General features: G+C 39.7%; 2 protein-coding genes across 3 annotated transcripts; both read left to right on the forward strand.

Annotated features, from left to right (window-relative positions):
• The first annotated feature begins 41,891 nt into the window (after window positions 1-41,891).
• ERCC6L2 (ERCC excision repair 6 like 2) lies at window positions 41,892-85,424 on the forward strand. Of its 2 annotated transcripts, XM_051777323.1 has the most exons (18): window positions 41,892-42,140; window positions 44,604-45,028; window positions 48,889-49,008; window positions 50,427-50,620; window positions 52,556-52,717; window positions 54,465-54,672; window positions 56,069-56,209; window positions 58,444-58,557; window positions 60,064-60,183; window positions 65,395-65,466; window positions 66,612-66,757; window positions 70,917-71,012; window positions 72,194-72,293; window positions 74,122-74,274; window positions 75,134-75,214; window positions 76,611-77,775; window positions 78,500-78,654; window positions 83,566-85,424. In XM_051777323.1, exons 1-18 carry the CDS (start codon window positions 42,119-42,121, stop codon window positions 83,605-83,607), a joined length of 3,516 nt encoding a protein of 1,171 aa, XP_051633283.1. In that variant the 5' UTR covers window positions 41,892-42,118; the 3' UTR covers window positions 83,608-85,424. The 2 variants fall into 2 exon arrangements, with proteins under 2 accessions (XP_051633283.1, XP_051633284.1); XM_051777324.1 differs by lacking the exons at window positions 75,134-75,214; window positions 76,611-77,775; window positions 78,500-78,654; window positions 83,566-85,424 and having other exon boundaries at window positions 74,122-74,280.
• A 265-nt stretch (window positions 85,425-85,689) lies between these two features.
• LOC127466517 (DNA excision repair protein ERCC-6-like 2) lies at window positions 85,690-92,121 on the forward strand. Its single transcript, XM_051777387.1, has 4 exons — window positions 85,690-85,746; window positions 87,982-88,147; window positions 88,622-88,809; window positions 90,876-92,121. The coding sequence occupies exons 3-4, from the start codon at window positions 88,685-88,687 to the stop codon at window positions 91,837-91,839; spliced, it is 1,089 nt and encodes a 362-aa protein (XP_051633347.1). The 5' UTR covers window positions 85,690-85,746; window positions 87,982-88,147; window positions 88,622-88,684; the 3' UTR covers window positions 91,840-92,121.
• Window positions 92,122-144,179: the final 52,058 nt, after the last annotated feature.

Below are 144,179 nucleotides of genomic sequence, written 5' to 3' on the forward strand. Positions count from 1 at the left end.
CACAAAGGCAGGCCAAGTTAAGCACTTAAATATTTCTGGGCAATTTAATGTGTGGCATTTGATCTTGATTTTCAAAACTGATAAAGTCTTGGAGTTCCCACTAACCCCACGTGACATAGTGACAGGTTAGGAGTTCCACAACTCCAGATCACGGTATTGCCATTTTACAGCTTAAATGCAAAAGGACTTAGAACCACTGCCATTTGGGAAATTGTTGTTTTTACATGCAAACTATCAAGCAGCCCTTAGCCCATCTGCTTGGGAGTCCCATATTTTATAACCAGTCACTCGGTTGGTGTTTCAGAGAACTTAAACTCATTGATTTACTGTACTTAAAAGGCAATGTTTGAGAAATTGAGTTCTTATGTATTTTTATCCATTGCTGTCAATGTTGTGTGAATGCTTCTGCAGCTGGCATTATTTATACAGTTATGTAAACTATGGCTAGACTTCATAGCTCAAGCAAGTTCTGAAGCAGGCAACAGAACAAGCTCAAAAAGAAAAGAAAAGGAAAAAGAAAATCCCAACACCCAGCAACCTCCTCCTTACTCCTGCAGATCACTGTCTTTTTCTGAACACCACACATCATTTTTATACTGATCTTCTGATGCAAGCTGAGATCTCCACAGAAACCAGTTCAACACCATCATTTTCTACAGAGGGCAACTTATATCGATGCAGCTTTTGGGACAGACCTGGCCATCTCTGCACTGCAGTTGTACATCAAACACCCCGCTACTCACCCCTGCAGATCCTTCATGTGGAAGGGAAAACAGAGCTCTGGTTCTTTTCTGCAGGAAAGGGTTTTGTTTTTTTCGGTTTATTGGTTTAGTTTTGTTTTTTCCCTGAAAAGAAGCCTCGTTTTAGGAAAGTTAAACCTGTAATGCCCTCACGAATAACCCTAAAATCTCTTCTACATCAAATATAGCTCAATTTTTCTGTTTTCCCTGTGTTCTTCGCCAGTTCTGAGTGCTTAAACACACACTCATAGAAATTTTGAAACTATTTTTGCAATCAAGTGGCTACAGTGTGAGAGGTGACAGCTGAGCTTAAAGAACATTCGCACTGCACTGCAAGCATCACAATAATGGCTGGTACTTTTTTTCTGTCCCAGATCCTAGTAGCTTGCTAATATTTGACAATCCTCTGCTTCCTTTATAAATGATATTGCTCATAATTTCAAAGAAAGCTTGAAAACTTAGCTCAAATATAGCCCAACTCCTGAAAGGCATAAAAAAGCAAGGTAAAAAGCAAGCAAAATATCTCAATAACTTTTTTTCTTCTTATGCTGATGCTGGAACTTTGCTGAAAGCACTGTATCTTCTCTTTTTTTGTTTGTTAGTGTTGCTAGGCTAGGGACCATCTTACTGGCCTAAGCTTCAGTATTAGCTAGGATGCCCTGCAGAAAATTTGTGTTTGATAGCAAGGTATCACTTACAGTTTACACCATTGACTTAACAGGTTCTGAAGAACAACAGCAGTCAAAATTTGAAAAATAAAATCATAGCAGATAAAAGCACATATCAGTATAAACACTGTTCATTTATATTTTAACTCTCCTGAACTGGGTCTCAAAGTAAACAGGAGTTAGACCACATTTGCCTCTGCTGTTTTCCATCTACTCTCCTGAACGGGTTCATGTTCTCAGAGTAAATCATCATGGGGATATTCCACAAGTACACCCTGCACTGTAAAGTCACCCTAGTCCATTGTATCAGTTATCTGAAATTGTAATAATTAATTTGATCCTTTAAGAATACATTGTTCATTGTTCCTGTTGTGATAATAGCACAATTAGTGGAATTAGCCTAACGCTTTCGTTATAATTCTCCATGTTCAGACATTTCCTGACACTGATAAACTCATTATGTGAACTGAAATTTCCCTTTCTGGTGTTCACTGCAGATTGAAACGTCTTAACAAAAGCTTCAACAAAAACCCCACTTTTCCAGCATGTAATCTCTCAATGGAGAATGGAAATGAAAAAGGGGCATCTGAAATTTTCACCAGGTGTTCCATTCCCTGAATAACAGCTGTTGTGTGCCCTGCCAAAACTGAGGGTCTAGTGGAAAAATAAATGAATGTTTTCTTTAAAACTTTTCAAAAGATTCCCAAAGGGACAAAACAGACTGCTTTAATTTTCTTTTTAATTCTGCTACTTACTAATTTCTGGACATATGACTTTGTGATCTTAAAATATTTCTGGTAGACATTTTTTTACATGGCTATGAAACAAAACATAAATAATTTTTGTGTCAATAATAAGAGGAAAATGAAAAATTGCTTTTTTTTGAAGTGTGTTTTGAAAGGGGAAGCTAATACTCTAACATAAACCCATGCTAAAAGTGTCAGAACAGTGTAAATTGAAAAATTTCTTGTGCGCTACACAACTGTAGTCCATTCAAACCCCATCTTTTTATTTTCACACGTTTTTATAAACTCAAACAAATAGAGGAACATACCAAGTTGATACTAACATACAGATATAACAAAAAATGGCCTTGCAGAAAGAGTAAACCTGTTAAAAATAATTTCATAACAAAACAACCAAAAAGTGATACCAGTAATTCTAAATATTTCAATGTAAGAAGCAGGCATCATTATTGCATGGAATATTACAAATTATTTCAGGAACACGAAATTATGTTTATTGTAAAACACTGACTAACTTTCAGGATTATTTGAAACCAAAATTGCAAGAAAAAAGGAAAACTGGTCCTTAGGAACTTGAGTGCATTTACCTCAGGGTGTATTGTACTTTACTGGAACCCAAAGAAATTTCATGGTGGCTATGCAGTCACCCTTTCTGACACATGACTCTTTCAGAATTATTATGGTTCATGCACTTTTTCTGAACAGATACACAATTCTTTTCCCAGCTCAGCCAATAGTACTGGAATATCTACTGGAAACATTTTCATAAAATAAACTGCACAGACCTGTTGTAGAATTCCTCTTGGAAGTATATGCATTGTATATGGGAGAGAACATATTGCACTTAAAATCCTGGACCAAAGTGCATGTTCTTTTTCTGGAGGTTGTGAATGCAAATGGGAAGGGGATCTGGATAAATACAGGTGTGTTGAGGGGGAATAGAGTGATGGAAGGAGAAATGCAAAACTGCACCATCTGTAGAATACCCTCTCTATTAATTACTTTGCTCCTTTGAATTCTACAAAGGTTATTTTAATGACTGTTGAAACCCAAGATGTGCATCCCTGTTGTAGCTCTGGGGCAAATATTCAAAGTTATTTTTGTTTCTGCATGGTGGTGACTCCAAATGCAGGGCGGCGGTGGAAAACACCCAGCTGGACTGTACCCACTGGCGAGAAACAGTCCCACAGCACTTACATCTTCCAAGTTCTTAGCAATAGTGGCATTGAAATTTGAAATTATTTCAAATTATAAAAACCCTTTACTTGGGCTAAAAGACTTTATGCACGCCAGAAATAATTTGCAGGATTTTACCGTTAGTTTAATTCTTTCTTGATCGGATTACTAATCACAACACTTTACTCCTGTTTTGCTAAAATAAAAACCTGAATCCTGAATCAGACACTACTATTCTTCTACAGGTGGATATTTCTAACTAAGTAGAACTTGCAAAGATTCTCCTAGAGGATATTTTCATGATAAAACTATGGAAGGTTTTTATCCCTCTTGCAAAGAAAATTAAACAGCAAGCCATGCTAATGTGTCTCTGCACAGGCAACTTATTCCAGCAGGGTTTGCTGTAAAACCTATACAAGTAGAATGGTAACAGGTACCAAAAAACACACTTCTGCCACAGCCAACATATCCCTTCCTGGGCCTGACTGAGAAACCAGCTTTACACTGTTGCACTGGACAGTCACCCAGCCACCCTGCTCACACGTGTGAGACTTGAAACTATCTTGTGAGCAGCTTTTAGTGAATGTAGATTTTGATAATTCTGAAATTTTAACCCTTCAGCAAAGCTGTTTACAGTCCAGAAAGAGACCCCAGCTGCAGGAGTCCAGCTAGGGCAGAACTCGGCCACAGTGGCTGATAATGTAACTTTGAGACTTTTACAAAGCCTTCCTATGTGGTCAGTGGCCTTGCAAGCCAAGAGACCACACACACACAAACAGAGGCTCTCATAATTGCCTAACATTTTCACCACCTGTTCTCAAGCCACGTTATCAGATGTGAAGGAACCAGTAAAAAACAGTTTATAAGCTATAAATGGGAGAAGCTATGTCAGAAAGCTGATAAACATTGCAGTGCAAATTATTTGTGTAGCAGACTGTAATTTGAAGGACACTAAACTGCTTTAAAGTGTTGGTTTCAAGTTACAGGATGTCACAGTTGCTGTTTTGGGGTGGGAGATGTGTGTGTTGGGGTGATCAAGGAGGTGATACTTCTTGTTTAACAGATCATGTCAAAGATAAGGCTATCTTTTCCTTGCCTTTCTGCTTCATCTTTATCCCTGTCTGCTGCCTAAGTGTGAAAGATTGGTTTGGTTTAGAAAAAACCCAGAAGAGTGCCTACCATGTTCAGTCATTTCTTAGCCTTCAGAGTTGTTGACTTAGTATGGAAATGTTGGTATCTCTGTCTCCAGAAAAGTTAATAAAATTAATCTTAAAAAAAAAAAAGTTACCTTAAACACAGTACTAGTTTAAATAGACTAAAAGTGAGTGGAAAATATATTTTTTATATATGACTCAGGTGAATATGAAAAGGAAAGTACACCCAGATCTAATTACAGCTATAAATTTCCTGCATTATTCTTTAAAGTCATTTGCTTTCAAAATTATTTTAGTAGTAGCTCCTCTGATACCGCTGACTTGTATGAAAATTATCTTCTAGAACTAGGTATTGGTTATGATATCTGATATAAATGAAGTATTTGTTAGGAATATGTTGAATATATTGTGAATATCACCCTTATTTCGCTCGATTTCAGCCCCTCCAAAATCATATCTCTCTACATGTGATAAAACTACTCTCACATGGAAATCTTGTGAAAGCCATAATTTTTAATTGCACAACTCTGTGGACATCCAGTGATGAAGTGTCAAGATTAGCAGTGAAAGTATTCCTTACTACTCTGTGTTATCAGCCATGATAAATTGTTTTTCAGTCATCAGACAGAGTGTGAGTACTAGTGTCAATATTTACCAAAGAGTCACTGGTGGAGCACTGCACAGTGCTTGAACAGTGCATCTGTTTGTGATTAGTGCTTGGAAATTTAAATAAGAATTAAGTTCTCAAGTTTTACTCTCGTATCATGATCCAGATGGTATAAAGAAGTGTTATGCTACAGAAATCTATTATATATCCTGGTTTGACAATTTTGGGCAGTTTTGGTCCTGCTCTCTTAAAACAACTATTGCAGAAAAAAGACAAACTCCCCCCAAAAATAGAGAAGGATAACAAGAATGAAGAGGGGTATAAAAAGAATGGTCAGGCAGGAAAAGATGAGTAAAAATGATTCTTCAGATTGGAAAGTGAGGAATGAGGCAGGATGGAGGAGGGGGAAAAGAATCACAGATGTTGATGATGATATTTCCACAGTGAAGGTGTGTGAAGAAGAACCTAAGACATTGAAATTATCCTACACAAACTTCAAACTAACACAAGCAGCACTGATTTCCTCTATGTCTCCAGGTTCTGGAATCTGAGGCTTGAGATGTGAATGTCTCAAACTCTGGCTGCTGAAGGCTGGGCAGTGCATGGTAGGAATCACAATGTCCTCACCATAAATATACACACACATATATATATATATATATAAATATACAAGACTGTCTATGGGATTAGGTAGACTTGGGTCTGCAAGTTACATTGTTTTGCAAGAGTGCTAATATTGCTTTTCAATGTGGAAAGTTCCTGTTTTGTGTTAATTAGCTGAGGAAAGAAAGTTAGAGACTTTGTTCCTGCAGACATTATAGGAGGCTCTAATTCTCCCAGCTAAAGCTCTTGCACTATGGTAACCTTTCTAATTTCAGCAGCGCTATCTGTTCAGATGAAAGTTTTCCTGGAAAAGAGGTAGTTTTTTTCATTAGCAAACCCCATTTTTAAAACACTGAAAAACAAAACAATGTTTTTGGCAAGATAGGCTCATTTACAGGCTAGAAATGACATGTGAAAATTGCTGCAAACTGTTGCTTTTATTTAAATATTTCATATGTTTCTGCCAGAAAGCATCATGTTGCACCAGACAATATAAATTTCAGAAAAAAAACCCCAAACCTGGATGCGAGTCTGTGTTCTTGCATGTGCAGCTGCAGAAAAAAATTGATAACAAACTGAACTTTTATAGTTATCAATTGGAAACAGATAGATGCAGATCATCAGCTCAAATCCAGGCCAGACCAGCAGCCACTGAAGATCATTATGTTATGGGAACAATTGTACAGTCTGTCAAAGAGGGGTTAAGGACCACAGAAAACTTTTAACTACCCAAAACTATGTGGGCATTATTGTGGAGGAGGAATTCTATGACCCAATTTCTCTTTCAGTCCTTTCTGGGATCCAGCTCAGCAAAGTGAGAGCTGGGTGGAAAGACCAGCTCTGCCATTACCTGCAGTGCATCACTTAGAACATCGACCCTTGCTGTTGACAATCATTTGTTTGCTTGCTTCCATCATGAGGCCAAAAAAAATCAGTATGTTTATCATGTGTACACTGAGCACACACCTCTCACCTCTTCCAGGAATTTCATTTTGAGGAATTTTTCTTTTTCAAATGTGTATGAACTGAGCAATGACACACCTATTTACACAGACAATATGGGATTCATGCTTTTTTGTAGGACTCATTTTTTACCTACAGCAAAGGGCAGAGACAGAGAAAATAAGTCTAGTCTCTGATAGGCAGAAGATGGCTGTGAAGTGATTGTGAGCAGTTTTGGAGGTCCAGGTTGTTCAACTTATTGTTTCTTTAGCTTGAACAAAAGTAGTTTCCCATCCACTTATTGCAACCAGCTGTCTAAACTACAGCCTTCCCTGTTGTTTGTGCTTTTCTTCAGCAGACGATGCTCAGACCTGCAGATTTTCCCTGAATTCAACCATTTCCCCAGTTAGGTACAGCATTACTTACTCTCTGCTTTCATAGGCTCTTTCAAACCCCTGATCACCTTCTAACCATCAGAAGGCTGCACAACCTCTGGAGGCAGGAAACATCACTAAGCCCCAGCTGGTCAGGGGCATGGGACCTGGGCAGAGAACCCTGGCTTGAAGACCACCTTGCCATGTGGTCTTTGAGTAATTCTGTAGCATCAGCAACTAAATCATTGCAACTAAATGGCAGCATCCTGAAATTTCTCACTTCAGCAAAATCTCTAGGGTAAAATTTTTGTTTACAGTGATGTGGATTTGATCTAAATTGACGAATTGATAAAGTGGTAATATAGTGCAAGAACTGATCCTCAAAAGTTGTGATATTGAACTGAGGTATGGAAACAAGATCAAAATCCTAGTGTTACTAATACCCCTGCTTATCATTTGCAACAACCCCATCTTGACTAATCAGTAGCTCTTCCCCTTACTTGGAAGACAGGAAACTCAGGCTGATGTCCCTGTGCCAAGTGCTCTGACACCTGGTTTCTAGTGGGCCTGTGGGCTGCAAAATTCAGAAAGGGCTCTCTGCTTCATGCACAGAATCTCAGCTGGGCCAGAGCCATGTGCAGCCTCTCAAAAATCAGAGAACCACAAAATATTCCGAACTGGAAGAGACCCAGAAGGATCGTCGAGCCTAGCCCCTCAACCAATGGCCCATACAGGGATCAAACCCACAGCCTTGGTGTTATTGGCACTGTGCTCTGACCAACCAAGCTAAGGAATGCTCTGGGAAATAAAAAGAATCATTTTGTTCATAAATTCCTTAGTTTTCTCTAAGTGCTGGCTCTGGAGCGGGCAGTCCCAGTTCAAAACTAAAGAAGACACACAGAACTTGTGCCCATTCGATCCACAGCTACTGATTTCAAGACTCTGTGTGAGATGAGGAATACAGGCTGCTGTTTTCTTGTGTCTCATATTTCAGGCAAACCTGGTAAAGCATTTGATCACAAGAGATGAAAGGAAAATACAATTTTACGAACAAAAATTACTGGGCTACCCCATAAGCCATTGAAATGCTGTGGGACTTCCCCTCTTGCAGTTGGTTTTACTTGTCTCACACACAGTTGACATGGCAGTAGGCTGTTCTACTTTACTTCATTTATCTAGTTACAGCACACACACACACAGAGATGAAGACATGCCCAGTTTGAGGTCTGTGGGGCAGAGCTGATGATGACACACAATTACATCTACGTGGAAAAACTGAAATCGTGGCCGGGCTTTGGGAACGAAGATTTGGGAAGGGCTCTGCCCACGTTTGTTACAAACACGCTGGTGGCTGAAAAGGCCAATACGAGACAGACACGTCCGGTTGCAAAAGGCACAGCAGAAAGACTCCTTAGGTGGGAAATTCTGCAAGACACGATTCTTTCTGCGTTGTCTTTTCTCCTCAAGGGTGATCCTGCTGCGTTCTCAAAGGCATCAGCAGCGTTAGAGATGGGGTGTCTCCAGAGCTCCTGATTGGGGCCCAGAGCAGACCAGTTCTGGTGATCAATATGGCCAAGGCTGAGATGTTGTTTCAGGCAGTCCTTGTATCTCCTCTTTGGGGCTCCTCTCTTGCAGCAGCCGGTGGCAAGTTCACCATAAAGCAGGATCTTAGGGAGGGGGTGGTTGGTCCTTCATCCTGGAGACGTGCCCTGCCCAGCACAGCTGTGTTCTCAGCAACATGGCCTCAATGCTTGTGACTGCTGCCTGTTCTAGAACAGATGGATTTGTCACATCATCTGACCAGGGGATGTTTAGGATTGTTCGGAGGCAGCGTTGATGGAAGCGTTCCAGGAGTCGCAGGTGGTGGCTGTAGATGACCCAGGATTCAGATCCATATGAGAGAGTAGACAGCACTATGGCTCTGTAAACACTGATCTTGGTACTTTTCTTCAGGTGTTTACTTCACCAAACTCTTTTATGAAGCTTTCTGAAGGCACTGTATGCCTTTGCTAACCTGTTGTCTGTCTCCCCGTCAATCTCACCATCTGAGGAGATGAGGCTGCCTAGGGAATTAAACTGCTGGACTGATTTGAGCTCTGATTGCCAATGGTGATGTGGGGATGATGGGCGACTTCCTGAGGTGCAGGTTGATGGAGAACTTCTGTCTTCTTTAAGCTGACTTCCAGCCCAAAGAGCTCAGCAGCCTCAGCAAAGCAGGATGTTAAACGCTGCAAAGCTGCTTCTGTGTGGGCAACAAGGGCGGCGTCATCAGCATAAAGCAGCTCCTGGACAAGATGGTTTAAGGTCTTGGTGTGGGACTTCAGTCACCTTAGGTTGAAAAGGCTTCCATCAGTACGGTATCGAATGTAGATCCCGTCCTGATCCTCGAGGTCTGCTGTGGCCCTTTGGAGCATCCTGCTGAAAAAGACTGAACAGGGTAGGAGCGAGAATGCAGCCTTGTTTCATGGAGAAACTGAAATAGGCAGAGATATATTGCCCCTCCTCTTGAAACACTCGGAAGCCCACATGTCCCTGGGAACGTTTTGCATATGCAGCAAGCATATTGTGTGTTTATTTCTAAATGTAAGGCTCGTACTTTCCATTTTATTCAATCCCTTTCTGAGTTTTCCATGACGTGTTTCTTGATGTCTGAGGTGCTGCCTGAAAAACAATCATAAAGGCCCTAATCCTAAAGCTTCCTCTGGCTCTGTGGGTGAAGTGTGGAGTTTTTGAGATGTTTGCCAAGACAGCCTGTGCAAAGGGTTTGTTTTTGCAAGTGTTTGTGCACATATGTGCACGATCCCTGTGTGTGGCCTGTGCGAACACCAAACGCTCTTTAACCTTAAGGTTCCCTAAACCACCCTCTCTGCCTCTGTGGAAAACATCTCCCTGCTGCAAGTAAGCAGAACTAAAATAGTAATTTGTCCATTCCTTTTTCATATGTACACCTACTCTGGTCCCCCATGAAAAGCTCCTCTGCAGTTTTCCTGCGTGTTCTGAGCAGCTGGAAGTACCCCGTGTCACCACGTGGATATGGTGGAGCTGGGAAGGGAGGAACAAGGCACTGGAAGCACATTATTGCTCTTTGTCTGTAGAGCAACTGCTTCAAACTCCTCCCCTGCTGCACCAAGGCCCACAGAAAGCTGCCCTTCCATGCATGTTCCTCCTTCCTGCACTCTGTTGCTGCAGGATTTACTTCATCTCCCTCACTTGTGCCATGCTTTTGCAGCACCATTCTCTGATTTGAGCCTCTCACTCTGAGAGACTGACAGGAGCTCTGCTTCAAGGTGAAAACACCATATTTATCTGTGCTATTCAGCTGTTCCTTCCAAACAACTAAGAAAGACACGAAACAAAACCACACCAAACCCATAGCTCACAGAACCACCCTCTTGATGTGACAGCTATAAAACTTTGGCAGTGATTTGTTTAGTTACTCTCTTTCTCGTGCATGCTTGCTGCTGGGGATCTGCTGGGTTCATTTAACTATCAGTGCAGGCAATTTTATATCTCACTATAAAGCCTTGGGTATGTGCTCTAACGTTTTAAATTTTTATCAAATTTTGCTGGCATATTAAGTTCATTGGCAAGGTAATGATTCCACCTCACTGTTAGTATACTGAAAATTAATTTTTTCTATCTTGAAATCTGAGATAATTGTTATTCACTTTATTGTGAGCAGTCCAAAAAGCTAAGTCCTGTTTGTTGAAGAGCACAATACCTAGTAATCAAACACTGCTTTTCTTTTAATTTCATTGTGAGAAAAAATGATAAGTGTTTTATCCCCATTTTTCTGTTCGGGGAATTGTTGTAGAGGGAAGATAAATTACTTTCACAAAGATTTGAGAATCTTGCTGGTCTAATGGCTTTCCATTAGCCTGTATTGCTTCCAGTTTAGGAAGCCAGATTGCTCAGATTCTTTTAATGTATTTATGTTTCCCACCTCAAAGCTGCTTTGAAATGATTAAGCACATGGCCAGGAACCACAAGTTCTTCCTCCTTCTGCAGCTGGGTGTTCATTGTGCTTTACTACTATGTCAAACTCTGCACAGAATCTTTTAACTTCTGTGAGTGAGGAAAAAAGAGTTGGAAAATGTGAGGATGCATGGCCATCTAGGAAACTGGGAGCAGCACTTCCACCTCCAGATACAAGTGCAGTAGATTACAGCATCCGATGACAAAATTGCACCAGTCCTTTTGGTAGGATCTTAGATCCTTTCACTGTTGGCCTCAATGAATCTCAAGCTTCCCCTTTTCTCTTAATTTTTTTACTTATCCATCTATATTTAAATTGGCCTGTGTCTGTGTATCTTCAGACTGATGACACTCAGCTCCTTCATTTCAGACAATTGTTTTCCACTTACAAATCAAGGAAGCATGCCTGTGAGAACACCAGCATATCAAGAAGCAGGCTGGGACAGAATATTTTTTTTATCTTGCCTTTGGCAAGTTAAATATCCCTCACTGTTTGGGAAATTGTGATGGAAGGCACCTAGGTAATTACTTCCCAGCCATTGCTGTAAACAACATAATAATGAAAATACAGCTGAGATAGTGGAGTTGTCATCTGAAACTTTGTTACACTTAGCTTCAGTTCTAAATCCTTCTATTTCCGAAAGTACACCAAAGAAGTAACTCAATATTTTTAAAAGACAGAGGTAAATACATCCCTTGGAACCTCATTTGTGTATTTGAGTGGAAAAATATAATCTCATAGAAAGGAAATGAAAATACAGAATAATCTGTCAGACTAACCTGTAGTCTCCTCTGGACACTGCCCCATCAAACTTGCTTAATTTTGATTTCAAATATTTTGCCATAGTATCATGTACAAGCTTAACTACCACGTTCAAAAATAACTTAATGTGATATGAAGCTATCAATTCACAACGACTTCAGAACCCTAAAATGCCTATTTTTAAAATTTTGTTTTAATCCCATTTTTCAAAATTACTGAAAATATTGTTGCTACATCTACAGTAGGCGTCCCACAAAATAGTTCTGCTTCCCAACTGACAAGGGTGAAGTAAGACATTAATGATGTCATAATTTATGGTTATAGAAAACGTCACAGTGAGGAGCCAGGGACAGAACTTTGGCTTTTCATGCACTCCTGCTGAGTGGTTTACACACAGAGCTTGCCTGTAGGTGTGTCTGTATCTCATGACAAAGTACAGCCACTCTGGGGAGAAAAATGTTAGATGCTTTCTACCATCCATCCATGCAAAAAACATTGGATAGAAGTGGTGCTGGCGACTGAACAGGTAACACTGGCTTGTGTTTGTGTACTACAGGTTTATAACCTGTTCTACTCCGTTACAGCTGAGTAGTAGCTGCAGCTGTAAAATACAGCACAATGAAAATATTCTTTGCAGTTTAATGCTAGCAATATGCTACACCTGCCAGTGTGGTGTAGGCAGCAAATTTCTCCCTACAGCACAGCTTCCATTTGTGTTATCACCAGACTGCAACTGAAATGGTAGAGAAATCATTAATCCTCCATTTGCAACCAATGAGTGACAGCTACCACTACCTCAAGGTTATATTGCTCGGGTCTTTGCTGTCAAGGGAAAAACAAATAATAAAATGCTTTACTTAAGGGTTCATACTGTTTTGTGCAAGAAGTGGGGCACCAGTCCCATTTTACTGCTTTCAATGAGTGATCATAGTCTGTCCTATCCTCTGTGCTTTCAAACTGTTACTGTGTTCTTCCCACCCTGACAAAAGGCTGTGCAGCATTTCATGTACTTTTAATCAGCAGCTTTAGTCCACCATATGAACACCTGTATTTCATTGCTGGTGAGTGATCCAGCCTGTCAGTTTTCCCTCCTTGTGGAATTCACTTTATGAATTTTTTGAACAGCATCAAGTGTATACAAGGGTCACATTTGTAGGCAAGAACTGATACTGAATCATATCTATCAACATTCTTATATTTAAGCTTTTCCTCTTCTCTCATCTTTTCATGCTCCTTTAGTGTATCTGTGTATTCATATGACATCAGCTGAGATGAAAGTGGCACTTTCTGAGCCAACACTGTAGCACAAGGAGCCTGGTACCAGCAGGCACACCAGTAGCTCTAAATTCCCTAGCTAGGAATGAGTGGTAGACCTCTGACTGTTCCCAGGCTTATTTTTATTAAAACTAATTGAAACAAATTCTCAAATTATTTTGCTTTTTCTTGTGCTAGTAGTCTTGACTGGTTGCTTACCCAGTGGTAGTTAGATAGCACAAGCAAGGAAGAAGAAATCAGTCTGATTTCTCCATTGAAAATGACAATTTACAAACAAAGAGGGCGTAACAGTCATCCACTATAGTTTAGCTGCTAGCTGGGGTCAACTCCCCACAGAAGGCATTTATTTAAATGAACAACTTGACTCTTCCAGCTAGAAGAGACATATAATAGGGTAGGAATTCTAATTGAAGTGAGCATTCTGGTTCAACTTTTAGGGGAACCAGGGGGAGAGGGGCCATCCTGAGCATCCTGTTCACCATATCACATACCAAAATCTGTATTTTAAAAACCTAAAAAGCCCGAGCCAAACCTAGATCTGTGTCACTTTTAACATTTAGAATTATTCTATAGGCCTCTTCTGTTCTCACTTGCCCCACAAACAGACTCATCTCTGTTCATTTTAGTGGTTTTTTTCCAGGTACTTTTATTTATTTATTTTTTTTTTGTCAGGGTCAATGGGCAAATATTGAAGTTTCACCCACATGAGTTTGGTCCTGACAGTGGCAAGAATTTATACTTAATTTTCATCAAAAGCAACTTGTCATCTGTGAGACCACTTCTGTAGTTCAATCTACATGCAAGCACTTGCAGAATATAGAGGCTTTGAAAACTAGCAGGCAGACCCAGTTGTTTGCATTTAGAACTGTCCAGCTCAACAAGCATTACTTTATACTTAAAGAGACTTAGTCCATACCACACTAACTCAATATTTAGCTCTTAATAAGAAAAGCATTATTTCTCCACTACAAAAGCTGGTAGATTCAATTCATACAGATTCAAGAAGACATTTCTATCAGAAGTTAAATTATATATGATTAGCATACGAATTGGAAGAGGTGGCAAACATTAACTAAATAGGAGAACACAATGAGTTATACTGAAAGGGGACGTTTTTGACTAAAATAAAACCATTCAGTGGAAAGGCACTCTTTCTGAAAATCCATTCTAAGGATAAAATCAATGTTTTATTTTAGTTGATTACAAGATCACTAATAGTTGTACAGGTAAAAGCATTTACTCCTGTCCTAGGGAGAGAGGTGGGGTGCCAGTCACTCAGAAGAGAACCAGAACATGATGCAAGAATCAGGCAAGTTTGAGGATGGGAGCCATGGGATGAGCTCAACAGCACAAAAATGTGAAGTCATATATTTAGCATCTGTTAATGAGAACTACTTCTCTCCCTAAAGATCACCTTTTGGAGGAATAGAAGGTCTACCATCTGTTCTGCAGTAAGATTTGAAAAGCACTGATCTTTTATGAAGTGTTCCCATGCTTATGAATACAGTCCCTGTACCATACTCCTTGCAGTTCCTCTCTCTGGTGCTTCCCATCAGCCAATGCCAAAAAATTGGGATGAGAGAAGGGAAAAGAGGAGAGAGGGCAAGATGGAAGGAGCATTTTGAAATAAATGTTGCATGAGCATTTTCATATTAGTGTGACCTCAGGAATAAACAGAGCACAGCATCTGTGAACCCAGCAGGCTCTTCCATGGAACATTCACTGCCATGGGTGGGTTCCACACACCTCAGATGTGACTGTGTCTCACCTGCAGCCAGAGAAGATTCAACAACCTTTCAGACACAGGCAGAAGAAGTAGGTAGTTTATACTCCCTGCTCACTGTGTCTCTGATCCTAAACAAAAGGTCTCTGTGTGAGGTCACTGTATAATGAGTTCAGTTTTAAATACATTTTCAATGTTTCTGTCCCAGTACAGAACAAAGAGGGGTGTCCCAGTTCAGGTCAGCACTTCCCAACATCATTGTGTGAGGAGAAAAATAATATTTGTCATCAGTTGTGTCAGCATCACTGTTTCATGGGAAGTAGACTTCCTGATACATTTGATGCTGGCATTTGATGTCAAACGCCTGCCACCACCCTCTTTAATGTTAACTGATGACCTCTTCTTCGAGTTTTGTTGCATTTCTGTACACTTAATGTTATGTGAAAGAATCCTGTTTTGATTGTCCTTCAAAATTAAACTGTTTTGGTTTTCAAATATCTGCTTCCTTGGAGTGCTTGCAGGTATGTAAAATCTGAGGTGCAACACTCAACAAAAGACATACTGGGCTAGGAAGGTTGGTTTGTGTTTCCATAAGAAGGCAGTTTTTGAAACTGGTCTGCATAATTCAGTGCCAGGTCAACTTTCAGGTCTGCAGACTCACAACACAGAGTGTTTTCACTTAAGTTTTCTATACATTCTTTATGTTTTGATTTTGAAACTGCTTCAAAATACTGTGTTTCTTCTAGTTTCTGGGTTGAAGTTTAGGGTTTGAACAGCTGCATGCTACACTTTAGGTGTGTTAACATACTATTTTCAGACAGTATGATTAAACATGAGAACCCTTTAGGATTCCAAAATTAGATTTGCTTTAACAAACACCACAAAAACCAGAAAAGCATTTTTTTCCTGAGCTGAAGATTATGGAAGACTTCCTGCGAATCATCTAATTGATGCTGTGAACTGGAATAAACAAAGTTTTATTTTCAGCTGGATATGTTTACATCCATCTCACTGTGACTTGACTTACGGGCAAAGCAAAATGAAAAGTTATTTTGACATTATTCAGGTTTATTTCCATAAGTCTTCATCACAATGGGGCTTGAAGAGGTCTGGTGCACTAAAAAATCTTAACTCAAAATCTTTTGCAATCTTTCTTCCTTGAATAATCCTGGCTCTATGGCACATCTCAGTTTTGCTTTTGCTCTCCTTTGTTCTCTCTGTATATAACTTTCTCCCCAAGTTTACAGGTAGATGTACAGAAACAAGTGATTAAATGTTACAGTAAGTATTCCACATGCCCTAGTAATACTGTTGTTTGTTTTTTTTCTCCTGGAAGTGTTCTAAGCTTGCAGCAGAAGCAAAAAATATTTTCAGGTGCCACATTCCTAGTATCAGATAAGTCTTTGCAACTACATTGCTAAAATAAAGCACTTGGAAAATATACCCTATTGGGTTCCTAAGTAATGAAACATACAGACAGATTTTCTTGGCAAATTCTAACACTAACATACCAGCACATTAACAAGGTACTTTATAGCAGTATATGGACAGCCAGGTTACTGTGCAAAATATTTAGTTTTAGAAACACCAGACTTTCATTATAACCATCATGCTCCCTCTGTTCTGAGTGTTTTGCATGCTTCCAGTTGTTCTCTTCCCAGACTTTCAGAACATGTCTGCATCTTCCCATGGCTTTAATGATCTAAATCCCTTTTCTGTCTCTGGTGGGAAATTCCTAGTGTTTGATGACTACAGTTTTTTTGAATGGGTTAGATTTTTCTTCCTTTAAACACAGACCTGCATTTGCAATGCACTGTTTAGACCAAGGCATAATGGTAGGGTTTCAAACCTCTCACAAGAGACTGCCTCAAAAATGTGTCACCAAACGAGGCAGAACGTAAAATATTCCTTGAGTAAACAACTCACAGACCTTCAGCCCTGCTCACTCCTCACAAATCAATCCCCTCTAGGTGTTCCTCACCTCTACTTTTTCTGAACTGCTGGTTTCTGACCCACCAGAGCCTTTTCTAATTATGCAATAGCTCATCAACTGGCAGTACATCAAAGAACACAAAGGTGCATGGAAGAGGCTGCAAACTGGCTCTCCTGTAGCTGAGCTTGTGTTAGAAAATGGAGGTGGGGAGCTTTGGAGAATGGATGTCTTTCTCTCCCTTCCCTCCCCTGGCTGGTCAAAGCAGGGGAGGCTTCTGACTTCTGTTTCCAATTGAGATTTTATTTTCTTTGACTATTGTTAAAAACAAAAAGATTCTGTGCGGGGAAAACAGCTTTTAAAAGAACGTGTGTGTGGCTTTTGCTTCTCTGTAGCTGGTGACACAGCCTACACGACTGTGCTTTGAAAATGCTTTTCCTGGGGGGGAGTTGAGAGTCAGGATGTCTCCTGCAGTATAAAAGATTCTCTCTCCAAAGCCACAGTATCAGAGACAAGGTAAAATTTAAGGATTCCAGCGATTTATAGGGACAATTCCTCACGATGTACAGTAGAGTTTAATAAGTTTGTTAGATGTATGGCTGATTTCTCTGATCTCACACTACTGCGAAGAAAACTCCAGTAAGCTTCTCTTTTCCACTTATGAATCTACACCCCTTCGTTATCCCTGCCAAGGAAAGCACGAGAGTTTTAACTTCTAAGCGTAACTGAAAAAAGTTCAAGGAAAACTTCAGTCAAAAGGTCTATTTACAAGGGTCTCAGGAACTTCAGTCTTTTCATTTGGTGAATAAAAAATATCTTTATGGAATGAGATGTAGAATTAAACCTCTCTCTTCAGAATACAGTAACACCACAGTTGTAGAGGCCCTACACCTTTTCTATTTCTTTTGAGTGTTGCTTGATTCCTAATAGAGGACTTCAGAATCTTTAAACACCACTGGGATAGAGAAAACAGGGTAACTGGAGCAAAAAAGCCCTGGACTTCTGTGTTTCTGTATTTCTTTCAAGCATGACACAGAGCTGCAAATAGATCAGATTAATGTCTGTCTGATAGCTGATTTTCACAGACAGTTATATTTATTATTAAGCTTCATCCAAAGCCTGTTTTCACGAGATTTCTTGTTTTACAAACCCAACTAAATAAGCAAGAAATATAGATTGGGCAAAACTGAGTATTTAAAGCACAATTGAAAAATTATGCTAGTGCCAAGGCAAATAAAGAAATACAATACCAAAAGCTTTGTTTTTGTTCTGCTAAATTATAACCTTATTTTGAAAGTTGGTAACTGTTTTGTAATTTTTTTGTTTTCTTGTTATGACAAAGAACAGCATTCACTGGAGATTTAATTCACTTTAACATGCTCTTTGGGGATTTTTTTAAAGCTGATAGTGAGAAAACAGTCTCCGCTTTTTCAAGCGGTTTAAATTTTTCTTTTAATTCTAAGCATTTTTATGGTATTTAATATATTAGGCTTTGATTTGAAAGAAAGGTAAAGGGATGACACACAAAATTCCTAAAATATAATTATTTTTATTTTTTTTCTCTGAAAAACACATTGAGACAGATCCTGCTTTCATATCTAAGATATAGCATCAAAAAACTCCAGTGAAGTCAGTGAACTTTGTCTGGTTTTACAGGTATAACAGACTAGGCTTTACTGACATGTCTTTGTGTTTTGTAACAAGTAGTATACATTTAAAGCATTAATGTATATAAACCCTATAAACAGTTCTATCTAGATATAATGAGCAAATTGTAGTTTATGGCTATCAAAGGATTACAAACAGAAGTGTATTGCTCTTCAAAGGAACGGTTTGTTTTTCCTCTGACTTTAGTCCTGATCTATATTTGAGCCCTTATTTTATAATTCCTGTGTTGAAAGGACTATGATTCTGACAAAACTACTAAAGGGCATTTCATATGTTCACAAAGTCATCCAGGTGGTCCTTCATTTCACAAGATACTGTTTTTCTCCTCAACAAAAATCCCACTCCTAAAAATCACTGTGTATCCAATACTACTCCAATTTTTGGATGACCAATTGATTCCTGCCTAATATTGTGTAAAATTAGTAGCGAGGCATTACATTCTTAACTGAAGCCTTAACACACACGTCGTTATGTTATGCCATACTTCTGCTTAGAAGCATAAAATCATAGAATGGTTTGAGTCAAAAACTACCTTCAAAGATCGTTGCATACTACAGTATGGACCAAAAGCTGCAATCATACAAGAGTGTGTTTAGAAATAAAAAAATAAACTTAATGGTTCTTCTAGATGAAAAAATTCTACGGTACCCTCACAGCTGTATTTTGGTATTTGCTATACAAACGAAAAATAGTAATTTCAGAAACTGTATGCATACAGTAAGTAATTATTCAGAAGAAGTAATCCTTTTAAATTACATATGACTGCTTGTGGAAATCAGGTTGATCATTACTGATATTTCAGCTTTTCTGGTGCATTGCATATATGCAATTCTGAAGTTAAAATCACAGGCCACAGCTCGACATGTAATATTTTGGGTTTGCATGTGTAATGGGTAAAAAGCAGTTCTGCAGTCTTTATTGTCAAAACTTACATTGCTCTTCTTAGTTTATTCTTTAGCTTAATCCTTAAAAGATCTCTGTATTTAATTGTGAATTTCCTTAGAAAATCTAAATATCTCTTCAGGAGAGTCTCACGAAATCCTAGTAAACTTTACATACAAGGATATACTAAATTTTGTTTTAAACCAGTTCTCATCTTAGAATAATAATTAAAATTTCATGTCTGGAGAAGTATTAAATTTAAGTTCAAACAGTACAAACAGTTCTCCTATTAACTGCAATTTAATGATAAGTGAACAAAACTACAAAAGAAAGGCTCTGAAAATGGTTTTTGGGCTAGTTCAACGTCAGTAGATGAATTGTTGAAAAAAAAATGGGATGAGGGACCTTTCTGTTTTCTGTGACATTATACTTCAGATCCTCACCCTAAACCTCCCACTTCATTCATCCCCATATCCCACCTTTTCCCGCAAAATCAGTGTGCTATAAATTGTTACAGGTCTTAAACTGACTTGTCATATTTGGCATTGGTCTAATTAGTTTTGGCAGATGATTTTTCGTGACTCATGGGAGAGTACTTTTGGTCTCTTTACTAACAGATGTACCATTTCCTGTGCTAAAAGCAATGACAACAATGTCACATGGCTATAAAATTGTAGGAATTTGCTACTCGTAGTCCAATAAAAACAACTTGCTTAAAAAAAAAAAAAAAAGAAGGAATGGTTCAGATAAGATGGAAAATACACATCAGCAGAAATGTTTGGTCATAAAAGATTTGATCCTTTGTCACTTATCCAAACTTAGTGTGTTGAACTAGAATTCTGTGTTATGCCAAGCATTGACTTGGTGGCAACCATCACTTTTTGTGACAAAGAACCCCATTGCATTGCACAAAGCTGGCTCTTCCTGTTACACACATGGAATAAAAAGGACACACGAACAACAATCACTTCATTTATCAGCTCTGGTACAATTTGTAGATGTTCTCTTGTTTATCCCAGCATGTTAAAGTGCTCTCCTATTTAAAGAATTCTGGTGTGAAAGGCAACCTCTATAGTGTAATATTGGCAGGCCAGAGGATGCTCTGCAACATCTAAATAATGATTTATCTAGATGTATTCCTCAACAATATTCACCAATCTTTTGGATTTCCATTTTTATCTCTCTCTTTTTTTTTTTTTTTTTTTTTTTTTAAGAATAGGAAAATCCTGTGAACCTGCAAGAGAGATTTCAAGGGAGATTTCCAGGTGAACATCTGACTGACTGTTCTGAAATGATTGTCCCATAGAGAATAGGCAAAACCACGTGGCTTTTGACCTGCTGTGTTACACAAATAGCATGTCAAGGTGTGGTACAAATACCTGGATGCAGGTAGGAGGGAAAGGCTCTCCTGCTGTTACTAAGCCGGGATTCTTAGACCTAGTTGAAACATTTTTTAGGTAAAACAAATGAAAAAAAGGTAAAGAAATACTTTTTGGATTCCTGGAATCATTTAAGGCCAGGGTGAATGGGTCTCTGAGCAACCTGATTCAATGAAAGGTGTTGGCAGGGGGCTGGACCTGGATGATCTTTAACATCCTTTCCAAATCAAACCATTCTATGATTCTGTGAATTGCAGTTAATTCCCAAATGTATTTCTTGAATCACCTTATTTTATATTTTTGTGGTCCTTATCAGGATTCCTTCTTTCCCCTCCTGTTTTCTATCATACAAAAATTAAGTGATCAAAAAATATCTCTATGTTATAAATAAGAGCACATCCTGAAATATTAATCTTCAGGTCTCCGTTAACCAAAGCCTTGCATTTTTCACATAATATCTGAATGTTTTAATGCCATGTTGGATATTTGATAGAATAGATCCAGTCCCATCTAACTTGGCAATGTGGAAAATCTCTTCAAAATAGAATCACAGAAATTAGATGTTCAATGTTAGGGATTTTTAAACATGTGAAATTTATGTGAAATTAAGGTTAACCTTGACTTCCTCTTTTGGAGGTAGTGGACAAAAGGAGATATTTTGCTAATAAACAAAGCCTGCTGTGACCTTTACATTGTCTGTGATACAAAAACCTCTCACCATAGCAGAAAGCAACGTCAGATTTAATTTAAATCCTTGCAATTTGAACTGTCATCAACTATAATCTCTCCCTTGTCAGCAACAGGGAGAGATTAAACTACATGTCCAGTAGTTTAGAAAAGTGTGAAAACCTTTCATGTCAATGAGAGCAAGTTGAGTATTGATTCCCAGGTTAAAAATTTGGGTTGCATAAACCTAAGATGACTGAACATGACTTTAGCAGGGTAATAATATCTCCTGTCAAAAAACTTCAGACCACAAAAAAATTTCAACTGGTAGTAATTGAGTTTCACATTGCTAATGCAGATCAGTCCAATTGCCTGCCTATGGAGGCAGATATAAACTGAATGAAGCAAAGATGCAATTTTCCAAGAGACATTCTCAGATAATTTTCTTGTAGGCATAAAATTCGGAACTAAGAACCCTTTGTTGACATCCAAGGGAGGCCTGAGTGCCTCATTTAGTATTAACTAAATATTAACTGATATTTAGATCAGTTATCTAGAGAAACAACTTGAATCTTGGACAATAATTTAGTCTTCATTCATGTTATTCCTGCTACCTTCTCAGGAATTTGAAGCCAGGGCTGAGAAGTCCATTATTTACAAAGTTCCTGGCAGTACTAGATAGTTCATGTTGTCTCCAATGGACTTACACAAACATTCATTTCACTACTATCTTATCACTACTTAGCAGAGAAACAAAATATAAAGCAGTTTATTCTCTCCCTGTTCAAAACCTAGATCATAATTCTTAAAATAAAAGTTCACCTTTTAAAATGCACATACTTCATGTATGCATGGCCATTATAACATTCTTTCTTCTGTCTTTCATGTCTGTTCAGCAAAGCAAAGTAAATGAAGAAAGAGCTATTCACAGAAAAAGGATATGTAACTTTAGTTTAACAATATGACTTGTATTTTTATTACTGTTTAAAAAGCACACTAGATTTTATATAAAGTACTTAATAAGCTTTGCTTCTTACCGAGTTTTAATATTTTTATGGAACATATCTTTTAAATTTTTCCTTAGGAATGATTTATATTTCTGACAATACCGAAACTTCTTTAAGATGGCCAACTGATTTTTGTATAAACAGTAAAAATAAGAACAGGACACCATGCTGGGAGTCTGATACACCCAACGTGTATCTTATTTTTAGATGTCATTACTCATGCATTTACGTTTTTTAGATAGGCTCTTTGCTTTACTTCCTGCTTGAACGACATGGCTAAGATTGACTTTCCTGCCATTTTTGTACACAAACCGAATCAAACTGCAGATCTCAGCTCTGTCAGAGCACAGAATGGTTTGAGTTGGAAGGGACCTTGAAGGAAGGACCACCCAGTTCTAGTGCCCCTGTCACAGATGGGGGGTTGGAACATTCCCCTTATAGAATCACAGAACCATAGAATCAGCTGGGTTGGAAGGGACCTCCGAGATCATCAAGTCCAACCCTTGATCCAACCCCACTGTGGTTCCCAGCCCATGGCACTGATGCCACATCCAGTCTTGTCTTAAAAACCTCCAGGGATGGAGAATCCACCACTTCCCTGGGCAGCCCATTCCAATGGCTGAGCACCCTCTCTGCAAAGAAATTCTTTCAATATCCAACCTAACCCTCCCCTGGCACAGCTGCAGACCCAGCCCTCTTGTCTTGCTGAGAGTTGCCTGGGAAAAGAGACCAACCCCCCCTGGCTCCCCCCTCCTGGCAGGGAGTTGCAGAGAGTGAGGAGGTCTCCCCTGAGCCTCCTCTTCTCCAGGCTGAGCCCCCCCAGCTCCCTCAGCCTCTCCTCACAGCACTTGTGCTCCAGTCCCTTCCCCAGCCTCGTTGCTCTCCTCTGGCCCTGCTCCAGCCCCTCCATGTCCTTCCTGAGCTGAGGGCCCAGAACTGGACACAGCACTCCAGGGGTGGCCTCACCAGTGCTGAGTCCAGGGCAAGAATCACTTCCCTGGCCCTGTTGGCCACCCTGTTCCTGATCCAGGCCAGGATCCATTGGCCTTCTTGTCCCCCTGGGCACACTCTGGCTCCTGTTCAGCTCCCTGTCCATCCCCACTCCCAGCTCCCTTCCTGCCTGGCTGCTCTCCAGCCACTCTGTCCCAGCCCGTGGGGCTGCCGGGGGTTGTTGTGGCCAAAGGGCAGGACCCGGCCCTTGGCCTGCTTGAACCTCATCCCCTTGGAATCAGCCCATGGATCCAGCCTGGCCAGGTCCCTCTGCAGAGCCCTCCTGCCTTCCAGCTGATCCACACTCCCCCCCAGCTTGGTGTCATCTGCAAATTTGCTGATGATGGACTCAATCCCCTCATCTAAATCATCAATAAAGACATTAAACAGAACTGGGCCCAACACTGATCCCTGGGGACACCACTGGTGACCGGATCCCAACTGGATGCAGCTCCATCCCCACCACTCTTTGGGCCTTTCCACTGGACCAGCCCAGAGCTCCATCCAGTCTGGCCTTAGAGGTGTGGGACATGCACAGCACTTTAGGCAACCTTTTCCAGGGTATCACCTTCACATCTGTGAACCTACAGCCTTGTTTCAAATGCACTTTACTCCCAAAACCTTTGTTTTTCTGCTGTGGAGAGGTGAGCGGTCTTTAGGCAATGTAACCTTCTTGGAGCACTGAGAATTGAGAGTCCATTTCCCCACCCCTGGGAAAAAGCACCACTGCTAATAAAACTTTTCTAATGACTTTTGGATTTTGTCTGACAACATAATTTGAGAAAGAATAAGGGTAATGGTAAATTCAATCCAGTAACATTACTCACCAATGTAGGTGAAAAGAGAGTTCAGATTCCCACTAAGAGTGGCAGAAGATTTGTTATGAGGGTGGGGATTGCACTCACAATCTATTGCAGCATTAGGCACTAGGAATATTACTGAAACACTGTGCTTAATAATGATTAGATACTTAAAAAAATTAAACTTGAAAGCTCAGGACAAGTCATCATTCTTGATCAATATAAAGTATAAATATTTCCACTGCATACTCAGTTAACAATGGAGAATTTTACTTCTGTGAATTTTTTAACAACTATCTTGTTACTTGCCAATATATTGTTCTTAATAGGTGGTAAAGATTTTAGTGTTAATAATCACAGAGGAGTGTTTTGCTTATCTTGTTGGATGATCAAATAAGTATACCATCCACAGTTTTCAAAGAATAATGAATTTGGGAATGTGCATTTAAGCAGATGGATGCATACACAGCATATGCAAAACACACAAATTTTTCATGGCATATTTCTGTACCCAGGGGTCTGGATGTCTTTTGTGTTTTTTAGATCCATGTAATGAAAAGAAAAATGAAATCATCATCCTGATGATCCTTCTCATTAAATGTCACTCACCCACATCTGGGATAGGTATGCACAGCACTCTAAAATGACACTGAAGATTATGAAAGTTTTTTCTGTGCTCTCACTCTTGGCAGGTCACTGTGAGAACTTCTTTTTTTTCTTCCTGACCTTTCAGCTTATACATCAGGCCTCCACATCTCTTACAGGCTCATGTAAAACTCTGTCCCTTCTTGGATACTCTGAGTCCAAAATAAGCATAAACACCCAAAACCTCTCACCACTTTTGGAGGCAGATTTGCATTAGAGTCTTCACTGCTAATAGACTCTCCAAATGCCTTATCCTGCCCAGGTTCAGGCAAGCCTAAATTGGTTTCTGGCAGCTGAATAAGTAATCATTTCCTATCAGCTCTACCTTTCCACAGGAAGCATTCTTCCTTAGGTTCTGGTGCTCAGCCAGTGCTTCTACTACCATGGTAGCAGATAAAAAACTCCACATTTTCCTTCCATTCTCAAAGCAAAAAGAAAAAAACCAAACCAAACCAAAATAAGCCCCCAAAACCCACCAATAATACCCCCTCCCCCCCAGTGCTTGGCTTCTCCCTTTGAGTCCCCAGAGAAGCTCAGTGCAGGTCTAAGCTGCTCCAATGCTAATTAAGAGTTTTTGAAGCTCTCCATCATATCTCTTATGTAAGGCTGACAAATCCCACTGGAGTTGTCTGAATTTTTTGGGATGCCTAATTCAAGAGAAATAAAGACGGGATGCCTTTTTTTTTTCCTACAAGAAAAAGATGTTTCTACCAGAGGTGAAAAGGAAGACCACATAATCATACCCTGTCTGCTCCACACATTTTGAGGCAAATAAATTCTATAAGTGCCTTAAAGTGTCTTGATTGCATCTGTATAATATACATAAATATACTGGGGGAATGTGAAAGAAGGGGTGGAGGAAGAGGCATTCCAAATATTTGGTTGCGCCAAGGAAACTACAAAGATAGACATGTGGCAGTAATTAAACCTCACAGCTGTCCTCCTGTTAGCTGAAATACAGACAGGAATGCTCCAACAGGTGAGAGTATGGATTCACAGGGTATGTACAAAGGTAACAATCTCTTCCAATCCCGTCATAAATTAGAACTATCACATAAAAGTGGTCCGGGAAGCTGTATCTATATAACAAAAAAAAGTAAACTTCCTATATATCAGTTCTACTGCACAGTAAGGTCCATTTGCTGGCATTTGTTGGCACCACTGTGCTAGTTTGCCCTAACAGCTCAAGTTTTACTATCAATGTTTAGTATGTAAAGAAGCGCTTCAGGTTGTTGGTGTTCCACATTCAACTTTATATGTATGTTGGAAAAAAAAAAAGAAAAAAGCTCCACTCCATTGTATAGATCTTTTTTTGGTTTATTTTGCTGCTTACTGAAAGACTTAATGTATATTGGCTGTGCCAGCTCCATTGCAGATCACAGGATTATGTCACTGTTGATTCTCAAATGCAGTTGAATGCCTCACATGCTTGTTCCTATTGGTGGCCAAAGATCTTCCTTTTAGTTCTAAAAGTAAAGTAAAATTGAAGGATCATTCATGCCTAGGCAAACCCTACATCTTTCATTTCATGTACCTGTTGCTCCAAATAAAGCTTTTGGTTTTAGCTCCCACTTTTCCTTTCTGCTCATTTTCATGTTTTGTTTATCATCCAGTATCTTTCCCAGGACTAATGTGGTATGGATCCATTGACAGATTGCTTTCAAACCCTTCCTCCTTGTCTTTCTGTGCTTGGATGCTCTCCATGTTAACTCACTGAGAAGAGCAAGGCTTTTCTTCTTGAACCTGCTCTTGTGCTTCAGCACTCCACCTCACAAGTGGGAGTTATTTATTAAGGAAAAGGAGCAGGCTTTTCAAACCAAAACTGAGAACTTGTTTGACAAGAAGTAGAAAAGAGACAGATGATCAGCTGGTGCACTCCAGCTAAATGGGGTGTTGCCATTTCCTCTCCCTCAACACCCAGAGATTGGTGTTAAATATCCAGTTAGTGTAGAGTGATTTCTTCTGGCTGTTGTGTTGAATTCTTGTAGAGGCCATGTGGCCCAGAACATGAAAGATGGGTTTTTGGATTCAGAAATAATCTATATGGCTGAACTTCGAATCTCAAAACCAAATCTTTACTTGTAACACTTGAATGCACATCTTTATAAACTTATATAGCCAAGGCAGTAACTCTGTATAACTTTTAGTCTAAGGCCTGATAAAGAAATATGCCTGGCTGAGATGAGTAGGACATGGCCTTAGAACTTCCAATAAACTTCAGATAAGAATCATCCTCACTTACTGAGGAAGCCATGAAGAACTGGATAACAAATGTTATCAATTACCAAATCTTCCCAGGTTGCTTCTAATTTTGTATTTTAATATCACAGAGCAACTTCAAGCCCTCTGTACTTGGGCTTGTATGCATAGAGATGAGGTGTTATACCAAAATAGTATAGGGAACAAAGTGCAAGTTGAGAAACAAAAGACTCCAGTGGCTAGAATTGAATAAGGTAATAGTCAGATTGTGGTAAATTGGACAAATGACTGTAGAAACCAGTTCAGATCTGTCTAGCTAAAGAGTGAACACATTCTTCAGTGATTGCACATCTCAGTGGCCTCATAAACCTTTTTTTCAGGGCAGCTTTCAGCTTAACTGTGAGATCAATTTTTTTTGTTTGGTTTGGTTTTGGTGGGGTTTTTTTTGGTTTTTTTTTTTGTTTTGTTTTTTTTTTTTGTTTTTTTTTTTGTTTTTGTTTGTTTGTTTGTTTGTTTGTTTGTTTGCTTGTTTGTTTTGAGAGTGCACTCAGTTCTACATTAGGAGCATGTCACTGGAGGATAAAATGTTAGTATCATTTACATAGAAAAGGACCCATTATCAACACAATCTACCCCTCAAGAAGCAAAATTCAGAATTTCTTTTGCTATCAAATTGTCTTTGGTTCTTAATCTTGATAATATCTGTCACAGAAGGCTCACTGGTGTTGGCTATAAGTGTATGGTCAGAAGAAAAACTGGCTTAAGTCCTGATATATGGAATGGAAGGTATGAAACAAGCTTTTTCTTCTCAGAACTTGAAGTTTTCCAAAGTTATAGTTATCATCTGAATTTCTCAATGACCACTTGGGATTCATATCTTTTATGATTTACTTCTTGAAGAGCTTGCTTTGAAAAGTAAATAATTTCCATGTTGCATAATATTTCCAAGTGTTATTCTATTTAGCTCCATGAGCACAAAACTAATAGGTCCATACACCCAGTTGGTTCTTATGTGGTCCACTGAGAATTTGTTACTTTTAGTCACCAGGAGCACTCTGGAGTCCCACCTCACCAGACAAGGGGCATTTCCACCCTCTGAAGGCAGCCATATAAATAGATATTGTCCACAAATAGATCTTCTTCTGCAGTAAGACAAACATTTACCATAAAACACAATTCAGGGACTGCAGTCTAACATTACCACCACTGCAGATCACAAACAGATAGAAATTATTCCCCCTGCTACTCTGGAGGCCCCTTGCCTATATACTTGACCAAAAAGAATCTCTTCTCCATTCCTCTATCTGTCCTCAGCCCTTATGTTTTAGGTAAAATTAGTATTCTCCAAAAATGGACTTCTGTTGAACATGAAATGGATGATAACAACAATTTTAAGACACACACACCACACAGCCCCCTTGTTCTCTTTTTTTTCAAGTCAGTCAGAATGGCTGATAAAAATGCAGTCCTGAACCTCCAAAAGCTGTGTTTGAAATATAAAGTCTTTGTGGGCAGAAAATATCCTCCAGCTCAAAGCAATTCCTCATGAGGAAAACAGGAATGGAAGTCCCCCCAAGCCATGGGAGTTGTGTCTGGATTGCATTCTCCTAGGGCCAGAACTTTATGTGTCTATTAGATGTAGCAATGGAGAACATTGAGGAAGAACAAAATGTATTTTGGAGGGCAGAGGGTCACTCCTAAAGAGCAGCCTGGCAGTGTCATGCTGCAGGATTAGACCATCGACTCATTGTGGTCTTTGCCACGATTCTCAGACAATGTGGACTAGAACACAACTGCCAAATCTTTCCACCTCCAGTTGTCAGTTCCCAAATCCCCCCAAACTAGAGATATTTCACAGAAAAGGAACTGTTGGTTTTGTCCAGTTTTGAGTGAAGAATTATCCACACTCAAAATCTACCAGTGCAGCTAATTCTGTTGAACTGATTAAATAATTTAAATCTTTTAGTTACACACGACTAAGACTTGTCTGGAGTACACTGTCCAAAACTCCAGCCACTTCCCAAGGGGCCTCTGTCCATGGTGCCAGACCAGGCACTTTCTTATTTACTGTCTGCTAGGTAAATGGCACAATACAAGAGCAGAAAGTGTGAGTACTTTGGGAAAAAGTATCTGAGGGGTCTGTAAGACACAATTTAAGATGGCTCTTTAACTCTCCAGAGGACCCCATGAAAAATCAAATTGCAGCCATTTGTCCTGTTTCTAAACCAAAGGCTTAAGTGTGTTATTCATGTCACCCCATGTATGGAGAAAATGGCTTTGGTCCCAAAAGTCTGCAATATGGCATATAACAGAAAAGGCAAAATAGTGAAGAGCATGCAACAAGAGTAGAATGATACAGCAATGACACTGAGCCCATGTCTTTGTCTGTTTTCTTCAAATATGTTCTTTATTATTTTCTCCCTCTGTGCTAACTGCATGTTGAAGAAAGGATTGAAAAAAGGAATAAGATAAATGCATAAGCACTAAATGGTTGGAAAATGAAGCTTAGTAATCTCAGAAGTTTGGAGGTTTTTTGCATAAAACTCACCCTAGCAGAAGCTGTACCTTTTAAACCAGCCTTTTCTGCAAAATACTTCCCCCAGGAAAGGACAAGTAAATTGGAAACACAACATAAGGCATCTAAACAAGAAGCCCAGTTGTGAAGATGCCATCCCTTTATTTGCCGTAAAAGAAATCAGGCCCTTACAAACTGCATTATAGCTCCATCTGTAGGAAGTTGGGACATAAATAATTTTGTAAGTCAGCAGATATACATATGGATACTTCTTTCAGTTTGGGGATTGCTTGTACCTGTTTTTGTAGTCTACAAATCATGTCTCTAATCCTTGCCATCCCCTGGTCCTAAGAGTCTTTCCTGAAATCAGGAGGAAAACGGGTCAAGGGAAAGGGAAGGTGAAGGAAAAAAAAAAAAACCCTCTGTCTTCATTCCAGTTCACTGAACTGGTTTGTATCACTCAAAAGTTACAAAAAGCATTTCTGTAAGATATAAGGCTTGCAGCGTGGTTGGAACACTTTGCAAAGTTTACTTCCTGCTCCTTAAGCATTTGAATGTTCTTTGAAGTTAGTCAGCCCATCTCCAAGAAGGGTGGGAAGAAGGATTTGGGGAATTACAGGCATGTCAGCCTTGGTGCTGGGGAAGGTCATGAAGCCAACTTTCTGGGCTTTTGTCCCAGGTAACAAGTGACAGGGCAAGAGGAAATGACCTCAAGTTGAAGCAGGGGAGTTTTAGACTGGATATTAGATCTAAAATTACGTGTAAACTTGGTAAAACAGTACTCCACTTTCTTAGCCTTGAGGCACATTAATTCCAAAACCAAAGAGTGTGAAGTCAAGCATGGAGCAATATAGTATTTTCTGGTTATCCTATGGAAACAGCCACACCCACTGTAGTCAATGTACAAGAATGACTTCTGTGTTTATATAAGATTGTGTTCCTGACCTGAACAATGCTGTTTCACTGCAAATTTGTATATTTTGCATTTCTGCAGCTAAGCTTGCAGTTCAGTTTAGTGCCCTTTGACTTCTCTATGAAACTAATTTTTTAGTAGAAAACAACATACTACTAGTAAAAGATGATCTTAGAATTTCTGTTTAGCAGTGCAAATTTGGAGTTCAGAAATGAGAAACTAAAAATCAAAAGACACTGTATTCCTGACTACTGTAAGAATTATTTTTCTCTCAGGCAAGTCTTTCATTCAACCTCCTAATATTTGATTGCTTAGCTGGGAAATACTTTGCTGTAATATGTTATTGATCAGGTGGCAGAAATGCTGTGACAGAAGGTGTTGTTACTATTAAGTAAAATATTTGAAGAAAACTGATTAGCAACAACTTCACACAGTTTATGGTATATTTGTTTTTCGGATATATGTTTATCCTGTCACCTATTTTGCACTGGTATGTTCCAAGTTGATAATACAGCGAAGAAGAGAATTGAGCAAACACACAGTTGCTTCTATGACATACTGGAGTTTAGTTTGTTTTGGATGTGCAAGCTACAGTGTCAACAACACTTTGAAAATTCCTCTAGCATTTTCCCCAGTCTCTGGGTTTGTTTCTGCTTTTTTTCATATTGCAAACTGAGCAGCACGTTACCATCAATCTCGATCCCTGAGAACACTGTAATTAGATTTATCCTGCAGGAAACCCCATCTAGTGAATAAGATGGAAGCACTTCATGTCTCAGAGGTAATAATCCCTTGCAATCTATGAAGATTTGGATCAGAATGCCAAATATGAAAAAAAATTGTTCAGCAGGACATTGTGACAGAATTCGACAGATCATAATCTTTAAAGACTTCTAATAACAATGAATTCTGGAATATCCAGTGAGAGCTGCATGGTTGTTCCCAGGATGAACTGTCATTCAGCTGTGTGCCCTCTGGATCTTTCCTTGGATATGGCACCATACACATTATAATCTTTCAGTGATTTTGCAGAGCAGGTGTCATTACATTATCCACTAGTCTCCTCTAGTAATTCCCAAATCTTTGGGCCAATTTCAACTGAAAGGAGGAAAATCTTTGACCAGTCTAGCCAGAAGAAGTTCTGGGCGATCATACATCCAACTTCCAGCTAAAAGCATGACTAATTTCCAGTTAGAAGGTCAACATAGAAGCTTGAAGAATTTCAAGTTCAAAACCTAATTTCAAGTTCGAAACCTAATTTCAAGCTAGAAACCTAATTTTGAGTTAGAAGCTCAGCATTTTTTCCAGTCAAGTTCTAAAAAAATATCTAAAAAAGAGATTACACATTTCCTAAACAACCTCTTGTTATAATTACTTCTCTAAAATTTAATAAAGAGGTCAAAATTTAATAGAGAGGTCAACAGAAGTGTCACAGTCAAAGGAAAGGCACATGGAAGGCAGTTGACACACATTTTGCTTGGCTTCCTCTAGTTAGCTGTTCAGCTCATAGCTGAGGTTTTTATGGCATAAAGAGAAACTGTAAAGAAGGAAGCTAGTGAACACATCAAGGATAAAAAAATGTTTTGCTAAGTCTCCTGTTTCCAGAATATCTTGGGGAAATTAATAACCACAAGATTGCAAGCAGAATTTTCGTTTTTCAACTATTTTTTCACCCATTTTTCACACCATGAACAGCATTTGCACTTAGAGATTTAAAAAGAGTATACATACAACTGTCCCAGATTATGAACTCTCATTTGCAGACACCTTTCAAATAAATGTAAACCACCTAGATGCATTTTAAGCAGAATTTAATCTATTTTGGAAGGCTGAATTCAGATGGGCAGGTCTGTTATGTACTGTCTAATCCTGAAATTCTTTCAACAAATCCAGGATTTTACTTCCTGTAACAGAGTTCCTTTAGAAACCCAGAAGAGTAAGAGAGTATCAGAGACTACAGAATGGATATCAGTGTCTCAGATGTAACACTCATAATTCTGTAGATTCATACAGATGGTAATGTACAGTCAGCACTGATGCTCTCAGAGTCCTGTATTTGACTAAACCTTGATTTATGAGCAAATCTCATGGAAGACAAATCTCAAAAAATGGTCACTTGCACTGTTTATGGCTTTCACCAGAAATGAAAACTTTATAAATATAATATATTCTTATCATATCTTAGTGATTTTAGACTTCTTGACCTCTGAATGTCCTAATACGGTAAGAAAATACAGGTTTTATTGAGTGAGTGGCTGTCATACCAGTTGTCTAGCAATAGAAGACAAAAGTCTCTTTTATGCAGTTTTAACTGAACATTTTATTGCACTTGATCAGTCACATCAATTAAAAAAAAACTCCTTAAATTATTTTATATAATTTAGTACATTACATCAGAGGCAGTAACGAAGCTGAAGACTTCTCCAAAGGAAACAGATTAGGCCAAATTTGTTTTTCAGACTGACTTCACTGTTGTTCAAATTGGTAGCTAGCCTCTAATATGAAAGAAAAATAGCTTAAAAGGATAGAAATAAATCTCAATTTAGAGGTAAAGGCTTACATTTAAACCACTCCATGAAATGGGTTATACATAACCCGGGCAATTGTGGTTTCTGTATATCAGCACTGCATCCAACAGTACTTAGTAATCTTGCAGTGTGTATTCTTGAAAGGGAGAGTGACATCAAAACCACTGAGTATTTCAGAGATCCAGTAACACAGACTGATTTCTTCTTATTTCAGACACGGGTATTTGTTTAACTGACAAATTGAATTTTTATTTCCTAGTCAACGATATCTTTCAATGACTGATCATCATTCATCCTTGAAATAAATATTACCTGATTAAAGCAGTAAAGGTTAAAGCATTTAAAACACATGCTGTAGATCTCAGAAATCAAGTCAAGATGTGTAAGGATATGAATTATTAGAGGATTTATGAAATCTGCTGCGAACAAATTAATTCATCAGTTGAGTCAAAGGTTTGTCAATGAATTCAAGAGCTTTTCAAGGAATGAAACATCTGTTGCATATTTAAAGATTCTGTTTATATGTAAATGTAGTAGATTATTCTTTCCATGGTGGGATACACAGTTTACATAAATGTATTTGGAAGTTAATGTGCAATTCCTTTCGTGTCCTTGAGGATCAGGGGCAATCCATGAAGGATTCCAGCAATCTCTAGTCCTCAAAGCCTTTGGAGTTATTAAGGCAAATTAGATCTTGAGTGAAGTTGAAAGATACATCCATAAATCTGGACAATGACATCATTGTCAAAACAACCTATTACCCCACAAGAATTAAAAGCAGCTATACTTTTTTTTAATATTTTTTAATTTTTTTTTCCTTCAAGGAATCAAGATTATGAGGCTTTTTAGAAACAAGGTGAAATTCTTTCTGGATTCTGTTTTCTTTCTGAGGCGACATCATAACCTAGGCTCTCATTCGTCCTACACTGAAGTACTAATCTCATTCTATTTTAGAAAATCTTTTGAGCTAAGACTTAAGTTCACTCTGCTAAAAGAATTTGTCTTTGTTGTGAAACAGTGCTAATGATGCAAAAATTTGGACTAAACAAAAGTTTAGCACTTCTTTTTCTTCTGTAAATCTATACAAATACTGTGGTGTAAATTAACATATTCTGTAGATCATGAAGAAATCATACCTGATTGTGAAGAAATCTGTTTAAAATAAATTAAAAAATTAAGGTTGGGAACCAATCTCAGAGTAAGGCTGAATACTCGAGGTTTTCCAGTTTCAAGTGTTTTTTGTAAAGAAGCCTACTTCTTTATAAGTCTGTGAGATAAATTAAGGCTACAAACCCCACGTCTTTAACAGTCACTCTTTTTCTAAGATATATTCTTTCTTTCTATGGTTTTTAAGTAACTTATTCTAAGTGTTAAATCTCGAAAAAAAAGTGGTCTCAACTCAGATTTTTCTGGGTGAAGTGAATCAGAAGATAACAGTGTGCTCCAAAGCAATTGAGAATTTGCTCACAGGTGAGGAAGATACAGATGTTTGATTTGGACATTAAGACTTAGCTATTATGGCATACGAGTCAAGTTTGCTATTTTGTGTTTTAATTATGATTTAATTACTGATACTTGCATTTAAACAGCCTTAATTACAAACTATGAATGATTTTCAGTCTGGTTTTGAGCCAGTGACACAGCATATGCATGCACAGGTATGGGTACAAACCAACAGATTGCTTTTAATAAACCAACTAGAGATATCATCTATCACATTCATCAGATATCTAGCAACAATTTTGTTACTTTTATACAATAAAAGCTATGCATGGCAACTTACTTTTTAATATAGAAAGTATTCCTGATGATTCATTTAAATTAAAGCAACTTTTAAGATAACTGGCTTGACAAATCCTTTGATGCCTTAGAAATCATACCATGATATTTCTCCTATTTTAATTTTATCTTCTGTTTTATTTATAAGCAAATACTTGAAAAATCTACCAGTAGTTTTACTCTTGCCAGTGTCACAAAAGTTTCATATTTTTTTTAACATAAAAGTGAACATTGGACAGGGGCTGAGAACTTGTTGAAATCAAAGATTTATTTTGCAGTGCAGTTACCCTTATGCTATGAAATTCTCTGTGCTTGGCTTATTGGCTTAATACATTTGTTACATTGAGAACTGATTCAGCAGAAATAATCTCTGACATGCTGGTCCCAGACGTTTGTGGTTTTTGGCACAAAGAGTAGCTTGATTCCCCCAGTAAAAGATGTTAAATTACTTCAGAGTTAGGGAAAAATACCCCCAGGGATATAGCAAAAATATCCCTGCCTTCCACATGAGCAGGCAGCACTCTCACATGCTTTAGGGGAGCTGACTGGTGAATTGTTTGACAAGCCCTCAGTTTAGCCTGTCTCCAGTTTACATCTCCAGCATATTTGTACACAGCTATATTACTTCCCTAAAAACTGCCACTTCATCAAGCTACCCCACTGCTTGATGTGCTGCATGGACAGCACAAAGAAGAAACACAGGAAATAACTTGTATAAAGCACTGGATTCTACTCACAGTATTGGAATAGGATTTTTTTGTGTTTAAACGGGAGTCATTTAATGAAGCTTCAGAGTTGCTTCCTAATATGCTTTTTTTGTGTATATGTGTGTGTGTCTCCTCAAAAGTATAACACATCAGGTTATGGTTCACACAAGTAATGAGGTAAATTGCTTAAAACAGGTCAGAAAGAAAAACAAATTTTATACTTAAGAGAATAGTTTTTCTTTTTGCATCATCATAGCAGCCTAGCAGGTCACAGATGGCATCCCATTTCCAAGAAAACACTACATTTTCATTTGGTAAAGAGATGTTTTGGCTAGTTTTGATCTGGTTAAGTCATATATCTGTTTACAAGGGTTGTGTATTCCGGGTTTTGTGATTTTGGTTATGAAGGTGTATGTTCTAGCCTCCCACAGATTACATTTTCATCTCATCTGCTTAGGAGGCTTTAAATGATGATTTTTTTTAACCCTTAAGGATAGCTTGCCATGTTATCCGCCCCCAAAAAAGGAAATAATCTGTCCAGTTTTAGTCTTTTTTGCTTTTTTTCTGTGTGCACTGCTTCTAGGCCTTTTCCCTTCATGCTTTGCTGTCAATCAAAACTCGAAAAAAAAAAAAAGTGAAATCAAACCTGAGGAAGCAAATACTTTTTATTTTTTCCTCAAGGAAAAAAGGGATTACGGGAATCAAACTCAACTGTAATCTCCATAAACCATTTCTATGACTACTACTCCTCATGGAAAGCAGTGTTCCATTTCTAAAATAATTTTTTATTTGTAAAGTGAAATGTGTAACACATAATAAAAGATCCTCTGAAGAACAACTAGGCTGATTTGGTTTAACCAGACCCAGAGCATAACTGAGGCTGGTCCACAAGCCTTTCAAATATTCCCAGATTTTTCTGAAACATTCAAAACTGCTCTGCACAAATACCTGCTACAAATCCAGTGGAGTTGACAAGTCTCATTATACAGTTCCCACTCCAGGCAATCAAGAAATCTGAGTGTTGCTGACATGATCCATTTATATACAATATTTATTTAAGAACAAAACTTTACATTTTCCTCAAATCACCCTTTAGCCAGACACTCAAAGGAAATGAATCAATACTTGGTAACACTTGTGGAAGCAGTCTCTCTGGTTTATTCAAGCTGAGTAACACATCATCTGGCAGACAAACTTTAAAGGACAATTTTGCAGCAGGTTATAAGAATTATACTACCCTGGCTTCTCAGAGTTAGTAAGATTTAGGACTAGCCAGAATATTTTTGAGAGAGAATGAGTTAACAATGAAAGGAATATCTGACTCACTGAGTTAAACTCTCAAGGTGTTATCTATTATTTTATGTGTTGTGCACACATTTAAGTGTTGTGCAGCATTTCCAGACATCCTCAGTGAGCATTTTCAAGCTTTTATTTTACAATTGAGGATACAAAGAGAATGACTTGAATACCTTTAAGTCATTGAGAATAACCAGAAGATGAGTTGAGAAATAAGCATACAGGTAGGCAAGATTTGGTGCCATGTCTTTTGGCACTGGGCTACAAGGCAAACTGGATTCTGGATAAGCAATCTGGCTGGCATCTACAGCTCTTAATTTTTAAATAATAGCATAAGCAGTTAGCCAGAACTCAGTTTGACCCACAGAATTCTTCAAACAATCTCAGAATTACTGAGGCTGGAAGGGTCTAGAAAACATTCAGTCCAACCTTCCCTACTCAAAGTAGGGTTACCTCAAGCCTGTGTCCAGGGTTGCTCAGGCCTGTGTCCAGCTGAGCTTTGACTCTCTCCAAGGATGTGGATTCCACAACCTCTCTCAGCAAACTGTAACAGTGTTTGGCCACCCTCGCAGCTGAAGAGCTTTTCCTTATCCTTAAATGGAATTTCCTGTTTCAATTTGCACCCGTTGCCTTTTGCCTTGGGCACCGAGAAAAGTACGGATCTACCCTCTTTATACCCTCCCATCAGGTGTTTGTGCACAGACAAGATCTCCCCTGAGACTTATATTCTTGAGGCTACACAATCCCAGCTCCAGTTTCTTAAGCTTCACGGCCTTGGTTTTTCTCCAGGATGTCCCCGTCTTTCTCGTGGGGAGCCATGAACTGGACACAGCACTTCAGATGTGTTCTCCCCTGGGCTGAGCAGAAGGGAAGGCTCGCATCCCTTGGTCTACTGGGCAGTGTTCCTCCTGGCACAGCCCAGGCACTGTGGGCCTTCTGTGCTGCCAGGGTACACTACTGGTTCTTGGCCAACCTGCTGTTGTTGTCGTCCCTTTCTGCAAAGTTGCTTTCCAACTAGTTGACCTCCAGTCTATATTGCTGCACAGGGTTATTTGACCCTTGCTGTGGGACTTTGTTGAACTTCATGAGATTGCTACCTGCCTTTTTTTCCAGCCTGTCACAGCCTTCCTGGATGGCAACATAAGTACCTGGTCTGCAAACCACTCCTCCCAACCATGTATTATATGTAAACTTGCTAAGGATTCACTCTGTCCCACCATTCAATTGATGAATGGCCAGTACTGGCCTCAGTATCAGACTCCAGAATACTCCACTAGTAATGAGACTGCAGCTGGACTTTGTGCTGCTGATAACAATCATTTAAGCCCAGAAGTTCAGCCAGTTTTCAGTCCATCTTATCTACTTATCTACTCCATGCTTCATCAGCCTGTATATCCAGGATGTTATGGGAGAAAGCAGTGAAATCATTGCTGAAATCAAGATAAACAACATAGACTGCTTTTCCCTAATCCACCAAGCCAGTGAACTGAAGTCCAGGGTTGTGATCCTGCTATTTGATTTGCCTTGTTCCCTTCTTTCAAGGTCTCGAACCCCATCTTCTCATGGTCACTGCAGACCAGGCAGAGCTCCAGGTATCCCTGTTGTTGTCTGATGGAAAAGGCCAGACCTGCTCCCTGCTGTCCTGGTCTACCCTTCCTAAATCCTGCCCAGATCTGCCCACTGCAGCAGTCAGGCAGGTGAGCCATCCTTCCACATCTCTGGGACGTGATGCCCATCAAAGCCAGGGCTCTAATGCCTTTTCTTTGCTCCTTATGGAAATGCATCAGTTTACAGACACTTTGGAGAACCCAGTCATGCTCATTTCCAGGAAGAAATCTGAGAGCTTCTTCAATACTGTCAACGGGTAACATGTAAAACACTGTGGCAAATGAAATGCTGGGGAGACTAAAGGTCTTCCAAAATGTTAATTTGATGAGTTTCATATTACAGAGTTCCTCTCTGTAGCACTTCTGATGCTGCCATGCTTAATTAATATCAATTAACTGAACCACCCCTTTCTTCTAATATAGCAGTAAACAACTGACATTTAAAAAAATTCTAGATGCCTGTACTTTCTGTGGGTGCCAGTTAGGCTTTCCAATGCTGAGTGCATCTGAAAATCACTGGCTTGCTTTGTTTTCAGACATACTGACATGTAAATGTAACCAAGCTGCTCTTTTTAGATGCACATCAGTTAATTTATCTCCTCTCTCTGTCAAAGAAGAGTGAACAGGAAGGCCACACTGTTACATGTGAAATGCTTTCAGGGATATAGCACATATTTAAAAAGTGCTTAGCCCCATTATGGTATTCATTTTGGTTGTTATCTGAGCCTAACACTTCTCTTAGGAAACCTAAACTAAGTCACATATGAGCATAGTTCAAATTTTAATATGGAGTTTGGATACATTCAACTTTTCAGTAATGGTAACAGCTTTTCAAAATGAAATCCTTTTACAAATCTTTCCCTGAAGAAACATGGTGTGAGGCACTTTTGATATCCCCGAAAATAACTTGTGTTAGAAAGATTCCTGAAAGGACTTTCATATACTTATTCATATTTTAACAATACATGACAGAGCTAAAGAATTCTCTGGTCTTGGGAAACATTTTCATTATGAGCCCAGTCTTACAAGGGTATTACATGAAAGATATCCTAATCTCAGAGGGACAGCTTGTTTTCTAGCTTTTTTTTTTCCCAAGTGGAGTAAAAATACAGAAACTGCTTGTAATTTGCAAGAGAAATTTTAATGGTAAAAGAAAACCATGTGCTGACATGCAGCCAACCAATTGTTCCTGTTAAGGGTGCTTTCTTCCCTTTGTTCTCCCTCCTGAAGGGAAGAGCTTCAAGAGTGTACCTAACTGTAATGGAAACTCATCCTGGCATTTTCAGGTGCAATTCTGTTTCCAGCTATGCTAGTGAGATTTTATCACTGACATAAAAGCACAATTGGATCCTGGAGGGTAGGCAGAATTTTACCGCCTGTTTATTAGAGAAATTGAAGTGTTTGAGTTTAATCTGTTTCTTATTTTCTTCTATTGTGAATGCATAATACTGAATTTGTGACTGTAAAATAGCAACTTTACTCTGCATCAGAGTCCTTAAGTACAATTGATAAGAAATAAATGCAGCACAGTACTGATTAAATAAACACCCTGTAGTATAAACACACACATCTTCAAACATGATCCACTTTAAAAGCATCCTTAGAATCAGAACCTATATCCTTGCTCCTCTTCCTAAGATGTTCTGAGGGTGTATTAGGTACCTGAGGTCATGGGACCGTTCTTACCATGTTTCTTTGGAATGAATGCATGACTACATGTATATTTTAAAATAATACAATTTATTAGTACTATGTTATGTTTTATTGTTGAACAGCCTCCTCGAACATATGTGGTGCTCGATATTCATGTACGTTTATTGTTACAGCAACTGGTAATTTCATGCTTGCTACTTTTTTGGTACTGCTGCTTTCATGTTTGCTATTTTCCCATCAGTCTAACATAATTGGCTGAGCAAACACCACCCACCTTTCATTGACTTCTTTTAGAACAAAATTCTAATTGCAGACAACTTAAGGAAGCAACTTAATGCTGCTCCAGGCCACACAAGTCTTCATTACTCTCAGGGCAGACAGGTCACTGTCTGCATGTTGGCTGCATGCACAAAAGGCACAGAGATCCACATACTGGAAAATTTATTGCCTTGCTTCTGAAAATACTGCAGGATGTACAATTTTAATTAGCCAGTCTGACTATCCATCTTCATTGTACACACGTTCATGGCATATGACAAAAGAATCCTGGTTTTTTTACTGCCAGTGATTACTCCCACCTTAAAATTCACCAAAAAAACGATTGAAGTTAAAAAGATAATTAAGAACAATGGGAAAATAATCCCAAATTTCTTGTCTTCTGCATTAAAAACCAAAGCCACTTTAAAAATAGGTCTTGCATGCTACTTACATATATGCACTCACCTTTCAAAAGCGAAACTACTTAGTATGGCTCTATTAAAGTGTTTTTTCAAAGCAATAGCAGGGATCTGGGAAGCCAAACCCCTCATGTAACATTCTATGGCATTGCTACTGAAGTATGAGTCCATCTGGATAGATTTTTTAATGGGGCTTAATTTTTTTTGGCAAGAACCACGTGGTTTCTACTGATCGTGTTTGTAATCTGTGAAATGTTACTGCGTCCAGCTAAGCTCTCCTGAGAATGGAGAGGTTTTCAGGGGTGGAGGAGGAACAGCTGTAGGCGAGCAGGCCTCTCTTGATTTTTTAATTTTCCCAAATGCTGGACCTTCGGCCCTCAGCAGCTCCCAGCTCCGCACAGCTGGCTGCTCTCTGCCACGCCAGCTGTGCCTTCCACTGCACCACATCTTCTCCCCACTTCCTTACCCACCCAGTTTTTTCACAGAGAATAAGTTTAGATCTCTTTCCCCCCTCCCGTGCAGAATCACGGAATGGGGCAGGCTGGAAGGGGCCAGAGCGGGTCACCTGGTCCAACCTCCCTGCTCCGGCAGGGCCATCCCACAGCACATGGCACAGGATTGTGTCTAGAGGGTTCTGGAATATCCCCAGTGAGAGAGACCCCACCCCTCTCTGGACAATCTGTTCAGTGTGTGGTCACCCACACGGTAAGGAAGTTCTTCCTCATGTTCAGGTGGAACTTCCTGGGCATCACTTTCTGCCCGTTCCCCTTGTGCTGTTATTGGGCTCCACGGGCAGAGCCTGGCTCAGTCCTCCCTCCCTTCAGATGCTCACACACATCGACGAGGTCCCCTCTCAGTCGTCCCTTCTCAATGCCCTGATCACTCTGTGCTGGACTCGCTACAGGAGCTCCCTGTCTCTCTGGTCCTGAGGAGCTCAGCACTGGGCGCAGCCCGGCCGTGCCCGGCCCGTTCCCCACACACAGCCCGGCCCGTTCCCCACACACAGCCCGGCCCGTTCCCCACACACAGCCCGGCCGTGCCCGGCCCGCTCCCCACCCACAGCCCGCCCCGCTCCCCACCCACAGCCCGGCCCGCTCCCCACCCACAGCCCGGCCCGCTCCCCACCCACAGCCCGGCCCGCCCCGCTCCCCACCCACAGCCCGCCCCGCTCCCCACGCCCGCCCCGCCGTGCCGGGCCCACCCCTGGCGCTCGCTCTGTGCCGCCCCCGCCGCCCAAACCTCGCGATACCTCCCGCGCTCCGCCGGCTCTTTTAAGTTCTCGCGATAGCCGCGCGGCCCCTCACCCCGCCCGGCAGGCCGGGCCGGGCTGGGCAGGGGCCGTCCCGTGGCCGGAGCGGGGCCGCAGCAGGGCCGGGAGCGGCGGGGCACTACCCCGAGGCGCCCCCCGGGCTCCCTCAGAGCCCCCTCCCAGCGGAGGGGCGGCGCTGGGTCCCCAGAGCGGCGGTGCCCGCCCGCCCCCGGTGCCTCCGCCCACAAGGCTGCGTTGGGCTTTGCACGGCCCAAAGTTAAAATGTGTGATGATGGTGCCCCAGGTAAGCGTCTTCCGTGTGTCTTACTTTACAGTATCCTTGAATTTTGCTTTTACAGTCGTTTATTGAAGTGTAAAAAAACCCCAGAAACCCTGACGCTCTACATTAAGTGGTCAGCTTTCAGTAGTTAGAAGCATTCATGATAATTTCGCCTTTTTTTTTTTTTTTTGGAGGAGTAGTGGTTGAAAGGAGCTAGGGTGTGACGGGAGGCCATTATCACAATGATTTAGCTTAAAATAGACAATGGCACATTTTTTCGAACTGTAGTGTAGGCAAGCATCTGAAATACCAGCTTTCTTCATGGTGGCAGGTGTACTGAACCCATGCCAGGAGGCCATGCCAGGTAATTTTCTTTGTTTTTAAAGACAGTACTCCACATGAATTATGGTTCTAGTTCAAACCCCACGAATTTAGTGAGTCAGGCTAGTTAAAGTAGCAATTCTTGCTTTGACCTGATAGGCTTTTGTAGCCATGGTGTTCTTAATACCACTTTTTGTGTGTGTGCGCATTTTTCTCATTTTGTTCTTTGTTTCTCACTAGATTTGGAGCTTGGTAACACTAGTACTATTGCCCAGTGTGGTTTATTCCACTTTACACCTGGAACTCCAGTTGTGATGAGTCCTATGCAACTCCTTAACCTCACATAAATGCTTAGTTAAAAACAATCATGCTGTCGTCTTAAATCGTGGATTTAACTTGAAAGTCTCTAAACTAATGTTGCGTGTCACTGCAGATATTACTGTAAAAGGAAGTAATTACAGAAATGCTCTCCTGTTTTAGACTTTGGTTTGCATATTTATCAATGTACTGTACACAGCTTGTCTCAGGTTTTCAGTTTTAGTTCCTGTTTTTATGAAATTGTTGGAAGACTTAGATGCTACTGGGAGAAGTTAATGTACACACCTTTTTGCGTCTGTTTTACCGTGTGTGAGACACTGGTACAGATACTGAGAGCTTTAGGGACTAGTTGTTTGTGATTTGTTGAACCTGTACTTCACCCTTTGCCTCAAGAAGATACGTTTGAGCTTCAAGTCTTGGAGAAGATCCGAGGGAATGGCCGAAGGTAGGAACAGCTTATGTGCAGGTCCCAAGGTGCAGGGCTGAACTCCTAAAGGGGCATTATTAAAGAGATCTGCAAAGTGGTGAGTCTTGTGGAGAGGTCATGGCTTATGTCCTTGTTAGTGTAAGATCTAGTGGGCTATCAGTTCGGGTCTTGGGACTGAAGTTCATATCGAGCAAAAGCGTGACAGGTGTGAAGAGCAGACCTGCAATATCTGTGGTCAGAAGGCACTGAATGCAAGAAATCTGCGTATGTTGAAAGGGAAATGGAGCTACTGAGAAGAGAGCAGTCAGCTGGGGTTTACTAAACAGACAAATCACACATGGCCTGTGGAATCTCTGTAGCTAAAAGACTACTTTAAGGCCCAAGTGTTTTAGAAGAGGAGTACTCTGTATGTTTGTACTGTTTTTATTGTTACCTCATGTCAGGTTATGGCCAGTGCTGGTTGCAGAATAGTGGGCTACATGGATGTTTTTGTTTTAGGGTATATTATTCAATCCATTTAAAAAATGGGTTGTAGTTATCACCAATTTAACTGATACACTGTGGAGAATAGTCCTGTGAGCATACACTTCCAGGACCTGCTGAGGAGAATCTCCATGGGGTTTTCACACAGAAACATAAAAATGGGTGAAGTTTCTTGCCTTCAGGACTCCCTCTTTTCCTTACCTCTGAAAAGTGTCTGTGTTGATGTGCCCAGAAGCGTGTACTACCGCTGGTCATAAGCATGAAGTGTGAATACTTGCTCTTGGACAAGAGTCTCTCTGGCTTGCTCTTTCCTGGAAAAACTTTAGGGGCCTCTCATTGTCATTGATAATGACTTTCTTAGCAAATAAGCAAATAGATAAGAAGCAATAAAAGTCCTGAAATTAATCATGTATCTCTTTGTTTTGTGGTGGCTCAGCAGGGGAAAGTTGGAAATTTTTTCTACAAACTCAGAAGGACACCCCTTTCTCAGTTCAGATTTGGAAAACTCCATGCCTTTATTATTTACAAGGTCTTTTTACTGTAAAGAGTGAAGGCCTTGTGTTTTCTGATAGTTTTTTTTCTTCTAGTTTTTGTTGTCAGTATGACGTAGGTTCTTTTGATGCTGATATGCACTGCTGTGTTTGCCTGTGTGAAGCCACTGTGTAACAACTTAATACATCACAATCTGGCTTTTACTTTTTTTTTCGTATACACCTTCTGGTATTTATAAAATAGCAGTGTTGGAGCAAACTATAATTTTATGTTTAGTTGTAAACAGTAATTGGTTTCTTTATTTTAGTGCTTCCTTCAGTAAAGTGTTTTATCTTAAGGTGTATGCATTTTGTCAAATAAATTTACATCCAATGTTTTAATAATGTGAAGAAATTAAACACTTTGTATGTCAGGCCAGTTTATCACTGTGTTTGGTTTTTTTATAGATTGTTGGCGTATTGGGGAGAAATGCCTTGCCCCTTGTCTTGAAGATGGAAAACTTCAGGAAGGAGTAATAACCTCACTTGAAAAGGACAAGAGTGGAAAATCATTTGCTGTTGTATTATTCTTGGAGTCTGAAGAAAGGAAAATATTAGTAACTAAACTTTGCAGAGTCAAAGACAGTAGAGGACCCTGGAAAAGCTTAGTATTTGATGATGTTGATCTGGAAAAGCCATATTTTCCTGACCAAAATCTTCCATCTCCTGCAGTTGCTTTTAAATTATCGGACAGTGGGTGTTTTATCCCATATACAATTAACAGATACCTGCGTGATTATCAAAGGGAAGGAGCCCAGTTTCTTTACAGACACTATGCTAATAAAAGGGGATGTATTCTTGGAGATGATATGGGCCTCGGAAAAACAATACAGGTATTCTTTTTGATTGTTACAGTGGGAGAACAGCATGTTTTGTGTGAACTGTAAGTCTGTATTTATGAAGCTTAACCTCTCCTTGTTGTTGTGGAGTCAGATGAGCCAGGACATGACCATCCAGGACAGCACTCAGAGCCAGGAGCCATTGCTGATATAAGATTCACTCCTGGCAGCCATAAAACTGGGATGTGACCCCTTTGGTTTACTGTGTTGAATTTACTTTGAGGATTGCTACCTGTCTATCCTGAAAGGAATTTGCACTGCAGTGCACTAAACCAACTTGGGGCCCTTACCTGACTGTAGCTTTTAAAATGTCTCTTTTCTTTTTTTCCTGAAAATAAATAGTTTCCCTGTTCTGAGAATGGGAAGGAGCAGGCACATTTATTCCCATCTCTGGACCATCCTGCTTCTGTCACTCTTTTGGAAGTGCAGCTGGGTTGATGAGAGGACAAAGTATAGCTGGATTTTTTTGTTATGCTTGGATTCTGTGTGGCCCAAATTGTTTATTTATTTTGCTATAATTAGGGTGTTTCTATGTGTGGAAATTCACTGTAATCTGTCTAGTTTAAAGTTAGCAGCTTGAGTCTGGTGGTATCTAGTCTTTGTCCCCCTCTCCTTTTTCTCTGTCCATGTGTCAAATGCAAGCTCATTCCTTCAGTGACAAGTATTGGCTGTGGTATCTGTTGCCCTTCCCCTGTTGTTTAGGAGAATGTTGACAGAAGCTTTTCAGGGCAAAGAAGTATTGTTCTGTAGCAAACTTGACAAGAGGAGTGAGTAAGCTAAACTGACAAAACTCGCTGATGATGGTCTGTTAACAGATGCTTGTTAAAAATAAACTGCATCCATTTGAAGCATGGCCATAGCAGTTTAAGAACTCAGTAGTTAGGGAAGGCTGTTTCTACTCAGAACTGCGAATAATCTGATTTCATGTGGTAAGAAGTATATATAGAAGATAATAGTAAACTGGGAGGGAGAGGGGGCAGGAATTGTGTGGTTTTGCTTGCATCGCTTTCATTTTTTGGATCTCAGAGCTGATAGTGTGTTCCTACGTGGAATTCACATATGATGGTTATTTCTTTTAATCTGTGTCAAATTTGCAGAAGAAAGGTAGAGGTTTCAAAAAACATCTTTTGTGAGGAATAACAAGGAGGGATTCTGTAAGTACACAGGTCAGAAAAGAAAGGCCAAGGAGAGTAATCTGAGGCAGGAAGCATGGCTTTAGTAGGGGCAGATTGTACCTGACCAGTCTGGTGGCCTTCTGTGGTGGAGTGATGGCAATGGTCGATCTGGGGAGACCAACAGATGCCATCTACCTAGACTTCTGTAAGGCCTGTGATATGACATCCTTATCTCCAAACTGGAGAGACATGGATCTGATGGATGGGCAGTTTGACGGGTGCAGAGAGTTGTGGTCAATGGCTCTATGTTGAGGCGGAGGCTGGTGATAAGTGAAGTCCCTCAGGACTGTTCTACAATGTCTTCATCAGTGACAGACATTGAGAGTGGTGAAGCCTCAGAAAGTCTGGAGATGACACAAAGCTGAGCACTGCAGTTGACACAACCGAAGGATGGGATGCCATCCAAAGGGACCTGGATAAACTTGAGAAGTGGGCCCATGAGAACTGCGTGAGGTTCAACAAGTCCAAGTGTAAGGTGCTGCACCTTGGTCAGGGCAATCCCAGACATGAGCACAGGCTGGGAGAAGAGGTTATTGAGGGCAGTGCTGTGGAGAAGGACTTGGGGCTTCTTGTGGGTGAAGAGCTGGGCATGAGCCAACAGTGTGTCCTTTTAGCCCTGGACTGCAGGTCAAGGGAGGTGACTCTGTCCCTCTGCCCTTTGAGACGCCACCTGGAGTGTCCAGCTCAGCACCAGAAAGATGGAGGGCCACAAAGGTGATCCCAGGGATGTCCTTCAAAGACAGGCCGAGAGAGTTGGGGCAGTTCAGCCTGGAGAAGAGAAGGCTCTAGGGAGACCTTCCAGTACCCTTTATGTTAAAGGGCAGGTTGGATGAAGGCCTGATCTAATGAATGGCACCCTTGCCAGTTGCAGGGATTGGAACTAGATGATCTTTTAGGTCCCTTCCAACCCTAACCATTTTATGATTCTGGGATCTTGTGATTTTTTATAAAACACAGTGTTTATGTTCCAGTTCAGTATGAAAAAGGCAGTTCAGTGGATTTGAAGTAAAGGGAAGAATTCACTTGTTTAGAAAAAGTTAATACATATTAAAAAATAAATACTAGTTAAACTTCATCGAGTAACTGAATGAGTCTTATAGAAAACTTATGCTTGTCAGTTGCCTGAACCTTATTGTTTCTCAATTATGATTTATGAGACAAAGACTTTTCTGGAAACCTTTATATTCTTTGTACTTCTGAACTGATTTTTGCTTAAATTGGCTTGACTGTAGAGCTCTTTCAATTCAAGCTGAGGTTGAGATGGAGGCGAGGCGAGTAGGATAATGTTGTTTCTTAATGTGAATACAGTAAGTTGTTTTCCTGTTAATGCCTCTAGGTTGCTTCTTGCTTTGTCTGGAAGAGCTGAAGATATCTCAGAGTGAGTTGCCATGTTATGGTGTTTGCTATTGTTAGAAATTTGTGATACAAATGCTTCCAAAAATGAAGGATCTGGAAGAGACAATGAGTTTTATTGTTCAGTTGAATTTAATTCTTATTCTCAAAAGGAGTTAAAAAAATAATTAAAAGTCGTTAATTAAACAACATATGCAGACTTGCAGTTCCTCTTAACCTCAGCTTATGTGAAATACTATGTATAAAAATGTTTGGGTTACTTTTATTCAACGTACCTCTCCCACCCTGCGGCCACATTAATGATGGATTTCCTCTCTCTTCTGTCCATCTGACTTTTCTCAGGCAGGTATTTTTTCTGCACTTTTGACCTCCTGACTGGCTCTTTCTCCCTGTCATTAGAGGGAAACAGCTCTTTTTTTGGAAATCAACAGTTGATAGCTTTACCTCTGCCCTGCTATGAGCAGCTGTGCAGCAGCTGCAGAAGGAAGTGTCTGGAGCTGACTGCTCTGAGGAGAAGGGGCCTGTTGAGTTTTCAAAAGAAGGGCACCTCTCTGATGATGCATCTGGTCCTTGCTGCTGCTTAGTCCCACACATACCATTTATCCCAAGTGGATTTTACGGATTTGCATGTTCTGGCCAGATATCTTTCTGCTTTATTCCTGTTTTGGTTTGCCATGGGAGCAGTTTGGAATAGCCTGTGCTGTTTGTCCTTGCAGTGGTGTATTATAAGAAACGTCTTCTCACAATCACCTTGACTGGTCTGAGGCAGGTGGGAGAATATGGCACAGCAGAAAGAAATGGTTTTGATGTTAACAACAGCAATTTGAAGGAATGGAACATACAGAAGAAGACACTAGTAAGAAACAAAACTCTAGGTTAAGCATCTTCTTCCTATTGCAAAAATAGTGTTGAGAGTATAGTTGGCAAGTGTATGTTCCTTCTGAATTCTCATCTGAGATTCAAGTGCCCTCAAAAGGAGGAGAGTTGCAGGGCATGCTTCATCTCTTATTTTTTCCTGGCTTATTTGTACCTCATCGGGGCTTTTTCACTTAGAGGATGAAAGAGTGAAATAGAGCAACTAATTGCTGTTATCATAAATTCAGGGAATTCATGGAAATCCAAGGGAAGAGGGTCCCATTTTAAAAAGTGAGACTGTTTTTTTTTTTTGTTTAGGGTTTTTGTTTGTTGGTTTTAAATCAATCACCCCCCTCCGTGAAACCATCTTACTAAGTCACATCCAGGATTTTGTCCTAAATGTTTATTTTCAGTGGAACTCATTCAATTTCTTGTTGTACATAATCACTGAGAATTGTTTTCTTTCTCAAGGTCATCTCATTTTTGGCTGCAGTGTTGCACAAAAAGGGAACACGTGAGGATATTGAAAATAATATGCCAGAATTTTTACTGAGGACAATGAAAAAGGGCTCAAATTGTAACCCGAAGAAGGTACAACTTTTAGTGATATAATCTTACGGATTTTGGTAAAATGCAATACTTGGATTTTTTTTGTTTGTTTGTTTGCTGTAGGAGTTTATATACATTAATTTTTAAAATTCAGGTACTGAAGTAGATTAGTGGTTCATGCCTTTCCTGGTAGGGTTAGGGAAGCCTTCAGTTTTCCAGACTATCTAGCTGTTATTGTCTAATATGTTACTACTGTTGATCTGCACTAAAACAAAACATTTTGAAATATCTGGGTTAGACTTGTGGCTGGAGTACTTTGAAAAAGCCTGTGTTAGTGAGTAGAAAATCAGTGTCGTGTGATTGTATTTTTAAAGTAAAAAAAAGCATATATAGCCATAATAACAGGATATTTATTTAAGACAAGTGCATATAGTTGGAAAATCTATTGCTAATAGACTTGTGACCTCCCATCTTTTCTTGATTGGCTGTCATAATGTCAGAAGTAAGTTTTACTGATAATCTGAGTAATCCAATACAGCAACAGCAAATAAAAGAAACTTCTAAAAGTTCTGTGTGAATAAAGTAATCCGAAGATCATTTTAATTTTACCCATCATGGAAACCATGTGATTTCTTTTTTCTGTTTTTATTTTATTGGAATAATTAGAGAATTTGACTGGCATAATGAGTCATACGACTAAGCTGAATAATGGATACATGTTCCTCAGGAAATACAGGCAAAGAGGAAGAGGTGAAGGGATAGCACTTCATGTGCAGAGAAACAGGAATGCTGCTGTCTGGGAGTAAGAGAAGAATGTCATTTTGAGAACATGTAATGTTGAAACAGGTCATAGGATGGACCCCACCCATCCTTGTGGGGTTTTGAAGACCTGAGTTGGGAAAGCTCTGGTTTGAATTCAGTGTTGCCCCTGCTTTGACTGTAAAGGTGGACTAAAACCTTTACTTCCTTCCTCATTGATTTTATTATTCTATGATATGAAGTGAATTGTATGAGCTGTCTTAAGTTTTTAAACCCTTTTCAGATCTTTTTGTTTTGAAGTCATATAATCGCTAGAGTTGTGGATGGCTAGACTTCATCTTTTTGTTTTCTCATCTGTAAAACAGTTTATGGTATACAGATGGTATAACAAAGCAAAGTGATAGTGTTTCACATCTTACTGCAGTTGTTAAAGTATAATTTGAGTAAGTAGTGCTGTTTGGTATTTCATTTTAGTGTTACGGTATTTTCTTCTGTACTATTTATGTACTCAGAATAAACTGATTACTTTTAAATTTGTATTAACTGTTCAAATATTTTCCATGCTATGTTTGAAGTGACAGAATTAAACAGTTGAAACTGTTCAAAGCAGTAAAATAAATCTTGAGATTTTGACTTTCCTTGTTTAGAAAGTGCTATGTTGTGGTTTTTCAAGTAATACTGTAATACATATTTGTTTTCAGACTTTCCTCATAGTGGCCCCTCTTTCAGTGCTGTACAACTGGAAGGATGAGTTAGACACATGGGGATACTTTAAGGTCTCTGTCTTACATGGCAGTAAAAAAGATGATGACATGAGTCGCATCAAGCAAGGGAAATATGAAGTTGCTCTTACAACATACGAGATACTTCGCCTGTATTTGGATGAATTTAACAGGTAATAGTTTTAATGTGTTTTTCTACATATAGAATTTTAACTAATCGTGCCTTGTTCTTTGCAAGTACTTTTTCTGTGTAATGTATTTACATTACACTGTTAAATCCAGTAACTCACTGTGCTGAAGAGAAGAATCCCATTTAACTCTGTTCGGTGACTGTAGCCTGTAATATCTTTGTGGTGGGATACTTGGTGGCAGTAAGCATTTGAATAGTTTCCATGAAGCTAGTCTTTGCTTTTAGCACACTTATGACATGTTCTCTAAAAGATGCAGGAATTGCCTGCCTGAAAACTGGTGACAACTAAAAGACACATAGAAAATATTTCTACCTTTCAATACAGTGTAAGGATACCAAAACCCTGGAATTTTTAGCAAATGTCCAAAAAGGTATTTTCCTTGTTATTTGCACTTTTCACCAGCTTGATGAAATTCTTGAGTCCTAAAAACTTTGAGATTTAAACCCACACATTTCTTATCTGATCCTAGAAGTCCTTTTCCCTTATTTTGTCTTGGAAGTAGAGTACAATTTATAGTAGCAGCCTGCTCTCAGCAGCTGAAGTTGTCAGTGGATCTGGCAATCTTGTTTCAGGTGTTGGGAAAGGTTCAGGCCCCAGAGAGTGCCCCAGTTGTCTGGACAGCCATCACCAAAACAATCAGATCTTCATCTCTGTGCTAAGGTCTGAGAAGTGCAGATAGAAGAGCAAATTAATTTTGTCAGTAGTACCCTGAATCTTTGTGTTGTCTTCGAGAGTCTCTTCAAGCTTGGTCAGGAAATAGGTGCACGTGCAGAGCAGACCTGATGTGTGACTGCCTGCAAATCCTTTGCTTCAGCTTGCTGGTTTACCAAACTGTTTCTGGTCTGTGAAGCCATGTCTTGCTTAGCTACAGTGATGGATTGGCCTCAAAAACTGCTCTTAAAAAATTAGCTATCACTGATAAGAATACATATGCTCAGTTATGCCTGTAAATCAGCATAATGAGAGATTAGGTGGAAGGAGCTAACCTATGGATTTCTGTTAAGCTCCTTTCAGAAAGTCCAATTTTTAGTATGTTTTAGGAACTCTGATATGAATGAATGTATTTAGTGGGTATCAAAAATTTCACAAGAGCCTTGAGATTAGCTAAATGCAGCCTGCTCAGGATAGAGGCTTTCTACTAAACATGTCTGTTTCAGTTTTTTATAGCCTTGAAGGATCATCAAACTGAATATTGTGTTCTGAAATATTCACTCATATATGTAAAGTGAACTCATAATAAATTCCCTCATAGGGACTTGATGGCTTAAATTAGTATAATTCTGTACAGCTCATTCTACCCTTAAGTTTTGTGCTTGAACTGGCTGCAAAATATCTGTTGGTGACTGCCTCTAGATATGTTCCTTCTAGTCACAGTCACAAAATATTGAAATTCCTCTGCCATATTGGTAGCATGTAGATATTCTTGACTGGGTTGCTTTCTTGTAGAAAACCACACACATAGAAATGTTTTCAGCTAACTGCTAGTTATGCTGGATAGTTTTTGTTGGGAAGATGAAGCATGTTTCAGTAGTTCATGTTCAGGGACTTATTTATTTTTTGTAAATCATAATTATGAGCAGAGCTAATATTGGGGAGATGTGCTACCTTCATTGCTCCAGAGATTGAAATCTGTTTTCTTCACAGAAAGCATTCGATACAGTTAACAATACTTCATTTATTTGGCTGTGTAGTTCAGCTGTTATATTCTGCCATATTCAACTATGGCAATCAATTTTACTAAACAAACAGAATATAAAGAAACTGAATAATATAGTACAATATGAAACAGGGAAATAAAAAAGTAATAATGTGTTATAATGATCGCGGCCTCTTGTGCGTCTGCCTTCACTTTTGTTATGTATGTGGGATGACAGGATAAGAAATGTCACTTAATAAAATGGTTTTTTTGATCTGCAGTGTAAAATGGTCTGCTGTGATAGTGGATGAAGCACACAGAATCAAGAATCCAAAGGCTCAAATAACTCAAACCATGAAGTCATTAAAATGCAGTGTTCGTATAGGTCTTACTGGAACCATTCTTCAGAACAATATGAAAGAACTTTGGTGTGTCATGGACTGGTAAGTAATTTATTTTTTTTTAATGGTTAAACACCTCTATATGCTAACTGTGCAGTGGGAATGGGGTAGAACTGGATGATATGGTCCCATCTGTGTCATAAAACAAACAAAAACAAACCACAACATCCGCCTCAAACCCCCGGATGTTTTGTGAGAATGTAACTGTGTTTTTTTTAATGCAGCTGTGAAGGTGAGCCCTCAGTATGAATTTTCCAGTTATTTAATACATTTGGAGCTCCTCACAACTGGCTTCTTTGGGAAATGTGGGAAGCAGTTAAAAAGATTCTTCCCCCACCCACCACATTTACCTTTTTTTTTTTCTTATGGACGCTTTTTATGTCTTCTGTCCTTTGCCCAGTAGAGAGGAAATCATTACAGAACCTTAACCAACATTGTGCCTTTGCTCTGTCCAATATGTGCAGGTCATTCTGACCTGCTTGGAGGATGAATACAAAACTGTTTTGATGTTTTTCAAAGTGCACAAATGCACTTATTTACAAAGCAATGGTCTTATCCAGAAAAACTTTTAATGGAGAAGGAGAAGTGCAACTAACTGTAAATAAAAACCTAAACAGAGAAGACTTACTGGCAGTGCTTTATAGAGGAGGAACAAAGCAGACATACTTTAAATATAAGGATATACAGAGCAGAAATAGCAGGAAAAATACTTTAAACTTAAGTATTGCATCTGGTCCACTGAAGCTATGCTTGTGTTGTTAATAGATTGTTCCAATATGTAGTGCTGCCAAGGATTACTAAATTCTTTTTACTGTTGGGTTTCTCAGGATTTTATTTAGTAGACTGTAATATCTGCATAATCTGATTTAATAAAAATGGTAAAATTTGAAAACATGACTGTTTAGCTTCCAGTTTAGGCTCTGGATGGTAGCAGCCTTGTAGTTTAGAGGTTCTGTTGGTCTGCTAAGCTTTTGCTTTTCTGGAAATTGCAAACCTTTTTCTAAGGGGTATTCTCAGCACATGAGAGTCACAGAAAACAAATGAGAAGTGGCATGTCTGAAAGTAGTATATGTTTCTATTTGCACATACAATTTTTAGTATTTTCTCTAGTGATTGTTAATTTAAGATCTCTTGCTGTTAGCCAGAAAAAAAAATTACTATATGCTTTCAATCAGTAAATCAACCCCATGAATCTGAAAAATCAGTCCAAGAAACTGCTCAGAGACATTTTTTTATCTTTAAACAGCAAGGTATTTGTTTATTCAATGTTGGGAGCAAGCCAGCTCGTGCTGGACAAACTTGCTCAACTTGAAAGAGCAAAACTAAGCCATTTTATACACTTTAGATCCATGGTTACACCATTTATTATACATATTAATAAGCAGGCTGGTCTCTGGGCAGAGTCTTTCCAGACATGCCCAGTCTTCTACTGTGGGGTCTTCTCCTCAAGCCTTCATCCCTCTGGTGGTCACCATGGACGTCTTCCTCAGTTTGACCTCTTCAGTGAGGTGACCTGAATTCTTCAAGCTTGCAAAATCCTGGCTCTGGGCCTTCTAGATCTTATTCAAAGGTCTGGTTTACCTAATTTATTACTGTGTGTGTACTACTCCTATTCTTTCTATAATAAGGCCTTTGGTCCAGTGATCAGAAGAGAACATGAGATTAACCAATGCTCCTAAAATGTTCTTCCAGCAACACAGGTATTGGGTTTGTTAGCAGGCCAAGATATCTCAGTTAACTCTTTTGGTCCTGGCCTCCTGTTTCAGTCCCCCCTTTTGTTTTTTAATAGGGCTGTACCAGGACTTCTAGGTAGCAGAGCAGATTTCAAGAAGACGTTTTCTGACCCAGTGGAGCATGGCCAGAGGCACACTGCAACTAAAAGAGAGCTGGCAACAGGCCGGAAAGCCATGGTGAAACTGGCAAGAAAAATGTCTGGCTGGTTCCTGAGACGCACCAAAGCACTCATCAGTGACCAGCTACCAAAAAAGGAAGACAGAGTAAGAGTGCCTTCACACTTCAAATGCAGTGCTAATGAATGTATCTCTTCTTTTTTGTTTTCCTGTTGTATTTTCTCTCTTTAATCGTGTCTGTAGTAGTTTATGGTTTCCTTTTGTCTTATGAACTTCAGAAGAATCCATAGCCTTGGAAGAGATGCACTTGCCATAGTGTGCTTTGTTCATGGAATTATATGATTGCATGTTGAAAAGGAGTTAGTTAAGCTGAAAATGCTCAACTAGTCTTCTGACTAGTGATTTATACATTTGTTCTAAGTGTGTTTTTGTACTTATCTGTGCAAACCCAAAGCAATGTATGTAAATCTCTGAAATTCTATGTTGAACTTCGGAATTTGCAGCTTGACACTTTGTGTGTGGAATAGTGAGCTTTTAGCTCCCTCATTTTCAATCCCTAAATAAGAGAAAAACCTCAGACATAAAGCTGATTCTATGATAAATATGTAATCCTGTTCATCTAGTGCAATTGTAAATATTATATGAAGTGATAATACTTTATTAATATAGCTAAGAGTTCTGATAAACCTTTCCTTCTAAGTAGAGAAATATATAAATTTGCAGGTGGTTTTGTTTTCAAAATTTGGTATTTAGTCTTCATCCATAGTTTATAATAATGTCATCTAAGCTGTCTTCTGAAGGAAAGATTAACACAAACATCAGTCAGTTGCTTTTCTGAATCTAGCAGGTTTTATTCTTTTCATTATCTTGTTAATGTGAGTATATGTTTAAGTTACTGCTGTATTATTACAGCTCAGCATGGTGCTGCTGCTGTGTGGGTAGCACAGGTTAAGGAATGATCTTGGGATTTCTATCTCCTGCTGCTTAAGACTAAAGACGTCACGGAGATGCCACCCATGGTCTCTAAGAAGAGGGATCAGAGTTTTGGCCACAGCACTGTGTAGATCCTTCCCTTGTCAGTGCTTATTCCATTTGTCCTGCTTGTGGTAGTGCCCCACAATAGCTAGTGCCTAAAAAAGGGAAAGAAAGGGCAAATTATGCACCTTGCAAAGCAGAGGGGAATCTGTAATTAAAGTTATGCATGTATTTCACTTTTCCGTCCTTCCTTTTCCTTCACAAAAGCTGTACTGAAAGGTTTTGAGAAACTTAACAGCAGGTTCTTGTAGCTTGACACTGATACTCTTTGTAGACTTTTGGGAGGGAATAAGATAAGCATACATACACTTTGGCTACAATTCCATGCTCTTTTGTTGTCAAGATCCACGTATTTTTCTTTTGGTGGTATGATAATTTCCTGTAACTATTTGAGCAACTGTAGTATTTATTTCTATTTTCAGTGATCTGTGATTTCTGTTCTTTGATGCAATGCTTTTTTTGCTTTTCATTGCACATAATAGTGTTTCTCGGGTTTTCTCTTTGGCAGATGGTGTATTGTTCCCTGACTGAATTCCAGAAAGCTGTCTACCAGGCTGTGCTGGAGACAGATGATGTAACCTTGGTGTTACGAGCAGGAGAGCCCTGTAGCTGCAACAGTGGCCGGAAAAGGAAGAACTGTTGTTACAGAGTAAGAATTTGCACTGTTTGGATTTTAGAGCAGAGCCTTCTGGAATTTTTGAGGGACTCTGCTGATGAAGAGCTCATTGAAATGTCTGCCTGGTTGTAGGCCATCTGTTTGGGAAATCCCAACTGGGAAACATGGGTGGCATCACAAACGTGGTGGAGTTAGGCACTTTGGGATACTGCGAAGCTTCTTGGTGTGCCTTGAGCAGGTGGCTGTTATTTATGCAGTACATTCTGGATCTGTTGTATTAATAAGTGCCCCTGTGATACAGTTGGTATTGGCAAGGTGTTACGACCCGCCCCAGAAAAAGGGAGGGGGGTAACCCAGGTTTTTATCAATAATTCCCTTGGGGTGGGTTAGAGTGAAACGACACTGAATAATCGGTGTCTGAAAACATATACTGGCAAGGTTTATTTTAACAATTCTGTATCAACAGGCATGCTAGCAGTTTGGGTGCTGTCATACAACAGTGTGACACAGAGATAACCTTTGGGGGGGGAAAGAAAATGCATAGGGGAGAGAAAGGCAGGATAAGAGCAAGGGAGAGTAAGGGAAAGAAAAGCTGAGAGTGGACAGATGTATATAGTCACGGCCCACGGGGTCCAGCGATGCTTCCATGTCTGTCAGTTGAAGTGGTGGCCTTGATCTGCCGGGGGTGAAGGAGGGAAGCCCCCACACTCCAAGAAATTATGAGTTATAGCCATGATTAGTGTCATGGGCCATGCCTTGAGCCTCCAACGTCTCCTGGGTCTGTGCTGAGTTTTTTGTATCTCGCCTGGTTCCTGCCTTTCAAGATTAGCAGAGGGAGGGAGGGGCCTGATTGCTCAGCAGATGTATCAACAGTCAAAAGCTTACTCGGCTTCTTGCCTTTTCAGGGCTTCACACCTTCAGCACTGGAGGGAGGGAGGGGCCTGATTGCTCATCAGAGGTATCATGCAAGTCAAAAGCCTGCAAAAGTCTCCTAGAATGCATAATTCATTAACCATTTCAGTCTCTGACACAAGGGTACTTCCTTAGGATGTTCAATATGTGTCAGACATGCTGCTCCCCTGTGCCTCAGGTGGTCTGTGCAGAACTGAAAATGGGAGACATCCTGAACACAGCAGGTTGTCTGGGCTTTGCTTGTTTTCTAACTTCAGCTGGATTGTGTCTTTCTGTGCCATTAAAAATGCACTTGGTTTTGCTTCATTGAAGGGAGAACTGTAACAGCAACCAGAGAGCGCAATCTCAACTTTGTCCACTAGTAACAGCTTTGAAGATTTCTTCAATCTTCTCTGGACTTCTTCAATACTGCATTAGTCTGGCTGTGTATCTGCTTTGCCCACATCACTCAGAAGGCTCAGATAAAGCACCTCTTTTAAACATTTAGAAACACATGTCTCATACTTGCTCCTCCCTGTTTTCTTTCTGACTTGTTCTGATTCTTGGTCAGTGTTTTGGGTTTTTTTCCAAAGGATGTAGCTTGTTCAGTCTTCCAAATCTTTCTTTATGCACAATCCCCCTATCAGTCTGTTTAATATTCTGTGGATACCAATCTTCTTTTGCAGGCTTCTCTTTCTTGTATGTTTTGTAGAAAAATCAAAATGCTGTTGAACTTGATTCACAAAGGGCAGTAGGCAGGCCTGCAGATAGTTAAGTGATGTTATGGACTGTCTTCTTCCGAAGTTAACCATGAAATTTAGTAACTTGAGAAGGGAAAGGAGAACAAATATTGATCGAAATCAGCCAGTCGTAGCCAGAAAAATAGCTGATGCAGTAGCTGCTGCTGTGTTGTAAATGAATGTTTGAAGCTTGAATTATGTTCAAAAACTTATATTTTTGCTGTAGAGAAAAGTGAAGTTAGGAGCTGTAGAGTAAGAAGTCATTGAAACAGCTCTGGTTTGATTTACATTTAAGTCAGGTGTAAAGTTACCATCTTTTTGTCTACTGAGCAGTTCTTGACTATCTTAGTGTGATATCGACAGAAATTACTATCTGAAATGTTTAGCAAACTATGCACGTAGCTGTAGGGTTTTTTCTGTTTGAGAAGGTGTTTCTATAAGTAGGATCACAAAGCTGATGGGAAGAACACCCCGAACTTGCTTCTTTTTTATTAAAAATATAGTACACAGCTCTTTGGGTTCAATTATAGTTCTACTTAGAACTGTTAATGCGTTAAACCTGGTAAGAATAGTATTTATTTTAGATCATTACTTATTTTCAGGAGTATTTGTTCACGTAAACTTTTTTATTTGTAGGTAAATGCACATGGTGAAACAATTAAGTCTCTGCGCTTCAGTTACCTGACGATCCTGCAGAAGGTTGCCAATCATGCTGCACTGCTGCAGGCAGACAACACGAGCAAGCAACAGGTTAGTCTCAGAAGTATCTTGTGAAAAATGGAATGAAAACTCTCGAATGAAAATTTTTTCTGACCTTCTGAAGTCTTAACTAACTGCAGTTAAGATATTTTGCAAAATTCCTTTTCCATTCAGCAGTTCAGAATGCAAACCTTTTAAAGGCATCATACAAAACAGCATATTCATTTAGTTGATGCATATCTGAAAATAAGGGTTATAGAAACATCGGAGAGATTAGGAGGGAGAGTAATTTTTAGTGATTTCTAATAGTGCCATTTCTTTTACATTTATGATGAGTGCTGATAAGAGGAATGACTTTGTGCAAATAAATAAATAATAGGCAATTAGGGTGCACTTTTTTTCTCTAGTACTTTATATTAAGAACTGATTTTGTTTAAATGATGAGAAACATGCTTTAGAAGAAAATACTCAATGAGACATCACTATCAGTTTATCTTGTTACTGTGGCAAGTCACCTACAAGACCCACAAACCAGTAGAGTTTTTAGAAATGCTTGGATGTGATCCCTAAGATCCAGGAATGGACACTGGGATTTAGGAATGTTACCACTTTCTCTCAGAAGCCACTGAGGAAGAGAAATCAAGTATCCCAACTTATTTTGCAAATTTGTTCCATTGAAGCAGTTTTACTTTTTAGGAAATGTCACTCTGACTGTCCAGGGCTTTATATACGGTATGTACCCAAGTGTTTTCAGTGGGCTTCTTTTCTGTATTCCATATGTAGTTTTTTATTGTAATAACATTTGGGGTTTAAATAACCTCTGAAATAACACAAGTATTTTTGATTTAATCTATCGCACCATTCATAATTATTAACTGCCAAAATCCATTGAAGAAACCGATACTTTGTAGTATTTCTTACTTTTAGTATTAAAGTCCATGTTTTTGTATTACTTTTAGTATTAAAGTCCAAGTTTCATATTTTAGGTGAGATATGTGATCTTTTCTTTCTCTCTGGAAAGGTGGACATAAATACGTGTGAGGTTATGTTCAAGTTCAGACCTAAATTCTAGCAGTGGAGCTTTATGTGGCTCTTACAGTTTAAATGCACTTCCCATGCAGTTTTTTGTTGTATCAGTGGAACAATATGTAATTCCCATGTTGGCTTATTGTGCCAGTGGGTCAAGAGAAATGCTGGTACAAAACTGTTGGGTAATGCAAAACTGAAGGCAACAGAATTTTTTGAGACTGACAGTTCTGGCCAGTCCTATTGCAGTTTTTGGCCAGGAGAAGAAACTTTGAGCATCTTTTACTCTAGTAGCTACAATCCATGGTTTCAGATTAGCAATCTCTTTTGTTTTTAAATGAAGTAAAGCAAAGCACACAGGGGGTAGTTTATGCAGTAGTTTTGTAGTGAACTGAATAAAAGCACACATAACTCTTCTTGAGATAGTTTGGAGATCACATTTCAACCTGTTTAACTCCTTGTATGGCTTACTGGTATCCCAATATAGCTCTAATTTTTAAGATCTATTCAGTCTTTCTGCTTTTCTTCCAGGAAGCACATATCAAACGAGTTTGCAGCCAGGTATTTTCCAGTTTTCCAGATTTTGTGCAGTTAAGCAAAGATGCAGCCTTTGAAACCATTTCGGATCCAAAATACAGTGGAAAAATGAAGGTAAACCCATTCCTTAGAAGAAAAATAAGTATTATTAATAGTAATACGTCTGTGCTATAGTGTATGGATGTAAGAAAATGTGCACCTAATAGTTGTGGGGGTTTTAATCATTCTATTTGTGGTTGGTCATACCACAGCAGGTATCTGCTGTCATGGATCAGGATACATCTGGGCAAAGACTGGATAAGATATTTGGAGATGTTAGCTTCATGTTTAATGGTGGGCATGGAAACTACCCTTGCAGTCAACAGAATTGTTGGTTCATGAAACCATGGATTCCAGTGGCAGTTGGGGATACTTGGGAAAGAAAAGAGAGCAAAACAAAATCATTATGGACTTAATAATTAGTGCATACCTTCAGTATTGTGTGTACTTCCAGTCCCTCCTCTCAAAAAGCATGTGTTAGACCTTGAAAATGTTCAGAAGAAGGTTCAGAGAAGGGCCACAAAGGTGATTAGTAACTGTGGGTCAGAAGCAGCCAAGTAGGCTGAGACTCTCCAGCCTGAAAATAATGTCTTAAGGATGAATGTGAGCGGGACTGTGGTGGTTTGAGACCCCCAAAAATCCAATTTCCAAGTCCAAGCCCCCCTCCCACAACTCACCTCAGTGTGAGAGGGGTTTTCCAGACACAAGACTCAATATGGGGGGAAGGGAATTATATTACAATTATTACACAAATAAATGTTGTAATACATTATATACATAATCCTAACTATCTCTCCTATGGTAAAGCAATATTTACATTGGATTAAATCTCTTTTCCCTCCAATAAAAGTCCAGAAGGGAAGAAGGAAGGATCCTTTCTGTGTTCAGGGCAGCAGTGTCTCTCCTCTTCAATGCAGCAGTCGTAGCTGGAGTTGTTGTAGCTGGATCTCTCTCTATTACAGGGACCTACACAATCATAAGTAGTATGAATCTGGTAAAGGTGTACTGAATGCTTACTGACTTTTTGAACTCTTGGACATTATGGACATTAAATGAAAATAATAGAAGTCCTGCTAAAGTTGACTAAAATAAATGTGTCAAGTATGAATCTGTAAAACACCTTACCTCAGAAACTGTCTTGCTCTGGTTTCAGAGAGGAACAAAAGATGTTTAATGATGTCTAATGCAAGTTAAAAAGAAGTCTGAGGTACCCTACTAAAAAGAAACCCATACTAGTTTTAGGAGTGTTCCTGGGCTGAGAGTAACTGAGAAATTAGAAGCTGTGCAGGATTTTTGCTCTCTATAAGCCTGGTTATTCACAGTTTTTGTTTGGGACTGGTGGCAGTTGGGAAGACCACATTGTTGTAACAGTAATGGCTATTACCACTTCATTGATTTGTTATTATGCAAGCAACACCTTTCTTTACTATTATTACATATGTGTGAGATACCTGCATGCTAACTTTGTTGTATACACTTATTATCTCATGAAAATGAACATAGTTGTTAAATTTTTAACAATGCAAATATTTAATACATAGGTCTAAAAACAAAGTCCATGATCTTCAGTAGTTCTTATGAAGCAATTCTGTTACTGGTTATTCTCCCATGGTATTGCTCATGTTATTATTTTTTATATATATATATTTTATTTTTTTTTAATCTTGCATGGCTTTCTCCTGGAAAAGCTGGCAGCCTGTGGCTTGGAGAGGCACATTCTTTGCTGGGTTAAAGACTGGCTGGCTGGCTGGCCCAGATACTGGTGGTGAATGGAGTTACATCCAATTGGTATCTGGTCACTGGTGGTCCCCCAGGAATCAGTGTTCAGCCCAGTCGTGGGCTAAGGATCTCCATGAGGGGATTGAGTGCACCCTCAGCAAGTTTGTGGCACCTGGGTCGGAGCAGCCCTGCCGAGCAGGACCTGGGGGTGCTGGGAGGTGAGAGCCTGGATGTGAGCTGGCATGGAAAGCTGAACATGTCCTGGGCTGCATCAAAAGAGATGTGTCCAGCAGGTCAGGGGAGATGATTCTCCCCCTTTACTCCATTCTTGTGTCCAGCTTCACAGCACAAAAAGTACATGGACCTGTTGGAGCGAATCCAGAGGAGGGCCATGAAGATAATTAGGGGGATGAAGCAACACTCCTACAAGGAAAGGCTGAGAGAATTGAGGGTGCTCAGCCTGGAGAAGAGAAGGCTGTTAGGGTGACCTTACTGCCACCTTTGAGTACCTGAAGGGAACCTAAAGAAAGCTGGAGGCAGATCTTCTGCAGTAATAGGGAAGGGGGTAATGGCTTCAAACTGGAAGAGAGAGTAGGTTTACGTTAGATAGTAGAAGGAAATTCGTTATTCTCAGAGTAGTGCGGCGCTGGAACAGGTTTCCCAGAGAAGTTGTGGATGCCCCATCCCTGGAAGTGTGCAAGGCCAGGCTGGATGGGACCCTGAGTCTAATAGGTGGCATCCCTGCCCATCCATGGTGGTGTGGTTTGAAACTGGATGATCTTTAAGGTCCTTCCCAACCCACACCATTCTATGACTCCGTGATCTTTGTGCCTGGAAGGAGGAGTTTTATGTAATGGGCTCTGTAGCCATATTGAAAAATCAGCTGGGTTTTAGTCCATTAATTTTGACTTCAGAATAATGATGATGCCAAAAACTAGATCATAAATGTCTGACTTGCTGTTTTGTTTACTATTCTAAATTTTAAAAAGGAGGCTGTTGGTGATGATTTCGGGTTTTATGCTGTGGAAGCAAAGTCATTCAGGAAGTATTTAATTTAGAAAGTCCTCTTACCATGAGAAGGTAATCACAGGAGAGTCAATAGACACTAGAGCTTGAAAACTACTTTGTCAATTTGTAACATGTTTGTTTGGAAATAACTGAGACAAATGATAGTAAAATGTTTTTAATAACCTTGTCACACTGTAGTACTTTATATTTTCTGTTTCATAAATAAATTCTAGAAACTACTTGAAATTCTTTTGTAACTTTCATCTAGTAGTGTAGACTGAATAGATATTACTTAGGCTTTTAAATTAAAATTTAGTACAAACTACACAGAAATTTTGGTACAGATGATTACTCTTTTGTAAATGAGCATAGTTGCAAGGTTTTTGACATTTTTTTAAAATTTATTCAGGGAAAGGTTTGGATTTTTAATGAAGTTTATTAGCTAAGCTGCTGCAACTGTTTTGAAGAGTTGAACAGGTTAATCTATCTGCTTAAAGTATCTGTTATTCTCGAAGCCAGCAGAGATAGAACACATAGGAAACATAGCTTTTTCTTTGCAGGTTGTTCACACAGAAGTATTAGGGACTGCTTGGAAAAGAAGATGAGTGAGCATAGCTTTACAAGCCTGCAGTATTTCTCATTACTACTTTGTCTGATTATTTCTATGGTTTTGTTAAAATTCTGGCTCAGAGAGGCTCTACTAGCATTTTAAGTGTAAAGGGCTATTAAATGCCTAGGCACTTAAAATAACTTTTTTTTTATTTAAACTGCACGTATAATGTTTGCACACACATCATTTTTGGGGTTATGGACTACTGTTCTTAATTAATACAAATCTCTCAGGAATAACTGCTGAGTTGATTTAATAATTTTTGCTTGGCATATTATCATTATTTCAGTAGGAAAATAAAAGTCTATTGGAGCACTTTGCAAATAATGATAGCTTCCTCCATTAAACATAATTCCCACCCAGGCAGGCATGGCTTTGAAGCCTTTAAAATACTGTAGGCTAACTTGAACAGCTGTATACAAAAAAGATATTCTTAAAAACCAGAGGTAACATTTCATCACACACAGACAACTAACAATGTGTAGCAATGGGGAGACATGTTTAAATCCATGTGAACTCTTATAAAGAATTCTTCCTTTTGCTTGAGTATGACCAAATATTTCTGGTTTAGACTAACACCATACAGGATAATACTCTGGTGCACAAGTGTAGAATTTATTTCTCTTTGGTGCAAAAACATTCATTACTTTTCCCTGTTAAGAGTTGTTCTTGACTCCAGGATACCTAAATTCCCAATGGGGATGAAATGGATCCACTTTATTTAAGCAAACTGTGTGGATTTGTTTTTGTCTTCTTGTATAGGAAAGTCAAGATTTGACCTGTACTTTTATAATAACAAAAACACAGTAGCCAATGCCTTCTCCTTTAAAAGAATGTTACTGTTTTTGTTCTGTTTTCTTTTCTCAATGTGGCTAAATAAAATGCAAATTTAAGTAGCATAGCTCTTGTTAAGCTGTCCTTTGTGGATTTTTTTTTCTCAAGTAAAAGAAGTCCTAGTTTATATGTTCATGTACAATGAAACCAGACCAAAAAAAAATCTCTAATTTTTACCTTGTTTTCACTTCTAACAGCTGGATAACATATACTAAGTGACGAATAATTTCTGGGTTTTGTTCTAGATATTATCCAGAATTGCAAAGTTAGTATAAACATTCATTGCTATTTGGTTGTCAAAAGATTTGTTAGGGTTTTAGTGAAATCAGTGTTGATTAAAAGTTTATGTATTTATCTGTAAATAAATATAATTTTTTAAACATTTATTGCCTAGTGGGAGAAAGCTGCAGTCATGGTAGAGAAAATTCCTCTTTTCCCTATTGTGTATGACTTCTACACAGTGCTCTGGAGCTGCCATTGCCAGATGTGGACATACTTCTTTTGAAAATAACAGTATCACTATTATACACAAGGCTCTGGATTTTTTGCTTCCCCCCCCAGCAGAACGTCGTGTGTGGGCGGATTATTGGCGTGTCAAGGGCTGTGCAGAGTCTGGGAAGCTGGATCCTACTGTAAACAGAGCAACAGATGAGAGTGGGAGTGGGGAGGGGCACACAGCTCACTGATTATTTTAAGAAGACAAGTTGTAAGAAGTTCTAAACTCAGATGTAGGACAGAAAATTTAAACAGACCTTCGACTTTTCAGGATAAACGTGTGCATTTTTTAAATACAAGAACTCACAGTCTGATCCACGTGTGACATAAGGAACTTTTTGTTGCAATCTGTGCGCTGTCATGAATAGGCTCTGAATTTACCTCTTAGTGGTCTGATGACCTTTTCATGGCAAGAAAGATCACTGAAAAATGAAAAGGTCCAGCATCTCCATTACCTTTGGCACATTTTATTATGTTGGTAATGATTTTTGTTATGCCTCTGTTTGGCTTTGCTAATAATTACAGTGTGCCCTATTTAGAGGTTGAAACCATCAGTAAGTGTTCATGAGATGACTTGTGGATAAAAATCTCTTCATTTGTGTGCTCTGGGTCATTTACAGGTCCTGCAGCAGCTTTTAAATCACTTCCGAAAAAATAAGGATAAAGTTCTTCTTTTCTCCTTTTCCACAAAGGTGAGTTCCATATGATTTACCTCAATTAACTGCAGCAGTGAGTTCTGAAGTGTGAAGCACTGAAGTGACACCTGTCAACCATATTTGGTTGGGAAGGAGTTCTGAGGACAGTGTGCTGTACTCCGGAAGTGTATTGAAACCTTATGTTATCTCTTGATAAAAATGGTGATGGCAAAGCAAATATAACACCCTTCTGTCTTCTTAGAGCTTTTAAAAATTGTTGTGTTCCTTTGGCTGTAGAAAGCTGAGTTTTGTTTCTGTGTCTTGAGTTAGAGTGGTGTCACAGCACAGTATGACTGCAATATCATAAAATGTTTGTACTAGCATTGAAGGTTGTTAAATTTCCCCCATTCTGCTGACTTTTGACCATCAGCAGCAATGAAACTTCAATCCTGAAACCTGCAGCACCAGTTGATTTGAATTTAAAACAGTGTTTAATTGGAGCAAGAGGTATATGTACATTTCTCTTTTAAGGGACTTACTCCTTGATTTTCTTGTTAGGGAGTAATATGTTTCCTGAAACCCTACACTCTATTGTATCATTTTCTTTATTTAAATATTTGTAATGATAGCACTAAAAAGTATTGTTTAAGAAATAGCAGTTTGAATGATAGTTCAAAGTCTTAAATATTTAATGTTTTTGGGCTTTAAGATGGAAAGCAAGTTTAATGTTTAGATGCACCAGTAAAGAACTCGTATGTCTCAGACTGTGCTTTATCATGTTTGCTACCAGACTGGCTCCTGGTTACTACAGTCTCTTTCTCTCCGTGCCCCTGGACCCTGACTCTGTACTCTGTTCTGGCTCCAGTGCTCCTTTACTGTATTTCAAGTAATTCCAACTTGCTGAGATGAGAGGAAGCTGTTCCCTGCCTGCTTCTTGGGTTGAACTAATTGAGTGACAGAGGTGAAACAGGGCTGGAGGGTGGAGCGAGGCTGCAGCAGATGAGTATTAATCACCTTGAGTGCTGTAGAATCATGGCTAAAGAGAGTCATGGATGTTGTTACCAAAATGGTGAAGATTTAGTCTCATTTGCAGTGTTTGGTCCATTGAAAATATATTTGATAATCATGGCCTCTGTGATCATGTTTAATTAAAAAGGTAGTATTAAGTAAATAATTTTTTTCCCCTTCATTTTTCCGCTCAGTTGCTGGATGTGCTGGAACAGTACTGCATGGCATCTGGGCTGGATTATCGAAGACTTGATGGAAATACAAAATCAGAAGATAGGATGAGAATTGTAAGAGAGTTCAACAACATTCAAGAAATTAACATCTGTCTTGTATCTACAATGTAAGAAAATTTAAGTTGTGGGTTGTTTTAATCTGTCTTTCTAGTGTTTAACAAATGGGTTACTCTGCATTTTTCTTGATGGCCTTGTGAGGGATTACTTTTTTGAGCAAGTGAATTGTTCTCTTGTCTGTTAGTGAGTACAGACTTAGTGCTGTGGTGTGAAGCTTCTTAAAATATATACAGACTTCCTCCCTCTCCTCTGCTTTATGAGGATTTCTAAGATCTGAAAGATCTGAATCCTAGTTTTAAATTTCCAGTTCTTATAGGATGGAAGAAACTGTTTTAAACACTATTACTACAACATTATTATTATTTTGTCATTTTCCACAAGACTTCTCATTTTATTGTAGGCAGACTCAATTTCTTGTATACTGGTAGAACTAGCAAGTGAATAGGAAATGCTATATTGAACTGAAAAATTATCTCTCCCTGTAATTTATTAACCATACTAATTAACATGTCTGTTTAAAATACTTCAGCAAATCCTTGACTGTCTTCTAAAAATGTATCTACCTGTCAAAGTTCGCTTGTCAATTTATGGTGGATAGTGAATTCTTTTGAAATAGATTAACAAACAATGACTCTTTGTTTGTTTTATTCTGGTTACTTCCATACTTCATCTTGGGTGAAGTTTTTTACTGGACAAGGACAGAAAGGGAACAAATAGAAGCTTTTGTTGTCCTGCTCAGAAGTGAAAACTTGGTGAAACTTGAATCATTCTTGACTCTACAGTCAAGTCAGTTCTTTACTGAAAGCTTTCCCTGCCTGCTGATGGTGCTGGAGACAAGAGTCTTGATTCTGTTGGTTTTGGTGTTACTCATCTTACAAAGCAAATGAAAGGAACAAACCTGTAATGAAATTGCAGTCAATATGACCAGTGTGTACTAAGCAAAACAGGAGGTGCAATTCCTTGTCTAGTTTATCACAGATAACAGGAAGTGATCTTTTTGCATGTTTGATACAGAGGAATGGAAGCAGCTTTACATTTGTAATCCTTTGGAAATTAGAAAGTGATTTATCGTAGTTCTACTCTGCAAGAGATTACTTTTTACACTTACTCAGATTTCAAGTATATATACAATGTTAATATACTTTACAGTATGTTCTGTATTTTTCAATACACAGTATGTTGACAGAATTAAGTCATACTCCTCTGTCTGTACTCTCTTGCAAAGTTTTTGGCTCATTGTTCTGGGTAGTCAACTTGTGTGTTTTCTGTAAGTCCCATTCCTCAGAAAGCCAAATGCTGATTTTCACTGACAATACTTTCACAGTCTTGCATGTAGAAGGGCATTCTGCAAAGGATGAATTCCCTGAGTAGTAATTTTGAGTCTCCCATTATATTCACTAGCACAATTAACATGCAACCTTTAAAACAGAAAGCACCAATCTTTTAAATCAGCTTGACCTCAAATCTTACAGTTAGTATTGGTACCAAGCATAGTCATATGGCTATCCCTAATGCTTTTATCGATAGCTATGGCTAAGGTAACTTTATAGATAAATATATTTTATAGGTGTTCAGAGAAAATATAGTTGATTTCTTTGGAGCTTGTAAATTCTATTGAATTAGATCAAACCATTAGATACAGATCATGGATTTCAGACTTGAGCACCAGGGAAAAATAAGTATGCATCTGTTGGAACTTCTAAGTCTCATGAAGTAATATCTGTTTGTGAATACTTCAATCCTGTGCTAGTGTTGCTAAAAAAATGTGTGATTATTTCGGAGAAGGGGATTTTTGGGCATGCTTGGAAACATTAAAATAGTTGCTGGAGTTGCTGTAACTTGATAGGAGAATGTCAGAGCTTGCAACTCCAATGGTGCTGCTTAGCCTGGAGAAAGGAAGCTGTGTACAGTACCAAAGTCAACACATCTCTGTTCCATTGGAGTGTTGTGAAGAAATGAGAGCAGCAAGTGTTCCCGTTTTTAAATCACTATTTCTGGAGTTTCTATGCCAGTATTTCTCTAGATTAATTCCTTCAGAGTAATTGTTACTGAAAATCCATTTCTGCATCTTGGTTATCTTTGTTATGAAAAGAGAAGTGCTTAGAGAAATTTGTAGGTAGTTTTTTTCATGAAAGGTTACATATGCACTTCCCTTCTACCTGCAGCATTCTCAATGACTGTCCATTGCTGGACTCCTGATCATTACTTTCTACTTTTACAGGGCTTCATTTAACTTGAACTCTTCTCACCTCTGTTGCAAATAACTTTTAATGCATATATGATAATGTTCAAAGAACTTTAAACCGCAAGATCTCACTGAAAGAATGTAGGAACTATGAAAAACTTATCTTGGTAAACAGAATTACATCGTCAAAGCTTTCATAGAAACTTTCCTAATGCAGTATTGTTCTGTAACTTCTGAATGTTGAGGTAAAAAGTTGTGCAGTTTTAAATAAGATGATCTTTTGACAACTGTTCATTGTAACAAAACTCTTTATTTGAGCCATATTATAGTGGTTTGCATGGATTAAAATTGCAGTAATGACTAACAGCTAATTAAACAGATAGTTAAAATGGAAGATATGCTTTACAGTGCACAAATGACTGCATTTGTTCTGTCCATGAAGGACATAGGAGCCATTCTTTTTCTGCTTTAGAGCACCTGAGTTTTTGTGTCATACTTAAAAATACTGGAAGGTGAAATTATTATAAAGCTAAGTATCCTGTTTAGTTTTTGTAGATAGTCTGTTTTACACATTGACTTACGTTTCAGTCCAACTGCAGGATTAGTTTGGGAAGACAAGAGGCTGAATTCTGTTTTCACTGCAAAGAAGTACACTAAATTTCCAAAATACCGCAGCATGTCCTGAAAAAAATGCAAATATTTTTATTCAGCATTTCAAACTTTGAGAATGTGCATCCGCCGGAAACATCTGTTAGATTTAACTGACCCAACACCACATCACACCTGGAAGGACAAGGCCAGAACTGTGTTTACATTGAGATGGATTCCATGAAAACCAAAACGTGGTGGGGCTCCCTAAGTTTTTGGTTCAGTCTTTTACCGGAAACTTTCCCTTTCCTGTCTGCTTTAAACAAGCAGAATCTAAAGTAATCTGTTAAACTTGGTAAATTAAATGGGATTGACTTTTTCAGTTTTGCTGTAGCTCTTTCAGGCAAATAATACACTTGAACTTAGCCATGCCTATGTCAATGTGAACATTTGTTTTAATAGTTTAACTAATAATAGTGTTTAACACGTGCTTGTATAGTAACTTGTCCCTTTTTGTGTGATGGTTGGTTGAGCCAGTTGAAAAGAATATTCAGTATTTGCTTGTTTTGCACCTGATGAGAAGTGGTGTTTTCCTCACTTTTGTTCCTGTCAAATCATTTGGCTGTGCACATGCCAGACTCCAAGGAACTGAGCAGTTTATTGGATTCTGCAGTTAGCTGCCTCAGGTTAGGCATGTGCTCAAATTCTTTCCTGGCTTGCAGGCTTTACCTGAAAGAATAGTCCAACTGTTAAGTGTTTTAAGATGATGTAACTGTGACTCCCAACCCCCAGAGCAGACAATTTTCTGACAGGGACTTTTTTCCTTGTAATGACTGGTATGAATATTGCTCATATGCAGCTGTGTGGGCAACTGTGTTTTTAACAACTGAGTGACATACTGTACAAATACACTTGTGAGAGCTGTTAATTCTTCCAGGTGTGACTTACCCTAGAGTGTGACCATTTCAGTGGAAGCTGCATAGCATTATTGTTGAAACTGTGTGCTGGGATTAGAGGAAGTAAAATTTCACGCTAAATATTCCTGCTTCCATGAAGTTAACTGGCATAAAAGTGGTTATGAATTTCAGTATAATCACTGGAGGAGTTGGCCTGGACAGGACTTAGGGGGAATGAAGTAGCAACCAAGACTTCTACTAAGAAAGCTGATTGTAGTTGGTTATGACTCAGCTATTCAGTTTGTAACAAGCATGATACTGAGGTGAGAAGACTGCATTTTATAGCAATGGTTATTTGAGTACTTGGTGGTTATTAATACAACAGTAGCACAAAGCTATACTGCACTGTTTTCAGTATCTTTATTGTGTTCTTTTTTATGTTGGGAAGGGTGTGACAATATGGATCTAATACAGAAAATTTTTTTTCAGGGTTGTTTTTATTGTCATATAATTCTATTTTTCTCATTTTTATTCTTTTAGGGCTGGTGGACTGGGTCTTAATTTTGTGGGTGCCAATGTTGTTATACTGTTTGATCCTACATGGAATCCAGCAAATGATCTTCAAGCAATTGACAGGTACACTCTCAAAATACAGAACTTGATCCATATTGTACTCTTCTTTCGCTTTCATTCCATAATCTGATTCTCCAACTAAAACTTTCCTTGAGGAAGAAATTTTTTACTATAACTTTTTGTGATCTCTATAGAATGGGTGTGTGTGTAGCTATCATTTTTCTTGTGTTTTTCATGACAGAATACATTGTAGTTGACCCCAGTTAAAGTGATGTTTTGAATTCCAGAACCCCTAAAGACAACCTTTCTGCTTCACCCTTGTGGAGATGAGAGTATTTTCAGCACTCAGTTCTAGCTCTTATATTATGCTGTTGGAGTATTTCTAGTAATACAGATATTTCTTTCAAGGCTTTTTGGCTGTGGGATGTTTCCCTAGGAATTCAAGACAGACTTCTGGCTGGCTGAAGTAAAGAACATTGAAAGCTTTCAAAATTCAGTAGCTCTATATATTTTTATGAGCAGAAATAAATTGTTTCTGTTATCTCCTGCAATTATATAATTCCATTTTAAGGGTCTTTCTCACTTCTAATACATATTTATGTTCACCTGTTCGAGTGAAATATGTGTGTCAGAAACATGTATTGGGTACTGTCTTTAAAGAATCTTTGCAAGATCACATTTCTATGAATTGGTTCAGCCTCTTGTGAATTTTGTGGAATATAGTTTATTAGATGTCTTGGAATTTACCATTTGGATAGAACACTGCCAGTTCATTACCTGTTTTTATGATATTGTAACCTACAAAGTGCTTTAGAAAGTTAAGAAAGAACAGACTGTTCCATGTAATCCATGAACTAATTCCTCTATATAATACAAATAAGAGAATACCTTGAGCAAGAGCAGGTGTAGACAGAGAGGAGAAAAGAAAAATGAAACAAACCTGAGATAAACAGAGTGGAAGACGTGTTTTCAGAAGAGATGGGATGCAGTTCTTGTGATACAAAATGAGGAGAAAGCTTTTTAACTTCCTAGGCCTCTGGAGAAACATGGAATACTAAGGGTAAAGGAAAAGGAAATTAATTACTGAGGAAAATGCGGAAAAGAAAAACAACCCAACCAACGCAAGCATGATTTAGAATAGTCCTATTTTATTAGAATGCTTTTACTTATTTTTGTGTTTATTTACTACTGCAAGAGCTCTCTTATCTCTTAAAATGTTTTTTGATGTGCCACTGTCCTTGCAGAGCTTACAGAATTGGCCAGTACAGACCTGTTAAAGTGTTTAGATTGATCTCCTTGGGAACTGTGGAAGAGATGATGTATTTGCGACAAGTTTATAAACAGGTAAAGTTCACAAGCTGTTTAAATTTGGAGCTCTTTTTAGCAGTCTTGGTGACTGAAAGCTAATCTAGCCTATAGCAAAATTGTAATTTACTTTGGGTTGATGATATATGCTATTAACTTAACTTACAAAGCAAAGATACATCATTTAGCAATTGTCAAAAGTCGCAAATTAAGAAATAAGATGATTGAATTTAAGGTTCTGACATTACAGGCATGTAAACTGGGACAAAGGTAGAAAACCAGTGGGATACAGTTGTCCTGAAGAATACACTACATAGAAAAGATAAAATTAGGTCACCTCAGTAGGAGAGTGATACAACATATTGAAGAAAACCTTACTAGATTTGAGGAATTAACCTGGTAACTTGAATTTTTGACCATAAATAATAAAAAGTTGGTAATGAGTCCTCAGTGACAAGCAGTTGTACTTAGGTTATTTACAAGGAGGAAGCTGGAGGCTGAATGAGTGGGAAATGCAGTTGTAAACAGATTGTCATTATTCTCCTTGGATTTAAGTAAGTGACAAGTAAGAATAAAGTTCTAAGATCCTCTGATTTCACAGAGCAGATAGTCAAAAACCTGACAGATCCAATCTTGAACTGCTCCCAGTAATGTGTATGGCTTGCTTTAAAATCCTACTTTCAAAGTATAATGGTGACTTTCATCTCACTCAAATTCAGTGTTTTGTAGAAGCCAAGCAGCCATTAGAGTTCTGTTTAATTCTGACAAAATTATGTAAATAAAAAAGACAAAACTTGTTAAGGAGAAGTCAAAAGAAGTAGGTGATGGGCTGAGGTGGTAACAGGTAATTGGGCAATTTGCAGAGATTCTGTATCAGAAGCTCAGAATTAAGAAGAAGCATTAGTAGTTGAAATCATATACTAACAAGGCAAGTTAAATATAATGCATGGTAAGTCCAAAATCTGTTTTTGAGGGACAGTGGTCCAAAAATATAAAAGCTAATAATTTACATTTTTAACATATCAGGAGTATGAATTGTACTGCTGTATGACTGTTACTTTAGCAAGGTTTGAAAGAGCGTTCCTTGCAAAAAAAACCACCTTACTTATGTATTCTTCACATCCACATTCATGGGAAAACGTAGAGAGGATCCTCTTCCAAAGTTTTGATGTGCAAAATACTTTTGAGGAGTCGTTTCAACAGCAGGAATCAGTAGGAGAAGTCTCAGAAAGGCTGACAAAATGAGCAGTAGCAGATTACAGCCAGCTCCGTTCACTAAAATCCTGAAGGATGGAAACCTGCTTCACAGAGGCTTTGGGAGTTGGTGAACTTGTAGGAAAAGAAGACCTGGATATTGTCTGTTTGGATTTCCAAAAATTCTTGAAAGCTTCTGTGCCTTTTTTTTTTTTCCTTTCAAATTGACTTGTGTTTCTCAAGTTTAATAAGAAGCAATAAAGGGAGGAGTAGTAAATCCGAGATTCTTTTTTTTTGGCTACGCTTGGATTGCATTCCCTTACTAAGTAAACATACAAGACAGTAAAAGAATAGTTACAATTTAGTACTGAGGAAAGCTAAGCAATCAAGATATAGAGGAGTGCCTCTAGTGTGTATAGTTGGTGTCTGATATTAGCCAACGATACAGTAAAAGGCTTCAAATATTTAAATTTTTGAAAATTCAGTAAAACCAAGCAGGTGTATATTGTACCACAGTCTATTGTACCAGCATCTGCTAGGGAAATTAAAACATCCTCTCTTAGGAATTTCTCCCTACTCCAGCTAAAGCTGTGTATATAATGTGGGAGCCAGGAAATTCTGATGTGTTGTTGCAGCAAACTCTTCTCAAATCTCTCGTGTTATTCTGTTTTAGCAACTTCACTGTGCGGTCGTTGGAAGTGAAAATGCCAAGAGATATTTCGAGGCAGTGCAAGGATCAAAGGAACACCAGGGAGAGCTTTTTGGGATCCATAACCTTTTCAAACTTAGGATTCATGGGTCCTGTCTTACCAAAGACATCCTGGAGGTGTGAAGTGCTATTCTTTTACTTTTGGATATTAGTTTTACATTTTTTCTTTCCTCAGGAGATTCTTTTGTTGTTGTTTTGAATGGAAAAACTATATAACAGAATGGTGAAACTGGAACAGTGCTTTTCTATGCAGTGACTTAAATGAAATAGACATGCTAATTTCTCACTCTGATGTAGAGCAGATAAATTGTTTTAAATCAAAGAATGGAAAAAGCTTGGATTATAATTCTCATAAATTTGCTAATATATTTCTTAATAAAAATTATTTAACTTATATTTTGATACTTTCACATGTTGTCAGCTTTGCGCGCAGATATCTTTTATTCATCAATAGCTCAGGCTGACCTTTTAAGCCGGAATTCTGGTCATAAAAATATTTTTTGTGATCATAGTAACCTTTTCATAGTACATTTTGAGATGTCAAAAACTGTTTAATAAAATGTATTTTATAATACCGTATTTTAGAATGTTATAGGGTGGAAGTAAGTAAATAACTTATGAGGCTTCATATTTTAAAATTAATTTCTTAGTTACTCTGAAAAACCTGTTGGCCCAATTCCATAGTTTAAACTGATTTCAAGTATATGCAGTATTATACCTTTTTGTGTAAAGCATGTTTGCTGCAGCTAGCTTGCATCTTGAAGTTTATTGTAGCTTTATTCCAGGTTTCTTTCCATCCTTCCCATTATTTTGTTATTTTGCATGTGCTAGGATTTAGTCTGGACTTTGCTAATTGTGCTTCTACACCTCTGTAGAAGGAAAGAAAAAGCCTTTGGGTATTTTTTTCCTGGGCTTGCCTTTTATATGTAGCAGAACCAGTATCTGTTGATGTTAATTAAATATTTGATTGTTTTAGAGGGAAGGGCAGGTGGAAGCAGGAGTCATGACAGCAACTACCTGGCTGAAGGAAGAGAGTGCTCCGTGCAGCTCAGAAAAGGTGAGATGTCCTTGTGGGCTGTGGGCCAGAGAATGACAGTCCCTCTGGTTTCTGGTACTGCAGTTGTTAGGCTGATAATACTTTTACCCTGTTGTTTAGAAGATTTTGTTTAGGGAATTGTGGAAAGGACTGCAATTGGTTTAGACTGTTGAAAGCTTCAGGCTGTTTAGTTGTAGTCAGACAATGAGACAGTGGTTCCCATCAAGTCAGTGGTCTGGTCAATACTGTCTTTTTTTTAATGTATGTAATTACATAATGGTCTTCTTCTGGAACACTTTTTTTTTTTCCTGAAAAGGTTGATTTTAATAGGAGTATTGTATTTATAGGAATGTTTTTGGCTGAACACTGTGTTCAGGTACTCAGGGAAGCAAGCAGTTAGGTCTGTAATATGACCTGCAAGAGTAAAGATAGTATTAGATTAGATCACACTGAATGGTGTTAAGAATTAGCTGCCATCTCTTATGCCTGTTGGAGATTTCTATGAGTAAATGTCAGTATTAATTTAATATATGCCTTCACATTGATCATAACTTATTGATCATAGCTCATTGATAATACATCTCTGTATGGTTGTGATCTCACGTTGGACTTGGTGATAAACAGTAGCTTTCTAAGCTTATGTTGAATACTTTTTGATGAGCAGGATGATACCAGGATTTATATATTAATTTTAAAACATCTCTTCATGTACCAAATTTTAGTGTTTACCCTTCTGACTTTCCATTTACAGGTTGTCATAATTCTTGTCTCAGTAGTACAGAGTTTTGTAGCTGTGTTCTGGACTTTGGTATCTTCAAAATGTTTAGAAGTTGCCTGGGTGTAATTTTGTTTGATTACAGTAGACCTCAACTAATTTTAGAGTGGACTGTTGTGTGCTCATGACTATTCTAATGTTGGCCCCCATATACAAGGTGGTTAACCATTGCAGTGAGATTTTTTTTTTTTAATGACTGTTATTACACAATATTAAGGTTTGAATCATGAAGTAACCTTTCAAACTACCTTTGAAAGATGAAAAGTAGCAATGAAATTAGTATAAACTTGAAAAATATGGATGTAGATTGTGAAGATATAGCTTGTTTTAGCAGTGTGCAGCATATATTGTCTCTAATATGTAATATTAAGTATTTATCTAATATTTGATTTTTAACCAAAATTATTGGTTATTTTCATTATTTTTCTGCTAAAAATTTTCAGCTGCCAGAGACTTTAATAATTTCTCATTATGATTTATTTTGTATTTGCTTTCTATTTGCGTTTTGTAATACCACTTTGTGTATTTTTTGCTTGAGTAACATAGTGAAAATCCACTTTTTTTTTACACTGCTTTGAAATTAGGTGTGTTCCATATACTATTAATGTTAAATAGCTCTGATGTAATTTTGTTTTTTTTTAGTATGAACAAGCAGACTGTAAAGAAGATGGAGATCCCCAAAGCGCTCAGGCACAATTAAACAGAGAAGAAATAGATTTTTGGGATGACTTCAGTGATGATGATGTTCTGGAAACTTCTGTGAAAAAATGTGACAGAAGGAAGCCTTGCAATGCAAATAATGTAATGGTAGCAAAGGGTCAACTTTCTTTAATGCAGTGTGGATTCTCTAAGTTGTTGCAGAGAGAAATTGAAGCTACCTCAGAAGGGGATGATAATTATAATTCTCATCAGTGGCCTTCTGATGATCAGACTGTAAGAAAAAACATAAATAGCAAGCACAGTGATTTTCAGAAATGCCAAAGCAGTGTGCCTGTTTTGGAGCATGGGAAAGCTGTTCTGGCAGCAGATGGAACTGATAAAAAAGATATGCATGGTACAGACTGGCTTGATTTCTCAGGCTCTGAGGAGGAAGGGGACAGAGAAAATGAGGATCAAGGCCTTTCCAAGCAACCTGATACAGTCTTGGAGACTGGAAGTAGTTCTGAAGAGGGTGATGATGTCATCTTTCCTACTCAAGTTCAAGCAGTGCTTACTAAAAAAGTTGAAATACGCAGGTCAACATCTGGAAATTGCAAAGAGGTAGCGAAAGAAAAAGCTGGGTTTGTGTTTAAGGGAGCCAGTAGGCAGTTTGGGTTCCACAGTGTTGAGACATCTTTTGAAGACATCAAGGATGACCCAGCTTTGAAAGGAGCAAGTGACATAAGTGATGAATCTGATGATATTGAACTTTCCCAGGATTCTAAATCAAGAGAGCTAGAATCTTTCAGCTTTCCAAAACACAAGGAAAGATGTGCCCTTAAACATGAACTAGATAATGTCTCCAAATCTCTGCTACAAGCAAAGAAGCCCAGTAGAAAAGAAAAAGAAAGTGATTCACAGAATATAGATGAATTTTCATCCTCTGAAGATGATTTTCCAGCTGAGAAAACTGAGGCCAGAAAGCACAGCCAGAAGTGTAAAAGGCAGAGAGGCAGAGTTCAGTTTGGGTCTAAAACACTGCATACTATTCAAGATACCTCTGTTGCACAGATAGAGTCTGGCAGTTATGCTGTGCATAGAACTTCTGCAAGAAAAACTGAATTTGAGCATCAAGAGCAAAAAATGGAATCAATGGACAGATATTTAGGTAACTAGTAATTTAATTTCTTTGGTTTTATTTCAAATAAGTAATAACGTAGGTTTAATTTACCATTGTCTGCAGGCTCTAAGTTCTTCTTGCTATACATGCTGTTTGTTACAGGATGCTGGTAAATGCTCTGCTAAATTAGTTAGTAATATCTTTTTGTGTCTTTCTTTTTACCTATTAGTCTTACTTTCCTGTCCTCTGGAGTGACAGACTGCTTTGTAGTACTGTGTTAAAGACTGACTGTCTCTTGAACAATGCTAAGATCAAAGATGTATTAAGAATTCACGAATGAAATATTTGAACTGCAGAACCTTAAAAGTCTTTACAGAGCTGTTAAATAGAAACTTAACGTACATGGAAAAAAAAAGCGATCTGGGAGTTTGAAATACCACGTACAAGACTTGATTCTGTAAAAGACTTAATTTTAAACATTAATATTGCAGCCATTAAACCATAGATGCTTTGAAACTTCCTTGTCCATCTAAAAAAAGCACACATGGAAATTGAAGTAGTTTTAAACTGTCCAGATAAATCCAAGTAAGTCTAATGATTGTTGTTCGTTTCATAGGGCTGAGAAAATTGGTGCTGAGTAAAATCAGAACAAATTTTATGACTTCGATGTAATTTTTTTTTCTTAATTACAGTATCCTTCGGTGGAACCGTGTACTTTCGAAGTTTTGGAATAACCAACACTTTTGATTCTGTCTTTCTCCTGATGTCTCAGATGGTGTTCAAGAGGTGGCATATATTCATTCCAATCAGAACGTGGTGGGATCCAGCAAGGCTGAAAATCACCTGAGCCGGTGGGCAGTGCGAGACGTGTTTGAGTTGAAGCAGTTTTCCCAGCTTCCTGCTAATGTTGCTGTCTGTAGTGCCAAGGTAAAGAGAAATGTTTGGAAATGTTGGTTTAACTCTTTTTTTTTTTTACCCTCATTTTTCATCTTAAAAAACTCCAAAAGACTTGTTTTTCTGTTAATGGCCACCATGAATGATCAAAGCCATTGAGGATGGGAGGAGGAGAAAGCTCAGTTGGAAGTCTAATAAATGACTGTTGGGTTTTGGAGTGGCTTTTAAGCAGCACAGCACCCTCTGTGGGATTTTTCTGTGAGAGAAATGGTAAGATTAAAGATTGGGTGTTTGAAATCAAATTCTGTGCCATGTTTTTCTCATTTGAGCCTTGAAAATTCTTTGGCTTGTCCTGGATCCGATTTAAAAAAATCCAGTTGCCACAGTACATTCTGGAAAACTCTGTAGCATAGAAAGTCAAACATAAATCAGTTTGCAAGCTTTTTGGGGAGGTGAGTGTGTGCAATTGCTGTAGTGAGTCAGGTTGTCTAATGTCTGAAACATACCACTAGTTTCCTGGGAGTGCTTATTTGCAGGGACAGTTACATTTAATGCTTTTTGTTGGTCATGCATGTTGTTTGATTGCATTGGGAATACATACAAATCTGGAATAAATTCAGGTAGAGCTTCCAGATTTTTGTTCCCTTTACTTAGTGGTTTTAATCTACTCTGATTATCTGGGTACTTTGTTGTTTCTCTTGTAATAAACATTTGTAGCTTCCGAGGCTGATGCTTAAGATAAACCACAAGCACAGAACAAGTAATTGGTGAATGTGCAGCTTAGTCTTCACAGACTTGTTAGCAATCATTATAGAAATTGTAGACATACATCTGTGTTGTTCTGGGGTGTTGAACATCCACAGTGGCTGGAAGAGTTTCTTCCAGTGTTGTTGTTGTTGTTGTTCTTGTACTGTATTTAATTAAACCATTAGCACAGTTGCCAAAGAATTTTTAGACTGGGAAGATCAAACCAGGAGAACCAGTAAAAGTGAGACCTTTTTAATTCTAACATATTTGCATTAGAATGTCCCTCATTAACAGAAAAGTTGGTCAAAAATACTCAAGAGTACTGTAGAAAGGTACTTATTAATTGGCACTGGCTGACAACATTATTAAACTCAAATATAAATGAAAGAAAACTTTTAAAGGGAGTATATTGTCTAAAAGTCTGTTGATCCACCTCTGTTCAAAAAGTTCGTTTTGTTCCTGGAACTTAGAGCTTATTTTATGTGAGTGGAAGTATTAGAAATCAACTTCTTTTGATTAACTTGTCATTTTTTATAAGATATAAATTTGTTGCTCAGAAGCAACAGTAGTATCTCTTGGAGAACTAAGTAGGAAGAAAAATGTCAAAAATTATAGAGAAGTCTGCCTCTTCCTTCACTTCCTGTTATTTCTTTTACTCTAGAGGCACCAATCCAGAAATAATCCCTAGATGATGGCCTATTCTTAGATGTGGCACTCTGAATTTTTTTTTCTGCTCTGCTTAAAAAAAGAGCTGCCAGAGCTTCACAGACAACTTTAAAAGATTCTTTATTACTTTGTTTTACTTTAGAAGGCATTTTGGGAAAAAACATGGCTATTGTTGTGCTTCTGGCCATCAGTCTTTGCTGGTCATTTTTACTTATTTCCCATCAGTTTAAGTCAGGACATTCACTGTCAGAGCAACTACTTGCATTATCAAAGGAATGCTGTTTTTATATAAAGTTTAATGAAAAGCTTTTTCGACAGACTAAAGTAGCATTGTATGCAATACTAAAAATACAGGTGAATCATTTGAATTTCCGTCATTATTTTAAGTAAATAAAATTACAGTTTTGAATGCTGGAATGTTAATTGGAAACTGATAGTTATTGAGAGGAGAGCAGAGTTCTATCAGACAAAATTCCTCACATGTCATTTTCTGGCATCACTGGTCTAATGGAGTTTCTCAGAAACTCTTGCGTAGCTGTTTGATTGCTCTGGGTATCAATGATCATAATTAGAAGCTATTTTTACAGTGTATTTATATGGAAGCTTTATTTGATAGTGTCATGAAGGCTCCTGAATAATATTTTTTCCCTGATAATATTTATGTCCCTTCCTAAGCACACATAATCAAACTCTCTTATTTCTAAGCAGAAGTGGAAAAGTTATTTTCCTTTCATTTCATAGATAAGTCTGCTTAGGACCAAAAAGTAAAATGTCCTTTGTGGTGTTCATTTTGCCTATGCCAACTCTGTCTTCCTGCTTTACAATTTCACTCAGCAGGCTGTCTGTGATAATGCATTTCTGATTTAATGTATTTCAAATACGTTTTTCAAGTAATCACTAATATCTCTGTGAAAGGGGTTCCAGAATTCTTAAAAACTAGAATTATTCCATTGAAGTGGATGAATTGCAAGTTGGGAGATACAAATTCCTCCAAATCTTGGTTGAGCACTTGAGTGAAATATTTTTGTTTCATGTTTCCATATTAATCTGGAATGACAGTGATAGTAAGTGGTTATAATAAGGAAAAATAATCAATAACCTCCTGTGAGAACATTGACATGCTGATTTCTTGCTATTGACAAGTCATCGAATCACATTTTTACTTCACTAAATATATGTAAACTTTTATAGCCTCTGTTAAGTTCTTTAGTTTCAATGGCTAATTTATGGAAAGTAGGTGAGCGAGTAAACTAAAAATAAATTGCTGGAAAGCAGTAGAAAACAATGTATGCTTCCTGTTTTTCTACCTGTAGTAGCTAAAAGGAATATAAATTAGGTTTATTAGTACTTTCTTTACCACTGAAGCATGGAGACTAATGTAGTTGCTTGAGCTGTAGAAACTGCTTAAAGCTGGAGCAGACTGCAAAACCTGTGAGGACTCTGCTTTGAAAGTGAGAGAGGTTGCATGAGAAGAAGATCCTTGAGAGCCAAGGTATAAAGGGTGGTGGGGCAGCAAGTCTTATTCTTCAGGAGAGAAATTTGAAGGTATGTAGAGCACCTTGTTTAAGAACATGAGTAACTAATGAACTTGGATTTAAATTAGTTGTACAAAAATGTAAGACTTGAACACTTTTACTTAGCCCAAAGTTCATCTTGGTGATAGTTTCTTTCCCTAATTAGAGTTTAGAAGGTCTGTGTTAGATCTACATGGTTGCACTGGTGTAATTCACAGTCAAGTCTCTCTTAACCTTTTGAATTACAGGCTTCAGTCAAGTTTATTTTTTATTCAGTAGTAAGTACCCAGTCTGCCCTTAATTTTACCTGTGCCCAGTATTTGTATACCCCAGCTACCTTTTCTCTGAACAAAGAGACTTAATTAAATATTCATTGTGGTTTCATTAAAAAAATAGAAGATTACTGTCTCTATTACCACATCACTGTCTGCTAAGGACATAGCTGAAAACAAAAAAAGGACTATCTTGTGTAACCACAGAAGCATATGGAAAACAAAAGCTTCTAAAAGCAAACGTGTGAAATGAACCTGTAGACTGGACATGGTGGACTTACAAAACCAGACCATAATTTTCAGAGGAGACATACAGTTATTTCAGCCTTCCAGAGATAAAAAAATAGTCTTGAGAATTCATGAGATATATTGCTCAAAATTATTCTGACTTTACTAATTTGCTGGAGGGGGAATTGAAAGTGTTAAGAGCTTCACTAAGATCTTAGTCATTTAGTAAGTATTGATATTTTTGATTTATTTTTTGTTTCTGGTGAGCTCCAAGTTCCAAAACAACTTGGCTGATTTTCTGTGCAGAAGTTTTTTACTTACTTCAGTTTTTTGATAACTTGCACTGTTATCTGTGAAACTTTTTCTTACCTCCCATAAGAAGGAGAAACTTCCTGGAGGCGAGATTAAATATCTTCTTTCTAGTGTTTCTAGGCTATTCTCAATTAAATGACTGCATTCCTTAATGAATTTCCTAATTAATTTCTGTGTTAATTGGCAAAAACAGCCTATATGAAATGTTTGACACCAGTATGGAAGTCTGGGATAGGCTTTCTCTAATTCCTGTAAAGCTGAATTTGTGTAGTACTTCTTCAGTTGGAATCCAGGGTGATGGGGGAGTTGAGTGAGCCTGGGGAAATCTTTGGAGAAGGCTTGGATGTTTCACAAAAAAATACAGAAAATGGGAACAGGACACACTAAATAATTTGGAAAACTGATGATGTCCCACATGAGAGCTAATTTTCACTTTTTGGTATGTGGAAAAGTGTTAGTCGGGAGACCATGTACTGTACCTGTTGAATATGTAGAGTCTCTTTTTTAGTCAACTGCATGTTTTCAACTTAAGTTTACTTTAAGTTTTACTGAAAAGAAATGTACAAAGACAGCCATTCAATTGAGGATTAATCACTATGGCAACAGAAATGTGGTGACTGAAAAGGGGGAGGATATATTCTTCCCTCAGCTTCCTGCCAGCTGTCATATTCAACCTTTGCGGCAGGAATTCAGGCCAAAATATAGACTGTGACCAACTCTAAGAAACTTTATCTGTATTTTTATAAATTCGTACAAGAATTGCACTATAAAGGAAGACTTAATCCTCTAAATTCGATGACAGACATTTGGCACTATTGCCAGTGTTTGACAGAGAAATAACGAGATGCTTTGTAGTAAAACCTGGATTAATGGTAAACCCCTCTTTATGTTATTGCAATGTGGTGTAAATGAAAAAACTAAGCATGCTGTCAGCCTAGAAAAAACGGTGCCCTTTGTATCTCCACTGCAGATTTAAGTACTGTTGAGAATACTGTAAATACAAAAGTTGTGTCATTAAGAACTCCTCTTTATCTTATTTGTATTACATTGACATTTTGTAGATTATTTAAACAAAGACTTTCTATCAGTTGTAGGAACTCTGATTGCAGTGTGTTTGCACAGCTATCAGATTCAACAAGTTTAGATGGTTGTTTACAAAGAGTAGGCTTTTGGGAGATAACATGCCTTTATCTTTGCTCTTCTAGGATGGTGAACTCTTCAGCTTTAAAAGAATTGTTCCCACATGATTGGCCTGTAATGCTGCTTTTTCGAATTTACTTTTTCAGTTTAAACATTCCAGTATGGCTTTTGGTCGTGTTTTTTAAATGTAGTCAGTTCATATGTGGCATTCGTTGCATGGCATTTTCATTATGACAGATGTGCGTGGCCTTTGGTTTCCCTCCTGTTTGATGGAAGGCTGAGAAGGTGAAAGAAGATAGGAGTAAGTCCACAGACTTCTGCTGGAGTAAGCAGTTAGTTTAAACTTTGAATTCTGAGATAGGCTGACTATCTCCTCTCATTCTCAACAATAATAAATGTTGATTTATTGATAATATGTTGATTTAAAATCATGTTTTTGTTGCAAGACAGTGATCTGTCATATAGCAATTATCTTTGCTAAAGGCTCAACAACTTAAATAAAACTACTCCTAATGAAAAATTCTTGCTCTGTTACCTGATTGTAGAAGAAACAGACTTGGAAACAAATGTGAAGTAGAGAGAGCAGTTTGTTCACAGTTGACTTTAGTAGTCAATTCTCCACTACCATGCAAAAGAACAGTTTGTGGAATGTCCTCCATCTCAGTTTATTTGTGCAGAAAAGCTGTTTGGAACAAGCAGGGGAAAGTTAGTACATATTACTCTAAAATTTCTTTAGTTTTATTAACTTTAATTTTACTGGTCTCTTGGTTTGGCAAAATATTTTGGAGGAGTAATTTAGAACCATAATAAATCTTAACCCTTATTGTAACTTGAAGCATAATTCAGCATATATTCAAGAAAAGCATATGAAAAGGTCATAATAACTCACACATAATGTCACAAAAACTTCCCGGGAGGGGGAAGAAAAGGAAGAAAAAAAAAGAAAAACTATATAGAATTGTAATTTGGGTAGATAATGAGACTGGAATGCAGTATCAAATGATCAAATTATCAATAATCATCCAAAACCAACTGCAAATCACAAATGTATATGCGAAGTCATGTATTGCCTCACATTTTGAGGAGAGTGGGAAAATACAAAGTAGGATATGGCATAAGTGTTTATTTGCTTGTAAGATGTGTTTTAAGAGTTCAGTCACCCTGAATTCATTGTGTTTCATGCTTTTGTATTATTTTGGGGGACTGCAAGGCAACAAGCCATTTGAGAAGGCCATTCTTGTTTGTTTGAGAAATGAAAACAAACAGTGGAACTGTGCTGTGTAAGTGTGTGTCCTGGGTATCTGACAGCAATGGTCTCACACATACCTGAAGAGAAAAACCTCATAACATTGTTTCAGCTGTGAGTTGGGAAATCAGGGGGTTATTGCTGACTGGAAGTCAGTATCTGGCAAGATACTACAGGGATACTTTGGGTAGTTAGGCAGTAAAAGAGAGGAAGATGGTCAGACACGGTGCAGCTATGGCTGAAGAATAATTATACAAACATATTTTCAACTTCAGATTCAGGCTGTTGAAGAACGTTCATCATCCTCCAAGTCTGGTGACGCAGTGAATTGCCACAGATATGAGGCAGCTTGAAAAAAAAAGTATCCCTGAGCCTCTCTTTTCTCTCTCTTTTCTCTCTCTTTTCTCTCTCTTTTCTCTCTCTTTTCTCTCTCTTTTCTCTCTCTTTTCTCTCTCTTTTCTCTCTCTTTTCTCTCTCTTTTCTCTCTCTTTTCTCTCTCTTTTCTCTCTCTTTTCTCTCTCTTTTCTCTCTCTTTTCTCTCTCTTTTCTCTCTCTTTTCTCTCTCTTTTCTCTCTCTTTTCTCTCTCTTTTCTCTCTCTTTTCTCTCTCTTTTCTCTCTCTTTTCTCTCTCTTTTCTCTCTCTTTTCTCTCTCTTTTCTCTCTCTTTTCTCTCTCTTTTCTCTTTTCTCTCTCTTTTCTCTCTCTTTTCTCTCTCTTTTCTCTCTCTTTTCTCTCTCTTTTCTCTCTCTTCTCTTTTTTGTCTTCTCATCTAACTCCCACACCTTTTAATCTTGGTGTATTTGCTTTGGTAGAAGGGAGTAAAGAAAAGGAGTGAATTTGCTGGCTCAAGGTGGCCAGTCATCTCAGTCATCTCTAAAGATGCTTATACATGAATTAGCATTCATTGCTCCAGAATATTGAGCTGCTTCTTTATGCCTGTTTATAGGAAGAACAGATACTGAAGTTTTGTACTGTCAAAGATAGACAAGAATTGGTTTCGGTAGGTGCATACTAGTTTTAAAACTTCATACTTAGGCAGCAGGAGACAGATTTTTATCTTTGATGTCAATGTAATTATTTCACTGCACCTTCCTCTGCTGCCCCCAAAGGTTTTTACGGAGAGGAGAAAATGTGGATACAGAAATGTGTAATGGTTTTACAGATAATTCAGTATAGGCACACTTAATTTATCAGATGACCAGTAAGTATGTTTTCCAGTTAAAGTGAAACTTTTCCCCTTTGAACAGCTGAAATTTCTTAAAGTGCACTGCAAAAGCTTACTGTCTTTAATGTATTTAAATATTTAGTAAAGACTAACTGCTTTCATGATTGCTGTCATTCTCCCTGTCAAAATTCTTTTAAAATATTTAGCAGACAGTGTGTGATATATGTATGCTATAGCATACAGTGAAGGGGTTTTATTTCCTTTATTATTTCATTCTCTTGGTCCTAGCATTTATTGATTCATAAAGGGTGTGACAATAATATAAATAGTTTAAATGTGCTGGTATCAGTAGTGTCAGAACAAGAGTCTGATGCTCCTAGTTGAGTCAAATTCTCTTAATTTCAGTCTTACATTAGGAGACTGTCTTTCACATGTGATATACATGATAATTCAGGTGAAGGTGACCAGTGCTGTACAGTCATGGTGGGATTTCATGTAGAAACAAATAATGGGGACACACTGGTTTGTTAGGGAAGGTGCTCAAGGAACAGAAAATATAAAAAGCTGTTGAAAGGAAGTTTTCATCATGAAATCAGTGAGTTAGAGGGCAAACATTAAAAGATAATTGGAAAGATATTGGCCATGAGAACAATAAATTAAGGAGGGTAATCCATCCAGTCAAATTCAAAAGAAAGCAAAGTAGTGTGAAATGTTGACAATGCTGGAACATGACTGAAGTTTTTGCTTTTTTCATGATAATTCTAAGAGAAGAGTAGAGGGAGTATTTTCATCCCAGTGTGCAGAGCTTACCTCTGCATAAAACCTGTTACCCGTATGTCACTCACAGTAACAAACTTCAAATTTGACCTTTAACAAGCATGGAAACATCTTTAAAAAAACTGAAAAAAGTGATTTGGATTTGCTGAAGAAGTGTTCATTGTTTTTCAAAAAGAAGTTATTGGATTTGGGAGTTGGGGGGTGGAATTTCTGAAACATTCACCAATTCAGCAGAGCCAACCATTGTGTTTCAGCCCAATTGGGTACCATTTAACCAATTGCCTTTGCTCCAGAAAACTGAGACAAGCTTTTCATGAGTATCTCACAGTGACCACAGGCTTTCACTGGCATTAGCTCCTTCAGCTCATGTGCTAACTTTTTTATAGTCACTTTTTCTACCTTAAGGAAAAAAAATATCTTTAAGCAGCTTATTTAGGTAGAAGAGGAGCTCTTTGTGTGTATATGGTGGTATTTGGATGTTGATTTTTTGGGTGTGGCACTGTGGGTCACTGTACTTAAAATTTTGTCCTTCCTGAACTAAATATGCCATTTGTGCGTTTATTTGCAATTAGCAATACTTCTAACATTAATTCTGTTCCTCTGCAAAGACCAGCAATTTTATGACTTTCAGTGTGTTTACAACATTTGGTTTTTTTCCCAAAGGTACTAAAAATCTTCTGTGTTTGAACAGATGTGTAAACCAAAGTATTACTGCCTCATATACTTTGGTCTTGTTTAAAAAGAGGTAGATGGATGCACATTTATGGGACTTTAAAATACCTTTAAGACAGGCACTGACATGGCTAGTCTTGTATTATATGGGAGTTACTCTTTCTTGAATTAAACTATACAGCCCTAATTTACTGACAGAGTGAAAATATGCCAAGTCTTAGCATAGTGAGATCTGAATACTATATTTTTCATGCAAAATTTCCATCAAAATAAATATATTTTAAAACTATCATTGCTTTCTTCTTTCAAAGTTCTGTATTATCCATACATTGGTTAAAAAAAAAATAAAATGTTAAGAAATGTATACAGAACCAGCAAGAGAATTGTAAAATATTTATGCTGTAGGTAATGACTACTAATTCAATCTTAATTTTGTTACTAGCATTATACTATTATTGGGAGGATAGGGGTTTTATCTCGACTGGGTACTTGGCTTCAGTTTTGTATAGTGTAACTTAAAATAGTACAGTAGAATTTTAAGCTTTGGAGTTGTGCATTTGTCTTAAAGTGAAAATTTATGTCTGTAGGTCCCAAATATTAACATCTCTCTCTGTATGCTAGCTTGAGGTTTCTCACCAAAGTAAAGTTGAGAACAGATGTGAGATCCTAAAGCTCAGAAACCTTGTGAACGGCCCATGGAAATGAGGGAAATGGATGGATCAAATAGAAACACATTGAGAAGAAACACTGTAAATCTGAAAGCGAATTTTGAACTGCAGATGACAAGGTGTGAACACAGTTTGTGTTTTCATCTCTAAAGTAGTGTTAGTAGGGAGACTGAGGGCATCACTAAGCAGCTATTCTTTCCTGTGATTTTATTTGAAAAAACTAAATGGAAAAGGTACTATCGTTTTTTTATGTGGGTTTTTCTTCTGTTTTTCCACACTCTTCATACACATTATTGATTTTTCTTATTTCCTTTGGCTTACTTTTTGGCAAAGGGGAAATTTTGGTGAAAATTTGTGAGAATTTCCGAAAAATAATTTAGGTGTAAATAGGATTGTATTTTTGTTCTAGATATCAGAGAACCAAGACTTCCCTTCCACATCCCTGGAAGTTTATGACTGTGCAGGGACTCTGATTTGCAGCTGTGAATCCCAGTCTGAGTGCTAGCTAGGAGTGAGAGAACTGGGTGCAGTAGAATTCATCATTCTGTCAGAGACAGAGCTGTCTTAATGATTTCAATGTCTCATTTTACTAGGAAAATGATGAAAACCCAGAGGACAACACTGCAGAGAAGAGCATTATTAAGGGAGGGCAAGAAATGCTGATGAACAGTAAGCAACATCATCTGTATGTCAGGCATCCTGTGACCCAGAGAAAGAAAAAAGTATGCAGAGTAGGTTCAACCACCTTCTTGATTGGAAAGACACCCAAAGGAATACGCAGGTGAGGCTGTTTTGGTGAGTTGGAAGTAAAATTCTAAGGTTAAAACAAACTTCCCTCTGGGTGGTTGTTGCTTTTGTCTTTATTTCAGCCCTACTCAGGGAATACTGATTGTTTTCTCTGACAAGAGTGGAACTAGTGGGAAACTTCCACTGCCACCGCATTACGAGTACTGCAGCTGATTAATTGAACACACAAATTAGAATGAAGAACCCTTCATTCTAAAAATATTCAGAACTGTAATCATAGTTCTCAATAATTTGTTGAGGTAAAATTTTGGTTGGTTCAATGGTCATATAACACATAACTGTGCAGATGTCATCATGACGAGTGTTCGGGGTATGTTCTTCATGCACAACTACAAAACAGTGATTAAACTGTATAAAACAAGACATTTTGTAGTGTGAGCTTCTGACTGCCTACTGGTTTTGCCCAGATCTCATCACTTTCTTTGAAAGACTAATTTTAAAAAAAATTGGACTTCGTGTTTCTTTTGTAATGTGAGGCTCAATATTTTTTAGTATTTTTTTTAATGTTTTGTTTCCCCCCTCATTTTTGGAGTGATAATAATTTTTCTGTTCCCTTACTTTCCCTTTTCCCCCAAGCAATTGTTATTATTAAAATGAAATTTGAATTCCATTGTTACATAGATAGAAGTTCAATAAAAAGAGCCAGGTGGTATGTGGAAATAGAAAGTGGAAATCTGTAGCTGAGCTGACTAAGCAAATATTTACACAAAAATGTAAATAAATACCTATAGAATAGATATTTGGAAAAACTAAAAGGAAAAGGTACTGTTGCTTTTTTATGTGGGTTTTTCTTCTGTTTTTCCATGCTCTTCATACACATTATTGAATTTTCGTATTTCCTTTGGCTTGCCTATGTGTTTTCAATTTTGTCTTGAGACAATTAAATTGCTATATGAGAACTGACAGGTAGGTAGTGCCTGTAAGTGTTCAGGATCTGTCATATCAGCTCTCTGGCCTCAGCTGTCCAAACTGTTACTGTAGAGCTGCTGGATTTGTTTACCAGAATAGACACTGACAATTCTAAATATTTGCCAGGCAGGTAAAGAAGAGCCTTTCATTCTGAAAATATTCAGGACTGTAATCATAGTTCTCAATGATTTGTTGAGGTAAAATTTTCTAAGGTAACGAAGTGACTGAGGCTGTTAATGCCGAGATCCTAAAGCCATATCTGGCAAAAAGCTTAAACCATTCACTCTTAAACATGAAGCAGGTCATCTGTTGGCACCTGGCATGCAGTTAGGCTTGGTGTACATGTGGATATGCCATGCAGTGAGTGAGGATGATTGTGTCTCAGTCCCTTCTAGTTGTAGGGCAGAGTGGGAAGCTGTCTGCAGTCACCTGTTTAAGGCAAACAGTGTTACATCTTGCTGCCTTTTGGAGCCCCCATTCAGGAAAGGCAACATGTTTGATATCCTTTCTCTGACATGGGAGGGTAAAGCCACCTCTCCAGCCTTCCAGTAAGGTTACCTGACCCCAGACTAGGGCTAACTCAATTAGGGTGATCTCTTTGAATTAGATCTTGGCCTTTTAGCAGAAATATATTCCATAACTCACTGGGTAGGATGATGGGGACAGTCCTTGTCTCCTGTGAAAGCTTTTAACCAACTCTTGTTTAGCAAGTCTTCTTCAAAAGAAATCTGAGCAACTGTTTTCTCCCCCTGCCTTCCCTCCCTAAAATACCCAAACAACAAAACAAACAAAAAACCCCCAACATTCAACCATCTGTCCATCTACACTTTTTTAGTAGGTAAATGCCTTCTGAAATCTGACCCTTTCTTATGGTATCTTACCTACAGTGACAGTCAGTAAGTCTTTGAATCGCAAGCTGAGGACATCACAGTCATTTCAGTTTTTCTGAAGTTATTATTCTTTCTTCTCTTTGCTAATAAAAACCAACAATGCTTCTAATAAGGGAGTTACTTCTGCTGATTACCTTCTGGGTTATGTGAAGTAAGTGAATTGAATTAATCGCTTGAAAGCTGCTTTTGTTTCTAGTTAAAGGTGTCAGAATAACACATTTTTCCTTTTTGATAATTACAGGACACAGTTTGAGGAAATGGTATCCCACTTCAATATGGGATCAGTGAAAGACCTTGCAGAACATATTGCAAAAGCTACCTCAGAAACAAGGCAGAACATGTTGAAGGAATTCTATGTTTCCAAGCATCCAGAGGTGGAATCTATCTTCTCAGTTGAAATACCAGTACCAGATTTATGTGACTGTGAGGGAGGAGAACTGGGTACAGCACAGTCTAGAAAAAGAAAATCCATTGTTAATTTTGGAAGATCAAAGTCTAGGCCTTCATTGACTGAAGCACTTCTGAGCAGGACTACAGAGACACAGGCCCAGCAGACATGTAAGGGAGGAGCAGAGAAGCTTCCCAATGACTGCTGCTCACAAGATGTGTTTGTTGATGCAAAAGGTAAACAGTCGCCCACTGTTGCTACTCAACATATCGAAAGGAGAAACAGTCAGGCATTCAAGGATTTTATGGCATCTGGCTCATTAAACAGTAAATCAGAGGTGCTGCCTGTCAAAAGTTGTGAAGGACAGCAGGACTCAGAGGGAACACAGCTGCCAAAAAAAAGATCCCTGTCTCAGTCAGAAAACGGAGAGAGAAAAGCTCAGATTTATAAGAAAAAGTCTTTTACGGACTTACTTGGAGATACCTCTGTTCTCAATGACCTCTTCAGAAGTGATGGAAATGGGCCTGCAGGATCACGGAGGAGATTCTCTTCAGGGCAAGTAGAAAAATCAAAGGGGAAACCAAAAGATTTCTGGGATATGCTGAATGAGCAGAATGAGGAGAAGCTCAGCAAGCTCACGGACATAGCAGTCATACAGAAGCTGTGTGAAAGAGCACCTCGTTCCACAGTGGCAGAAGAGACAGAAGTGTGTGAAGGTTCTCTTTGGAAAAAAAATGAAAATTTTCTATGGAAAAAATATGGTGCAGGTGATTCAGATGAACCGTCCAGTGCTAAATCTTGTAATGCTGTAAAATGAAAGTTTGCACTTTAATTATTTTAGTTGAACATTGAAGAACTTCAGCAGTATGGAATAAAACATTGTAACTCCATGAAATTAAAGGCAAAATGATGAATTCATATCTACAGTGAGAGAGAATTACGTTTTACAGGTGTGAATATGTATGTAACAACATGCAAATATGTATGTAATTACATAATCAGTGTATACATATGGGCATAGTAATGCATATAGACTATATATTGTTAGCTATGATATATTGATTTTAAATTAAACTTTTTTTAGAATTTTCTGAGTGCACTTTGCTTTCTTTAATTCTATTTCTGGGCTCGAAAGGTGTGCTTTGTAATTATTTTCCCTTTACTTACGTTTGGACACCCTCAGTCATCTCAATAATCCAAGGATAACAGGATTGATATTTCATATGTTTTCTGAGGTACTAGAGACTGAGGCACGTCCTGAGACAGGGATGGTGTCTTTGTGTCCAGTAGTTTTTGATGGGTTCCCACCCTCCATGATTTTGCTTTGTCTCTGAAGCTGTGGAACTTGTAGGTCCTCAGTGTCCTGTCCGACTCAGCTTGGTCGATGTGAAGAACCGCCAGTTTTTGTTTCCTTGGTGCTTTTCATTAAGTGATGCTAGGTGTAGGATTTCATCTCCCTTTTTATTTTTATAGGCATAATTATGTCTTTGTCAGTTGTTGGGAATATGCAGTACAGTATGTATGGACTAAGATATTATCTCCTGGAATGCTGGATATAATAAAGCTTCTCAATGAAAACCGTTCTTCACAGATTGGAGGAGTGATTATAAGATACACAGTGTTGTATCTCATTTGCCAAATAGTCAGTCACATTTTCCAATGCTGTGGGATCATGTGAGGAGTACCTTGTAACACATGATGAAAAGAGGCCAGGGCTTCATGTTGCTCTGGAAATCTTAACTCTAATCCTTCGTTTTGGTGAGTTGCAGATGTAATGTGGTATCAGGTTTACACTGTGTATACTGTATAAAGTGTTTTATGTGAAGGGTAAATGTTGTGCAGTTTTAAAACCTTGGACACTGAACTTGCACAGCAGCACTGTGAATGGTGGTAGTTTTTGTGGCGTGGATGACTGTCCACTGAAAAATAAGCTTAAATTTGATCTGGAGCAGCTTCTGCTTTAGGTCCTGGGAGCTGTTGTAGGCTACACTCTGTCTCTGTTTCAAACATTGTGCACGTTTTTTAGGTGGAAGCCATCTAGAATCCTAATTAGGAAATCTGACTTAACTACCTGGAACAAAGAGCTGAGTATTTAACATAAATGTTAAAGTAATAAAAGCCTTGGTCTTTACAGGTAACCAGCATAAGTAGGATTAATGTGTAACTTTTTTTCACCCTGAATCTATGCTGTTACCACTTTATTTAAGATAAATCTGAAATTTAGGATAGTTGGAGTAGCTTTTTAAAAAAGTTTGAACTAAGAAAACAAAAGAAGCTGTAAACTGTTTGGCACGGGTGCATTTGAGTTATGTACAGCTGAAGGAAGTCAGCTGAAGGCAGGGAATAGGTATACCCTTCTTGTTGATGTTAATAAATAGGACATAAATTAAGGCCTTTTGATGGTGGCATCAGTATTGATTTTCATTACAGGTTATTGTTCTTATGCTTAGAGGGGCAAACTCTGCTTAGGTAAGGAAGAGAAGATTTGATGGAATAAAGGAGATGGTCATGAAATACGTAAAAAAACTGCTGCATAAAGGAAGGGAATAGTCTGTTTGTGTCTACAGCAAAAAGAGGAGTTAAGCGGCTTAAACTGCACTAAAGATAACTGAGGTTAGATAGTTGACTGTCTGAGAAAGACTGTCAAAGAAACTCTGTAAGGGTAAATATTAGTAGGTTGTGTAATGCCAGTATTGGTTCTAATCAAAAATAGGAGAGAATACCCTTAAAAGTTGCATAGATAAAACTGTCCTTTTTTTAGGCCACAAGAAGAGACCGATGACTTCTCAATCTGAGGGCCAGAAGGGGCTAAATAACCTTTTTGATTTCAGCTGATATCAGTGCACTCAGGAGAGTCTTTACCTGAGCAGGTTGGTCAGTCACGGTCTGAATCAGTGGACACCAGTGAGGGCAAAATCTGATCGAGTTCTTTTTACCCATTTTAGAAGAACCTTAGAGCAGTGGAACTTTATGGGTAGAAGGCTGATCTGCAGGTTCAGGTGATGATATGCACAAATCAAAACTTCCATAGGTGTACTCGTTTTATTCACGTGTATGCCAAATACTGATGATGTATTTGTGAAAATCTATTTGCTGTGTACAGTTGAATTGAACTATGGAAAGATGTCTTGAAGTAAGATGTATGACACTCCATAGCTTCCTGTGTAATGTAATGTATTTTACAAGGGGATACCACCTAAGTATAAATACTGCAATTTAGTGCCCTGGGGATCTGTCTGTAAAATATTCTTGATGTGGAGATGTCTGTATAATTTAAAAAAAAGAAGCTGAACAAATTAAAAAAAGAATTTACCTACATTTGAAGACAGATCCTTCAAATACTAAAACTGAAGAGATCCATTCTGTCTTCTTAGAAATCTGTGATTATGATTTTGTTTGGCTTTGAAAACGAAGGAGGCTTTGGGGGATGTTGTCTTGAGGGTTATGGTGGTGTGGAGTTCATACAGCTCCCATGTGCAGGTTCTTGCAGGGAGGTATGGGCTACAGGAAAACTCTTAACAGCCTCCTAGCACAAGGAAATAACTTTGTGGTAGTTGTCACCTGATCTGGATATTAATCATTCAGGAGGAGAAGGGTGTCATTGCTTTCAGGTGGAAATGGCATGCAAGGTTTTTGCTGTTCCCTGTTGCAGTGCCCTTGTTCTTTCACTCAGTGGAGTTCGTGTGGGTCTGGCACTGGGTCCCTGATGTAGCAGCTGGTACCAATAGTTCCTGTTGCCTGTAATGAAAATTCTTTGACTGGAAAGAAAATAGGTTGCTAGAGAAGTAGCAAGAAATCTTGCCCTGCCTGTGCTAACAAATGCACCTATCTCAGCAACCAGTTTGCAAACTGTCACCAGACCTAGTTAAAAACAGGAGTGTTTTGAGTCTGATTTACGGTGTAGTTTGGAGTAGTCTGAAGTGTGATTTGCAAATTGGGGCTATGCTTAGAACTGCATTGTGGGGGTAGCTGTGTGGTACCCAGATTTCACGTTTGATCTGGGGGCAGGAGACTGAATCATTTCAGGTAATGATTAGGTCTCAGAAAGTCAGGGTGCAAACATCTTGTGTACACATTAAGGCAGTTTGAAAGGATGTATTGGCTCAGCTTCAGCAGGTGGTGAGTTCAGGCACTGGAAGGCAGAGTGGTGCCTGTGCCATGGCTTCAGCCCAGTGAGTGAAAACAGCATTAACAGGAGGAAAGGGTAGTTGGTAATACCATTATCAAAGTATCACAGGGTGTTTTGAAGGTGATAATTATTGTTACTACATAAGAAGATGATTTAAGTTAAATTCCTTAGGAATCTCAACTGCGGAAGGAAGAGAGGATTCTTTTCTTCCAAGGAACCATTTAACTGCCTTTGCTGCTACATATTTTCCTGTTCATGCAGTGCCCTGCATATCTTATTCACTGCATACATTCCAGTTCATGCAACAAGTGAGGTAATATTACAAAAACTCTCTCTCCTTGCATGTTCCCCAATTCAGTACATCTTGAGTTGGTGCATTCTATAGAAAAAGAGTGATGACTGCCTAAGTAGACTTCATGCCAGTCTGCCTTCCTGATAATAGAGGCACCTGAAGATTAGGGAACTGGCTTGAGGTAACTAAGGAAATGCAATTTCTGCTATTGAAATTGGGTGTCTAGTTCCCAGATGAGAGAGGTAGGCAGTGATTCAAAGCATTTCAGAGGTATTCCTCTCACCCTGTAGATCCTATGCATATCATAGCAGTGTCCTAATTGCCTGAATGAGTCTGTATCTTATACATGATTCTGCCAGCTAATTCTGAAAGAGGAAGAAAGTACATCCAAACAAGATGATTGGAGGGCTTCAGAGTTATTTCTGGTTTGGTCAGCATCCAAAAAGCTGAATTTCCTTTTTCAAAGACCAAGTGAAGATTGTGCTCTAAAATAAAAGGCATAATTGAATGTAAGCATGAGGTGTATGCATGATACTTGAGGACAGATTGTCTCAGTTCTCTCAGTTTGCTTGAGCTGAGAGGATGGAACTGAGTGGTCAGAACCTGACCTTGTGTCTGTGTCCACATGTAGTGCGACCAAATTGAGACTACACACATCACTTCAACTAACTGGAGCATAAACAGGCCCACTGCACTAAAGCACTGTTCTCTGAAAATGCACACAGTGTGGTTTGTATTGGTCTGTTTTGGCCTGTTGCAATGGCTGGACGTGTGTTTGATAGCAACATTCTCGATCCCTAATTGCTGCACCCATTGAAGTGGGAAAGCAGTGGGGATACCTGGGGTGCTGAACGAATACCTGCTCAACTCAGACTGAATCTGTATTTTCCTTCAGCAGAACTGTTTGTACTGGAAGGATTTTATTCCACTTTAGTTTGATATTAAGTTGTTTCCATCAAGTGACTGCTTATGTAAACATGATCTCCCGTATCACCCTGAAAATCATTCTGTGCCAGTTACTTCCAAAACAAATACCAGATGTCTCTTTATATTTGAGGTAACTGCTCACAGCTATTGCCAGCACTTGCCTCTTGGTTGAGGCTGTGGTGGAAGTCCCATCACAGTTTCTGGTTGTTCTGGTTCATAATTCTATGGCAAAGAAAACAAATTCATACTGGGGTCTAATTGGGACTGTAATTTAAGTGCCCCTAAGAAAGCTGTTATCTTAAAAGTTCACTTTGGTGCTTTGGTCTCATCACAGCGAACTCAGAGATTTAACTTGTCCTGGTCCTTCTAAATGCAGATGCTGTAATAGCATAGCTACAGGATTTTGGGCTCCTTTTGCTTCTCTCTCAGTCCCCCACTGTGTCATAGTTGTGGTTATATACATATTTCTGTAACTACAATGTGATAATTCTAATTTAAGAGTCTTATACTTGAGGGCAGTATCAAGGAGTATCTTCTCATTAGTCAAATGTTGAGGTTCAGTTCTGCTTCTGATGCTTCACTGCAGTATTTAGGATTAACGGAGTCTAAGTTCCTTGTAAGGGGCATTATTACTTTTCATTACTGAATGCTCTAATCATTGCAGGTAGATAATATATATTTTATATATGTATTGTATATATACTGTCTGGCACATATTATACATATGTATGTATGTATAAATTAGAATTATTGATTAGATTATATAACATGATCAACTTCTAACATACAGTAAGGGAAATTATGATTGCATGAAAAAAATGTATTTTAGGCCTGTGGCAATTACCTTCATACTTGATATACTGTTGTTTGAATCTTGGGAACATAGAATAATTTTGTCATTTAGAATTTTGTGGTTCTATCAAATTGTTGTAATTGGATAATTTACCATCTGGTGGTCCTTTGTTTCAAACTCTGAAACCATAGGCAGCTGAGAAACCACTAAAAAATTGTAATTTGCATCCATCGCAAATACCTACGTTCAGTGGCATTCATCTCTCTGATTCTTTGTAAGCTGCACAGAAGAGGCTGTGCAGTCTCTTATTTTGTTCTTAGGCTGTGCACTCCTCTATTTAGTTTGAGAAGAAACTCAATAGGAAAATGTGCTTGGAATAAACTGTCGTGTTTCTCTTGAAACACTTCTGGATACATATTAAGGGATTCTTTTTATAAATTCCACTTCATTGAAAGAAATAGAAGCAGTAGGAAGACACTTAAGGTGAAAGTTGGACTTGCTATTGCTTATGTAATGGAGAAGTTAAAGTAATAGTAATTTAAACTTTAATAATAATAATAATAATCCTTTTCAATAATGAGGAAAGCTGCTTAAAATGGTGGGTATTTTTTTAATGTTTTCATTTACCCTTTGATTCAGGCACTCATGGTAAGAAAATAATTTTAGAAATTTTAAGGGAGTTTAAAAAATAGAACAAGACACTTTTATTTTACTTTCCTCTGTGGAAATCCCAAGAGTCATCTTAGAAGACTTCATGTTAAAGACTCAGAGCAAGCAATAAACCCCTCTGTAACTGAGTTACTATACTTTAAGCATGTCACTGGTTTATCTTTTGTTGTTTCCTTCCTTCAGAGATGAGAAGTCGGTGTTCAGAACCTCCGGGAAGCTGCAGTGATTCTGCTCTTCCTGGTAGCAGAGAACTCCCATTCTCAGCCTTGCAGGATAACAGATAACAGCAGCATAACAGATATGAAGTCTGGGATGTGTGTCTGGCTGTACCTTTTGTTTTTGTTCGGGCAGGGAACTGGGAATTAATGGGAGAAGATTGTAGCTGCCCAATAGCTTGGTTTGAGTGCGTTGAAAGGGGAGTCCACTGGGCAGTTGTGCTTCACAGTAGCAGAGCCTGCAGCTCGTCTGTGGTGCAGCCTGGGCCTCCTCATTCTTGACCTTGTGCTGAGACAGTCACAGGGAAAAACTGCAGATGAGAAAGGGAAAGAAATGAAGGGATCTCTGCAGAGGACACCACATTTCAAAAGGGAAAGGAGGTGATGTCCTTGGGAAAAGTTAGTCTTGGTAAGCATACAGTGGAAGACTGTGCCAGAATGCATGAGCATTTGTAATGCTGTCATTTTCTAAACTCTGAGTGTTTTTATAATTTTACTATTTCTAGCACAGTTTTGACAAGGTGCTTTTTGAAAACTTTTGGATAAAACCATAAAGAAAAACAAATTCCTTTACTCAGAAGTGATTGATTCCCACGTGGATCATTATGAGCATTTAGAATCAAAATTTGAATTACTTGACCAGTCGGAGTGGCTAATAGCAGTAGGTCACAGTCTCTTTTGTGGACCAGCCAGTCAGGGGAAGAAAGGACGTAGTTGTTAGTAGATGTCACGGAAACTGGTTGAATACAAGAGTGCAGGCATTTGTGAAATCTTGGTTCTCTTCTGCAGTCTGGAGACAGTGTTTGTGTACTTAACACAATGGATCATTGTGCCCTGGCTATGTTGCTTCTGTCCCTTGGAACCCGCTCTGCTTTTGTGTTTTTTGTGAACCCAAGCTCTTGGGCTCGTTTCCAAGATAACCAGCTTCCTCAGGGGTGCTGCATGGGCACCATCCATGGATGTTGATGGAATAACGGGCAGAACTTCACTCTCAGCAGCTTCTGGGGGCCAGGACCATAAATTGCATGCAAAGACCCAAACTGCTCTATAAATGCTTTTGTAATTGCCAGGACGCTGGGTTCATCTGTGGGAAGACGCACACATAGTCTGGTGGTGGAGGAGGTGTGTGAGCTCAAGGTAGTCTTTTCTTTCTGTAGAGTGTTCAGAAAATAATGGTGCTTCTCTCTAGGAGATATATATGGAACATGGGTAAACCACAGTGTTTAGAGCTTAACGTGGCCAAAATTTGGCAGGTTTTCAGAAGGCTAGTACTGGGCATGACCCTGACAGTCTGGCTCCTTACAGTAAGGTAACCCCTTTTCCCACCCCTAGTATTTCTCCCAAAACATGCAAGCAAAACAGATTCTCACTGAAATGAGAAAAAACGTGGAGGAAAGGGAGATTTCTCCCCTTTAGCCCCCTTTGCAGGACAGCTGTTCTGCTTCAGTTGAAACTCGGCAGAAAAACTCAGCCTGCCACGGACACTCAGTGTGGAGAATTTCAGCTTGAGCACTGAGAGTTTGACAAACTTATAAACAACTGAATGCAGGGTCCTATAACAGAAAGTGTTAAGCAACCTTAACTATTGGTGGAAGTACCTGCAGTGCATATAATAGGAGTGTAGATGTGCATTTGTAGGCATGAGCAGATAGTATCAGTGGCACAGTTGTGTGATGGTATCACTGACCAGGTACAAGGCAGTGAAAGGGGTGCTCCCAGGAGTCAGCCTGTGAGCACCTTTGCTTGTTCCTTTTAACCTCTTCAGGGGCAGCTTAGCAGTGGTGCTACAGTTGTGATGCAGGAGAGCTCCTTGCCTGTTGGATGCAGTAAAGCTGCTTTTTTTTGGTCCAGCATAAAGGAAATATTTAAGGAGAGCTGGGCAGGGGTTTGGCTGCTGTCTCACTGTTGCAGTGCCCTCACTTGGTGTAAGGCCATGCAGAATTAAGCCTGGGAGAGTATATTGAAGCAATGGAGTAACAGCTATGGAAAAGTTTGCCCTTTGCCTCTTCTGTGTGTAGTTTGTTCTCACCAGCCATGCAGTATAGTTCCTATGTGATTTTTTAAATATGCAATAAGCATACCTGCCAGTTTTACTTCTCTAGATTATAATGGAAAATAATATTTGAAACACTCGGTGATTTTAGCCTGACTAAACAGGGAGTGACAGAACCAACATTAGTCTTTAGGAAAATTGTGGGGAGGACTTTTCCTCATCTCCCTGTGCAGTAAAAATAGCTTTAATATGTTTGCATCAGCAGTTTCTCCTCTTGAAAGCTGTGTTTAGATGGCATAGGCTTTTTGCTATTTCTCTTTGGCATGGTATGCACATACTGTACTAATCCATTTTTTCATCAGCTTGTTGCTCATAATGAGCCACCTAAGCTCTGAAAACCTCCCTCTGCTCTAGCTGTAAAAGAATACTTAAAGGATTTAGGGATGTCAGTCATCATCTGGTTGTTTTAGCAGGGGGGTGTGTGTGTGTGTGTGCGAGGACAAGGGAAAGAGAGCGCCCGAGCCGGAGTTCAGAAATTACACTCTGTGTGTGGTCTGGGGTTATTTCTCATTTCATGAAATGCACGCTTCATTCCTGGCTCAGACAAACTTGCACGTCACTGAATAAGTCCCTTATCCAGTTTCCAAAACACTGAAGAGATTTGAAAGGGCTCCGTGGGTGGACTGCTACTATCAGCTAAAGCAAATAAGCTAACCTATTTAGCTAAGCATTTTTTAATACTTCAGCAGAATAACCTTCAGCAACACTTGGAACAGTTGTGGCCAGCCAAGGGAAGAGAAGAGGGGGGGCAAACGCAGAAGTTTAAGCAGTCATACTTTAATGAACATTAAAGGCTGTGTTATAGCTCCTGGTGTGTGGTGGTGCTGTCTGAGCAGCCCAGGGATGGCACTGGGGAATGATTAAATGAACTGACTGTGCTACCAGGAGTCCCCTGTGGTGTGCTGGTCACAGTTTATTCAGCATTTCACCTTCCTTTAATCAAAACTGGTGCAAAATTATTATAGTAAACCCCAAAAAGATTAATCGAAAGACTCCTTGTGTCAAGCTGTTTTGGTATCCAGAATAAGTAAATGGCTCTACCCTGGAACACCATGAATGTCATCAGCAAAGCATTATTGTAGCAAATTCTAGCTCTGTGATAAATCTCAGCATTCAAAATAAATAATGGTTTATTTCATGGCAGAAAGAAAACAAAACAAACAAACAAAACTTTACTGTTCATTTAACTGGAAATTGTTTGGCTAGAACAGGGTTGAGTACTCCAAATCCTGGTTTCAGTCCAGTATTCAGTGATCAGAATGTCTCTGATCTTGATAGATTTACTCCAAATTAGTAGTGTAGCCAGCTCTGCAACTGCCCTGCACTAGTGTGGCCTCACCTTGAATGTTGTGTCAGGTTGGTCACCAAAATATGAAGAGGATATTAAGCTTAAGAGCGTCCAAAGGAGGGAAGGAGGATGGGGAAGGGCCTTGATCTGAAGCCATGTGAGGACACTGAGGGCACTTGGTGTGTTCAGCTGGAGCAGAGGAGACTGAGGGGAGAGCTCAGTGCAGTTCCAATTCCTGGGGAGGGGCAGAGGAGGGGCAGGGACTGAGCTCTGCTCTGGGGGGACCAGGGACAGCAGCCAGGGAATGGCTGGAGCTGTGTCAGGGCAGGCTCAGGTTGGATCTCAGGCAAAGGTTCTTCCCCCAGAGGCTGGTTGGGCACTGCCCAGGCTCCCCAGGGCAGTGGGCACAGCCCCAAGGCTGCCAGAGCTCCAGGAGGGTTTGGCTGATCCTCTGGGGCACAGGGGGTGACTCTGGGGATGGGCCTGTGCAGGGCTGAGGGTTGGACTCGGTGAACCTTGGGGGTCCTTCCAACTCAGCACATTCTGTGATTCTGTGCACGACTGGTATATTTACAAGATTAACTTCTTTACAGCTCTGAACTAAATCAGGATGAAAGAATCTCTTTCAAAGTGAATCTTGGAGAGGGATGTTGGATCCTGAGGGATCAGGATCTGTGGAAGCCCAGGCAGGGCAAAGTGGGGTAATGTAATTTGGTGGAGGCATTCTGTGACAGGTATGAACAATGATCTCCTTGCCCTGGGTGGCACAGGGTGGGCCTGCACCTCTCAGAGGTCTGGCAGAATGCAGGCTAAAGGCTCTACCTGAGGTGTGAGGTTCCTGCTTTGTTCTGGCATGAGAGAAGAAATCGTCCTGTTGCAGACAGGGGGTTTTACTGAGGTCTTTACAATCCAGAATGCAGCTTCAGATACTTCTCACCTCCTGGTGCCAGTGTTAAGTTAGGTCCCAAGGGTCTCACACTTGGAATAAATAGTGGAGAAATGAACGTTGCCAAGAGGCTGTTGAATCACAAGGGAGAAAGAAGAGGCATTTGATTGTTTTGTTTCCTTCAAAACGTCAGCAATTCTTACTTGCCTAGTGCAGGCCAAAGACCGATGAATTGCCAAGCCAAGTGGCATGTTGTCTTTTCAAGGTGTGTGGAGCTGGAAAGAACAGGTGACTGTGCAGTTCTTGTCCGTGTCCACAGGCCGCTGCCACAGATCTTCTGTGTGGGAAGGAGGGGGCAGGCTTAGCCTTCCCTCTGACAGCAAATCTGTCCCTGGTCACCCTCTCCCCACAGGGAAAGTGCACATGCAAGTGTGATGGACCTAGACTGACACAGAGCTGTGTCAGTGAAACTGTTCCACCTTTCTTAGGTTGTATGGTGTGTGATTGAGGTGTTTGCTCCTGCCACAAGTGATCCGCCTGCAGCACATCTCCTGCTGTTCTGCTGGACAGACCTGCACTGGAGGGGCTTGTGACAGGGAGCACTTAGTGCAGTCAAGGATGAGTGGTATGGAAATCCCTCAGGTGTGTGCAGTTACTGTCTGGGCAGGTCAGGCCACACAGAAAACACAGAAAAGATAAATTTGTTGGGCATCCATAACTAAAAGGTAAGGGTAGACAAAATCGGACGGTGAAGCAACTTAGCTGAAAAGGTGGGAAAGGTGGGATTTGAAGAAATTTTTAAGGTTTACTAGGGACCTATCACAAAGGGTCCAGAGAGTTCAGGATACCAATACACTAGAAGTCATTATATGTTCTCCCTGCCCCTGGATGACAGCAGTTGATGTTGAAGATCTCTGAATTTTCACCAGCTCCAAAGCTGTGTTGTTGTTTATTTAGTCTGACTGGTTCTGGACAAGGTGTTAGCCTCTAATTCCTTTGTGCTTAAAGCACATCTGCAAGTCCAGCTGCTGAATATGGGGCTTTTCTCAGCAGTTGTCTGCATTAGTGTCTCCTTACTGAGGCCAGGCTGTGTTGCCAGACCTCCCCAACACTGTCCAGACAAGGCTTTCCCAGAGCTGGATGAGCCCAAGAACAAAAAACCTCACCAAAACCCGCTCAGAGAAATCAATGCCAACTTCAAATACCACACTTTAAAGTGCTTCTGCTTGTAAGCCAGCAATCAGAAAACCCCTGCCTGGAAGAGGGCTCTGGACCAACTCCTGTTATAGGACTTGACTCTGAGTTCTTGGTGGTAAATGACCACATTTCTCCTTGGGGCCTGTGGGTGTCAGAGAAAAGATGCATATGAGAAAAGTCACCGGCTGAAAGCATGGACATGTTTTGAACACTAGAGGTAGTTTAGTAGCCCAGGCCTGTTTCTGATTAAAATAAGAGTCCTTCAGATGAATGGAATGTAAACCACATACCAATTATTGGAATCCCATAAAGGAAACTCCCTTTTCCGTCTGTCTATTCATCCATCCGCCCACCCACAAAAGTACAGTGTCTCAGAAATATCCCTCTGCAGAAGTGGTGGAAAAATTCAGTGCTTGCTTCCTTTTTCCTTACCTCCCAGGTGCTGGATGACAAGTAAAGAGATGAAATTGCAGTGAGGCCACTTAAGCAGTTATCAAAGAAATGGACCTGCTAATTAAAAGGATAATATTTCCTGGCACCAAGAGAAAACACACAAAAGTGAATCTCAGTTTTTTCCTCAAACAAACTTCTGTGGGAATGTGACTGTGTGAGGGCTGCAGGAACAAGCCTGAAGAGTAAGACCCACTCAAAGTGAAAGCATTAAATCAATGCACTCATGAGAAAAAAATGCTAAGGCATGCATATACCTGTTTCATTTGGCAAATCTCTCACTCTTTTGTGTTCTCGTTGCACTTGAAATTGGAGCTTTTCCATGTAATTGACTGCAGTAATTAATGTTTCAATCTCTTCCTTCTGTGGGGCAGGAGGTGTTTCTCCCAGGTCAGCTGTGCAGTGGAAGTATTACAATATCTGTTTTGCAGATGGTAAAACCAAGACACAAAGTTCAGAAGCAGCAGATCAGTGCTGGAGTGTGTTGGAGTCCCATTCCCATCCCTGACCACAACAAACACTGCTTCTCCTAAGTGTGCACTAACCCCAAACACACTGTTTAAATGAGCAGCTCTTCCCTGTGTGAATGAGGGCAGTGGGGCTGTTTTGGTGAGCACTCTCTAACATCCCTGACCTCACACAAGAATCTAGATTCATGGTGAAGGTAATACCAGGGCGTGCTTTTTACATTCCTACTGGTAATTGCAGGACAGTTCAGCCTCAATGCAAAAGGCAGCCTTTGAACAGCTGGAAAAAGTTTTAAATGTTAATAATTTGGGCAAGACTTCGGTCTACAGTAGTATTATGGTCTAGTTCATGGCAATTGTTTTTTGATACTCTGCTGGCCTCTAGAGGGATAATTTATACTCAGGCTGAAGCAGTAACCAAGGGATTTTAAGCAATACCACCTGCTCTTCAATCTTCCTGCCAGGTACTCCTTTCTTCCTTTTCTCTTTTGCAAAGCTTTTAAGTAATGAAGCTTTGTAGCTCTTTGGAAACACTTTTTCTTTTTTTTTTTTTTTTTTTAGCTTCCATGATTTTCCTTCTCTGTAGGCAATAGGTGTAAGATATATTTCTTCTGCTTGAGTATATTTCTTCTGTTTGCATAAGGAAGGATAGAAGATCCTGACAATAAACACCTCTCAACAGACTCAGAAACTCTGAGGGAAATGTACCAAAGGGGTGAGCGAGAGACAGAAATGCAGAAAAGAAAAACCAGCATTTTGAGTATAACATTTATGCACAATTTAAAAGCTCTTAAATGCTGAGCATTCTTCTCATGAATTCTATCATGTTCACTGAAAATAATAACTGCATCGTGAAAAAGGAAATTAAAATCATGGCTCTGAAATTTGCAATAGGCAGCACATCTTCCTTGGGTTTTCCTGTTTTCTTCTTCTCTACTCACTGCAAGGATTTGCTGTATTCTCAGCTTCATTCCCAGACTCCACCTTTATTTTTTCAGGATACATGTATCAAATCAGAGAAAGACTTTGAACAGAAAGGGTGAAAATTTTCTTCAGAGAGCAGATGATGGTCTGTAAGCAGTAACTGCTTTCAGGAAATACTGTGGCTGTGTTAGTATTAAGTATATATATTCTTAATGCTTCAAGTGTACCTCTCTGTAACTTCAGAGCATGGCAGGCATCTTGGTACATGTATGTGAAGGCCTGTGTTATTATTCCAAAGTCATCTATACCTTTTATCCAGTGGCAAACATCCTTCAGGTCCTCAGCTCTGCCGTGGCACTTTGCCCCCATCCACTATGACCAGTCTCTCCCAGCTGAAATGTCTCGTCTCTTCAGGATATTCCTATTTCCAGCGTGTTGGCAGTGAGGTTGGCTTGATGGACCCCTACCCAAAGTCATTTTTAATTCCTCTGTGTGCAATCACATGATAATTGTAGAATATGTTTATATGAACTTCTCCTTTTTGCTTTGAGGTGACCATCAGGAAGTGTCAATGTGGAAAGAACCTTGTCTAGAGATCACCTGGTTGCCAAATGCTGTTTTAATGTTTAGGTTGATATAGGTGTGGACCAGTTTCTCCCACAAAGTCCTTTGTGCCATTTAAACATGTGTGGCAAATATTATTGGGTGCAGCAAAATGTCAAGTTAGGCCTTGGTAGTAGGATGCACATCTGTCATGGAATTTGCTTCTGTTGAACCTTATTCTAGTAAAGCATTGAAGGAAGCAAAATAAAACACTGAAGGAAGCAAAAAGGCTGTAATAATCAAGATCTGTGTCTGTAATCTACAACAACACTCATTTTTGCTTCAGGAAGGCTAGGATTCCGGTCTTATGTGGAAAAAACAAAAGATCCTATAGCAGTGTGTAGATTCTACACCTGTCTTCTGTGGAAAGATCTCCTCTCATTCCTTCTCTGTGCTGTTGTTCTGCAGATGTGTCATCAAAGTGCAACCAACTGAGTTATTTATCAAAATTTGCATGTATTCTTCAGCACATACAGGAAGCTATCAGGTCAAAAAAATGTGATGTACTGGAGTGACATGTAAACATTTGGTGAGAACTTTTAAAAATCTGAATGAATGCTGATGCTTGCTCTGTGAAGCCAGACAGGCTAGCCCATATAAAACTGATCTTCATGAAGGTATGTTTTTCCTAAGTACAGCTGTTAAAGATCGTGGTGAATCTACGTGGTTCATGTGCACTGTTAGTAAAAATCATGTCTGCAAATGGAGAGCAAATAAAATGTGGGACGTTTTAGTGCCTTGATCCAGGTAAGAATGTTAATGGGCCTGTGTAGAGCTGCAGAGTTTCAGTGTTGTTTTGAAGCCTTGGTTAGTGTGGGATGTGTGACAGGAGGCAATCAAAAAGCTAGACTGGCTGGCAGGGTCCTAAAATGTACACTAGAAATTACTGGATTGGTGGCAGTGGTAACTACAAATGGCAGGGAACTGCAACAGAAACAAGTCACCTGAGCAGCAAATAACAGGAGTCAGAGACAGCACAGAGACCACATCCAGAAATTGTGTCCTTTTGTCATGGGAAACAGCCTCTTTAAATGCAAAAGCTTATTTGTTTGAACAAACTTTGAAGTTCAACTGCTGGAAATTGAAACGTATTCAAAAATACGTGGGTCAGTGCAAGCCTTTCAGGAAGAAAATACCAGGTTGTTTTGGGTTCATCTGGTTGCAGGTGACAGCACAGAACTGGCTGAAAAGGTTGCAGTTCTGCAGCTGCTGTGTGACACAACAGTAATCAACACGTTGTTAAATGAGAGGTAAACCAGAACTTGATATAACTTTCATGCTTCCTCTGGCTTCACACTAGACTACCACAGATGATGTAGAGGGACAAATGTGCAGAAAAGCTATGTGATATGAGCAACTAAAACAGAGGAAATCCATCTCTTTCTCTTGGGTGTTATAACAGAAAAGTTCTCGTGTAGTTGTAAAAAGCTGACACTAAAACTCTGTGTTGTGAAGTGCAGGAGTGCTGCATTCTTTGGCAGAGAGTGGGAAAAGGGTGTTCATCTGATCTGCAGAAGTACAGAATATCCAGGAGGCTTACTACAGAACCTGTATTATGTGCTGAATCTCACCACTTTCCCTCGCTCAAGCTTTGATTTGAATCACTCCTTATGCTCTTGAATTTGGAGGCTGGAACAGGCATGCAGTGCCAGTGAATATGGCCCAAGAGCCTGAGGGCTTGGGAGGAAACAGGGAAAAAAAAGAATTCCTGCCTAAATAAAAATGGAGCTTCAGTTTCAGGTATTGTCAGTGTTGGATCAAAGCTTCTGGGAAGTCCAAGAAGCCCATGGTAGGTTTTCCCACGTGGAGTAAATTCATACCACATGCAGGAAGTTCTTTCCTCTTCTTGCATTTCAGTCCCCCTCCACGTCAGCAGAATGTCCCAGTGCTCGGCAGAGGAGCTCAGCAGCTACTGAGGGCTGCTGGGTGGGAAATTATTTTCTCATATTGCAAATAACCAATTTCTAAATCTTGCCCTAGGAGTGCTGGAAGAAGGAAGCAGCAATAGTGACAAGGACCTGGAGATGGTAATTTTGTGTCACATTCTGATCTGATGTGATCTCACATTGAAAACAAGCTAGAGTAGCCAATTTGTGTTTTCAGGTGCTTTTTCCCATAGGCTGTGGGTCTTCTGGGCTTCAGGCAACTTCAGGTTCTTGAAGGGAAGACGCTGAATCAGAAGACTTTGAAAGATGTAACCAGATATTTGTATATACAAAGAGATAGTGCCCCTGTAACTTTTTAGTATCTTTTTATAGATTCACCAGAGTTTAAAACCATAAGGGACCATTAGATTCTTTCACAGCCATTGAATTTCATTTGGTTTGTGTTAGGTCATTAAGCATACTTACAGTACAGGAATGTTAAGCAGCTTTTACTATGTGTTATACAGCAATAGATGCTCTGTATAAAGATAGGCCACAGCAATATATGTATAAATAGCCTTCAGATGTTCATTATAATTAGCAAATCTTCATATCTGAAAACCAACCAATTTTTCCACGTTACTGTGCTGTATCAAGAACACAAATTATGTGTAGAGGCATCCTATCATCCATTCTTACCCATTGGCCTATAATGTTAAACCCAACAAAACTGATTTCCAGTAAACTGGTTAATTTTTAATTTTTTTTTTGAAAACAGGAATACAGGGATCCAGGATGGCTTTGTGTTTTCCAGACTCCCTCCCACTGCCTTGCTTGGATTTGAAATTGCTGAATAGCATTTCCAGTGGAAACTCTACTGTTGAGTTCGTGTTTCATTACATTATGCCTTTATCTCAGTGAGATTTTAGAACTTTTCCAAGAAAGGGAACAAACTCATTGGAATACTAGGAGAAAACTGCTACTTTCAGTTTGTGTGGGACAATTTCTGGAAACCATCTGAGTGGGCCAGTTCAGCACACTGAGAACAGTAGCACAAGAGATGGGAGTCATTAACGAAAGACTTTGTTGTGTGGGGTTTTTTTTTTTAGTCCTCATTGCTGAGGAAACTGGAAGGTATTTAATGAATCAGGCAGAGCTCAAGTGGTGAAATACTGTCACGGACAACTGAATTCTCCCTTTTAACACCTTTGGTGTGCATCACAGCATCAAGAATTTAGTAGGTAATTACTCCCTGTTTGCAAGGGGTCTCATTTTCAGCACTGGAACAGGCTTCCCAGGGAAGTGGTCACAGCACCAAAGCTGTCTGGAGTCAAGAAGCCTTTGAAAAACGCTCTCAGGCACATGGTGTGACTCTTGGGGTGTCCTGCCAGGGCCAAGAGTTGGACTCTATGATCCTGATGGTCCCTTCCAACTCAGCGTATTGTCTGATTCTATGATCTAGTGGACAACTGTTTGGCATCTGCTTTGTTTCTACCTCCTTGCTCCCTGTCTGTCCTTCTTTCTGAGAATGTGTTGCTGGTATTTCAACAAAAAGATTTCTGATATTAGCATGCACAAAAATTGTCTCTCACTATGCATGAGGCAGTACATCCTTTTCCCAACACAGTATGAGCTGTGTTCTCATCTTTTCTTGTAAGTGGTACTTAAATTTGCAGAGTGTCTCACTTCAGGTCTATCAAATACCACAGGGCTTCGTCTTCTACCAGTAAAGGAAACCTCATAAATTTTTAATGGATATCATTCAGTATATTCCTGACTTCAAAGGCACCACTATGACCTGACTGGAATTTCCCTTCTTGAAGATATATCTGTCAAAATTGCCATTACAGACAATCATCACTGGAAAAAAATAGAAGGCTGACTAGATACAGAACACATTTACAGCAACTGTAGGGACATGGCTGAAAGATCACACTTATGGATGTAAGCCCAGGGTGTAAGAGCCCCTTCCAATGCCTATCCATGTAACAAAGGAATTTTACAGTGTACTGCTCTCACAGCCCAAGTCACTGGGACAATTCTCACTGATTACAGAGAAAATGGGATGAATCCAACAATTCTCAAAGCTGTGCATGTGCCACATTTGATGTTCTGTGCTTCTTTTTGTACCTGTTCTCTGTCTGGTTCATAGAAACCAAATATGGTGTCCTTGGGTGAAACATTAGCCCAGGGGACTGTTGGATTTTTCAGGGTTTGCAATTTCCAGATGTTTTTACACAACTGCTCGAAATTGAGATGTTGCATGTATGGCTTTCATTTTTTTTTTCCCTACAGTATACTCTTTTGCTCCCTTGTCCCCTTTCCTTTGTGTGGTATTTGAGATAGTTTAAGGTAAGGGCATATATTGGCTATCCATTTTTATTGTGGCTCTGGATCCAATCAGTGCTGTAAATCATTGTATGAACTTCTCTGTCTACTAACTTTTTACAAGCTCCTTTACACTGTCTGAGTAGTTGTGTCTTTCTTTGGCAAAAATGTTTGACACTGCTGGATTGAATGAAACAGAAATTTTCAATTAATTTCTGAACTCTGCTAATGAAAAGAAGTAATATGAAAAAGTATATCGCTGCTTTGGAAAGACTCCTCCATAAAAGAGCCCTCAGATGTTCTTTAGTATAAACTGTATTTATTTTTATTACTCTTCCTAATATCTAATAATGAAACCTTGTATTTATGTGCTTCATCTTCAAAGTGCCTTGAAAACATTTGTTATCTGAACATCTGCAGGATGGGATGTCCTTCTGCTATTCAGTGTGTCTCCCTGCTACACAGGATAATCTTAAATGAGTACAGCACAACTTTACCACGTGCCAGACTTTGGGAGGATGGTTTTGTTTCACCTTTAACCTTATCTCCATTTGCCCAAAGGTTTGCAGTGTATTTTGGACATTCCTAGCTATAGATTCAAACATGCTCTAGCAAAATGATGCATTTCTCTATGACACAAGAATTTATTTAGTTTCATTTGCATATAGAGTTTTCTAATATATGCTGCTTGGTGGCCTTAATCTCAGAATCCTGTGAAATTCTAATGCAAAACAAATGTGTATATTAAGGTCTTCCATTCCGCCTGGGCTTATTTACCATGTTCTTCCTTCACTATGACAAATTTGCATTTTTACTGTTAGTTTAGTTGTCCCATCACACTTCAGTTACAAGAGTTTAGTGCCTTTCCTGCATCAGTGAGATCACAGAGCTAAAAAGATTAATTGAACTGGTGATCAGGTGAAGGCTTTTGCTCTTGGCATTCTCTGGGATCTCACATTAATCTTAACATGGGATGTGAATCTGGTTTCTTCAGTGAAACAAACAAAACCCCCCCTGCAACCCCCAGATTTTGCACAGACTTTTCAAATAAGAGTATAATAATTCAGCAAACTCAAATTTGGAGCTGAACTTTCATCTCCTGCTCCTAAAGAGTCTTTCGGGGCCTATTTGCCCTGCTTGAACCTATTTCATTTTTCTTTTTTTTCACTTGGGTCCTTTGGTAGCTGATATTGGGAAATGGTAGATGAATGTATTTTATGGGGAAGTTTAAAGGAAGGAGATCATGCACAGCATGTTATCAATCATGTCTTGTAAACACAATTGCAGCATTTCCACTGCTTCACATCAAAAGCCAACTATTCTATTGCATCTCCACCATCATAAACTTTAAGGATGCTTTTTTTTAAAGCACAGTGATCCATCTCTGAGGCTGGATGCCTGTTGCCTGCACTGCAAGGAGGAGCACTTTGAGCTGAGAGCTGGGAGCAGAGGGTGCAGATGCCAGGCTGTCTGTCAGTGCTGTGGCTACCTAGGGAAGAGCCAGAGATGCAAATTTGCAGATGACACCAAGCTGGGGGGGAGTGTGGATCAGCTGGAAGGCAGGAGGGCTCTGCAGAGGGACCTGGCCAGGCTGGATCCATGGGCTGATTCCAAGGGGATGAGGTTCAAGCAGGCCAAGGGCCGGGTCCTGCCCTTTGGCCACAACAACCCCCGGCAGCCCCACGGGCTGGGACAGAGTGGCTGGAGAGCAGCCAGGCAGGAAGGGAGCTGGGAGTGGGGATGGACAGGGAGCTGAACAGGAGCCAGAGTGTGCCCAGGGGGACAAGAAGGCCAATGGATCCTGGCCTGGATCAGAAACAGTGTGGCCAACAGGTCCAAGGAATGATTCTTGCCCTGGACTCAGCACTGGTGAGGCCACCCCTGGAGTGCTGTGTCCAGTTCTGGGCCCTCAGCTCAGGAAGGACATGGAGGGGCTGGAGCAGGTCCAGAGGAGAGCAACGAGGCTGGGGAAGGGACTGGAGCACAAGTGCTGTGAGGAGAGGCTGAGGGAGCTGGGGGGGCTCAGCCTGGAGAAGAGGAGGCTCAGGGGAGACCTCCTCACTCTCTGCAACTCCCTGACAGGAGGGGGGAGCCAGGGGGGGTTGGTCTCTTTTCCCAGGCAACCATCAGCAAGACAAGAGGGCTGGGTCTGCAGCTGTGCCAGGGGAGGTTTAGGTTGGATATTAGGAAGAATTACAGGGAGAGTGATCAGCCATTGGAATGGGCTGCCCAGGGAAGTGGTGGATTCTCCATCCCTGGAGGTTTTTAAGGACAGACTGGATGTGGCATCAGTGCCATGGGCTGGGAACCACAGTGGGGTTGGATCAAGGGTTGGACTTGATGACCCCAGAGGTCCCTTCCAACCCAACTGATTCCATGATTCTATGATTCTGTGATTCTATGTACTGTCACCTGCTCCAGCTGCAGTGAGGACATCAGCATCCCTCCAGCTGTGCCTGTAATGTAACCAGCATGAGTGCCTTGCTACAGCACCTGTAGGGTCATTAACACTGCCTCCCATTGTCCTAGTCGGACTAACTTTGGTGAATCTCACTGGGTGTTGTGTTTATATAATTTAGTCTCCTAATTTTACAATGTTTGCAATTTTTTGATGTTTCTGTCAGGACAGAGCAAAAGTAAGTTTTTTCACATTGTGGCTGGGGACGTGGGTGTGAGCAGAAAGGCTAGGTCTGAATTTTTCACTTGTTGCTGAGATGAATTTGAGTGCAACTATTTCTGGTTTACATTTTTTATAAAAATAAGGGGAACTTATTTCTCTGGTTTCGACATAAAAGATGACATGATGTAGAAAACCCACTAGTAGTTTTCTAGTGATAGAGAAGCCTAGAAATATAAGTAATATTTTAGGAAACCTGAATTAGGGTAAGGACTATAAGGATCACGGAAAGAAAAGCTATCAGGGATGCAGTATTTTGCATGCGTGGTGCACACACGTAGAACTAAAAATACACAATGAAATTGCAGATTCAATTCTGTCACTGTCACACATTGTGTGCACCTGGCCAGTAATTTTTATGCAAGAAAAAGATCCTGCCTTTGAGAACACAGGGACTGAGCACGATTAATTCTTTGATCATTAACTGCTCCCTCAACTCCCCTGTCTAGGGTTCTGGGTAATGTAGTCCACAGGGGAGGCTCCTTGGGGTAAACAGCGCTGGATGGTTCATGTTTGGGCTGCAAGAGATTATTCTGCAAAGAGCCCTAGGCACAGGAACCCAACACAATACAATTGCTCTCCAAAGAATGGGCTTTGTGCCTGTGCTGCCTGCAGAAGCTGTTTCTCAACAGGAGACCTCGTGAGTCCCCACACAGCAGGACTTGTGGGCACGGGGAGGTGGAAGGAGGACATGCACTGGAAAAGGAGTTTAGCCTCTGGGTGCTCGGATCTGGGATGCAGGAACAATGGGGACAAAAATGGTTGGGAACTGGGATTTCTGTTCTAAAAGAAAATTCCAATTGTTTCAAACAAAGCTTGTTCCAAAACAGAAAAAAATGCTAATATGCATTTAACAAAAGTCTGACAGGGTTTGATTACTGTTGTAGTAATAAAAGAAAAAAAAAATTGTTTCAATATTAATGTTGCAGTTCTATGGAACTTTGAAAATTAAATTAAAATAGCCTATGTTATACATAATGTCCATAGTATGTAACTATTTAGCATTGTCTGTATATAGATTACAGTGTTATATAAACTTGTTATTTGTCACAGTTTGAGCAACTAAAGGTTAACCAAATTGGAGAAATAAAAGTTGCATTTTCCAAACACTTCCTGATGAATTTGTGAAAGCCAACCCATTCCCATAAAGCTTTCTCATACTGACAAACAGGATATTTTTAGCTCGTGTAAGTGGGACCATCAGCACCTGTTGTGTTACAGTTGTCACCTGGTGGAAGCAGTTCCTTCACCACCATCTGTAGGAGATCAAGAGCTGTTCTGATAGCCCCATCCAGCACTACTCTGCTAAGCTCAGATATTCCAGTTTATAGATCAGGATTTAACACGTTAGCAGGTTTTGTATCAATTTCCTTCTTCACTTCAGTTTGTGAAATCCAAGTGTTGAGTTCTGGGCAGTTTCTGTGGTGCTGCTGCCTGACCAGACACTCCATCACATCAAGGAGCAGTCGCCTTCTCTGATCTGTGTGTTTGTAGGTACAACCAGTATTAGACTTGTTGTGGGAGGCACCAACACTGTCACAGGCAAAAAGAAGTCATTGTAACTTTTAATGTTTGAAAAATCTATGGAATAGCAATTTAGTTGTCCCTGATAGATTTTTAAACCTTGTACAATTCCTGATGAGAATTTCCTGTAAGGCACAGTTTTTCCTGGATTTGCTCAGGAGCATCTTGGTACATCTCTTTGGAAACCAGCAGCTGGATCCAGCACTCAGAAAATGATAACCATAGTTCTGTGCAAACACATATTTGTGGGGCCATGATGCTTTGGCCTCCTGACTTCTGGCAGATTCGCTGGTTTGCATTCCCAGCAGGCAGTAGTGAGAGATTAATTCACCTGTCCTAATCTTTGATAAGAACTAAGCAGAAAGGATAGATATGGGGATAAACCATTAAAACAGCTTTAAGCATAGTCCCTGCACTGAAATAAGATAGTACCTCAGGGCAACAGTGATTTCATCAACCAGGCGTTGGTGAAGGAAAGGAAGGGTAGCCTGAAGCTGCAAATGGAGCTCATGTTTGTGCTGTTTTGCATCCTTGATGCCATTTTTAAAAGAGGCATGTGCTAAAAATGGCTGTGGTCATTCACTGGAAGTCACAAGGTATCAGTGAAATCTGGGCATCTAAAAAAATTGTCCAACATCTCTCTACTGGTAGAAGTAAACCATTTGCATTTGTTTGTACCCATCAGCATGAGTAGAGCCCTTTGCATGCATTTTTCACCTCAGATATTTAATCAAGGCAGCAGCAGTGGCTGTGCTTTACCATCAGGAGGGGTGAGTGTCCCTGTACCAGGAGCACACCCAATCCATTGGTGGCTCTGTAATCTCTCTCATCACCCAACCCCTTTACTTATTGCCAACAACCAGCAAAACAGGCCTAAAACTGAGGTGGGTGTGATGGCACAAGAGATCTTTTGGAAAGGTTCAGCAGTAAACAGGGCATTTTATAGCTTGAGCATCCGTCTAGATTAGTCACTGCCTCGTTGCAGTGGGGAAACAACGACTGAGGTGAAGCATCACTCCAGTTCCATGTGTTACAGTTTTTTTTTAGTTTAATGCTCTTTTGCTTTTGTTTGATGCTGTATAAGAAATTCAGCTGATCCAATGTGGGTGTCTAGACTCGTTTTAGGTGCTATGGTGAATCACATCTTACCACCACCTGTGGTCCTGGGTGACTGCAGAGCTCCCAGCAGCCCTTTACAAGGGTTTCAGGTGTCTGGTGTGTCTCAAACCACAGCAGCCTCGTGTGTCAGTGCAGCTGCAGTTGGTTGATGCCTCCCATGAGGTACCTTAGTTATAACACCACTGCTGGGTGTGGAGGGGTAGCTCTGGCTTTTTACCGCTCCCAAGCATTTATTAAGATGAGAAAACCGATGTATTATTGCAAGGATGAAAAGACAAACAAAAATAAGTTGGACAGTTTCCTTTATGTGCTTTTAGCCGATATTTGAGGAAGGAATTACTTTAAAGGACTTCACATAGAGTTTGTTCAGATACTTGAGCTCCAAGTATTTACTGCCCAGCTTTTTGAGGACCAAGATACTTAATCCCACTGCAAACTGTAAATTCAGTGTTCTTCTGTAAATATACTTAGAATAATAATCTATTACCAATCAAAACATAAACAAATTTCAACCAAACCTTCAAAACTCAGCAAATTAATTTATCAGTAAGCATGTAAATGAAGACCTCCAGAGCTACATTTTATCCTCCTTTAGGAGTTAAAACTCTCCTGCACCTGAAAGGAGACCTTTACCTTATCTTCTCTCTCTATTTCCTTTAAACCCATCCCTTCAGACAATGTTTACTCTTTCCTCATCATTCCAGTCTTGAACTGCTGTCCTCTGCCATACTTTCTGTTTGTGATGCCTGATTTAGATTTTAATTCTCTGGGACAGGGGAAATATCTGTATTTGTAGAATGTCCAGTAAATTTATGGTGCTGTATAATTTATGATTGTAAGTGCAAGTCGTATTTCAGTTTGACATTCCAACTTATATTTTCAAAGCCATAAATAAAGTATTTATGAGCAAAATCCCGAACATTTTATTTTTAACATGTTATACTTGAATGTTTAATTCAAGGATGGATAAATATTGAAATTATGTGGGCAGAACATAGTCACCACTTTCTCCTTCTTCAGGCAATATTGAGGGGCCAATGCCAGAAAAGGGATATTTTATTCTGCTTATGAGGATCCACTGTCAAGGCAATAGACTAGAAGACTTGTTGTTTATCAAATGCCTTTCAGGAATGCCTCTCTTGAGCATCACATTATTTTAATGAAAGTCATGAAAATAAGAGCAGTTTGTCTTCCCATATGTGATCTATTACTGGCTGAGCCATAAAGACACATTCTCTCTCTACATCTTCTCCTGTGGTGAATTTTTATAAGGGAAATAAGAACAGAGCCCTTGATGTTACTGGGAAATGCTGAAATGTCTATGATACATGACTGATAAATTAAAATATAATCTGAGTTGGTCAATTTCTGATGTGCAAACAGTGCACATATTCTGAAATCTGACAGTGGATTTTACTGTACTCTGAATGTCCTATATGGATTGTCTGTGGCAGTTCAGTAAACTCAAAATAATACATCTGTAACCTGCCACTATTCCCTGCTTCTAACCTTTGCATTCCATGCATGACCTTGGGAGATGTTGGCATGTGGAGTCTCATGATAACATTTCTCCTTTACTGAACTGCAATATAAAATGGCTTGTGGTCAGGCAGCTACTGCAAATTATTATTTCCTCATATATTTTTTCTTTTGCAGCTGTTCCCTGCATTGGTAAACACTGGTTAATTCTGCATCTTAATGCCTATAGATTCTACTGCTCTCATGACAGAGCCAGGATTTAGCATTTAGTACCCAGTTTGAAAGCCACCTTGAGAGGATGTGAAGAGAAACAAATGCTTAATATTAGCCAAAAAAGACACTGAGCATGATGTTATTTAGAATGAACAGTTAGGGAACACTTGTTACTGGCATTACTGAGACAACAGAAGTGTAGAAAACAAATTATGGGTTTCACCAGTTCCAAAACCTATATGATAATGGATCAAACCTTGAAAATTTGTGGAACTGCCTTAAATCAACAGTTTAAAAATATGTGATAATGAAAGTCATATTCTTTTTCTGTTTCTTTCTTTCAGGCTTATGGCTGCACCTCAGTTTTCAGAGTTTTAGTTAGGGAGTCCAGACACCAGCCACATAAAAGCTTGATTCAGCAATTTAGCTTCTCAAGGCTTTAAGAAAAAGGTTCCATATATCCCAAGGATCTGGATAAAACAGTGCAATTATTTTATTCAATTCTGAAAAGCAATTCTGAAAAGATAAAAGCAAGCCTTGAAATACCTGAAAATGTGTCAGTGATCCAACTGATTTGATAACAATTATGCAATCTCTGCATAATTATTTTTTTTTAAAGTCTCTGTTCTTACCAGTCTTTATGTGTGTTCCAGCACCTGCTGGAATCATTGGAAGAAAAGCAGAATGATTTCTATTTGGGTCTTTAAAAATCTCTGTAAGAGTTAGATCTGTGCAACTAACTGAGTTATTTTTCTCTGTTGCTGTTTGATCAGATCCCAACTGAATTTAATTCTTGATGCCTGTGAATCTTTGGTGTTTGCTGACTGCAAATATAGAGGCAGACTAAGAAAGAGCTGTTTATGTACCACTGAAGCTAAAGTAGTACAAAGATAATTTAATCTAACATCAGAAAAAAAAAATCTGTCAGGAAAAAAATTCCACTCTCAGGAAAGGCTATTATTGTTATTCCTAGTTCGAAGTCCAGGAACACTAGTGTATTTCAGCAGCTAATAAAATTACTCTTTGGGATTTTACAAATTTGCAATTCGCTGTGCTTATACATTCCAGGGATAAAACGGAAAAATACACCAATGCTCTGAAGAAAAGCTGTCTAACATGGAGTCATTCCATCTGAAAACAAGTAATCTGTGATGTTACAAATACCCTGATGTGATACAGTAGGCACTGAGGTGGTTCACAAAGAAGTCATTATGGAGGTGGGGCATTTGCAGCATAGTCCAGGGCGGTGGCTGGTGAAGTTTAGCCAGCACAAACCTGCTTTCAGGAGTGAATAGCAAGGCAGTGTGCCCCCTGTGCACTCAGCAGGCTGGTTTAGGTGTGCAAGTCTGATTTCTTGCTCAGGTAGAGGGGGGGGAGATGACCATGGAGCAACACCTGAGCATCTAACTGGGCTTTCAAGACAGACAGTCCTGGGCTAATGAAAAATACAGGATTAAACCCAAACCTTTTGAGCCTGTCGTGACCATCAGCATATAATCTGCACCCCTATTCTCAGCCAGTAAATCCACAGACTGTGTAGTGGAAAAGAGAACACATTTTTTTACTTTACAAGGAAAATGTGATTGATCTTTGGACATAAAGCATGACCTTTTAGTGTGAAACTCTTGCTGCAATGGTAGGCGAATTTTGACAGGCTGGGGAGGAAAGAGGAAGGGGCACACTGAGACAGAGGAAGGTAGGACACCAAGTACACCTCCTGAAATAAAGACCTGACAACAGCAGTGGTTCTGGAGCAATGCCAGTGTACTCCCTGCTGGGCTGGCCAGAGTGGGCAGGTGACAATTTGTGTGATGCTGCTTGGATTGGAGGAAGGCAGGTGGTCCTTTATTTCTTCTTTATTTTTTGTGTGCCTCGTTTGAAATTTCCAGATGTTGTGGCTCAGGGGCCTCAGTAGCTGCTGTCCCACCAGAGCAGGAATGTGGAAGTGATGGGGAGTCTCCAGTTTCTCTCTAACTCCTGCCTTGGTAACATGGCCTTCTTTGTATACTTAACCTCTGTTTTCCCCTGGTCTTTTATTCCTACATTTGTCCATGTTGGGCCAATATAGTGTACTCAGAGACAGGGACTTGCCACTCAGAAACTGTTTCACTTTCACAAGTAGCCATTGCTCCTGCAGCTGTTATTGCCTCCCCCTGCTGCTGGACTGAATAACAAATAATATGCAAAAAAATATTTTATAATTTTCTGCAGAGAACTTTAATATGGAATCTCTGTGTGGATTATTGTTAGAGTGAGAATAACAGCACTTTATTAATTATTGATTGGTTACAGTAATGCTTCTTTTGCTTGCTCCTTTTTAAAGTTTTAGGGCTTTGCCGCCTAATATGCTTTTATTTGTCTTCGTGTGAGTAGCACCACGTAAATATGCCACAACCAGCCTGGTAGGAGCTGTAATTTGCTAATTGAATGTAAAATCATGTTCAAATTGATAGCAATCCCCCTCCCTTTAGCTTGCCTCTGCATGCTCGTTGGAATTTTGCTTTGACTGTGAATCAGAGTTTGATGAAAAAGTCTTCACTTCTCACGTTTGCATCCTGCAAATGTTATGTCTTAAATCCCCCTTTTTCCACATGACTTCATGTGCTAGCAATTTGACTTAATGAGCAGCTACAATAAATGTACAGTATGGAAATATTGTTGTAAGTCTGCTAGAATATTCCCATGCTTAAACAAAGTGTTGTGTTGAAAGAGATGTAAAGTAATATAATTACACTGAAGTCTTGAACAAAATCTAGCTTTTTATTTTATTCTTATGGGTTTTTTTGGACAATGTGAGTAGTCCTTGTTTGTGCCTTCTTTTTGAACAGTATTGCTCAGCTTCTAAGCATCACAGCTTTCCTTTCCCTATCATCATCCGTGGATGCTATTAAAATGAATAGGTCTCCTTGTATATTGTTTGTTTTATTTTAAGGTCTGCCAGATTCCTTAGGTGCTGATGTAATTTTAAAAAGTCTCAGTTATGCCCACTGGTGATTTTATCTGGAAATTTAATTTACTTAAAGCAACAAACAAACCCAGACGAGAATGAAATAAAATGAGATTTCCTCTCTGGTGTATTTACAAATATTAGACGAGTTAAATCTGCCTTCTCTTCTGCTTCAGTGCCATCCTGCTCCCAGCCTGGTTTTGCTTGCCTACAAGGGCACAAGTAGTGAATGCAAGTGTACATTCCACAGATGAGGACTGAGATTTTTTATTTTTTTTTAGTTTCTCTGCGAGCCAAATCTTTCAAAGATGAAAGAAACAAGTCACTGCTAACTTAAAACTGAACAGATCCAGTCTGTCTTGTCATTTCCAGAATGGAAATACTTCCTGTTGACCCACCTGTTTGGTTTGTCAGACAGACATTTGCATTCTTTCTAATGGAAATTCAACATTTGCTGCTGGAAGCAGACATTTTTTGTTTGAGACTCCATTTTTCCCCCAAGGGGGCTCTGAGTAGAAGTTCTCTACACTATCACTGCTCTGCTCCCTCACCTTTAGTTTTAGATGCTGCTCTTGAGGTTTGTGCTAAACTACCATTTTTATCTCTGGGCTAGGGAGCTCATATCTGCTGTTATCATTATTAACATCTTAGTATGCTTCAGGAAAGTGTCTGCCCTCAGCATTAGTGTTGTAGGGAGGCCTGGGCAGCCTAAAAAAAGGCAAGGTGGGACATTTTGCATCAGTGCTCAAAACTGGTTAGTTAAATGGTCCTTGCTCTTTATACTGTAGTTCATCCTTGTAAAATTGAGATAACAGTTATTCTTACAAAATGTTTGTTTTCTGTTGTGCCAGAAGATGAGAAAGGGCTGAAAGTCCCACAAGAAAGGTTGGCAAGCTCCAGCCTGATGCTAGTGCAGCCTGCAGTGGTGGATGCAGCACTGCACTGGGTCCTGAGGACCTTTCCTGAGCAGACACACCCCACTCTGTGCTCTCCTGCTCTGCTCACATGACTCGGCACCGCAGACCCTCCCTCACGAGCAGCTCCCGAGGATATTTTGAAAAACTTATTTGAAAGGCTATTTTAAGCAGTCTGCAGCACCCACACAATAATACCACTATCACACTGTTTTACAAGGCCATAACTTGGTTCCCTCCCTGGCATAAACCAGCAGAACTTCAGTCTGGCAGTTTCTCCACTTGGTGACTGGCTTAGTGCCTTGTAAAACAGCACGATGGGACTGTTACCACTGGAGGAAGGGACAGACATCAGGAGAGCCGGTTGGTTGACACCTCTTTTTCATTTAGCATAATATTTTTCTTCTTGGAAATAGCATATAAACCGAAACATTTGCAATTGTAACACCTCGTAATTTCCTTTTCTCCTCATGATGCAAAATCAATTTTAATACAGTTCGCTTACTTTATCACCAACCTACCTGTGCTACTATTCGTTGTTTATACAGCGCCATAAACAGCGAGGACATGGCTACCACAACCAGACAAAGCAGTGCCTGGTGGGAGGGCTGCAGCCTCCTGGCTTCTTCCTGCAGCTCTGCTCTGCCTGCAAGGGCACGGGACATTTCACAGCACTGGCAGTGTTTTCCTAAGGACCCTCATGGCTCCCTCTGAAGAATTTGTTTATTTACACCTGCAAGGCTTCTGTGTGATAGGGAAACACTTGCTGTCCCAGTTTGACATGGGAGCATTTCGGGCAGGGAGGGGCAAAGCTGTGCACCGGCTGGGGTTTGACCACAAGCACCAGGACAGGTTCCATGGCCCAGCCCTTTGCCATCAAACCTGCTCTGTCCCTGTTCCAGCACAGCATAGGGGTTCCTCTCCAAGTGATGCCCCACATGCCAGAGGGAACTCAGGATGCTGCAAGAGGCTCTGAGCATTAAAAGAGTTGGGCTCTTTTAATGCCTAGGCATTAAAAGTAATTTAATGCCTAGGCATGGAGAGGAGCACTGTGCTACCACTGCAGCACAAGTACTTTCACAACATCTTTACTTCCTTTAAAACTAGATGTATTTTGTGATAAAATGCCTCTTAAAAAAAAATAAAAAATTGCTTTCAGGAACACTGCTTCTGTGTGTGTGTAAAATTTCTCAATATTATCTTCTGCTGTTGCACTGTTTAACACATTCAGCTTGGGATAATCAATTGTCAACCCAAAGCTGATCTATCTGTAGGAAGAAGAAGTCTCCTCTGAAATAATTCCACCTAGGCTTAGTTCCTGGCTAACCTGATCCTGGTTAGCTTTGTCTCCTCGAAACAAATCAGACCTACTCTCCATTGAGGACATAAGGAACAGCACTGTTACAATTAGGACTTTTGTGAAAACCCAGAATCTGTAAACATCCACCCAGCACAAGGTCAGGATTCTGCTGCACTGCTCAGACAGTGGCAGTCTTTTCCAAGAAATTTCGCAGGAACCTGGAGAGTGTGGAAATCCACTGCAGACATGAAGGTTGCTTATTAAGTTTCACTTCCTTCTTTCATGCATCCCCTGGGACAAGAGACCCTTAGGGGTTGGGTCAATATTATTTCCACACCAGTAATACCTGGATAGCATTGGAACCCAGCAGGCTACAGGGATCAGGAACAAAACAGAAAGTCTGCAGGCTGCTGCAAGCTCTGCTAGGGATAGGTTGAATCACCTAATTAGCTCTTTTTTTTCAGGCTTAACCTGGCCCTGTGCAGTTAATAAATAATACTACTAAGCATCCTGAGAAGCAGCATTTGCTCTTCTAACCAGGCAATTGCACATCTCCTTGCAAACTTTCCAGATTTCTTCCTAGCTGCACTTACCCTCTGAACTACTTTCCAATGATTGCTTTCAGGTTCTCTTACTCCAGGATGGCATTGAGCTACCAAAATATTGCCTTGAAGCCAGGTCCAGTCACACACGTGAAAACCTATCGTTAGAGTGGCACTGATCTCCTCAGTTCTCTTTTCTAAGATTTCATCTCTGGTTTGAGTGGCTCAGGAGCATTATTGCACTGAGCAGCGACAGTCTGTGAGGGAAGCTCTGCCCTGCCAGCCCGTGCTGTGCTCTGGTGGATGCTGCTGTTGCAGTGGCAGGGTGTGGCTTGGCTGACACCCCTGTGCCTCACCTGCCTGCTGCCATTCCTGCTGGGAAGGATCAGAGGGATCCACTGTGGGAACCACTGTGGCTCACATCCCACTGTGCTCTTGCCAACCCAGTTAATGAACTTATTGCAGTGAACAGGAATACCTGGACATCAGCAAATTTGCAGATGACACCAAGCTGAGGGGGAGTGTGGATCAGCTGGAAGGCAGGAGGGCTCTGCAGAGGGACCTGGCCAGGCTGGATCCATGGGCTGATTCCAAGGGGATGAGGTTCAAGCAGGCCAAGGGCCGGGTCCTGCCCTTTGGCCACAACAACCCCGGCAGCTCCAGGCTGGGCCAGAGTGGCTGGAGAGCAGCCAGGCAGGAAGGGAGCTGGGAGTGGGGATGGACAGGGAGCTGAACAGGAGCCAGAGTGTGCCCAGGGGGACAAGAAGGCCAATGGATCCTGGCCTGGATCAGGAACAGGGTGGCCAACAGGTCCAAGGAAGTGATTCTTGCCCTGGACTCAGCACTGGTGAGGCCACCCCTGGAGTGCTGTGTCCAGTTCTGGGCCCTCAGCTCAGGAAGGACATGGAGGGGCTGGAGCAGGTCCAGAGGAGAGCAACGAGGCTGGGGAAGGGACTGGAGCACAAGTGCTGTGAGGAGAGGCTGAGGGAGCTGGGGGGGCTCAGCCTGGAGAAGAGGAGGCTCAGGGGAGACCTCCTCACTCTCTGCAACTCCCTGACAGGAGGGGGGAGCCAGGGGGGGTTGGTCTCTTTTCCCAGGCAACTCTCAGCAAGACAAGAGGGCTGGGTCTGCAGCTGTGCCAGGGGAGGTTTAGGTTGGATATTGAAAGAATTTCTTTGCAGAGAGGGTGCTCAGCCATTGGAATGGGCTGCCCAGGGAAGGGGTGGATTCTCATCCCTGGAGGTTTTTAAGGTGAGACTGGATGTGGCATCAGTGCCATGGGCTGGGAACCACAGTGGGGTTGGATCAAGGGTTGGAATTGATGATCTTGGAGGTTCCCTCCAACCCAGCTGATTCTATGATTTATGATTCTATGACTACCAACGATGGCAGCTGAGCCGCAGGTTGGATCATCACACCCAGCTGGGCTGCAAGGGCAGCAATAAATAAAACCTGCAACTCGGAGCAGTAACTGGAGTTGGTTCCCACATCAGCTTGAGTCTGATCCCTTAAGGGACAGTGTGCAAATACATTTCAAGCAGACCAAGACAAATGTTTCAGAAGAAAACCTGTGTGTGCCTTCAGTCCTGAAAACGCCCTGGTACCTGCACACCAGTAATTTAAACCCTTTTCAGAACCCACCGGCAAGTTTGTTTCCCTGGTAAACCTGACCCACTCAGCATCTCCCCGTTGTGACCCTGCTGGAGACACGCGAAGTGCGATTCCTTGGGGCGGCAAGGAAAGGGAAAGGGCTCCGCACTGTGCTGGTCCCATCCTCCACCAGCAGGGGCATGTGGGGGGGATTCTGGCTTGTCCTGTCAATGTTAATATTTCTTCAGAAAAACGGAACTTTTTTTTTTTTAATATATTTTAGAACCCATTTCTCTGAGGGAAAGCACGGAAAAAATGACATAAGCTCACAGATCAAAACCTAACGAGTTTATTCAAATTTCAGATCACTTTTTTTCCGTGGTTTTTTTTTTTTTTTTGGTTGGTTGGTTTTGTTTTGTTGTTGTTGTTGTTGTTTTGTTTGGTTTGGTTTTTGTTTGTTTGTTTTTTAGTTGAAGAAAACATTTTATACCGAAAGGAGAGTCTAGTTCCCATATGGTAATGTTCCCAACGCGCTTGGCTTTGTCTCAGAGTGACTCTGAATTCAGAGTGCTGCTGACAGGATTTAAAGCTCCCCAGTAGTGCTGGGCTGAGTTTAAAGCTTGGGCTTTAAAGCCAGCAGCCGTGGGGCCTGTCTGCGTTTGCATGCATAGTTAATCAGACATCGATTAACATCTTTAGCACAACAAATCCCTGTGGATCACAATTTAATGGGTCTGCTCTGGATCCTACAAAGAAAACGAGGCGTAGTTCAGCCCACGTGAGCTTGCAGAAAACTGGATTCCGACTGCGAAGTGGGATTGTTTCTGGTCATATCACCAGCACTCCAGAGAAGTTTCCTGCTTTTGTAAACACATTTGAGAGAGGGACCTTTTATTTATCAACCAACCTCCCCCCGTTTCCCACCCAGTGATGTGAACACTGCTAACAATTTTTTTCCTTTTTTCCTTTTTCTTTTTTTCCCCCTCAAACATTTCAGTTAAAACCACAGCTGATCATTTTGTTGGCCCAGCGTTCCTGCTCTGAGAGATTGCACACCTGGAGATTTTTACAGGAGTTTAGTTTTGGTCTAATTCCCGTGGGGTTTTGTCCCCCTCTCTTAAAAAGAATCAGAATAGCTTGCATTCCTGCACCATGGCTTTCCTCCCAAAGGACCCTAAAACCATTTACAAACTATAAAAGCTGCTTTTTCTCTAAACAGAAATCACTTCACCCATCAGTGAAGTGCAGCCACCTGGAGGGGAGGGAGAGTGGAGAGCAGCAGCTGCTTGAACACGCCCAACCCTGTTACATTTTAAGCTGAAAAGTGATAAGCAGTGTATCCAGCTGAATGTACGGCTGGCATTTCAGAAGGTAGGATGTAATTTTTCAAACTGTAATTTGACCTAGAGAGCATACCCAGGTCTTGCCCCGAGTGCAAAGAGGCATTTAATTTTAGCATGCAGTCAAACTAGCAGCGTGTGACTTATCCTAAAGAAAACCAGGACCTCTGGCAGGAAATTATCCTGAAGTTATGTAGAAAGGAAGAAAAGAACCAAGTGAATAATCAGCTCCCAAGCAGAACTGTGTAGCATTGTTTCATGAAGGACTAAGTGCTGAGCAATCTCGGGCTGCTTTGTTTTTCAAGTCTCAGGAAATTATTTGTTTTTCAAGTCTCAGGAAATTATAGCCCAGGGGGGTACGGCTGCAACAATGCCCCAGATGGCACAGAAATCATTGTCAGATCTGCCTCATCATTGTCAGAATGTACTAACAATAACCATAAAAATAAATATAATAATGATAATAATAATGACAGTAATGATAATAAAACCCAGTCTAGCATTGATGATACGAGTAAAACCAAGTTCATGTGAACGTGCTTGAGGCTGGTTTTGTTAGTTTGCAAAGAGATTTCTTTTTGATGACTCAGGATTACTAAGCTCTGCTAGGGCAAGTTGTGTACTTGGTAACATGTACATGAAAAGTACAGAAGAATCACTACTAGTTTGGAGTTATCTTGTGCATCTTACCCAGTTTTGGATGATGTACCAAGGGAGAAATCCATATGCATTTAGAACACTGCATCAGGAGTAAAGATTTTAAATGAGCAGCCTGCTGAGTAAGAGTTTCACAGAAGGCATTAACAGCTGCTGAGGCTGCAGCTGTATGGCCATCATAGGAAGAATAATTACTGCTTATTTAACAATCCTCATCCGGGGGTCTCCTAATGGCCCTGAGGGACTGCAGGAGAGACAGAAAAGGCTGTTACTCACACTAAAGCAATAAAAAGCCACCATTCATCTTTTAATAAAAAAAAATCAGATTTTTTAAAAGTCAGAATAGTCTGGTATAGGACATGTGCTGTCTCCAGGTTATCACAGACCAGGCAATTCCCAGGACTTGCTCCCTTTGCTGAGCCTGGTGCTGGGACTTGCTCCAGAAAGTGGCATTTCTTTTGTTGACCACGGGAAGCAAAGGAGCGTGCACCTCTTTCCTTAATAATATTATTCTTCATTTTCCTAAAACAAAATGGTGTCAAAGCACTTTCACCCAGTGAACAACATAAACAGAAAGCATAAGGGAAGAGCTGAAAGAGGACTGAGCGGCCCGAGATGGCATATGGGCAAAAGGGAGTCATCTGGCCCCAAAATGGCAAAATGAACCTGTGCTAGTCCCTCTGCATCTGTCCCAGGGATATCTGGGCTCCACATATGACTCCTGTGTTCTGCCACAAATCAAACTCACATCCTCCCTTACTCTCTTCTGTACTGTTCACATGAAATACTGATGTTAATACACTTTGGCCAGGGTGTTCACTGCTGCTCCAAAGTGCTCTTGTCAGAGTATGAGGAAAAGGACACTTGGTTTTAACAGAGAAAAGATTCACAGGCAAAATGTAATGGGATAATTTTTTACTGAATTTCTAAACATGCTATAAATTGCAGTAGTGAAAAGAAATTTAAAAACAGTAGGTTTGCTCTGTAGGTAATTTTTTTTTCTCATGCTGGTGAAATCCACTCTGAGGTCAGAGCAGTGCCATCACAACAGGATGCCTGTACCCAAACACCCAGCTAGCAGGTTTTCTACAGCTTGATTCTCCTTGGTCTAGATTTTCTGGCTCAGTTAGCATCTTCTCTGTAAGTGTATACTTTCATTCAAAGATAAAATAGATTTTTCTGACTGCAATGACTCCTTCAAAAAAAGGCATGCTAGATGGTAAAGTTAGAATTAAGGCAGGTAAACTACAGCTGTTGGTGCATCTAATTTATTTTCTTTTACTAGCATTAATTGAAGATAAAGCTTTTAATTCCATTCACTTCCCATATGCTGTTTCTGTGTTAGAAGGTCATTCACAAGGTAGAAGTCATAACTGGGTTCACTTAATGGAAAGACAGAGCATGTAATTCTTGCAAGGTGATCAACTGATATTTCATCCCTCAGAGATAAGAGTTCCCAACAGGAATCAAGATAACATCAGAGTCACTGAGGGAAAAAGTAACTGTACCTGAAAAATACATCATGATCAAACCTGTAAAGTATGTCTGCAGGAAACCTTAGAAGGCCTCGATGTTTTTATCAACTCTATCTTTTTTAAGTACTGAAGCGATATAAAAGAAGGGGGAAATGATTATAGAATTTCAGTTCCTTTACAGTATTTATTTCAAAGACCATGAGTCAAGCAGAAATAACAACCAAAACAACACTGGTCAAATTTACTTGAAAAAGTACAAGTGCAACCAAAGCCTGGGAAGCTTTGGAGACATCTTATTTTAAATATGAAGTGTAAGTTTCTTATCCAACAAACATTTATGCACCATCTGATTTTAAGACTTCAACAAGCCTAATTAAGCCTTATAGACTGCATAATTGTAAGCATTGCTGAGTCTTTAAATGTACTTTACTTCAGCTCTGTTCAGCAGATCATGTTTTGTGTATATACATTGAAGTTTGTCATCCTTTGAGAAGCCTGCCTAAAAATTTTCTTGATTTTTGTAATGGAGAATAAAGAATTTATACCTTGGACATATGAATGAAATGTGCATCTTAAGGTATCCTCTAATAGGAGGAGAATCATAGTCTTGTACTGGAGGAATAAAGGTCTCATAACGAATTTCCCTGTCAGCCTGCAGTTTTTGTGAACTAGGTAGAGGAGATGTTTGGGCAGCCAGTGTTCATATTAGCAAAGCTGTTTTCTGAACGTGTTTGAAAAACTACTTTTTGGCAACAATGATTAAATTACATCATTAGCATAGATAATTCTGGCGTAGATAAAGTATGGTAGTGGGTAGAGTTTTAAATGTGCTTCTAAGTTATATAGCTTGAGGGTAAAAATAGAGCCAAAAAGAACTGTTTTCCCAGGAAGTGACCTCTGGCATCTGCCACCTTTTTTTTTTTTCTGCTAAATATGATGTGATATGTGGATATGATAAAAAGGTTTGGCTGTGTTAGAAAGATTGCTCAAAGACTGATAACAAGATGTGTTCCACTTACACTTTGTGTAAGCGATGTTTATTGTGCAAGTATATAATAACTTCTGTGATAACTTTAGTGTGTCTCTGTGATTGTTCAGTAGGATGTACCAAATGAAAGGGATATTTAGCAAGCCTGTTTTTGTCACTGCCTCTCCCTAATGATCTACCACACCTGCATACCATGTGGAAGGCATTGGGGTCTGATAGGCAAACTTGGAGTACGTTCAGTACTATATTTTAGGCAAAACTGGAGCTTGGATTCAGAGATAGGTTCAAGGTCAGCATGAAATCACCTTTTCTGCTCTTGAAAGATTTCACATTGGCATGGCAGGCAAAAGGCTTGAGAGGGCTGTTCTTGCCACTAATACTGGAGATTTCCCTTGTTAACTGTTGTCCTGGTGACTGTATGCTGCTTGTCCCCAGAATTCCAGAAGTAAAGGTACCTCTGGGAAATTCTGCTTGCCTTTTTGCCCCAGGCAGAAAAAGGAATACTTTCAGATTTCAAATGTTGTCCAAAACTCTGGAGGAGTTTCTGATCTGAAAAATCACCCAACCCTTTTACTTAATCCCCGTGACAGAAACGATTTGTTGTGCTGAGCATGACCTCGGTTTTGTAGTAATGTGATATGATTTTTATGGAAAGGGATAATATCCTTTCATAAGACTCCTGAATTTTCCTATTCTGTAAGAAGAACATAATCCCCTATTGCTCAAGGTTAATTCAGAAAGGCCTCTGTTACATTTTACCAGAGCTTTTGATGAAGGTGTGTTCTCTTTCCTCCTTTCCCCTGCAGAAATACAGTGTGACTACAAATTTATTCCATCCCTCAAACTATTAAAAATGATGAGCTGCATGACCTGTAGAGGTACATTCAGTCAAACTTGACCTAGAGCAGGAGGCAGCAGCCATCCATTTCCCCAAATACAAGCTTTTTTTCATGGCCATCACAGGGCCTTTAAGTAGTTTAAATCCCTGTCTAAGGAGGCTAATGCCACTTTCAGTAGGAAGTGGGTTGCTTTTTAATTCAGGTGAATGTCATCTCTTAGGATACTGTAAGACTTGAACACTACTTCTAGCAGTGATTTTTCCATGTTAAATTTCAGGCAGTCACACTGGTAAGGGAATGCCAGTATTCATGGTGTATCCTTAGCAGGCCAGTTCTTATACCTATTTGTAAGTTTTATCCATCAGCTGAACCATTTCCAGGCACATGAACAAGAAGAAGGAATTTTTCTTTTTTTTCCTCCTGATTTTTAACACATGAGTTGCCTGATTTAAATTTTATAATGTAGATGCAACGTAGTTACTGAATTTTCCTACCTCTCTTTACATTATGGTACAAAGATCCTATTTTCCAGGGGAAATTCTTGCAGTTTCTACTTCTCAAGGGCCCTTATATGTATTTTTCATGCTTTATTTGTACTTTGCATAATTTTGAAGAGGTCTGGGTTCACAGAATTTTATGAAGTCTAGACCAGATTTTCCAATGGTTAGTGGAAAGGTATCAGGGCAAATTCTTATATGGACTGTGACCATCATCAACCAAACCCAGAGCTCAGAACTGAATATGCAGACCTACAAAGATTGCTTGGATGCCCTCGAGGTTTTGGGGTGGTGTTGGGTTGGCTTGGAGGCTTTTCTTGGATTTTACTTCACTGCTGTCTGCAGCAGGAAGAAAGGGCCAGGCGGGATCTGTCCTTTACCAGTTTGTGGGTATGGTTTTAATTCCTCAGGGCTGAGAGCTGTAGCTGGCATTAGGTTGCTCTGAGTATAGGAAATCAGAACATAACTGAAACAGGAAAGGGAATAGGATGATGGAAAAAAAGGGAAGGGACAGAACCACAACCCTAAAACAGTTCCTACTGCGTGCAATTCAACCCATGCTTATTGTGTTTAGCTGCCTTTTCTCATGCACTTGTTTTTGATCTCCGGGCACACTCCACGGTGGTAACTACCAAAGCCTAGGGAACATTTGCAAGCTATCAAAGGAGGTGGAGTCACTCAGGCAACTGGAAAGGGAAACTCTGCTATTTCTCAGGATATTTATAGAAGGGTAGTACCCCTGCTGCCATTTGTGCTTCAGGGAGGTCCTCCCCGTGATTACTGATAGTGTGTACTTTAGCCATGTGTGGTGGAGCAGATTGGGCTCAGCACTGTGAGCCACAGTTCCCCTTTCCCAGAGATTCCTTTGAACTTTGCAGCCCTGTGCAATAAACTGCTGTGTGGTGCTGGGGTGGCCCGCCCAGAGAGAGAGATGTTTCTTGGAAGCTGTCTGGCACTTCCCCATGGCAGGCTACTGGGAAAACACTCTGGTAGGGTCTCTGTCAACGCGGCTTCTCCCTCACCTCCTGGCTCCAGCCTGCCCACTGGAGGCAGACCAGGACTATCCCAGCTAGAGCAGCACCTTTTGCTCAGCGTTGTTTCTGATTTGGGACCTTTCATTGCTGTCCCACTCCATGTGGATTGCTGGCAAAGCAGGATGTTCACTGACAACATCACATTTGCCCAAAGCTATTGTTTCAGCTTTTGTTTTTAATTGCAGCATTCTCAATAGCTGGCCTCTTTTCCTCTTTTTTGATTATGAAACAGGGCCATGTTCCATGTGTTTTGTTAGTGATAGTGCCTTTCCAACCTCTAACCCACTCTCAAAACAACAGTTTGAAAATGCTTTTCAGGTCTCTCTCCCCCAAAAACAGCTAGTGCATTTTTAAAGACCTTGCTTCAAGATGAGAGAGGGGAAGGGAATACCAGAAGGGCCAAGCAAGCCTGTCAGCTCTCTTATCCAAACACGCTGTAATTCCCATGATTGATGGAATCCTCGGCCAAACCCTGGAAGGTTTTCAAACACACTCTTCTGGGGTGGTGTGAGCTTCAGAGGGTCATTCTGGCAGGTGTGACTAAACACAAATTAAGTTTTAGCTCCCCAAATAAATACTGACTTCGGGAAGATAACAATTTTCACAACTCACTTCTTTTTTGAACGAAGCAAATTTTCTTAGAACTTTGGGATATTCAGGAAAAACACTGAGAACATTACAATTCACTAGGCAGTGAACATCAAGTTTAATAATTTAATACTTCTGCCAGGAAATATTTGTTACACAACCAAAACTGTGAAAGTGTGGGTTTTTTTCCTGTGGCTTTTAAAAAAACCCCAATGAACAACAACTAAACAAACAAATAGACAAACCCACCACCACCCCTGAAAAAACAAAAACAAAACCAAAAACCCCAAACCACCCTCCCAACCCTCACCATATATTTTAAGTAAAATATTAATCTGGTATCCATGAAAGTGTCCTGTTTATTCAAAGCATCTTCAAGGACTAGCTTATCAGCAGGAAGAAGCTTGTGATAGAGCTATCTTTTCATGGAGAAGTAAAAAACCCTACCTTCAAATGACTCTAAAAGAATCTGAGACTTGAAGGGAGGCAGCCTTATGTCCTTATATGTATTGTTGATATCTTTATGTTGATGTCCTTATCCTGATGTCCTTATAGGTATTGTTGATACAGGACAAGTATTTAATACAATACAAAGCTAAACAAATGTGACTCAATTGGATGATTTCAAGTGAACTGTCTAAAGGGGAAGCTCAAAGAAGCATGCACAGCTTTCAAATAGAACTCTGAGTTTTCACATCCATATACTAGAAAGATGTGTTTTTCTAGTGTTTTCTTCAACTGTGAATTATGACTAAAAGTGTCTATCAGCTTAAAAATGCCTTATCCTGACACTGTTTTAATGTCAAACAAAAGGACTTTGCTTCCAAAAAGTGAATCACCACGTTTTTCTTTTGTAAAGTGATACATTGCATGTAGAACACCTTCCACCAAACTTCCAGAAGTGGAAAAAGTCTTCCTTTGGGAGATTGGTAAGTGCAAAGTGAGGATGAGAGAATGTGTTAGTGTCCCAGTGATGCAGGGAAAGCTGGAGCAGGTGTAAGGAGTCAGTTCCAGTTCACCCCTCAGTAAATTGTTGCTGTAACTATTAAACATAACCCTTCTCATATTAATAACAGTAAGTCATTGGAGTTACCTGGGCAGCTTGTGGGTCTACTTTTTCTGTGTTTTCCCAGGGTTTTCTAGAGAGCCACAGAGTCACAGGTTTTCTTTGGATTGGCATATTTGGGTTAAAAGAAGTAACCTCAAATACTGTAAAATATTAATGGGTCTGTACAATTAGTGGGGTTCTTGCTTTTGCCAGCAGGCAGATGGATAGAAATTACAGATTCTATTTCATCACTGTATGAGCTTTGCAGCTGCTTCTGGATGAAATACTCTGGGAATTTGCCTTTAAAATGGAAAATGCTGGAATTAATTCTGCAATAGCACTAACTGTGGTCAGTGCTTCATGCCCTGTCACTGAAGGACAAGAGAAGTTTTCTGCCATGGATAGATCAGATTTGTCATGTGCAAAATATCCTTATCTTGGCAGGTCTTCATAATGAAGCCCATTTCTCCTTATCATGGGTGCTGCTGTGTGGTTTCCTCTCTTTGCCACCTGCCTCAGATCTCTGCCCCTTTAAAAGTCCCAGTAACTTGTCTCAGGGGCCAAACTTCTGCATGTGTCTGAGACTGAAACATTTCAGCACTTTGCTTCCTACCCAAGTCGGGTCACTGTGCATGTGCCTTCCAGTCTGCCCTGGCACATGAATCACCCTTTAAACAAGAAATCTTATTTACCGTTATATCACTTTAATGCTATAAAGGCAACTAGATATTTCATTGACAACTGGGTTCTGGATCCTGGTCTCAAGGATATAATTCTGTTTTTAATTTCTCGAATACTTTTGTTTTGAATATATTGTCAGTGACTGAAAGCTTTTAGAGGGTGGGAAGGAGAAGGAGTGCAGAAGAGTCACCACATTACAAAGCTTGTGAAAGGCTGGAACAGGACAGCTGCTGTAGAACAATGCACATTTAGAAAGGCACAGAGCCTGTGCTGGCAACTTTGGGGAGCTTTAAAGTAATGTGGATGTAATATGTCCCCAGCATGAGGCTACATAACTCTGCCAGAGCACTAGAATGGAGAAGCACTGCCAAAGGGTAAATGCAGAAAAGTTCCCGGTATCCCACAGAACGCTGAAGCTACGAAAAGCAGTCACAGAAGATGCTTTGTTGTTGCTGGTAGAGGAGGGGTAGGGCTTCCACCAGCTCTGTCTCCATCCATGCTGACAGTGTTGTCTCTATGGTTCTTTTACTCACAACAGAGATAAATGAGCCCTCTGCAGGTAATACTACTTGAGAAGCTACTTTAAAAAGGACTAATTCATTCTCCACTACTCAGTGAATATGGACTTGATACATATTGGCTGTAAAAAGAGTGGGGTGACTACCTCGTTGGAAGTTATCTGCATTATGAACTTTGCCTGACTGTAGTCACAGACACAGTACCACCCAAAACAACTCAGCACTTCAAGAACATCTTCCAGCATTGCTTCATGTACACCCTGACCTTTCTGAGTCTTGTCACAGAGAGAACCCTTGGTGCCAGCATGGCAAATAGTATTTGTGTTGCTTGATGTCTTAGAGATGGGCATGGCCTTTCCACTGGTCTTCATGAACAGATACTCCAGTGGCAGAGATCAAATGAGAGAAGTTTTTGATATTTCTCAATCACAAATGTATGTGTGCAGATATGTAGATGAAAAGTCAGGTTTTTGTTCAGAGTTTGGAAAAAGGGATATAAATGTGTTGGCGCTTGGTTAATAAGAGTTCATTTAACCCTTATTAGTCCTTACTGGTGTCACTACCTTGGTGACGTGGTGCAGTGTTAGCACTGCATGATAACACATGGGCCCGGTGGGAGTCAGGGCTCATAAAAAGCAAGAAGAGTAGATTCACAGTGTGTGCCATGTATGTAAAATTAATAAAACTGAAGAGCTGTTCTTGTCACTTTATATACATGACTACCAAATTCCTGCCAAACTATTTCCTTATGCGAAGTATAATTCTTTCTGATGCTGAATAAGGTTTGGTCATGAGTTACCTTTCTGGAGTTCACCGTGCTGTGTTTTAAGCAGTAGTTAATTTACTTTAAAGCTCTAACTGTTACAGTCCTGGTTTATTTGAAAAAAAGGCAAAAAACAAAACAAGTCACAAAAAACCCTTCAAAAAACCCCAAGCAAACAAAAAACTCCAATTAAAACAAAACACACACACACAAAAAAACTCCCAAAAAACAGAAAAAATCACCCCACACCCTCTCCCCCCAAAAGCCCCAAGCAAGCAGGAGTATGCAAATTCAATTGCTTAGATATAAAAAAATCAATTAAGTGAAAGCTGAACTATGGATATTCTTTTCTTCTGTGTTGGGAAGTTGTTGCTCTGAAAGTTGTTCCCGAATATTGGTTTTGATCTGTTGCAGAAACTCAAACAAAACTTACATGTGTTTCTAGTAATATATTACTACTAGCAGTAATGTAATACTACTAGTATTCTAGTAATATATACTACTTCTTAAGTCAGGGAAATATGTTACCTAAACTTGTTATGCACTCCAAAGCTAAGCTGAAGTCTTAAGAAGATGATAATGGGGGTCAAGCCTCCATTAATTTCCTTTCATACTCCATTTCATTTTATTCATCAGAGTAGGTCCTCAGTATACTGGAAGTAGGGTGGTTATTTCTCATAAAATGGGATGTTATTTTGGACATTTTATTCACCAAAGTGCAGGAGGAAAGGGGATAAAGCAAATAACAGTTTCTGAGGAGGAAATCCTACTGAGAATCAGCCTCAGAAATAATGCAGTTAGGTGAAGAAACATTTGCCAGATTTCTCATTGTAGACCAAAATATCAGCCTCAGGAAGAGGTGTGAGGAGCAAAGGGGACACAGAGGAAGGAAAACACATAAGCAAGAGAAACTGGCTCTTTGGAAGGTTATTTCTAAGTGGCTTCAAAGAACAATTTGATCTTACTTTAAAAAGAAAGGAATTAAACCAGATAGAGAATGAGAAATTAGGGTGAGAATACTTCCTTCTTGCTCCTCTTACTCATGTGCATATAATTCTGTTGGAAGACCTACTTGCTGCTTTATTTAAATATGAATGTCTACAGTGAGAAACAGGTAACAATGACTTTGCTCATAAGCCTGGGCAGAGACTTTAATAGAACGTTAATAATTTTTATGGCTTTAGTGAAAGCTCATACTCTTTAGATCTCATACAAAGCATTGCTATCACCTATCAAAATACTCTATTGTTGTAGGTTAAGATAAAAGTCCATTAGAGTGATTGGTTGTCTCACTGCAAGGATTCAAAGACTGTTTATCTCGATTAATTAAAGACCTGTAATTACAGCAGTTTGACCTCGAGGAAGGTAATTACTCCACAAAAGCTCTCTACAGGAAACCAGACATTAGCCTTGGCTAATTAGCTTGACATTCACAAGCTGCCTGTATCAGAATGCAGATGGTTTGGCAACACCAGCATGCAAACAACATCAAAAAATACTGCAGAAAAGCAGTGCCTGTCGATGATGGCTAAGAGTGAGATTATTTTCTTGATGGCTTTTATAATTTGCATTAAGAGAGATCCTTTTTTCCCAGAGACAATTTCCCATGGAGGAAAAGGGGATAAGTGGATGGCAGCCTGGGAGACTGACTCAATTTATTATGGGAAAAAGTCGAGGAATCTGGTTCTGTAAACTTTTCCTGCTCCTCCTGACAGTGATTAGTCTTCTCGTGCTTATTGGCACATTCTTCAATCCTTCCTCCTGTCAGTGTCTGTAGGGTTTATATTTAGGATGCTGTAGGTTCTCTACATATGGTCCGAATAGAGCCCAACAACAAAGACAAAAAATAGCATTCAATTTACGCTAAAAGTTGCATCATTTGCACACAAAATAAAATGGAGTTTTGGTTTGGATTTACAGTTCCAACTTCCATAGATGTATGAAATAATGATTCAATCAGTCCTGTAGAGATGTTCTAACGTGTGCTCAGCATGTAGCTCAAAATAAGCTGGGAATAGAATTCACACTTTTTAAGAAAACAGAATTTAGAATTGTTTATTTCCTTATGTCCTTCCCAAGTGACAGTCAAGTTCTAACCTATATTGTAATTTTTCTTTCAGCAATATAGTTTTCTCCTTTGTGTTTTCCACTTTGTAGATTGGGGTGTCCACCTGGGGTGGTAGCAGATCCTGCCAGCTAGAAATCACAGGGGCACAAGGGCTGGCACAGAACAGGAGTATTCTGAAGTCATGCCTCAAATTTATAACTCAGTAGATATCCTGGTGAGAAGCAAGATAATAGCTACATATAAATAATAAAGACGTACTTGCTTTTCCTTTTCCATTGTTTGTGCTAAAAGTGTTTTAAATAATTTCGGAATATTTTATTATCTCAAATGCAATTTTAAATCCAAAATCATTCTGTTCCTCCTGCCACAGACATTTTTATGAAGGAAGACATGCTTTGCAAGTAAAGAAAGGATCCAAAAGGAGGATGAGTCAGAAATTAGAGTTACTGAGTGCTGGTAAATGAATGTTGATGGTTGTTCCCAGGGCACATTTTCACCTGCTCTGAACACCACAGTGTTCAGCTTTCAATCAGCTAAACCACTGCTGCTATTCCTTTTGGAATTGTCCATAAACCTAGAAGAAGAAAGGACTTGATTATCTTGCAACTTTTATGGGATGCATATGAAATGGAAAACAGAAAAGAAGAAATCCCCCTGCAGAGTTAAAATACATTTACAGTCCTTTCTTTTATCCACCTTTTTGCCCTCTATGAGATATGAGATGGATAAAGAATGCTGGAATTAGTATTAATTAATGTACTTCTCATGTGTTTATTTGTCTTTCACTTATTTTCCAGTCTTAGCACAAACAGTGTTTTATTGGTCAACTAAATCAGTAGTATCTACATTTGTTAAGTCAGGTTTGAATCTCCCTAAAAGTGAAAAAAAAAATTATATACAAAATATAAAAATACAAAAATATAAAAATATACATATACAAAATATAAAAAATGTGTATATACAAAGAACATTTTTGCTGTGAAAAATATCAACTAGCCCTGTGGAACAATGCTCTCATCAAAGATTTGTCAATATGTAGGGAATCACTTTACAATCAGAATGAATGTACCCCTTTCACCGCTCTCAACACCCACTCTTGCACCAGATTTGACAAAAAATTTTGACAAAAAACCGACCTGTCCACAACACCTCTCAACCTCCCCTTTTGGAGGGGATGGGAGGGAAGAAGGAGGGGGGGTCCTCGAGCACCCAGTGGTGCATTTCTCCCAGCACGGAGCATTTCAGGAGCTGTGGAGCCTCAGGACTACAAAGGACAACCTTGCGCGGATTCCTGATCTTACAGGTGGCAATTCCACCTCTTACACTTCCCTCACCTGACCTTCAAATCAAAATCATCAAAATGATTCTTGACACACCCAAAATCAAGAATGACACCTTTGCAAAGGTGCAGACACCAATCTGGTCTTCCTGCAAGGCACTGAAAACCCACAGAGCATGGATTACAAGCTCCAGTGTGTGCCAACACTGAAAATGAACACACTGGCAAAGGCACCTTTCCCGGTTTCTGGGTTTTATTCCACACCACGAAATTTCACAGGGCTGAACCCCACCCAAGCTGCCTCCAAAGCCTAAGGAACTGTATTACAATGAAGAGAGAAAGGGATATGTACCCACCTTCCCACTCCATGCAGCCACAGAACTTAACCCTACCTGGTTTCTAGATGCTGCAGCCCATGAAAAAGAGGAAGAGCAAGCCCCTGCTGTTTTCCAAACTCATCCAGTCCTTATCCTTGACAATCTTCACCAAAAAGGCTATCAAATACAGTGGTGGGGCATGGGGAGCTTGGGAACTGGGGAGGAAAGTTAGCTATGGCTATTTTTCCCTCATGGAACAGGCTTAATCCCAACGAAGAGCTACTGGAATCAAACCAGTGACCCTCAGAGTGCCTCCCAAGTCAGCTCTTGGAAAGGTAGCTTGTTATGCATGTGGGATGAAAAACTACATCCTGGAAAAACACAGAAAGTAAATATTTAAAGAAAAAGAAACACAATGAAAGAAATGCCTTGTGTTTATATTTCCATGGGCCAGTGCCAAGTATCTCTCATCCTGTTACCCCACTAATGTTTAGTGTACCAAATGTTTCTTAAACCAGTGGATTACTCTCCTCCATGGTTGTGAAAAACATCAGTGTATTTGTTCTGGAGTTCCTCTTCCTGCATTTGTTGTTAATTTACAAGTTTCTCACATCCCTCTGACAATTTCTGTCTGACTATTTACATGTTTCAGGTTTCTGATGGAATATATACATTGCTTTCCCACCACTCAGGGTCTGTTATCCCCAGGAACACAAAATGTCATTAAGCCATATATTAGTGTACATTTAAGAACACAGGCCAGGAGTGTCTTTGGTGTCTTTTAATTCCCAAGCTCCTTTAATGTCTGCTCAGAGCACCACCTCTCTCCAAAGAGAGGACAGTTGCCAGGTCTCAAACTCTGTTCAAAGCTTTGGAAAAGTCTTAATCCAAATTTGTTGAATGATGAAGAATGAAAACCAGGGACTCTTGATTCTAACTTAACCTCTCTCACAGCTGCACTCTGCTTCACTTTGTGACATTTGATGGTCAAGCATTTGATGGTACAGCTAGGGAGCTGTATTTTTGTACATCGTGGTTTTGCACTTCTCTGAGTAGCTGGAGATCTCCTCAGTCTGAGAAGCTCTACCCCTAAAGACACAACCAGCAGGGCCACCCGTTTTTCCTCCTCTCAGGTCTCTGATCAAAGCTTGGGGAGCTTGGTTAAAGCAAAAGCATTCTTCTGTGTCCTTTCAGCTTTCCCTGGGATCAGAAAACAATAAGCACAAACAGAAATGGAGTGAAGACTAGAAGAGCCACCACACTCATTTTGAATGTGTAAACAACTGGTGGCACGTTTTTAATGACCTGCAGCAAATATTCTGGAGAACACGTTTGTTAGCAAAAAACTGATTGAAGCAGAAAGTATAGACAGATAACACAGTTTTGGGTTTTTTGTAAAAAAAAAGGGAATCCCCTTGTCAGAGGGGATGTACCAATATGCCACATGCAACGTGCACATCAGATATCACAAAGTATTCGGCTCCAGGTGCCTGCATGGAAGGAGGTTGGTGAGGGCAGTCACCTCCACCCCCAAGCAAACAGCCTTGCCCACACTAGGTTGCAGTTTAGCACTTGGATGAATCATAGAATTACAGAATCACAGAATCAACTGGGTTGGAAGGGACTTCCCAGATCATCAAGTCCAACCCTTGATCCAACCCCACTGTGGTTCCCAGACCATGGCACTGATGCCACATCCAGTCTCAAACACCTCCAGGGATGGAGAATCCACCACTTCCCTGGGCAGCCCATTCCAATGGCTGAGCACCCTCTCTGGAAATAATTTCTTCCTAATATCCAACCTAAACCTCCCCTGACACCTTCACTTACAGGTGTGGCTGGACACCTCAGGATGAAATGCAGCCCCAGCTGGTCTGTGGGGTGCCAGGGACTTGCTCCTGAGCCAAGGAAAAACGATGGGGCTGTTACTTTAAGCCACAGCAGCAATCTCTGTCAGTGTTAGACCATGGGCAAGAGCTCATTTTGAATGTGAGGACAATCAGTGAGCTGCATCTAAATATTCTGAAAATGCTTTTGTTTACTTGAAAAGAAAAGCTCTGGCTTGGCTCATGCAACGTGATAAATGTTTGGTTGTCACATCATCCAACCTGGAAAAGTCTACATTTCTGGCTGGGAAACAAGGCAATGGGAAAAATGTCAAAAATTTATTGTTTCCAGTAGGCAAACAAAGTGAAAGCTTTCTCACAGATAGTGGCTGGGAAGAATACTAACTGGTGGTGCTCAGCTACTTCCAAGTGCTTGGTACCAAACTTCCATTGACTTCAGTGGCATGACTGCTTCCTGTGGGAATTAGGCTCGATTTTTTTTTCAAGAGCTGGCCTATCTTTCCTGTAGCCTGAGCCTTTGGCAGAATATGAGACATCAAAGACTGTTTTTACCTAAACACTTTGGTTTGGCTTCTTTAGCTGCTGCCTACCAGAAAGGACTGGGAGTGTTCCTGCAACTTCAGTCAAAATCAAAAGCACAAACTACCTGACAGGTCTCAATGATATGTCAGAGCCTAGTTCCCATTGCTTTGCAGAGCAAACAGCAGTCCACACGCCTCTATTGACTTGTTCTGCTCAACCTGGAGTGTTGCTGTCCATCAGATGGATGAGAACTGTGGGGGAAACCATCTTGTTCAGACCACATCAAGCTCAAAGCCCAGCACTGTCTGATTTAGGCTTTCCTTTCTTCCCTTTGTCTTTGATCCTGTCTTGCATGCCTTCTGTCATTAAAAATTATAGCAGCACAGCTCCTTTCTTGGAAGAAAGTCTGAATGTAAAACCAACTCTTACTCTGAACTCCACACTGGTGAAAAAAACATCTTGGTGATCACTGGATGCAGCAGTTTTTTAGCAGACTCAGCACCACTGCATTTAGCAGGGCAAAGTTTCCATCCTGCGTGACATTTTTCTTCTAAATAAATCTTCTGTCAGTGTCCATGTGACAGATAGGACACAAGTGGGTCCAAATCATCACAAGAGAGGTTTGTACCTGATTTTAAGAAAGTTTTTGCTATGATGGGGTTGGTGATGCACTGGCATGGACTGTCAGGGGGGAAGGGGATGAAGGAATTGCCAGCACTGAAGGGTTCTAAGAATGAGTTTGTCAAATTTCAGTCAGGAATAACATAATTTTGTGAGTTATTTGTGTCTTACCAGACTTCTCTGCCTGTTACTGAGCTTTTCAGAATAAGCCAAGCACTCTGTATAGCTATGCAGGAAAGAACCCTGGGGACCTCTGGGGCAGGATGAATATCCTGTAATCACCAGAAAACAAACCCTGTTAGCCTCATGCCACCTTCCAGCATCATCAGAGCCCAGCTCCCAGTGCTGCTGGAGCAGACACAGAAGCCAGACTGCTGCAGTTTGTGCACAGAACCCGGGGATCTGCCTTCTGCACTGCCCACATGTGTCTGCAGTACCAGAGCAGTGCCCCCTGTCCCATCACTAATACACAGATTTCGTGCATTTAAGGCACAAAAATGTATCTTCAGTCTAGATAGTGCCCACAACTTCCTAACACCCTCCTCAGTTGATGGTTCTGAGGAAGAGGGAGAGCTTGTGGAGAGACTGGGGGTTCCTGTCTCAGTCCAAGCACATGTACACACACACATTCAAAGGAAGTTTTGCAGCTGGACTGTTGGAGCATCCCTGTCTTCAAGACTATCCTAGTGGTCCCCCAGGAAAGAAAATTGCTGAAGGGTTGCAGGTGGAGTGTGCTCATGCTGTGCAGTGGGAAGGGACCCTGCACTGTGTGCTGCTGTGCAGAAACACGGGCTGTGTCCTGAGAACACAAGTGTTGCCATCTTCTTTACAAAACAGCTCTAGGAATGTAAAAGTCGTTCAAAAACCAGATAGGCAATGTCTGGTCAAAGTGCTGTCCAGAAGTGGCAGGTGTTTGTTCTCGTGGGACCTCTTCATGTCACAGCTCGTCTGAATATTAAAAGGGATCGTTTGTGTGTGAAGGGGTAAAGGAGGGTCAGGGTCACATTATTCTTTGCTCTCTTTGTTCTGTTAGAACAAAGCAAGGAGTCAAACTTGAATTCACAGAGTGGAGGGGCAGCCAAACTGTGTGCTTGGGAACCTGTTTGCATTTGTAACTAGCATAGTGTTAATTAAGCTGAAATGGATTCACAGGCATAGTTTCTGTGCTAGTTTGTTTTTCTGTAAAACCTTATTTCAAGGACAGGAGGAAAAGAGGAGAGACATTCCTTTTGTGCATGCTTGTGACAATTTAAGCACAGTTACTTAACTTTCCAGCCTTCTCTGCATGCATGGAACAAATCACAAAAAGATAAATCACAGTCCAGAATATTATTATAGTTCTCATAGTAACCACACTTTGGCTTTGATTTTTCACCAGAAATTGTACAAGGAAGAAAATAGGATAGTTACACTGCCAGTCACACTTGAGGTTTAGCTAATTTAAAATGTATGATTCTTATGAATAACAGCTCCAATTTGCAACTGTGATTAAATTACGTTATCTCATTAGTATTCAGCATCACCACTACAGACTTCAATTGCAGCTCTCTCCTATAGAGTGCCTGTGAGAACACAGAATTTACTAGTCTGTGTGTTTCTGAATCAATGTGTATCAAGTCAGTTCAGTGACATACACACAGCACAGACCTTCTGCCTTGTCCTTTGTGACCAGTGTGTGCTTTCATGGCCAGTGGATCTACACAGCACGTTTGACTTCAATCTGTGAGACACACAATAAACACATTTCCATTTTAAAGTTGTTTTTCCAAAGCAAAGCTGAACCTGATGAAAAAAACCAAACTCATATACTCAATGAAAAAGAAATAATGAACAAAAATAAATATGTTTCTCCAGCAGAAAGATGACATTTAGATAGTCTATGCTGCATTTGTTATAGTGCCATTTGTGTCTGATTGGGCTGGGAGGAGGGATATACAGCGTCATGGGACTGAGACTGCTCTGAAGTGTTCCCAGCAAAAGCCAGGGCTCACATAGCAGGTCAGAAAGGCTCCAGAGCCATTGTCCTGTGTCTGGGTTGACAGCAAGCCTGTCATTTATCGATGAAGCAGTGGACATAAACCGGAGTACAGTACACCCCTGAAAGGAGAACACAACATGCAGAGGAGTGTGGACAACTTTCAGACAGGAAGAAGATGGAAGACAGAAATGGACTTCCTGTAGTTTCTGCAAGTCAAGATCACTGGACAAAAACTGTGTTTACTATATTTCAGCCAATCCCGATTTATTTATACATCAAGACACCAATAGTAGATCGACATGAATATGGCCTGATGTGTGTGTACATAAAAATACCAATAATTAAGCTGACAAGTATGACCTGATCTATGTGTACCAATAGCAGGATGACATGTGTATAGCCTGATATATGTTTATATGGAGACACCAATAGAAAGCTGACATGTGTAATACGTAAAAAGTATAAATGTTTGCAACCTGTCACAATAAAGTGATTGCAGCCTTCTTGTAATCCTGCCCCTGCTTTGGAAGAAGATTCTGTGTCGCATTGGCCGTCCCCAACTTTAACAGCAAAGAAACAAGAGCCCGTGAAACCCCTTTATTTTTCTGTGAAAGCAATAGAATATTCCTTCCTATGATTTCAAAGCTTGCCTAAAATTTGTTGAAATCTTTGTCAAATACAGGATGTTCTTTGGTCTCCAAATAAA

This window comes from Manacus candei, unplaced genomic scaffold (genome assembly GCF_025592945.1).
Source record: "Manacus candei isolate 608988 ecotype Guabito, Panama unplaced genomic scaffold, ASM2559294v1 h1tg000010l, whole genome shotgun sequence".
In the NCBI taxonomy this organism is placed as follows: Eukaryota; Metazoa; Chordata; class Aves; order Passeriformes; family Pipridae; genus Manacus; species Manacus candei.

Excerpts from the sequence above, each read along its gene's own strand:
- LOC127466517 (XM_051777387.1), top strand. The coding sequence starts at position 88,685 with ATGCTGATGAACAGTAAGCAACATCATCTGTATGTCAGGCATCCTGTG. Across the intron at positions 88,810-90,875 it reads ACACCCAAAGGAATACGCAG|GACACAGTTTGAGGAAATGG; the intron begins GTGAGGCTGTTT and ends TGATAATTACAG.
- ERCC6L2 (XM_051777323.1), top strand. The coding sequence starts at position 42,119 with ATGTGTGATGATGGTGCCCCAG. Across the intron at positions 49,009-50,426 it reads CAAATTGTAACCCGAAGAAG|ACTTTCCTCATAGTGGCCCC; the intron begins GTACAACTTTTA and ends ATTTGTTTTCAG. Across the intron at positions 50,621-52,555 it reads TATTTGGATGAATTTAACAG|TGTAAAATGGTCTGCTGTGA; the intron begins GTAATAGTTTTA and ends TTTGATCTGCAG.